The 144,179-nt window shown below is 44.2% G+C and overlaps 2 protein-coding genes across 3 annotated transcripts; one reads left to right on the top strand and one right to left on the bottom strand.

Moving 5' to 3' along the window:
- Window positions 1-27,866: 27,866 nt before the first annotated feature.
- On the top strand, window positions 27,867-79,058 carry FAM114A1 (family with sequence similarity 114 member A1). Of its 2 annotated transcripts, none has more exons than XM_077477636.1 (14): window positions 27,867-28,016; window positions 35,951-36,231; window positions 37,188-37,275; window positions 39,322-39,408; window positions 41,169-41,266; window positions 42,835-42,969; window positions 64,039-64,191; window positions 67,136-67,259; window positions 69,626-69,711; window positions 69,993-70,160; window positions 71,017-71,156; window positions 71,495-71,567; window positions 72,862-72,915; window positions 76,549-79,058. In XM_077477636.1, the coding sequence occupies exons 2-14, from the start codon at window positions 35,956-35,958 to the stop codon at window positions 76,642-76,644; spliced, it is 1,578 nt and encodes a 525-aa protein (XP_077333762.1). In that variant the 5' UTR covers window positions 27,867-28,016; window positions 35,951-35,955; the 3' UTR covers window positions 76,645-79,058. The 2 variants fall into 2 exon arrangements, with proteins under 2 accessions (XP_077333762.1, XP_077333763.1); XM_077477637.1 differs by lacking the exon at window positions 27,867-28,016 and adding an exon at window positions 31,015-31,150.
- Window positions 79,059-90,163: 11,105 nt separating this feature from the next.
- TMEM156 (transmembrane protein 156) lies at window positions 90,164-143,841 on the bottom strand. Its single transcript, XM_077477635.1, has 6 exons — window positions 143,647-143,841; window positions 122,540-122,788; window positions 118,302-118,544; window positions 103,809-103,928; window positions 91,885-91,980; window positions 90,164-90,506 (listed from the first exon to the last, which is right to left on the bottom strand). Exons 1-6 carry the CDS (start codon window positions 143,738-143,740, stop codon window positions 90,430-90,432), a joined length of 879 nt encoding a protein of 292 aa, XP_077333761.1. The 5' UTR covers window positions 143,741-143,841; the 3' UTR covers window positions 90,164-90,429.
- Between the last annotated feature and the right edge of the window lie 338 nt (window positions 143,842-144,179).

The raw sequence follows: 144,179 nt of genomic DNA, 5'->3' as shown, positions 1-144,179 counted from the left end.
TGATTACATAATGCCAGGGCTTTTTTTTCAGCTGGAACTTGGTGGAACTCAGGCTCTCTGTTTTTTTCTTTTTTTGTGTTGATTAGATCATTCCCCCTTGTGTTCAGTGGAGAGAGGAAGGGGGCTCGATCTGTGCAGCCAATGAATTGCCTTCTTATCTCACAATACTGAAGCCAGGGTTAGCTGCACGCAGGGCAGGACTTAGGGTGGTGGGGGCCCCTGGGCTTGAGTCACTTTCGGGCCCTGCCTTCTATACATTACCATATTTATCAGCATATGACACACGCCAGTGTATAACACGCACCCCAAGGAGGGAATTTTAAGGAAAAAAACTTTTAGGAATGAAGTTTAAGGAAAAAAAATGACATTTAAATGCCCATCAATGCAGGCTTATCAGTGTCCATCTGCAGCCTTGTCCATCCATCTGCAGCCTTGTCCAGTGTCATTGCAGCCTTGTCAGTGTAGCCTTGTCATTTGCAGCCTGGCCCCAGTGTCATTTGCAGCCTTGTCATTGCAGTCTTGAAGTTTAAAAATAGCGCCGCAGAGATACAGAGTCCGGTGTATCTCTGCGGCTCTCGGGTCCTTTCGTGGCTCTGGGCAGCTCTTGGGTCCTCTCAGCGGCTCTCGTGTCCTCTTGGCGGCTCTCAGGTCCTCTGGCAGTCCCGAGCGGAGCTGAGAGTAGCCACGTGTACTTGGCTCGGCTCAAAGTCACGCCCAGTCCCTGTGTTATGTCCATCATAGGGCGGAACTGGGCATGACTGTGAGCGGAGCCGAGCCGAGTACACTCGGCTATGTATCTCAGCGTGGCCCCCTATTGGGCGGGGCCCATGGGCTTGAGCCCAGTCAAGCCCAATGGTAAGTCCAGCCCTGGCTGCACGGATTGGCCCCTCCCCTCTCCACTGAACACACAGCGCCAGGCGCTCATGCCAGGAATCTGCTCGTGTTTCAGTCAGGGCACAGTGTCTTCCCATTCAGATATTGACATGGTATTGGGCCCTGGGTGGTATCTCATTGGGCTGTCTGGAACTGTCATTTGTCCCCTCCAGATCTATTTTGACCATCTTCTGCTGGGTCCTGGCAATTTCTTTCTACTTTTGCCACTGTCTCTCTGCCTCTCTTTCCCTGTTTTGGTGGCTGGCAGACTCTTTCTGTTCTTTCTAGTCATGACAGGTGTAGTACCTGGAGGAGAGGGTGGCTGCAGGGCGGTTGTATTTTCCATGGATTGCTGTCCCAGGATCAATGTATAGGAATGTGCAGCAATTTAACTTTAATGTACAGGCAGGAGGGGGTTAACTATATACAGGAGGAGGGGGGGTTAACTATATACAGGAGGAGTGGGGTTAGCTATTGTGGCAGCACGCAGGTAAAGTCACCTGGTTGTATCCAGGATGGGAAATATGTGTGCCCTAGATTCAGGCTTTATGCAGACTTTTACAATTAGAGGGGAAGAGTTAATGAGCCCAGCTGAAGTAAGTGGGCTCATTAAGACCTCTACAAAAAAAAACCAGCGTGCTTAGGGAGATGCTCCATCCTGGAACCAGTTTTGTGTTGCATAGACTGGGGAGTGTAATATCTGTCCTGTGCGGTGAGTTAACGCCTGTGTGGCAAACCTCTACAACAGAGACAGGGACTGGTGCAGCACAAGGCTGCACTCAGTTGTTAGACAGGGAATCTAAGTGTGTAGTTAGAGGTCAAGCTGACCAGGATTTATTTTCATGTTTTATTTTTGTTTGGCTGTTATATGTATCACTGCATGTAGCATAAATAAACCGCATCTTTTGTTTTTTGCACCTACAACGCTGTCTGCTGTGCCTGATTTTGTGTTGTGAACCCATACAGGGGGTCACACACACCCGCTGCCGAGCTAACCCCTCACAGTTGGTGGAGAATTTTGGCAGTTTTTTTTCAATTTTTTTAAAGGCCAGCATGGATGAGATACTGAGACAGCTGGCTCTAGCAAATGCAAATCAGCAGCAAACAAATGCGGCTTTACAAAAGAGCCTTGCAGCTCAACAACAGAGCCTTGCAGCCCAGCAGAAAGCTCACCTGCAGAGTCTGGAAGCTCAGCAACAAGCACAGCAGCAATATGAAGCCCGCTTTATAGACCTGTTGCAGAAGCAAGAGCAGAGTTTTCAACAGAAAATAGAGACATTAATACAGCAACGTCCGCAGACCAATGAAGCAAGTGGTTACAATAATACCGCATCCTTTGGTGTGAGCCGTTTATTGACAAAAATGACTGGAGAGGATGATCCGGAGGTGTTTTTGACCGCATTTGAAAGGACTGCTGAAAGGGAAAAGTGGCCTAAGGAGCAATGGGCTGGACTGGTGGCCCCTCTGTTAACTGGGGAATCGCAGAAAGCTTATTATGACCTAGAGCCTGACCAAGCAAAAGACTATGTGGTGCTAAAAACAAAAATATTGGCACGGCTGGGTGTCACCCTGGCCGTCCGGGCTCAGCGTGTGCATAATTGGACTTTTCAGGTTGGAAAACCCCCCAGGTCTCAAATGTATGATCTCATTCACCTGAGCAGGAAGTGCCTGCAGCCAGAGACTTTGACCGCACCAAACATTGTGGAATGTGTTGTTATGGATCATTTCCTGAGAGCTCTTCCTACTGCCATCCAAAAATGGGTAAGCCATGGAGACCCAGAAAATGCAGATAAACTTGTGGATCTGGTTGAGAGGTACTTGGCTACAGAGAACCTGACCACCTCTTCCAGGGACTCACGGACTTTCCACCCTAAGACCAGATCATCCCCAGTGGCGGGTAAGATGACTCCAAGGGGTGAGGGTGGAGAGAGTGAGAGGGTGGGAGTTCTACCTAAGATCTGGCGGGAGCAGCCCAGGAAGCCCATGCTGCAAGAGACAGCGAAAAAGATTATTTGCTACCGCTGCCGGCAAGAGGGACATATTGCAGCCAATTGCCCCGTTGTGGATGAGCCTATGCAATGTGACTTTATAAGGGAGAGACGTCAGTCGCTGTTTGCGACAGTTGCATGCACTGCCATTCGGGGACCTGAGAAACATTTATGTAAAATGTGTATTAATGGTAGAAATGTTGATGTGTTGCTGGATTCAGGTAGCCTGGTAACATTGATAAAAGCTGAATTAGTTACTACAGAGGTCTCTGGGAAGAACAGGGTGGCTGTTATTTGTGTGCATGGGGACACCCGAGAGTATCCTGTAACTTCAGTGTTTTTTGAGACCCCCAAAGGTAACCTCTCTCATCAGGTGGGGTTAGTGTCTCACTTACCACATGATGCTATTGTGGGAAGGGATTTTCCAAAATTCTGGGAACTCTGGGATTGTCCTGAGCCCCCCACTGGTGCCCCTATAAACCAGGAAGATGACCAGAATTCCTCTGGGAGTGGTGAGGACTCTCCTGAATTTCCCTTGTCGGTATTGGCGGGGGAAACTCGAGAAACTGGGGAGGAGCCAACATCCTCAGATGAAAACATGCCGTCTGTGGAGTTTTTGGATCTTGAGGTTCACAAGGAAAAGTTTGCCACAGAACAGTTAAAAGACCCCACCCTAATAAAAGCACGGGAAAATGTGGTGAAAATAGATGGCGAGTTAGTGAACCCAGATAAGACTTGCCCTTATCCTTACTTCACTATGGAAAGGGACCTGCTGTATCGAGTGTCTCAAAAGGCAGAAGAAACCATTGAGCAACTTGTAGTGCCCAAACCTTACAGGAAGTTGGTGTTAGAATTGGCTCATGGGCACATTCTGGGAGGTCATCTGGGGACAGAGAAAACCAGAGAGAGGGTATTGCAGAGATTCTATTGGCCTGGGGTCATGAAGGAAATAGAAAATGATTGTTCCTCCTGCCCTGTGTGTCAGAAGTCGGCACCTATGCCACATTTCCGTAACCCGCTGGTACCTCTTCCTATCATTGAGGTCCCCTTTGAAAGGATCGCAATGGATTTGGTAGGTCCGATAATGAAGTCCGCCAGGGGGCATCAGTACATTTTGGTTATATTGGACTATGCCACCCGTTATCCGGAAGCAATTCCTCTCCGAAATACCTTGGCCAAAACCATAGCCAAAGAGCTATCTCTTGTTTTTAGCCGCGTGGGTATTTGTAAGGAACTGCTTACGGACCAAGGTACACCCTTTATGTCCCGGGTTATGAAAGAATTATGCAAGTTGTACAAAGTGACGCAATTGCGTACATCTGTGTATCACCCCCAAACAGATGGGTTGGTTGAAAGATTCAACAAAACCCTTAAACAAATGTTAAAGAAGGTGGTGGATAGAGATGGAAAGAATTGGGACTGTCTAATACCCTATCTAATGTTTGCCATTAGGGAGGTACCCCAATCCTCTACGGGTTTCTCACCCTTCGACTTGCTCTATGGGAGACACCCAAGAGGGCTGCTGGATATCGCCAAGGAAACTTGGGAAAATGAGAGTTCTCCTCACAGGAGTGTGATTGAGCATGTCGCCCTGATGCAAGATAGAATTGCACAGGTAATGCCAATTGTAAAGGAACATTTAACCCAAGCGCAGTTAGCACAGCAGAGAGTGTACAACCGTGGGGCCAAGACCCATACTTTTTCCCCGGGGGATAGGGTCTTGGTGCTAGTCCCTACGGTTGAAAGCAAATTTCTGGCCAAATGGCAAGGTCCATATGAAGTAATTGAAAAAATTAGTGAGGTGAACTACAGGGTTAGACAGCCAGGAAGGCGAAAGCCGGAGCAGATCTATCACGTCAATCTGCTGAAAGCCTGGAGGGATAGGGAATCCCTAGTCGCAGAGACTTTGTCACAAGTACAGCCTGATTGCTTAGTTCCTGAGGTTGGAATAGCAGACACCTTATCGAAACCCCAACAACAGGAGGTTAAAGAGTTTGTACTTCGTAACAAAGAGATTTTCTCTGAGCTTCCGGGGCAAACATCTGGCGTAGAGCATGACATTATCACCCCGCCAGGAGAAAGGGTAAAACTAAAACCTTATAGAATACCAGAGGCCCGATGGGAGGCAATACGTGGGGAGGTTCAAAGGATGTTGGAATTGGGTGTGATAGAGGAGCCCCAGAGTGACTGGTCCAGTCCTATCGTACTAGTGCCCAAACCTGATGGGAGCTGGCGGTTTTGTAACGATTTTCGACAATTAAATAAAGTTACAAAATTTGACACCTACCCCATGCCGCGTATAGATGAGTTGATTGACCGGCTGGGAACAGCCCGATATATGACAACTCTTGATCTCACCAAAGGGTATTGGCAAATTCCCCTGGCCGAGTCGGCCAAGGAGAAAACTGCGTTTGTAACCCCAGATGGGGCATTCCAATATAAGAAAATGCCGTTTGGGTTACAGAATGCACCAGCAACATTCCAGCGGAAAATGGATAAGATTCTGAGGCCCCATCAGAAATATGCTGCAGCTTACCTGGAGAAGTGTACCATTGGACAGGAGGAGGCCAAATATCTTGGGTACACTATTGGGAGGGGGGTGATAAAACCCCAAGTCAATAAAGTCGAGGCCATACAGAGTTGGCCACGTCCCAACAGCAAGAAACAGGTACGAGCCTTTCTGGGAATCGCTGGCTATTATCGACGATTCATTCCCCATTTTGCTTCTCAGGCTGTGCCCCTCACCAACCTGACAAAAGGGAAAGAGTCTGTCATGGTTAAATGGTCCCCAGAGGCTGAAGAAGCATTTCAGTCCTTAAAAACAGCCTTATGTAGCCAGCCAGTGTTGTACTCACCAGACTTCTCTAAGGACTTTGTTGTACAAACTGATGCATCAGACGTTGGGTTAGGAGCAGTGTTATCCCAGGTCTGGAACGGGGAAGAGCACCCAGTCATTTACCTCAGCAGGAAGTTGAAGTCCCATGAGGTAAATTACGCCACGATTGAGAAGGAATGTTTAGCAGTGAAGTGGGCTCTAGATTCCCTTCGGTACTATCTGCTAGGTAGGCACTTTGACCTGGTGACTTATCACGCTCCTTTAAAGTGGATGGCTCAGAACAAGGAGACCAATAGAAGGGTAAATAGGTGGTTCCTGGCCCTACAAGAATTTAACTTTACAGTTAAGCATCGCCCTGGTGTTAAAATGGGGAATGTGGATGCTTTGTCTCGGATACATGCGTGTCTGACTGCTTGTGTTACAACCCCAAGGTTGAAACAAGAGGGGGGGGGGTATGTGGCAGCACGCAGGTAAAGTCACCTGGTTGTATCCAGGATGGGAAATATGTGTGCCCTAGATTCAGGCTTTATGCAGACTTTTACAAGAGGGGAAGAGTTAATGAGCCCAGCTGAAGTAAGTGGGCTCATTAAGACCTCTACAAAAAAAAACCAGCATGCTTAGGGAGATGCTCCATCCTGGAACCAGTTTTGTGTTGTATAGACTGGGGAGTGTGATATCTGTTCTGTGCGGTGAGTTAACGCCTGTGTGGCAAACCTCTACAACAGAGACAGGGACTGGTGCAGCACAAGGCTGCACTCAGTTGTTAGACAGGGAATCTAAGTGTGTAGTTAGAGGTCAAGCTGACCAGGATTTATTTTCATGTTTTATTTTTGTTTGGCTGTTATATGTATCACTGCATGTAGCATAAATAAACCGCATCTTTTGTTTTTTGCACCTACAACGCTGTCTGCTGTGCCTGATTTTGTGTTGTGAACCCATCCAGGGGGTCACACACACCCGCTGCCGAGCTAACCCCTCACACTATATACAGGAGGAGGGGGGTTAAAAATATACAGGAGGAGGGGGTTAGCTATATACAGGAGGAGGGGGGTTAACTATATACAGGAGGAGGGTGGTTAACTATATACAGGAGGGGAGAGAGTTAACTATGTACAGGAGGGGGGGTTAACTATATACAGGAGGGGGATGGTTAACTATATACAGGGGGGTTAACTATATACAGGAGGGGGTTAACTATATACAGGAGGAGGGAGGGATAACTATGTACAGGGTGTTAACTATATACAGGAGGGGGTTAACTATATACAGGAGGGGTTACTATGTACAGGGGGGGATACTATGTACAGGGGGGGGTAACAATGCACGGGGGGTTACTATGTACAGGGGGTAATTATGGCTCTGCCTGGGACACTGGTGTAAGGACTGACTCTGCTGGGGGCACCTGATGCAAGGAGGGACTCTGCTGGTGGCACCTGATGCAAGGACGGACTTTGCTGGTGGCACCTGATGCAAGGACGGACTTTGCTGGTGGCACCTGATGCAAGGACGGACTCTGCTGGGGGCAACTGATGCAGGGGCGGACTCTGCTGGGGGCACCTGATGCAAGGACAGACTCTGCTGGGGGCACCTGATGCAAGGACGGACTCTGCTGGTGGCACCTGATGCAAGGATGGACTCTACTGGGGACACCTGATGCAAGGATGGACTCTGATGGGGGCACCTGATGCAAGGACGGACTCTGATGAGGGCACCTGATGCAAGGACGGACTCTTCTGGGGGCACCTGATGCAAGGATCAACACTGCTAGGGGCACCTGATGCAAGGATGGACACTGCTGGGGGCACCTGATGCAAGGATGGGCTCTGCTGGGGACACCCGATGCAAGGACGGACTCTGCTAGGGACACCTGATGCAAGGATGGACTCTGCTGGGGACACCTGATGCAAGGACAGACTCTGCTGGGGACACCTGATGCAAGGACGGAATCTGCTGGGGGCGCCTGATGCAGGGACGGACTCTGCTGGGGGCACCTGATGCAAGGAAGGACCCTGCTGGTGGCAGGCGACACGCTCAGGGATCTCACTGGTTCGGCATTATGGTGAGTTGAATGATTTCATTTTCTATTACAATGTAATAATAGACTTAATGCACTTCAATCATCCTGACACCATAACAATCATGGTGCCTGGATGATTGCAGCGCTAATACCAGGTGTTTGGAGTATCTTTATCTGCTGATTGTTAAACTTTCTAGAATACACATATTTCTATTGTTGTGTAGGATCTGGGGCTGCTGTCCCTTTATTCCTCTCTCCCCCTTTCCCTCTCCATCCCTCATTCCTCTCAGACTCCAACCACGCCCCAGTTGAGCCATGCCCACGCATAAACCACACCCACAATTTCACGTAAACCACGCCCACTTCACGTCCCGCAGTTTTCTTTTCTTTGCTATGCCACGCCTACAAACGCATGCTCTGCCCCCTAATTTTAATATGGCTCTGCCTACAGCCAAAAAAGTGTCCCATAATTTTTTTTTGCAATGCTGGCAACTACGGTTTACTAGAGTCTCAAATAGAGGATACGGGAAGAAAGTGGGAATATAAGATAATATTGCATTATTCTGCATCATATGCATATGATGATATGCATATTCTGCATTATTCTGCAAGGAAATGTGATCACACATCTGGTAAATCTAGGAAAGAAATATTTGAGGTTATGTCTTTTGCTGTGATCTCAGGGGCCCTTCTGCACTCCACCACTACTTTCACTTTTGCTATCTGGACAATTGGGAGAAGTGTGTATAATTAATAAAGATGCAATCCTGCCCTCTAGTGGTATCTGATATGTCAATGTAGAAAAAAATAAGGAAACTCCGCACTGAAGTAACAATTTACCTGCAGAAGCGTAAAGCAGCATGAATACAAATGTCACAAAAATGTGATGTCGTTTGCTGCAGGTACAGGAAATAGGATTTCAGCTGCCGCTCGTTACCAATAACACACTTTATTTATGAATGTTTTCTCACAATGTTCACCCAGTTTGCACACATTTTTCTAATTAAACCTCATGGAAAAATGGGTGAAAGTTGCATGAATTTTGTGTGAAAATTTAGAACATAGACCCCTTAAAATGACTAGAGAACACCTCAATGGCCAAAAATGGTGGTCCTGCTGCTTTTTTTGTGAAGCATATCACTCACATTGCAAAATGAAGAAGTTGAGTAGAGTAATTCCCAGCCTTGGTGTCTGTGAGTGCAATAATAACCCCCCGCAGGAGTGTTAAGGCACACAAAAATAGCCTCCTATCACTGGTGTCAGTGGACACAACAATAACCTTTCCATCATTGTTGTGTGTGGATGCAATAATTACCCTCAGCATTGATGTTAGTGCAAAAATACCCTCCAACGTTGGTGTCAGTGGACACAATAATAACTACGGACATTGCGTCAGCGTGTGCAATAATAACCCCCATCATCCGTATCAGTGGAGGCAATAATAACCCTTAATACTGGTGTCAGTGTGCCCCCCAGGCACGCACACATTGGTGGTCACTGGCAGTGACATTTAATCCTCCTACTCCGCTGCTTTGGAAGTTAGCCCTACCATGTCCATCATTGTTTATCATGGCTGTAAAAGTTAATTATCCCCCCCCCCCATTCCCCACATTGGTGGTGACTGGGAGGGAAATGTAATCCCTCCACCCCCTGTATTTGTGGTCATGGCAGTGAAAGTTAACCACTTCAGCAGAAGATTTTACCCCCTTCCCGACCAGAGCACTTTTTGCGATTCAGCACTGCGTCGCTTTAACTGACAATTGCGTGGTCATGCGACGTTGCACCCAAACAAAATTGACGTCTTTTTTTCCCCACAAATAGAGCTTTCTTTTGGTGGTATTTGATCACCTCTGCGGTTTTTATTTTTTTCGCTATAAACAAAAAAAGAGCGACAATTTTGAAAGAAACTCAATATTTTTTCATTTTTGCTATAATAAATATCCCCCAAAAATATATATAAAAAAAAAATTTTTCCTCAGTTTAGGCCGAAATTTATTATTCTACATATTTTTGGTAAAAAAAAAAAAAAAATCACAATAACCGTATATTGATTGGTTTGCACAAAAGTTATAGCGTCTACAAAATAGGGGAAAGTTTTATGGCATTTTTATTATTATTATTTTTTTTTTTTACTAGTAATGGTGGCGATCTGCGATTTTTATCAGGACTGCAACCTTATGGTGGACACATCAGACCATTTTGACACATTTTTGGGACCAATGGCAGTTTTACAGTGATCAGTGCTATAAAAATGCAATTATTATTGTAAAAATGTCACTGGCAGTGAAGGGGTTAACCACTAGGGAGCGATCAAGGGGTTAATGTGTTCCCTATTGTGTGTTCTAACTGAAGGTGGGAGGGGAGATGACAGATTGCTGTTCATACGATCTATCTGTTCTCCCCTCAGAGAATCGGGATCTGTGTGTTTACACACAGAGATCCCGGTTCTCCATGTGCGCAGAGGGATTGCAGGAGCCGGGGGGGATCCTGACCACCGAGCACTCGCATCGGCTTCATGGGCAAGCGGGGGGAGCCCTTCTTGTTTTTAACTTTGGTTAGTAAAACATTTTGTTTTCTGCCAGTAAATACCTTATACAGCCCACTTCATGTTTATTGTCTTGTAAAAAGTTCTCTCTCTCACTCTCGTGAGAGTTTTCCAGGAAGGGAGGAGGAATGAGTCATAAGAGGGCCAATGAGAGCTGCAGAGCTGGAGGTGGGCCTCTGTGTTTCTGTGTAAATCCAGGAAGTGAACAGCTAGCAGCTTCAGCTGCCACAGTTAAAATGGTTGCAGCCAGACTTAGTGGAGGGAGATTTCTGCAGCGTATTTGGCAAGGACAGAATCACAGTATATATAAAATAATATGCAAAGTGATTGAAGGGAAGCTTCAGAGTGGCAAAGATGTTTTTATTACAAATTATGTGAGCAGACTGCAGTTCCTTTTTAATTCCCCCATCTTGTCCCCTGAATTTGTTTCATGGCAATGAAAGGTAAAGTGGTTGTAAGCCTCCGACATGAAATATAAACAAAGCATATCCCTCTATAGTGTGTACTTGTCTCAATTCAGAGCACTAAGTGTGGACTAAGTTCTACTGCTTCATCTTTCCACTATCAGCATGAATCACTTCTGAAAAGTGTAGCACCCTTGTCCTAAACAGGACTATTAGTAAATTTAGTTGTGCTAGGTGGTAACTAGCCTGGCTAATATGTAGTCTTTGATCAAATGGTTTTCTCCTAAGCTTGAGTTTAACTGTGATTTCTCTCTTCTGTCAATAGGTGTCACTGTTGCCTTTGGCATTAGAGTTATAGATTACAGTGAATGCAGTTTATGAGTGAATATGCTTTTCTCGGCCAATCAGCAGGAGTTTCTTTGGCCGTTGAGGCTGCTGGGATAGACTATTTATAGACTATTTATTTGAAGAGAGTCAGGTGATGGGGGTTCTTTCCACCTGGGCTGCGGCCTGGGTGGGTGTATGTGGAGCAGCAGCATAGGTGTAGGCCTGAAGCCTGAAGCCTGAGGCCTAACCATGTGTAAAGAGGCTCAGCCTGAGGGGAGCCTGGTCATTGCCAGGAGGCAAGGGAGAGAAAGTTTCCAGAGGGACAACCACCACTTGTTGTTGGAGGCAAGCGTAAAGGGATGGAGTTCTGAAGGAGTAACACAGCAAACGCTTCATCAGCCAGGGACTGTGAAGTAAATGGTAAAGCTTCAAGAGAGAACTCATCCAAGAAGTACAGCGGGTAACTGGGTGAAGCTTGAAGTACAGCGGGTAGCTGTGAGTAAAGCTTGAAGAGTCCAGCAGGTAGCTATGAGCTAAGCTTGGGGATCTACAGTGGGATACCGTGAGCAAAATTGTTGCTATAGGAGACAACAGTTTCTGCAAAATACAAATCGCTGCATCCAGCTTAAGGCCTTTTATTTTTGTATCGCTGTCTACCTAGTTCTATTTTTGTCCAAGGAGTCTGCCAAGTTGCTATTGCATTTGCCTATGGTGTCCTGTACCCTACCCTTCTCTCCCACCATTTCTGTTAAGAGAAATAAAACTCTCTTTGTTCGTTTTAAAAAGTGACTGGCGCCTATCTTTCCACCTTGCATTACACCCACCATGCCTAGTAACCTGCACCCTGAGGAGGAATGTCAGCCCTCCCTGACTCTGGGGGTCACCACCAGGCTTCTGGAGGTTGGGGAGAGTGCTACACAATTTTTCCTGACACCAAGAAAAAAATGGTGACAGGAGAGGGCCTTCCGGCTGATTGACCGCCTCGGCTCTGATCCTGTGTGCTGTGTAAAGGTGGGAGGGTGTCCCTTCCCTCCAATCAGCTCTCAGAACTCTCCTAGCTGAGCTCTGCAAAGTGAAACTTCAGCCCTCCGCTCACTTTTTCTGACAGCTCAGACAAGCTCAGGGGCGGATCCAGGGGGGGGGCAACAGGTCAATTGCCCCCCCCGAGATAGTAGCAGTGAGATTGAGTCATTGCTCTGTTCGTTTGTGTGCCGCTGCCTCCTGTGTCTCTCTCTCTCTCACATAACCCGATCAGCGGGCAGCGGCGCAGAGAGAGAGACTAATTACGCCCAGCCAGCACTGCAGCCTCGCATCCTCATTGGCCAGTTACAGAATCAGATAGGAGGAGGAGAAACAGCGGTGGGTGGAGCCTCTCTCCTGCACTCGTTGCTAACGCCTGGGCCGCCTGGCGTCTAGCAACGAGTGACGTCACGGTCACGCCGGTCACCTGGGAGGGACTGGGAGTGAGAGAAACACAGCGGAGCAGAGCTGCCTGCTGGAGCCTGGAGAACAGATCAGGCATCCGCAGCGGCGCAGCCAGGTCAAGAGCAGACTGACTCTGACTGAGGCAATCAATGTTATGCCAGTGAGTGACTGTGATAATCAATCACAGTCACAGTCACTGCATTTGAGTTGTTCAAGTACTTCAGCTAAAAAACAAAGTCTTCCTTTCTGCAGAGTGCAGAGTGGCACTTGCAGCAATCTTAGTTCTGGAGTCCGCCCCTGACGTTGTTGGTCCCACCCACCCAGCTCCCCCTCCATCTTGTCCACGCTACAGGCCTCCGCTCTGCCACCCCTGAGTTAGTTTTAGCTCCACCCACCTCCTCCATCTTCTCCACCGGTTTGTGCAGTGCAGTCTACAGAGTGAATTCTACAGAGGATATTGAGAAGATTACTGCTGGATCCATCCATCCCATCCATCTCCACTCCATTGCTCCTGCATGGGAACGGTACCCCTCCCCTCACCAGACTACCGAAAAGAATTGCCTAAACGTGAGTATAAATGAATGTTATGTGACAAATCGCAAAATACATGTGTGCCATTATGTATGATTATTTCTTGTGATCCTGCGCTGCGTTACTTTGACTGGCTGATAATTGCGCGGTTGTGCAGTGCAATCAATGCTGTACCGAAATTAAATTGATGTCCTTTTTTTCCCACAAATAGCTTTCTTTGCTGGCATTTGATCATCGCTGCGTTTTTTTTTATTTTTTGCGATATAAACAGAAAAAGAGCAAGAATTTAAAAAAATAAAAATAAAAAAACAATATTTTTTGCTTTTGCTATAAAAAAAATATTGCTTCCTCAGTTTAGGCCAATCTGTATTCTGCTCCATATTTTTGGAGAAAAAAAAAATACCAATAAGTGTATATTGATTGTTTTGCACAAAATTCATAGCGTCTACAAACTATATTATGGCATTTATATTTAATTTTTTTTTTACTAGTAATGACGGCGATCAGTGATTTTTAGTGTTACTGCAACATTGCAGCAGAGAGATCGGACCAATAACTGACACTTTTGACACTTTTTGGGGACCAGTGATACTAATAGTGATCATTGCTAAAAAATATGCACTGTCACGGTACTAATGACACTGGCAGGTAAGGGGTTAACAATTCATGTGTTGATCAAAGGGTTAACTGTGTGCCTAGGGGGTGCTTGCCAACTGTGATGAACAGAGTGATCTGTCTTCCTGCTTAGCAGGATCACTCTGTTTATCTCTGACAGAACGGCAGTCTGCTTTGTTGACATTTGCAGACCGCTGTCCTAGCTCTGTGGGTAGTGATCGTGGGTGGCCAATCAGCACGCGCGTCTTCGCTGGTTATTGCACCAAATGGCCTACAGGTATGTCGTTTCGTGCAATAGAGCCAACCTGCTGCAGTATATGTACTGCAGCTGGTCAGCCAGTGGTTAATGTAATTATAATGCAGAATATTGATTTAAAGGGGGGTTCCACCCTAAAGTGGAACTTCTGCTCATCGGAACCTGCCCCCCTCCGGTGTCACAATTGGCACGTTTCAGGGGGGAGGGGGGTGCAGATACGTGTCAAAGACAGGTATTTGCACCCACTTCCAGGCATAGACTCCCACACAAGTCTATGCCTCTTCCTGTCCATGCGCGCTGTCTGCTGGGACACACACGGGTCAGCGCGGACAATTCCTATTAAGCTGTGTGGCTCGCGCATGTGCAGAAGGGAACCGGGAAGTGAAGCCACAATGCTTCACTTCCTGATTCCTTCACCTAGAATGGTGGCGGCAGCAGCCGAGAGCTGAGCAATCGATCTGCCTCGGCTGCCGACATCGCTGGATCCTGGGACAGGTGAGTTTCCATTTATTAAAAGTCAGCAGCTGCAGTATTTATAGCTGCTGGCTTTTAATATTTTTTTTCACAGTGAAATCCCTCTTGAAATGTGGAGCTGCAGAAGAGCAAACAGTGCTTTAATCTGGCCACCTGAATGTATTTTTTATATTTACATTTTGGAAACATTTGTTAAATCAATAAATTTAACACTGAATTTTAAACACTGACATGGCAATTGAGCCAAAATTTTCAGGTTTTCAGTGCAATATTTTGGTATTTTGTGGTACAAAAGTTTATAGCTTAAAGGGAACAGAACAGGTGAGTTTATGAGGAAACCAATGTAACCAATGTTGCTGTCATTTTAGGAAGAGCATTAGGCCCCTTTCACGGATTCTGTTTAATTCAGCAGGGGATTGGCTGACTGTTGATTGGATGAGAGTGGGCGGATGACACATCTGTATCCGCCAACTTTATGAAGAGCAAACACAGAGTAAGCCTGCTCTACTCTATGAGCGACTGGGTGTAAACGGACTCGGCTGTCTGTTTACACCCAACTACTTCAAATCCGATTTGCCAACACAGAAGAGGACAGATCCCCCTCCATTTTTTAGAGTAAATCGGAGAGGAGGTAGGCAGGTATAAATGGGCCATTTACACCTGCCTGTCTATTGGAATGCATTGAGCTTTCCAGTCAGGTCCCGCTGAAAAACTGACCGACAGACTTGATCATTGGAACTCCTGACAATTTTTTTTTATTGCTGTTGGGCACTGATAAGGCTGCATTTAATGGGCACTGGTGAGGCTGCATTGATCTCTTGTATCATGTCTGCAGTCTCTGATCATCTCTTGTATCATGTCTGCAGTCTCTGATTATCTCCTGTATCATGTCTGCAGTCTATGGTCATCTGTTGTATCATGTCTGCAGTCTCTGATTATCTCCTGGATCATGTCTGCAGTCTCTGATTATCTCCTGGATCATGTCTGCAGTCTCTGATAATCTCTTGTATCATGTCTGCAGTCTCTGATTGTCTCCTCTATCATGTCTGCAGTCTATGGTCATCTCTTGTATCATGTCTGCAGTCTCTGATTATCTCCTGTATCATGTCTGCAGTCTATGGTCATCTCTTGTATCATGTCTGCAGTCTCTGATTATCTCCTGGATCATGTCTGCAGTCTCTGATTATCTCCTGGATCATGTCTGCAGTCTCTGATAATCTCTTGTATCATGTCTGCAGTCTCTGATTGTCTCCTCTATCATGTCTGCAGTCTATGGTCATCTCTTGTATCATGTCTGCAGTCTCTGATTATCTCCTGTATCATGTCTGCAGTCTATGGTCATCTCTTGTATCATGTCTGCAGTCTCTGATTATCTCCTGGATCATGTCTGCAGTCTCTGATTATCTCCTGGATCATGTCTGCAGTCTCTGATAATCTCTTGTATCATGTCTGCAGTCTCTGATTGTCTCCTCTATCATGTCTGCAGTCTATGGTCATCTCTTGTATCATGTCTGCAGTCTCTGATTATCTCCTGTATCATGTCTGCAGTCTATGGTCATCTCTTGTATCATGTCTGCAGTCTCTGATTATCTCCTGGATCATGTCTGCAGTCTCTGATTATCTCCTGGATCATGTCTGCAGTCTCTGATAATCTCTTGTATCATGGCTGCAGTCTCTGATTGTCTCCTCTATCATGTCTGCAGTCTATGGTCATCTCTTGTATCATGTCTGCAGTCTCTGATTATCTCCTGTATTATGTCTGCAGTCTCTGATCATCTCTTGTATCATGTCTGCAGTCTCTGATCATCTCTTGTATCATGTCTGCAGTCTCTGATTGTCTCCTCTATCATGTCTGCAGTCTATGGTCATCTCTTGTATCATGTCTGCAGTCTCTGATTATCTCCTGGATCATGTCTGCAGTCTATGGTCATCCCGTGTATCATGTCTGCAGTCTCTGATCATCTCCTGGGTCATGTCTGCAGTCTCTGATCATCTCTTGTATCATGTCTGCAATGTATTCTTGCATATTTAAATCAGTTCAGTTATTGTACATGTACATGTCATCAATGTGTGTGCAGTGCTGTGCTGTTCTATAAAGCCAATTACTTTATGTAGTGTGCACTTTTGTACTTTAATTATAGAAACAGCAAAATGAGTCAGAAAAGGGTGAACTGCAGGACTATAGATTCTTTCTTCAGTGCCAGTGCAAAAAAGTCAACAGGAGAGCAGCCAACAGTAGAAAGCACTTCACCTATGGAAATTGACACTGCCTTCCCATCCTGTTCTAGTGCATTTGCAGAGAGACTATCTGGCGAAACAGATCCTAATGTGTCGCCACTGTCTGTTGATACCCCGCCTGAGACCAGCAGTATGTTAATTAATGACATTGGCACACATCTTGGGAAAAAAATCAGTGACTACACGAAATGCTTGCTATTGGAAAGTCCATGGCAACCTCCTCCTGGATATGAATTACCTTTCTCTGTTCAGAAGATGACTTCCAAAAATGGAGAAACTCGGGAAATAAAGAGATACTTGTCAAAACAACATATTGACAGTTTTCCTTGGCTAGTATATTCACCTGCCAAAAAGGGATTGTTTTGCAAGTACTGTGCATTATTTGCACAACATCGGAAAGCTGGTCATAACAAAGGCATGGCCCTTGGAAAATTGGTCATAGAGCCCCTTACTAATTTCAAAAAACTTAAGGGCAAGGATGGGGATTTGGAAGTCCATGCAAGGCTTGTTTATCACCAGGAGAGTGTATTTGAAGGAAATGCCTTTTTAAAAACCTACCATGCACCGGAAAATGAAATTGTTAATCAAATAAACTTGCATCGACTTCAGAAAGTGAAAGAAAACCGTGAGCGAATTCGTCCTATTGTCGAGTCAATTGTATTCTTGGGTAGACAAAATATACCTCTGCGTGGCCACCGAGATGATGGTGCTTTAATGGATGACTCCACCCCGGAGGTGAATGAAGGCAACTTTCGGGAATTGCTAAGGTACCGTGTTGCATCTGGAGACAAAGTATTAGAGAAGCACCTCCTTACTGCATCTTCTCGCGCTACATACATTTCAAAATCCACACAAAATGATATAATCGGGTGTTGTGGTGATGAAATCAGTAATATCATTGTAGCTAGAATTAAAGAGGCTTGCTATTTTAGTATAATATTTGATGAAACTACAGACATTTCCCATACTGAGCAACTTACCCTGAACTTTAGATATGTCTACAATGGATCGATTCGTGAGGATTTTATAAAATTTGTCGATGCGTATGAATTTGCAACCCAGAACGAATCGCAAAGTGATAATTCAGAACCAAGGCTTACAGGAAAGGTTTTAGGCCAGATGGTTATCCAGCTAATTAAAGACCTCTCCCTGGACATCACTCATTGTGTTGGCATTGGAACAGACAGTTGTAGTGTTATGTCTTCAGAGGTGGCTGGTGCTGTATCAGAGATTCTCCGCGTAGCACCCAACAGTTGCAGATGCCCTTGCTACAATCATTGTCTGAACAATTCAATTTCAAAGTCCTCACAAGTGTCAGCAGTTCGCAATGCAGTAGCAGTGGTCAAATCAACCATTTCATTCTTTAACCAATCAGCAAAGCGTCATTTTATTTTAAAGCAGGAGTTAGGCTCTCAGCTTACCAGTCTTTGTGAAACTAGATGGGTAGAGCGCCATGATTCTCTCATAAGATTTCGAGATGGACTTGTAAAAGTGGTGAGTGCACTATCTGCAATATCGCAATGGAAATGCTCAAGCACTAGCTCAACAGCATCTACTCTCATCCATTCTCTGTGCAGTACAGAATTCATATTTTCCTTGATTTCACTCATCAGTGTTCTGAAAGTAACCCTTCCCCTGAGTCGTTTTCTTCAATCCCCAACAATTGATTTAACAAGTGCATCTGACTGTTTGACTGATACCATGGCAACCATGGAGAATATGCGATGTAACGCTGATGCCACTTTTTCCACTTTGCATATGGAGGCTACAGAATTGGCATCAGAACTTGGAGTGGAACTAAAATTGCCACGTCTTGTAGGCAGGCAAGTGCACAGATTCAATTGCAACGTAGAATCAACTGAAGAATACTACAGGAAATCGTTGTATATTCCCTTGCTGGACAACATTATTAATGATTTAAAAACTCGTTTTCCAGAAAATTCAATGCAGTGTTTCCAGATTTAAATCTTGATGCCAGCAGTACTTTTTGGTAAAAAAATGGAAAGCATGGTTCCTGTGGCTGTGCAATCATTATCAAAGCGTTTCCACCCTCTTCTTGCTGAGGGTAAGCAGAAGATAATGGAGACATTGCTGCAGGGAGAAGTAAGTCTATGGCTTACAAAGTGGAAACGAGAGTTATCACAACATAAGGAAATTCCAAAAACAGTTCTTGAAGTGTTGGACTTGTGTGAACAGGACCTCTTCCCAACCATCAGAAGTTTACTTCTGATCTTAGCTACTCTCCCTGTAAGTGTGGCCACAGCAGAGAGATCTTTCTCAACACTCCGTCGTGTTAAAACATGGCTTCGTTCACGAATGGCGGAGGACCGGTTAAATGGCTTGTGTTTACTTTACATTCATAGAGATATTTCTGTGAATACTGACCGAGTTATTGAGCTGTTTGCCAAACAAGGAAAACGAAGACTTGAGCTAATTCTGTGACTTTTTCATGTTATGTAAATTAAATAAATAAAATGTTTCTGTTGTTGTGTGTGTTTGGAGACAGAGGAGAGTGATAATGTTTGGGTTCTGCTATTTGTTTTTTTACACATAATTTTATATTGTTTGTGAATATTTTGTCTGGTAATATTCTGTTATAATTATACAAACTGCTTATGCTTTTTGTAATAATAAAGTTATATGTGGTTACACCTATCTTGTCTGTTTGTAATGTAATAATCTAATCTGGAATGGTAAAAGTATCACTGTTTTAAACAAGTTTAGGACTGTACGATACGTTCGAGTTCTGTAAGCAACACCTTCGTTTCTGGCAGTGCCCCTCCCGAGACTTGACTCTGGATCCGCCCTTGGACAAGCTTTATAAATTCTGGACTTTGAATGGATGTAGAGAAGAGAAGACTGCAGATAAACAGGTACACCTTATGTAGGAGGCTTTGTTTCATCTTTGTATAACCTGAGGCCAGTCACTTTATTGGGTATATGTAAGGGTCTCATCCCCTCCCCCTGAATTAGTGGTCATGGCTGTGAAAGTTAACACCCAGTTCAATATTGGGGTCATGGCTGTAAACACCAACCCCCCTCCCGCATTGGTCATGCCAGTGAAAGTTAGATCCCCATCCCCTTTCCCCTGCATTCGTGGTTCAGTTAATTTACCTGATCTCACGTTTCCGTGTTGCTCTCTCTATAACCCTAGGCTGGGACTTTACCTGTACCATGGGCAGTGCCATCCACAGTACAGTCTTTTAGTGCTGAGTGCGGGAACGCTGGGAGAGTTCCAATGCCTGTCACCCCACTGCCACTCTGGTGCCCAATAACTCATGAGCTGAATGCAGTGGGCCGCATTTAACCAGCAGGCCATGTGTTGGCCACGAGATCCTTAGACCAACTTCAGGCATTTTATATATATTTTTTTCAGATGGGTTGGGGAATGGTTAGAACCTTTGTGAGTTTTCTTTTGTTTTTTCTTACTGTGAGCACACTGGGGAGACATTTCCCTTTATATCTTTGTGATACCAGGGCAAGAAATAAGGGGAACAAAGGTCACCTAACACTAACAGCAATAAAAAAACATAACAGAGATGCTAACCATTACCCATTTCACTATAAAAATTGTTTTGTTACTGTATCTGTACCCATTGCAGAGAGCTCTCCTCATTGCTTGTCCCTCTGACCCCTTTTCTATCTGTATTGGGAGTGATTTAACCACTTCAATACCAGGCACTTTTACCCTCTTCCTGCACATGCCAATTTTCAGCTGTCAGCGCTATCACACTTTAAATGACAATTGCGCGGCCATGCTACACTGTACCCATATGAAATTTTTCACTTTTTTTTTTAACACAAATAGAGCTTTCTCTTGGTGGTATTTAATCACTATACCAACAAAGATCTGAGCCTGAGACTGTGAGTAAGGACACCTGAGGGCCGGGTAGCACTGTCCACATTATAGCTCCTGCACCACTGCCACAGGAAGACTGGAGCATCCGTTCATCACTGATCACCAGGGGCCTTTGGGGAGAAACCAAGGGGGGTCCCTTCTACAGTGAAATTTCAAAGCCGCACCGCAGGGACCAGTGAGAGGGCTATTCACCCTTTGCTGATACTGCTAAAGGGACTGAGCCGCTAAGAACAGGACACCAAGTGTACCCAACCCATACTGCACTCTATATCACACTTATTCCAAACCTAGACTGCACTTATACCAACCCTACACCGCACTATACCAAACCTTTACCACATCCGAACCACATCAGTTCTACTTTAACCAGTTCCTGTCAGCGCTATAGCCGAATGATGGCTACAGCGCGGACCTACATTACTAGAAGGACGTCAATAGACGTCCTCCCCTTTCCTCACTCCCCGTACACTGAATGGATAAAATATAGTGCCCAAACAATGCCCAATAAGTACCACAGTGCAAATTAGGAGCAGTGTCAGTCTGTGCCATATATAATTAGTGCCCATCTGTGCCAGCAGTGCACATCTGTGCAATCAGTGCACATACAGTGCCTTGCAAAAGTATTTGGCCCCCTTGAAATTTTCAACGTTTTGCCACATTTCAGGCTTCAAACATAAAGATATACAATTTTTATTTTTTGTGAAGAATCACCAACAAGTGGGACACAATTGTGAAGTGGAACACAATCTATTGGATTTTTGAAACTTTTTTAACTAATAAAAAAATGAAAAGTGGGGCGTGCAAAATTATTCAGCCCCCTTGCGTTAATACTTTGTAGAGACACCTTTTGCTGCGATTACAGCTGCAAGTCGCTTGGGGTATGTCTCTATCAGTTTTGCACATCGAGAGACTGAAATTCTTGCCCATTCTTCCTTGCAAAACAGCTCGAGCTCAGTGAGGTTGGATGGAGAGTGTTTGTGAACAGCAGTTTTCAGCTCTTTCCACAGATTCTCGATTGGATTCAGGTCTGGACTTTGACTTGGCCATTCTAACACCTGGATACATTTTATTTGTGAACCATTCCTTTGTAGATTTTGCTGTATGTTTGGGATCATTGTCTTGTTGGAAGATAAATCTCCGTCCCAGTTTCAGGTCCTTTGCAGACTCCAACAGGTTTTCATCCAGAATGGTCCTGTATTTGGCTGCATCCATCTTCCCCTCAATTTTAACCATCTTCCCTGTCCCTGCTGAAAAAAAGCAGGCCCAAACCATGATGCTGCCACCACCATGTTTGACAGTGGGGATGGTGTGTTGAGGGTGATGAGCTGTGTTGCTTTTACGCCAAACATATCGTTTTGCATTGTGGGCAAAAAGTTTGATTTTGGTTTCATCTGACCTTCTTCCTTCTTCCACATGTTTGGTGTGTCTCCCAGGTGGCTTGTGGCAAAGTTTAGACGAGACTTTTTATGGATATCTTTGAGAAATGGCTTTCTTCTTGCCACTCTTCCATAAAGGCCAGATTTGTGCAGTGTACGACTGATTGTTGTCCTATGGACAGACTCTCCCACCTCAGCTGTAGTTCTCTGCAGTTCATCCAGAGTGATCATTGGCCTCTTGGCTGCATCTCTGATCAGTCTTCTCCTTGTCTGAGCTGAAAGTTTAGAGGGACGGCCAGGTCTTGGTAGATTTGCAATGGTCTGATACTCCTTCCATTTCAAAATGATCGCTTGCACAGTGCTCCTTGGGATGTTTAAAGCTTGGGAAATCTTTTTGTATCCAAATCCGGCTTTAAACTTCTCCACAACAGTATTGCGGACCTGCCTGGTGTGTTCCTTGGTCTTCATGATGCTCTCTGCGCTTTCAACAGAACCCTGAGACTGTCACAGAGCAGGTGCATTTATACAGAGACTTGATTACACACAGGTGGATTCTATTTATCACCATCAGTCATTTAGGACAACATTGGATCATTCAGAGATCCTCGCTGAACTTCTGGAGCGAGTTTGCTGCACTGAAAGTAAAGGGGCCAAATAATTTTGCACGCACCACTTTTCAGTTTTTTATTTGCTAAAAAAGTTTAAAATATCCAATAGATTTCGTTCCACTTCACAATTGTGTCCCACTTGTTGGTGATTCTTCACAAAAAATAATTTTTTTTATATCTTTATGTTTGAAGCCTGAAATGTGGCAAAAGGTTGAAAAGTTCAAGGGGGCCGAATACTTTCGCAAGGCACTGTATGTGCCACCTCATCAGTGCCACCCCATCAGTGCATATCTGTGACAATCAGTGCCCATCCGTGCCACCTCTTCAGTGCACATCTGTGCAATGAATCAGTGCACATCTGTGTCGCCTCATCAGTGCCCATCTGTGCCACCTCATCAGTGCCCATCTGTACCGCCTCATCAGTGCACATCTTTGCCACCTCATCAGTGCCCATCTGTGCCATTAATCAGTTCCCATCTGTGCTGCTTCATCAGTGCACATCTGTGCAATCAATCAGTGTACATCTGTGTTGATTCATCAGTGCTCATCTGTGCCTCCTCATCAGTGCCCATCTGTGCCACCTCATCAGTGCATATCTGTGCCACCTCATCAATGCCCACCTGTGCCGCCTCATTAGTGCACATCTGTGCTGCCTCATCAGTGCACATCTGTGCAAATCAAACAATGCCCATCTGTGCCGCCTCATCAGTGCACATCTGTGCCATCAATGAGTGCACATCAGTGTCACCTCATCAGTGCAGGCTTAGCACACATTTGTGCAGTCTCACCACAACCAGCAATCATGTCCAAAAGATGCTTTTCCGCCGAGGAGGCATACCAAATACTTTCCACGGCCAACCAGAGCAATGAGCAGCTCTCTTTTTCGGAATTCTGAGTCTGACGTAAATTATAAAACCATTCCTCAGTAGTCGAACACTGACAGACTCAGAGGAGGAAGATATTCTAGCTTTCTGGTGAGGAGACAGTGACATCCACCAGCACTGTAGTGGCATCCACCAGCACCGCAATGCCATCCACCAGCACCGCAATACCTCAGCAAGAAAGGCCAAGTACCAGTGGGGTGTCACCTCAGCCCAAAAGGGTTAGGACCCATGCCAGCCTTCCCTATGCCCTTCAGAAACCCTTGCTGTTTCCTCCTAATTCAGGAGAAGCTAACATTCCCCCTTTCCCTGCCCAGTCAGGAGTCCAGGTGGACACAGAGAATTTTTCCCCAATCAACTTCGTTGATTCAATATTCATAGAGGACATGCTAGCATCAATTGTGGCCCAGGGCAACCTGTATGCACAAAAAGGTATTTTGAATAATCCAACATCCTATTATGCCCATCCCTACGAGTTGAGACCTAACAGTGGAGGAGTTGAACTTTTTTTGGGCCTCACATTTTGTATGGTACTCACCAAAAAAAAATGTATTGCATTCCTATTCGTCAACCCACCCCATCCACCACATGCTGATCTTCTCCACGGTAATGCCCAGAATCAGATATCTCATGATCATGAGGTTCCTACATTTCAATGATAATACCCAGTGCCCTCCCCGAAATTACCCAGATTATGACAGGCTTTACAAAATTTGTCCAATACTTAATTATTTTTCAGAAAAATTCTCCCAGTTGTTTACCTTGGACCAACACATATGTGTAGATGAGTCCATTGTTTAATTTAGCAGCAGGCTTAAAATCAAGTAATTTATCCCCTGCAAAAAGGGCCTGCTATGGGGTGATGGTGTACAAATTATGTGACCGAGCCACAGGGTACACATATGCCTTCATAGTGTACAAAGGGAAGGACACCCAGCTGCACCCCCCCAATTGCCCATACTACTTGGCAGAATGTATTTTGGGGTGTAATTTTTGCTATGTAAATGCTATTGTTGCAAATATCTTATAAACAGACAACTTTGTGTAAACAAAAATGCATTTTCATTTTTTTCCACATATTTCAAAAACTTCTGGAAAAAAATAAACTGTTCAAAAGACTCCTTATGCCTCATAGATTATACGTTGGGGTACTTGCTTTCCAAAATGGGGTCATTTTGTGGGAGTTTCCATTGTCCTGGTGCTCCAGGGCCGTCAAAAGAGTAATAGGTGGTTGAGAAATGAGATGTGTATTTTATGCTCCTAGAACGCCTGAAGGTGCTACTTCAATGTTGGGCCTCTGTATGTGTAAAAGTCTCACACATGTGGTATCGTTATACTTAGGAGTAGCATAATGTATTTTGGAGTGTTATTTTTGCTATGTAAATGCTATGTGTTGGAAATATCTTATAAACTGACAACTTTGTGTAAAAAAATGCATTTTCATTTTTTTCCACATTTTCCAAAAACTTCTGGAAAAAAATGAACAGTTCAAAAGACTCATTATGCCTCATAGATTATACGTTGGGGTGTTAGCTTTCCAAAATGGGGTCATTTTGTGGGCGTTTCCATTCTCCTGGTGCTCCAGGGCCTTCAAAAGTGTAATTAAAGGTAATTAACAAGTTAGATGTGTAATTTATGCTCCTTGAACACCTGATTGTGCTCCCTGCATGTTGGGCCTCTCTGTGTGGCCAGGCAGTGAAAAAGTCCAACACATGTGTTATCATAATACTCAGGAGGAGTAGCAGAATGTATTTTGGGGTGTCATTTGTGGTATGCACATTCCATGTGAGAGAAATAAGCTATTACAATGACAATTTTGTGAGAAAAAAGAAAAAAAGAAATCTTAATTTGCAAAGAATTTTAGGAAAAAGTGACAACTTCAAATATCTCACCATACCTTTTACGAAATACCTTGGAATGTCTACTTTCCAAAACGGGTCATTTGTACTTTCCTGGTTTGTTAGGGTCTCAAGAAATTAGTTTGACCCCATACACACTATTATATTTTCTATTTTGTCTTCAGATTTAACAAAACCATGTAGTGCACAGGCCTGCCTGATTGCATACAAATTTAAACTCTAAGCCCTTGTACACACGGTCGGATATTCCGATGGACAATGTCCGATAGGACTGTGTTGTCGGATAATCCGACCGTGTGTGGGCTTCATCGGACTGTTTCCATCTGAGTATCCGACGGACCAAGTTTTCCAGCTGGGCTATAAAATTTTCCGACAACATGTTCCGATCGGACTTTGTCTGATTGTGTGTAGAGAATTCCGATCGGACAAAGTGCCACGCATGCTCAGATCAAATTCCTAGACCCAAGCTATTGGCTACTAGCCTGAACGTAGTCCCATCGTAACGAAATTACGTCATCACGTTCTGCACGATTGGATTTTCTGACAACTTTGTCTGACTGTGTGTATGCAAGAGTTTCGGACAAAATCCATAGGACAAAATCCAACAGATTTGGTTGTCAGAATGTCCGACCGTGTGTACAAGGGCTTAGGCCCCTTTCACACATGCGGACCGTGTGTCCGTATTTCATCCATCCGTTTGCAGATGAAATATGGACATACATGCATCCCTATGGGATAGCGGGTGTCTGAGGATGAACATCTGCAGACACCCATTATCGTCCGTCTCTGCTATGGTCCGATTCTGCAGACTGAGGAAAATCCTATTTTTCTATCCATCTGCAGAGCGGATCGGATGAACACGGACAGACGGGCTGTGTTCATCCGATCCCCCATAGAGGAGAGCAGAGATCTGACAGGGCGGTCCCGGCACAGTGTGCCGCGACCGCCCTGTCATCCGCCGGCTCGGCGGGGATAAATGGAGCAATCCCCACTGAGCAAGCGGATCATCATGGGGCGGATCATTACGGATCCGTCCCGTGTGAAAGGGGCCTCAAGCTTTGACCTCATATTATATGGTTTTGGTAAATCTGAAGACAAAAATCTGCAGAAAATCGAATCTGTATGGGGCTATATGCCACCAGTACATCAGATGTGATCAATTCTTTATGATTTTCACAATAGTTGTAGCCTCTATAACTTTCACACAGACCATTATCCACTAATTTGGGTTATTTTTACCAAAGATATGTGGCAGTATAAATGGTGGCCAACATTTATGAAGAAAAATTACTAATTTGCAAAATTGTATCACAGAAACAAGGAAAAATGCTTTTTTTTTTTCAAAATTTTCGGTCTTTTTTCATTTATAGTACAAAAAATAAAAAACCCAGAGGTGATCAAATACCACCAAATGAAAGCTCTATTTGTATGAAAAAGAAGGGCAAAAAAATAATAATTTGGGTATAGTGTTGCATGAGTAATTGTCATTCAAAGTGTGAGAGCACTGAAAGCTGAAAATTGGTCTGGACAGGAGGGAGGTTTAAGGCCCAATTCACACCTGAGCGTTTTGTAGCTTGAAGCCACAAAACGCTTGAGGGTAAAAACTCCATTATTCTCTATGGAGATGGTTCACATCTCTACTCCAAGTCGCCTGAAGCTCAAACAAGTTCTGGACCCTTTTTTGTCGCTCGAACGGCAGATTTGGGCGTTTTTGGAGCAGGAAACAGATAACAAAATCGAAAAACATAGCAACAAATGATGAAAGAGATGATAATTTTTGCTATTGGCTAAAAAAAACGCCAAAGCTCAAAAACGCTGGAAAATGCCCAGATATGCGCGACAAAACGCTACGCTCAGGAGTGAATGGGGCCTCAGTACCCAGTAAGCACGTGGTTAATTATGCCCTTATACGTGTTCACAATTTTCTACTTTGACTTTACACAGCTGATCGCAGCGGATTACTGAGCACAATGCAGCTGTGGGCATGGATCCATAACTTAAAGCGGAGGTCCACCCTAAAGTGGACCTTCCGCTCATCGGAACCCTCCCCCCCTCCGGCGCCACAATTGGCACCTTTCAGGGGGGAGGGGGTGCAGATACCTGTACAGTACAGGTATCTGCACCCACTTCCGGGATAGCTCTCTGCGGAAAGGGGCATAGATTACGCCCCTTTCCGCAAGTGCCCGCCCCTTTCCGCAAGTGCCCCGCTGCCTGCTGGGAAACGCACAGATCCCAGAGGCAGCGGGGACCGTCCTTATTGCGCAGCGCAACTCGCGCATGCGCAGTAGGGAACCGGGAAATGAAGCCGAAAGGCTCCATTTCCTGATTCCCATACTCAAGATGGCGGTGGCAGCACCCGAGAGACGATCGAGAGATCGGCTTCGGGTGCCGACATCGCGGGCGCGCTGGACAGCTAAGTGTCACTATTTTAAAAGTCAGCAGCTGCAGTATTTGTAGCTGCTGGCTTTTAAAAAAAAAAAAAAAAAACCCGGAGTCCCGGCGGACTCCCGCTTTAATACCGCTGTGCTCAGATCCGGAAAAAAAGTACAATCCGCTGTATGGATCTGAGTGCAGCATTTGTTTACACCCATGTGCATGAGCCCTAAAGCTATATAAAGCCAGCAGATGACTCAGATATAACTGAACAGCACTTTTGCATGGCCTGTCCCTTTAATAAAGGATGACATTTCGTGGTCCTCTTCTTGTAGAAGTCCTCCTCCTGTGATCATACAAGGAGTGGGTGTAGAACACAGTGCTGTGTGTCTGGCCTCCATACAATGGGCTGCACATTGTCCTGAATGGGATGTGTGTGTTTCCAGCCTCCAGTGTACGTGGCAGGGAGGAGGAGGAAGAGGAGGAGGAGGCTCCAGGCTGATCAGTGGAAGGAGGGAGCTGTGCTCTAAGGTAAGAACATTTCCTCTATTTATTTACACTCACATCTATGTAGGAAAGTTCTGATCCCAGGCTGAGCTCCTCCACACCCTGCACCCTACACATGATCAGCAGCACTCAGCACACATACTGCATACAATGTATCTCCATCACATCACATCACCAGCTGACAGCTGGCTTCCGAATCACAGGACTCAATATAACTATCATATACAATCACATCCAGTTCTAGAATAGCCAGGCATGTACAATACAGGAGGAGGCTTTCCATGGCAGTGCTTTGTGAGTTCTATACTGAAATATACAAGTCATTTAACTTGGACAGTAAGGTTTGGGTGCTGTTCACAAAACTACCTGGGGGAGGCGCTGCAGGCTCAGAAATCTCTGCCCAGCACAGCTGTACAGCTGACATGTGTGATATGACAGCCCACTGAAAAGCAGTAGAGCAGTGGTTCTCTACTCCTGTCCTCAGGACCCACTAACAGGTCAGGTTTGCAAGATAACTGAAATACATCACAGGTGATATCATTTGCTGCTCAGTGATTGCGGTATTTTAACCACTTAAGGACCGAGCCTCTTGCTGAGATTTGTTATTTACAAGTTAACCACTTCAGCCCCGGACCATTTTGCTGGTCAAAGACCAGACCACTTTTTGCGATTCGGCACTGCGTCGCTTTAACTGACAATTGCGCGGTCATGCGACGTGGCTCCCAAACAAAATTGGCATCTTTTTTTTCCCACAAATAGAGATTTCTTTTGGTGTTATTTGTTCACCCCTGTGGTTTTTATTTTTTGCGCTATAAACAAAAATAGAGCGACAATTTTGAAAAAAAATCATTATTTTTTACTTTTTGTTATAATAAATATCCCCCAAAAATATATAAAAAAAATTTTTTTTCCCTCAGTTTAGGCTGATACATATTCTTCTACATATTTTTGGTAAAAAAAATCGCAATAAGCGATTGATTGGTTTGCGCAAAAGTTATAGCTAGGGGATAGTTTTATGCCATTTTTATTAAAAAAAACATTTTTTACTAGTAATGGCAGCGATCAGCGTTTTTTATTTTTTTATTTATTTTTTATTTTTTTTATTGTGACTGCGACATTATGGCGGACACATCGGACATTTTTGACACATTTTTGGGACCATTGTCATTTATACAGCAATCGCTGCTATATAAATGCAGTGATTCCTGTGTAAATGACACTGGCAGTGAAGGGGTTAACCAGTGGGTGGCAGTGTAGGGGTTAAGTGTTCCTAGGGGTGTGTTACTAACTGTGGGAGGCTGGGCTTTCATTTAGTGAACACTGATCTCTGCTCCAATCACATGGAGCAGAGATCAGCGTCACTAGTTGCTAGGCAGAACGGGGAAATGCTGTTTACAACGGCATTTCTCCGTTCAGCCGCCCCGTGAGAAAATTACTTAGAACCCCCAAACATTATACATTTTTTTTCTATCACCCTAGAGAATAAAATGGCAGTCGTTGCAATACTTTCTGTCACACCGTATTTGCACAGCTGTCTTACAACGCACTTTTTTGGGGGGAAAAGTTACACTTTTTTTAATTAAAATATAAGACAACAGTAAAGTTAGCTAAATTATTATTATTATTTTTTTTATATTGTGAAAGATAATGTTACGCCAAGTAAATTGATACCCAACATGTCACGCCTCAAAATTGCGTACGCTCGTGGAATGGCGACAAACTTTTACCCTTAAAAATCTCCATAGGCAACTTTTTAAAAAATTCTACAGGTTGCATGCTTTGAGTTACAGAGGAGGTCTAGGGCTAGAATTATTGCTCTCACTCTACTGATCGCAGCGATGCCTCACATGTGGTTTGAACACCGTTTTCATATGTGGGCGCTACTCACGTATGCGTTCGCTTCTGCACGCAAGCTCGTCAGGAAGGGGCGCGTTAAAAAAAAAAACATATTTATTTTACTCTTTTATTTTTACATGAAAAAATGTATTTTTCAATTAAAAAAAAAACACTTGTAATAGAAAAAAAAAAGCATGACAGGACCTCTTAAATATGAGATCTGGGATCAAAAAGACCTCAGATCTCATATTTACACAAAAATTTGGCATTTACATTTTTCTTTTTTTAAATGGCCATTTAAGAGCTGTGGGTGGAAGTGACTTTTTGACGTTGCTTCCGCCCTGCATTGTTATGGAGACGGGTGGTGGCCATCTTCCCCTCGTCTCCATACCTAACAGGATGCGATCGCCTCCGCCGCTGCCAATGGCTCTGGTAAGCGGCGGAGGGCACCGGATCGCCACCGATAAAATTGATCTTGCGGCGTATCTGCCGCAGAGACCACATTTATCTTGTAGCGGACTGCCCGCTGAAGAAGAGTATACCGGGGTTAGCTGCTGCCATAACAATGATATCCTCCTTCAAACAGCCAACGTAAAACTGCAGCGGGCGGTCCGTAAGCGGCTAGTCTGCATCTCCCCAAGGTAATACATAAAATCTGGCCTGTTAGTGGGCCCTGAAGACAGGAGTTGGGAACCACTGCACTAGAGGAACATAATAATCTGTATCCATAGAGAACTCCTGTCTGCTGATCTACCAGGGCTGCTTTTCTTTTATTTCGTTGCTTGCCTAACACCAACAACTATTTTTAAATTGTTGCTATATTCAGGATTATCCACATAATCAATTGCATAAAATGTAAGTTTGGCAGCCAATAGAAAAATGAGTGTTGGTATACCCTATGATGTGTGTGTATATACATATATTTATATATCTTCTTACGGAGCTTGTAGTCCCCCAGCTATAAGTTATTCAAGTATGTTACCCTTGTATCCCTAATCTGCATCCGAGTCAGAGGCCAGTCCAGAGTTTGGAATCCATTTTTTTTTTAGAAGTGATGTGCATATTGTGGGCGGAGTAATAGTACCTTAACCCCCTCTTGTCTGGGTAAATCTGAGCAATTCAGTGATGGTGCTACTGAGAATTAGAACTCTTCTTCCTCCTAAGAATCTGACTTTGTACATTTAGTGAATAGAACATGTCAGTTGTGGAAGCTTTCATTGGAAGTTAGTTTGTAAAGGCAGTCCTATACAGCATATGGAGGGTTAATCCTGGAGATTGCAGCGTGGCATCTAATACACAACTGGCTGCCGGGAGATAAAAATGTGAGTATGGCCAAACTACACCATAATATTCATTAAGAAAAGCAATTTGTAAGTAGTAGGATCAGCCAGTGACAGTTAATGACAATTAACAATGCCCGGGAGGAGACAGTTACTTTGATAACTCTCATTCTTCCTATTGCTGTACGTTTCGAATCCTGCCTAATTATTGATTATTTTCAACTTTAGAAAGAGCCGTGAGTATGGAGATGTGTTCCACAGAGTAAATATTTATAATTATGGCTTTAAAAATTCTGATTTTAAAATGCTAAAACTACATTTATCAATGTTGTAACGTAACTAAAATATCTGTATAGTATTTCTGTATATTATGTGTATGAGAGAGGAAAAAAAAAATATATATAAAACATTATTTTTTTTTTTTTTTTTTAATATGGTCTATATAAGTATTGAACACATAAACATTTTTCTAGGTAAATATGATTCTAAGGGCCGGTTCACACAGCGGGCGATGCGAGGCGACACGACTCGCCGCGCCTCGCTCCCGCAAGTCGCCCCTGTTCTGTACAATGGAACCATTCTGAGAGGAGCGACTCGAGTCGCTCCGACTCAGAAAAAAGGTTCCTGTACTACTTCTGGGCGACTTCGGGGGCGACTTGCATTGACTTCTATACAGAAGTCATCTGCAAGTCGCCGCTGAGGTCGCCGCAGGTCGCGGCGAGGCAAGTCGGAGACACCTCGCCGCGCCTGCAGTGTGAACCGGCCCTTAAGATGCTGTTGACATGAAATTTTCATCACATGTTGGTAACAACTCATAAGAATACCCCCCCCCCATACATACAAATAAACCAAATCCAATAAGTTCAGAAATTAAGTTATGTATATTAAAATGGAATGACACAGGGAAAAAGTACTGAACACGCTAACTGAAATGTATTTAATACTTTGCACAAAATCCTTTGTTGGTAATGACAGCTTCAAGATGCCTCCTGTATGGAGAAACTAGTCACATGCATTGCTCAGGTGTGATTTTGGCCCATTCTTCCACATAGTCTTCAAATATTGAAGGTTCTGTGGGCCTCTTCTATGAACTCTGATCTTCAGTTTTTTCCATAGATTTTCTATTGGATTTAAGTCAGGTGATTGGCTGGGCCATTCTAGCAGATTTTTTTATTTTTTTTCTTTCTTTGAAACCAATTGAGAGTTTCCTTGGCTTTGTGTTTGGGATCATCTTCTTGCTGTCCACCCTCGTTTCATCTTCATCATCCTGGTAGCTGGCAGCAGATTTTTATAAAGAATGTCTTGATACATTTTCCATTCATCCTTGCTTCAATTATATGAAGTTTGCCAGTACTGTATGCTGAAAAACAGCCCCACACCATGATGTTCCCACCTCCAAACTTCACTGTTGGTATGGTGTTTGGGGTGATGTGCAGTGCCATTTGACCTCCAAACATGGTGTAAATTATGGCATCCAAAGAGTTAAATTTTGGTCTCATCTGACCAGACTATATTCTCCTAGTATTTCACAGGCTTGTCTAAGGCTGGGTTTACATCTAAGATGGATCCGTTGCACAGCAGGGGTCCGGTGCGTCCTGGTTCACCATTTCAGGTGCGACTTCAGCCCGAACTTTGGGCTGAATTTATACCTCAAACGGACCCAAAAAGGCACACGTTATTCCTGCAAAAATCGCTGTACCGGCTGCAGAGATATGTGAACTGGCTCCATAGAGAGCCAGTCGAATTCTCCTGCTATGTGAATTGGATGCAGGGAAACCCGCATCCAATTCACATAGGTGTGAACCCAGCCTAAATGTTGTGCCACAAACTTTAAACGAGCTTCAACATGCTTTTTCTTCAGCAATTGAGTCTTGCGTAGTGAGCGTGCATACAGGCCATGGCGGTTGAGGGCATTACTTCTTTTCTTTGCATTACTTTACTTTTCTTTGAAACAATTGTACCTGCTAATTCCAGGTCTTTTTGAAGCTCTCCACAAGTTGGTCTTGAACAACTCTTCTAATTATTATTTTCACTCCTCTGTCAGAAATCTTACGAGGAACACCTGGTTGTGGCCAGTTTATGGTGAAATGATGTTCTTTCCACTTCTGGATTATGGCCCCAACAGTGCTCACTGGAACATTCAGAAGTTTAGAAATCCTTCTGTAACCAATGTTATCAGTATGTTTTGCTACAATAATGTTGCAAAGGTCTTGAGAGAGCTCTTTGCTTTTACCCATCATGAGATGTTTCTTGTGTGACATCTTGGTAATCGCACCTTTGGAAATATATTTACCTAGAAAAATGGGGATGTGTTGAATAATTTTACCGTGTATGTGTATGTGTGTGTGTGTGTGTGTGTGTGTGTATGTATGTGTGTATATATATATATGTATATGTAATCTCTATATCTCTATCTCTCATCTACATTTTGTTTAGCTTTTCTATTGACCTGATATACTGGTATATCAGCATTTTTACCCCAGAGGAACCGTTGAAATAGTTTCCAGGTTCTGAGGAAACCTTGCAAAAAAAAAAAAACTATTTATTGGTGGTCAGTGGCAAGAATGCTCCCTTTACAGACAGCTAAAATAGATAGGTTCATGCAGCTGACTTGGCCAATTGGTGCTGACCAATGCAGGCACCATCAACATGGGAGGTCAATCAGCCACAGCTAAAGGAAGTCTCAGGAGGATCCCTAGTTGAGAACAGCTGGGCTATACCATAGACCAGTGATATGCAATTAGCAGAGCATGATGGGACTTGTAGTTTTGCAACAGCTGGAGGTCCGCTAATTGCATATCCCTGCCATAGATAGTTATACAAGTGTCTATGACAGTATTTGGTGCATACTGTATGTGTTGAATATGCATCTAAAATGGTGGCAATTGTGTGCTTTAGAAGATGTAAGAGTTATTCAGTTCAGGAAGTATCTGTTTCTTTGTTGCTCACTGTTTCAATTATGCCCGAACCACGTTTATATACACAGCCATTTTTGTAGTGTTAGCTAATGTGGAGTTTGGTAAACTCCAGCTCCAGCTAACGTTTTCTCTTTTAGGGCTCATTCACATGGGTGACGTGTTGTACAGCCCCTGTGAAAAATTATCCATGCTTTCAGAGGAGATTTGGGGACAGTTTACAGTTGTCTCCCTAATGCCAGTGTGTTTTTTCTTGGCAACTCCAATGGGGATTTTTCATTGAACTACATTTGACACTCAGTTGTGGCATAATGCTGCCTGTCAGACTTGTTAAAAGAATTGTGGCTGCGGTAATGCAGACATACCTAAGTGATCACCATGTCACATTGTAGGCAGGCAGTCAGAGATCAACTGCCTGTTTTTACATCCCCCTGGCCACCCATGTGAACTTAGGATAGAAAGGGGAAGGGTTACAACCTCAGATTTTAAGGTGCTGTGTATATGCCCCCATTTGTAAGATTTACCCTTCTGCGTCCTTTACATTTTGCCACTACATTATAGAAGTCCTATATCCTAATGATAATAATATTGATGTTAGTAATTATTAGTATTATACAACAGGTAGTAAGGGGATATATTCACAATAGAAACATACAAAGCCCCCCAAAAAAACCCCAGAGGTGAGCTTTCTGATAATAAGTGCAAAGTATAAGAAACTTGGCAGGACCCGCTTCTTCCAGAGCAGTAACACGGTGCTAATCTCCCACAACTTTAAAAGGGAAAGTGCAGTTTTACCAAAATCTCTTTATTTATTCCACCCCTATCCTTCATCAAGGTGAATTATGTATTTACCAACCTCAGATGCAGACAAAAGCTGCAGACATAGGTGTCTGCCCAGGGTGTGCCTGGGCACACCCTAATCACCCTGTGTGCCAGGTCTGCTAATAAGGTAGCACAGCCAGCCCTCCTGTACCGGGCCCAGGCCCTATCAGTTAAAAAGGAGGGCCTGGGCCTTATTGCAGACACCGATCCTCTTGTTCCTCCCCCTTGCAGCAGTGCCAGTTTCTCCACATTTCCCTTCCTCTGGCTGCGCTGCAGAGGGATCAGTTCTAGCATCTGCGCGCCCATCGACCTGCTGTCCAGGCTCCCCATATGCCCCTTTTCCCTGCAGCACTGTCAGTTTCCCTCCTCTCCTCTTCCACTGGCAACTGCTGTAGGTATGCACGTGGATGTTTCAGAATGGAGAGAACCCCTTCCTTTTCTAAATTAACATAGTGAACGATCGGTACTGATTGCTTCTGTGCCCATTCATCTCAGAAGCATGGTAAACTGTGTTTTACAATCCTTCAGTTTGTGACTAAATAGAAAGTCTGTACTTCCTATTTATTCATCTGTGCATCTGGGGTTGCAAGAAAGGGACTGATGAATCTATGTTCTTCATCCCTTTTTGTGTCTTAAATGTGTTCTGCTTTTAAAAAAAATCTGATTTTTTAAAATCAGTTTAGACCCCTGATATTTCACTACAGCCCCCAAGAGGTCAGTAAAAAAATTTGTAAATGATTAAATAAACAAATATAAAAAAAATAAAAATAAAAAATCAGAAGTCAGAAAACATAAATTTCTGCCATGGCTGTGGAGCATAGTGCTGCAACCGTGGTATGTGTACACCCCTAGCCACTACTTCTGTTGCTCTGTGTTTGAGATTTGGGGTGCACACCTATGGCTTCAGATGTAGGAGGACAGCCACACTGCCTGTAAACATTCCCCAACCCTTGGCAAGTCACATCAGTATGAATGGCTAAAAATCATCTGAGGCCTAGAGATCAGAAAAGTGGCAGATATTTTTGTACATCTACACCTACCTCTCAATGATCTGTTGTATGAATTTTTAATGCTTTACTTTATCAGATGTCTTTCCTACCCATAGCCAAAATGTCGAGTGAGGAAAGTAAAACGGAGGAAGAAAACACAGAAACTGCTCTAGAAAAGATCACAGATCTGGTACTGAGTGAGGACAGCAAATCCACACCCCAAGAAATCACACAGAGCAGCCAAGAGTCTACATTATTGCCTGGGTTGGCTCCAGACGCTCAGGAAAAAGTCCACCAAGACGGGCAAACCCAAGAAAGCCCAGAGGAACTTTGTGAGTCAGTGAGCTTAGAGCCAACATCTGAGGCCACAGCCAACCAGGAAGAGCATGACCATCCCGTATGTCATCCTTCTGTTTCTTTTCTTACTTTCAAGAGCTTTAATTATACAAAGAACTTTGGTTTTGAAACATGATCACCATTTCTTCTTCCACTGCTTCATGGAAAATGTACAACACCATTACAAACTTTTTGTATAATTGCAGTATATCTCAGTGTAGATTTAAAGATTGATTTAGTAACTGGGAAAGTTTATTTTTTCTGTTTATAGGTAGGATTAAAAATCCCAAATGAATAATCACCTTTATTACATTGGTCTGCTTTCTATATGTGCAAGCGTTCAATGTGTGTTATTTTTTTAGCAGATGTTGTGACCTCCAGATCTTTTGGACTTTACATTTCTTATAGCCCTGCCTTCACATTCCTATTCTCAAGACAAATGTCAATTAATTTAACCAAAAACAGAACATATAAATGGGGGGGGGGGGGGGGGGGAACTTACATGGTTTGGATAATTTTTTATTTTCAGGACTTGCAGTTGGAAGCAAGGCGAAATCCTTAAAGGATCCCTTTTTTTTTTTTTTTTTTTTTTTTTTGCCTGCCTTCCTCTGAAATTATTCAAATTGAAATAAACGTATATTTTTCTTTTCATAATTTATGTACAATGGATAGGACCAAAACATGGTTTGGTTAGGCAAACATTATTTTCATACTTTTTTTTTTTTTTTGTGTTTTTTTAGGGACTCTTTTGAGAAAAAAAAACCTGTTGTTTTAATGAGACTGCAATTCTTCACCAAGACAACACAACTTAGTGCACTGCTCCTCAACAGAGAAGCAAAAGAGTCCACTTAAAATGTGAATTCACTGCCATGTGTTTGTGTGTTGCGTCAAAAATAGTGCTACTTGTCCCTTTTATTTTGTGTGCTCTGGTGTGTTGGCGGCCCATTAAACTGACACATTATACCAGAACATGAATATGTGAATGGGCCTTAAGTAATTCTTTTATTAATTCTTCAGGATGAAGAAGGTGTTGCAAAAGGAAGTAGCTGGTCTACCTGGGGGACATGGGGCAAATCCCTCTTATCATCAGCTAGTGCAACCGTAGGTAAGGAAATTCTCAGTATCATAACTGTTCTAGGAAGCTTTAGCACATGTTTAGAAAAGTTTAGGTTACAAAGCCATGGCATACATAGACAATATACAATTATCAGATAGGCAACTGAACACGACTTCAGTAAACAATCTAATTTGATTTTCTACTTGTATCACTTTGGAACTGGAAAAGTCACGAGGTTTAAAAACTGTATCCCAAACACCAAGCTCCATTCATACTTGTGTGACTTGTTATGCAACTTTGGACATCAAAGTTGCATGGCAAGTCATTCCCCATGTTTTCCAAAGATACCCATTCATTTATGCACGACTTAAAGTTGCAGCAACTTCAAAGAAGTTCATGCGTTACTGGTCCGACTTTCATGAAACTTGAGAGCTGTAGACTTCAGTGTTGACCCCCAGAAGTTGAAAGTCATACCTGAATGTTATATGTAACACTTACACCCGAAGGAGCGGCTGAATTTTTCTGGGCTTACCAATTACCTCCACCAGCTCGTACTCGTTGTCCTTGTCTAGAGGTTCCCAGGGTTGATGACCCAGTAATTGTAGAGACTGACACTTTAATTCCTTGTTAGGATTTTTATTTTGCATAAAACAGTTGAACAAACTCAGTCTCTAAGTTGGGAATAGAGGGTATCGGGATAAAGTTTAGCTCAGGTGCTTGGAACTGCTGAGTCTCTCTCTGTACATAATCCAGGGAATAGCCACTCGCAACTTGACTCTTTAACTGTTGGATAAATCCTTGAGCTTGGGTTTAGTAGCCAGCAGGTAATTCTACCAGAATCTTTCAGCCGGTCCGGCGATACCGTAAGAATTGTGGATTCAATCAATGTCCATGGCAGCTCAGCTTCCAGGCTCTTGCCGAGCAGCCAGCCTTGTGCGTGGCTCTCTTACTGAAGAGTCCTCCCCTGGTCGCATGTAGAGTTGCTGGGCCTCTCCAAACCTGAGACGGCACCGGAACACCTTAGAATCCTCCTTCCAGTTACTGCGCCTCGGACTAGCCAGTTCCGAGGCTCGGAAACGGATGGATCCGCACCCAAGGCCATGAGGACCCCTGGGGGCTGGTCAGGAGGACCAGGACCACGGAGTCAGCAACAACTTCTGGACCGGAACCCTGAACCACGTGATCTCAGTACATTAAGTACCCTCTCCCGGAATACACAGCGAGACAAACTCCCACTGATTGATTCCGAGAGAGAGATTGGTACCTAATGCGTCCAACCAGACTGCGTTCTAAGGCTTCTCACAGGTGCAAACCCCACCTATGATCAGACAGAACCTTAATACAGCCCAGCCAAACTGATGCCAAAGCACAATTTAGCACAATTAACCCCAAAACGGAACTATAGTTTTAGGCAAAAACTAAATTTACGAACATAGCGTGTTCTCATTAGGAGTACCGGCGCTACATATATAATGCAACTTGTGTGCAACAGTTGTCCATTATCTCTGGTCAAAGACGTATCCAAGTTGCACCTATCCAAAGTTGCACTCCAAAGTCATCACAACTTACATTCAAGATCAGTTTGAGACCCTTCTAAGTTCCCTCACAGGTGCTCCTGAACTCTTTTGATTTCTTTCTGTCCTGCATTTGTCCCCCAAAACTGCTTCCTTTTTCCTATTGACTTGTATATGAAAACAATCAGCTCTACCTGAGCAAAATTTGACGGTATTCAGTCAGGAAGTGAGAGAGAACTCTCCAAAAGGTACAAACTGCAATAAAAACAGTTGCTATACTGTGGAAGGTTTGAATCTCTGTTTTTATTGTTGTCTGTGTCCTCATTAGCAAACTTTTCCCCTCATTTCCTGTCCTGTATGTCAAGATGTGACAAGCAGTCACCAGAACAGACAGTAGGGGAAATCTACACAAGGACACATAAGGCAATAAAGGCTCACCAGAGGTATAGCTCTTCGTCAAACTAAAAAAAAAAAAAGCAATTGGTCTATCCTTCCATGAGTCAAATTCTGTACTGTCTAGTAGGCTGAGATATTAAATGTATGAATATTTAAAAATAAAATTGGCACTTTTTCTAAACAGGTCATAGCCTATCTGCAGTCAAGGAAAAAGCCGGAGTCACTTTGCGAATGAGAAACTCAGAGTCTGAATCCGATACTGGAGAACAAGGTGAGAATTTATGTCGTGTCTGATGACTACCAGAAACATACATTCATGATCTAAAATGTGCAATGCTCCCTTCACTTCCTGTCTCAAAGACACAACATGAAGTTAGTGGAAATCTCCCTAAAGTGAGGGGAAATTCCCTCTTAGACAGTTCAAGAAGATTTTCCTTCATCTCTTGTTCTGGAGACAACTGTAAAATGTTGTATTTCCCTTCACACAGTGTGCTAGTGCAATGTGCAGTAAATAATCCATATTACCTCCAGAGATGCTAATAGGGCCCAGGCCCCTTCTGTTCAGCAGGAAGCAGATGAGAAACTCATAACATATATATTTGGATGCATACACAGTAGACTCATAGGCCATGGCTCCCAGAGAATAAATGTGATTTCCCAGGGGCTCCTAAATTCAGACGCAGGGGCCGGGGACAGGTAGGGGGCTGTTTACTCATATATGCATGAGCAAGCAGAGTAATCTTCCAGTCTGTGGCTCCCAACAATTAACATAAGGTTCTGGCCTATTCTATATTTATCCGTCATGGCAGGCCAGAAATTGAATTAAATTTTCGGGAACAGAGGAATATTCCGCCTGATCCAGAAAATGAGTAAATAGTCTATCCCTAGTCCCTGCTTCTAAACTGATGAGGCCCTGGGGGGTTATTTAATTGCTGTAGCTACAGCTGTCTGGATTACTGTGCATGCACAATAAGGGATTTAAAATCCCTTCCTTCTCTGTGTGGGGTGAAGGAGTAGCCCCATCAGGCACGCTGTATAGAGGGGTCCTGTCAGGCAGACTACTGTATAAGGGGCCCCTCTATTTCCAATGGTGGCCATGACCACAGTAGAAAATAGATCATCCCCACATACAATAAGGTGCAAGAAGCATTCTTTTTATGACTGGTATTTTCTCCAAAATGCTTTCACATATAAAAGTTGTAGTGTATAAATATACAATAACCCACACTTAACACAGCACACCATACAAAATTTCCCACTGGTTGTACAACGCACAGAGTAGGGGGCATTTTATTTTTTACATTCTAATGTAAACCCTCTGTGTTGGACCCTTTAATTGTGTAATTTGTTTAACTGTTGACCTTTTAATTGTGGACCTTTTTGTAATTGTGTAATTCAGTACTTATGAGCTACAAAATTGGAAGAAACTTCCTGTAAATAAGTGACATAAGTCTCAATAACTTTTCTGGATCAGTGACTCAAAGCATAAAAGCCAAAGCATCAGCATGGTAGTCACGAGAGCTACCATTCTTAAAAGGAGAGGCCAGCAATGGTAGCCCACATAGTCTTGTCGTGATAGGTTTTCTTAGAAGAGAAGGACACCTAAGAGCAAGTTGGGTGGGCAGTATTGCTGTCTAGGTTCACTGGAGGATATAGTCTGCATTTGTGGTTTGTTTAAGATTTTTTAGCACAAAATTGGGACGGATACTTAAAAAAAAAAAAGTTCAAGAAGCAGTCTTCATATGTAAAGTGCCACCAAAACATAATTCCACTGCGGTTTAGGGTAAAAACAGCAATTTCTGTATAAAAATACTGTTTCGGTTTTCTGCCTACTAATTCCGGGGGTACATAAAAATTAAAACATGTAGCATGTCTGTGTGTCACTCTCCTCTATTTGAAAGGAGGTTAGCAATGGCTGACTCAGTACAGATTTTTATTTATTTTTTTAACAGATTTTATGGCACTTTTATTTTGTTTTTAAGTTTTGTAACAATGAGATGCACATTGACTTTTTCTATTATTGTCTTAAAGTGTTGCCAGAAAAAGGAGATTGCCCAGCAGAGCCGTCATCGCCTACAGCGGGTTCCCGTGGTGTATTTTCAACCATAACAAATGTTGTTCAAAACACTGTGAGTAATTATTGCCTTGCTTTATGATGTATTGAAGTCTTTAATTTTCTAGATTAGATAATGTCTTTAACCTCTCTAAGGCCTCATGTACACTGCTGATGGTAAACAGACGTTTAGGAGCAGTTGGGCATTTTTTTCCAGCTGCCCCTGAACTCTCCTCTGTTATCTTATCAGTACATGTACACAGGGTCGTTTACAGTCATTTCTAGGCAGTTGAGTTTAGAGGCTTTTTTTTGGAACAGAGGGATAGAGGGTTAAGGGGAGGTACCTTGTAATTGTGGGTTAGAGGTATTTCTTTGATCCAGAGCAGTGTTTCTCAACTCCAGTCCTCAAGGCACACCAACAGGTCATGTTTTCAGGATTTCCCTCAGATGAAACAGCTGTGGTAATTACTAAGGCAATTAAACTGATTAAATCACCTGTGCAAAATAATGAAAAGCCTGAAAACATGACCTGTTGGGGCGCCTTGAGGACTGGAGTTGAGAAACACTGATCCAGAGGACAAACGGCTTCCACAGACTGGATCTAGCAATCGCCGGATAGGCCTCTCTCTAGCAGCCGGTGAGATGCTCGAACAAAGTCTCTGCCACAGACTTGTCAATTAAAATGAAATTGTTGTGCAATCCTCTGCCACAGGAAAGCACAACCAGCAACTTGTTGAGAATTTAAAGAGTTGTCACACAGTACCAGTTTCTTCAGCCGACCTGGCGATACTGTGTGGTAGATGACCCAGGATGCGTCCTCCAACTCTCTCCAGAGTTCTCCAGGCTCTTCCAGAGATACCAGCCTTGTCGCTCAGTCCTCTCCTGAAAATGTCCTCCCCTGGATCCTCCAGTCGCTTGGCTTCTCCCCGCAGGCAAGACAGCACAGGACCACCCCTGGATCGGTAGGCCCCAAGACTTTTGGGCCCACCCTTTCAGTTGCAAGGCCTTGGGCCAGACGGCCCCAGACATGGAAACGGGCAGCACACAACTCCTCCAGGAGGGCCATGAGGTCGGGATAGCGAACCCTGGAAAAAGAACGGCGTCAGTACCTTAAGTACCCTTACCCAGAATGCACAGCGGGTGAACCACTCCCACTGAGCTATTTCTGAGTAAAAGGGGTACTCAATGCATTCAGCCTGTTGCATTTCCAACACTTACCGATGGTGACAGCGACACCGACTGTTAAGTGGAAACTAGCACACTGCATGTAATGTATATACCCTTCTTAACACTGAAACCTAAATATCATCCAATTTTTCATTCAGGTTTCATTTACTGTATGTAAAGGCATGTATTTTTAGGCCTGATTCACACTTGTGCAGGTTTCAGTTTGCATATTGCAGGTGCATTTTGCGTTTTTTCAGTACACATCTTTAAACCATTGAAGTCTATGGAACCGAAAACTTTCCATAAAATGCACAGATGTGAACGACATCCATAGGTAACCATGTTAAATGGACTGTACTGTGTTTCAGCAAAACTGAAAATGCACTAAAAAAATGTATAGGTGTAAACCAGGCCTTAAAGTAGATTCTATAGATTTTAGCACACCATTATTGTTGTAACCCTGGTAAAATTTTCTAGGGTAAAACCGTTCTCAGCGGCGGTCTGGATGCCTTGGAATTTATAGGCAAGAAGACAATGAATGTACTCGCAGAAAGTGACCCCGGCTTTAAGAAAACAAAAATACTTATGCAGAGGACAGTATCTTTATCACAGGTATACAAATTCTGTTGAAATATAGAAATGTAGAATGAATTCTGTTATGACTTTTCACTAACCATTTTAACTTGTGTCATAAACACTTTTGAATAGGAAATAATATGAGAAGGAATGCATTATATCATTTATTTATTTACCGTATATACTCTAGTATAGGCCGACCCGAGTATAAGCCGAGGCCCCCAATTTACCCCCAAAAAACTGGAAAACTTATTGACTCGTGTATAAGCCGAGGGTGAGACATGACTGTCCATCCCTGTGTGTCCGTCCATCCATCCCTGTGTGTGTGTCCATCCATCCATCCATCCCTGTGTGTGTATCCATCCATCCATCCATCCCTGTGTGTGTGTGTGTGTGTGTGTGTGTGTGTGTGTGTGTGTATCCATCCATCCATCCATCCCTGTGTGTGTGTGTGTGTGTGTGTGTGTGTATCCATCCATCCATCCATCCATCCCTGTGTGTGTGTGTGTGTGTATCCATCCATCCATCCCTGTGTGTGTGTGTGTGTGTGTGTGTGTGTGTGTGTGTGTGTGTGTGTGTCCGTGCAGCCTTGTGTGTGTGTCCAGCCTACCTGTGTCCCAAGCCTCCGTCCCGAGCCGCCGTCGTCCCGAGCCTCCTCCGTCCCGTGCCGTGCCTCCTCCGTCCCGTGCCTCCTCCGTCCCGTGCCGTGCCTCCTCCGTCCCGTGTCTCCTCCGTCCCGTGCCGTGCCGTGCCTCCTCCGTCCCGTGCCGATGGATCGCCGCTCTTCTCGGCGGCCATTCTACAATTCAAAATTCCGCCTCCGCCTGTGATAGGCGGAACACTCAATTTCCCAGCAGCCTGTGTTCCGCCTATCACGGACATCCTCTCATACTCGTCCGTAGTATGAGAATGAGCGGATGTCCGTGATAGGCGGAACACTGACTGCTGGGAAATTCAGTGTTCCGCCTATCACAGGCGGAGGCGGAGAAGGAGGCGCGGCTTTTGAAAATTAATGTCCGCCGTCTGTCTGCTCGATACGCTGATCGAGCAGTCAGACAGCGGCGACTCGAGTATAAGCCGAGGGGGCACTTTCAGCCTCAAAAAAGAGGCTGAAAATCTCGGCTTATACTCGAGTATATACGGTATGTTTTTACACTATGGCCCCAATCAGTATATATAATTTTCTCACTACCTGTCCCAGTGGAAATGTTCAAAGGGTCTAACCCTTCCTCACACCCAAACTGCAAATAGCCATTCACACTTGTGCGACTTGTGATGCATCTCTGGACAAAATGTTACCAAAATGTTACCATTGTTTGGAATGGCACTCATTCATATCAGTGTGACTTAAAGTCGCAACAATTTTGAAAAGGTGCCTGCACTACTTTGGTGCGACCTTTGATGTGACTTTGGTCCAGATCCAGTCGGATCCAAGTTGCATCAAAGTTACACTTTACATTCACATGACGTGCATGGGAATGTAAAGTAGATTATAATTTGTATACCTAAAGCTGCTTTAGTTTAGACCCACATAATCTACTATAGACAGACTCAAGTACTGTATATACACCAGGCCATACTATGTGGACTGCATTTTTTAGCTTGTAGTTTTAGGAAGTATCAATGTTGTATACAATATTGTATTGCTTTTTAGATCAGGGACATGGATTTGGTGGGTGCTGGTGCAGCATTCATTCTCCTGTGACAAGCACAGATGAAATTACAAAAATGAGTACCCTGCCTAAAAGCGCCTGTTGGAGACTTGCATCTTATCAATCTTCACCAATAACAGACTGTGTTTTAAGTGAATTAAGCTGTGCTCTTGTGCAGTTTGCCCTGTGCCTGGCTAAAAAAAACTAGGGCACAGCCACAGGTAGAACTGCTACGGATGAAATGAACATAAATTATCAATGATGGATGTATCTGTTCTGTTGCCAGATGTCTGAAACTAAAGAATTATCACTTCAACTTTTATTTTTTTATTTTTTATTTTTTAAAACCCCAGGGGACCACTTGGTAACATTTTGACCGCTGCTCTGACCACTTGGTACTTTTTTGAGACGTGTTGCTGCCATCAATTAACTTATTACCATTTTCTCAGTTTAAACATTTGATATGTTTTCTATTGTAGTTGTTTCCTCTGTTTGGGCAGCTGTTTTGAGGGTCTGTGTGCTGCCACGGTTGGGGACTGGCCGCCGCAGGAACCATGGCCATTTTCTTGCAGCCGCGGCCATTTTCTTGGAACCGCGCCCATTTTCCCAGCGTTTTCAGACATTTTTGCTGAGGCGGCCGGCGGCCATTTACTGATAGCCTCAGGTTGGTCGTTCTCTAGTGCTGCTTTAGTTTTGTAGAGTGCGAATAGGACACAGGACACATCGTGGCAGGTAGAGAGGAGAGCGGACGGCGGCAGCACAGCGCAGCACCTGGTCAGGGTGGTGAGTCCTGCAGGGGGCCCCTCAGTCTGTGGCAGCTAGAAGGGTGGACATTTGTGTTTGCTTGCCTTGGGTCCCTAAGGGTGACAGGCGTGAGTGGGTTCGGCATGGCATCAGAGGCTGGTGCTTCTTCTCCAGACACCCCTGTTTTAGCAACCGGTTCCCCTGCACCTGCGGTGCCTATGGAAGCCACGTCGTAGGCAGGGGCCCTCCTTTTCCGCTCAGATGCAGAATTTTCTTCCACCTGGGTCGGCAGGTAAGCGTTCCGATTCCGACAAGGTGCCCGCTGAGGGACAAAAGCGTCCCTGGTTTTGCAAGCTGAAAAAGGCTGCAAGCAAATCTGTTGCTGCATGAAGGTTTGCCCCCGCCCGACTCTCAGGTGGGGGGGTCACCTTCGGAAGTTTACAGTCCAGTTGACCTCCCTCCTTTCCGACCAGTGGGTCTGCAAACTGGTTTCATCAGGCTACAAGATAGAGTTTTTCTTGTCCGCCAGACAGATTTTTCCCTCCAACCTTCATCTTCTTCCGGCTTGTCGGGAGGCCCTGTTTGGGGCAGTACAGGACCTACTGCTGTGTGGGGTGATAGTACCTGTCCCCATGTCAGAAAGGTTTCAGGGTTTCTACTCCAATCTGTTTGTAGTCCCAAATAAGGAAAGGGTCTGTCCGGGCCTGGATCTCAAGGCCCTCAATTGCTTTGTGAAGGTGCGAAGGTTCAGGATGGAATCGGTTCCTTCCGTGGTCGCTGCACTTCATCAAGGGGATTTCTTGGGGTCTTTGGACATCAAGGACGCATACTTGCATGTCCCCATATGCGTCAGACACCAGAGGTTTCTGCGATTTGCGGTCGGGATGAGCAGTACCAATTTGTAGCTCTTCCCTTTTGGCCTAGCAACGGCGCCAAGGGTCTTCAACAAGGTGCTGGCCCCAATTCTGGCGTTGCTGAGACAACGAGGGATTGCAATCATGGGTTACCTAGACGACCTCCTCCTGAGAGCAGCTTCTGCCTCAGAATTAAGAGAGGCTGTGGCGATCACCATACAGGCTCTCCGAGATTTTGGTTGGGTGTTGAACCTCCAGAAGTCGGTGTTGGTACCGATTCAATGCCTGGAGTACCTGGGCTTGATTCTGGACTCCTCTGAGGCAAGAGTCTTTCTCCCTTCGGACAAGCTGAAGACTCTTCAATCTGCGGTCTAGTTATTGATGTCCCACAGGTGGTCGTTGCTGCATTTTTTGCATGCGAGTTCTGGGTCTCATGGTAGCCACTTTCAAGGCAGTACCGTATGCTCAATTCAACACTGGAGTCTTGCGAAAGAGATCCTGTCAAAATGGGACAAATCTCTGACATCCCTGGATTGTCAAATTCGGGTGCGCCAGCGAGTCAGGGATTCGCTTCTCTGGTGGCTGAGGTCTCCGGCCCTTAGGTCCGGGAAGTTGTTCCTTCCTCTTCATTGGGCAGTGATCATGACGGACGCCAACCTGTCTGTCTGGGGAGGAGTTTGGGGCATCCAGTCGGCCCAGGGTCGCTGGACGCAGGAAGAATCCCGCCTGCCGATCAATTTGCTGGAGCTTCGGGGCGATCAGGCGGTGCCTCTCCACATGGTTGCAGAGGCTGCAGGGGCATCCAGTTAGGATCCAGTTGGAAAACGCCAACTGGTTGCAGAGGCTGCAGTGGCGTCCAGTTAGGATCCAGTTGGAAAATGCCACTGTGTTGGCATATATCAATCATCAAGGAGGGACAAGGAGCTCAGCTGCAGCGGTGGAGGTCTCTCACATCCTACAGTGGGCAGAGCTGCGTGTGCTGGCTCTGTCAGCCATATACATTCCAGGCGTAGAAAACTGGCAGGCGGACTATCTCAGTCGCCAGTTGCTGGACCAGGGGGAATGGTCACTGCATCCAAAAGTGTTTGGGCTCATTTGCCTAAGGTGAGGCATGCTGGATGTGGATCTCTTATGCCGCGTACACACGACCAGACTTTTCAACGGACTAGGTCCACCGGTCTTCCCGGGGGGATTTTCGGCGGAGGTCCATCGGACTTTCTGAATGACCGGACTAAGATGTTCCTTGGCGACTGCCGATGCTGGAGGACCTGCTGTTGCAAGGTCCGATAATTCACCCTGCTTTACCGTCGCTGGTTTTAACAGCATGGCTGTTGAAAGCCAGGTGCTGAGGGACCGAGGACTGTTGGCTTCGGTGATCTCCACTATGCTGAGGGCACGGAAGTCTTCTTCCCAGAAGATTTATCATCACACGTGGAAGGCCTACATCTCCATGTGTGAGGAGATGGGGCGGCATCCGCTTACATATTCAGTTTCCAGATCCTGCTGTTTTTGAAGCGAGGAGTGGATCAGAAACTTGCATTAAGCACCATTAAGGGGCAGATATCAGCTTTTGGCTGTCTTATTTATTTTTTATTTTTTCAGCGACCATTGGCAACTCACTCATTGGTGCATACGTTTGTTCAGGGGGTTCAGCATGTGACTCCTCCTGTACGACCGCCACTGTCCCTGTGGGATTTGAATCTGGTGCTCTTGGTGCTTCAGAAACCGTCATTTAAAAACATTAGGGAGATCCCGTTGTTGACACTCTCTCAAAGTAGTCTTTCTAGTGGCTATTACATCTGCAAGGTGGGTTTTTGAGTTGGTGGCCTTGTCATGCAAGTCTTGGTACTTCACAAGGATAAGGCGGTGCTGAGTCCGCAGCCTTCTTTTCTTCTGAAGGTTGTTTTAGCTTTTCATCTAAATGAGGACATTGTGCTCCCGTCTTTATGTCCTTGGTCATCGCATCCCAAGGAGGTTACTTTACATTCTTTGGATGTGGTCTGGGCTCTGTGGGTGTATTTGTCTTCTACAGCTCCTTTGCAGAGGTGGGACTCTGTATTTGGTGGCTAGCCCAAAGGAGGGCCTGGCAGTCTCGTCGGCCACCATTTCTCCTGGATCAGACAGATCGTGGTTCAAGCTTATGCCATAAGGCGGCAGACGCCTCCCTTTCCTGTCACGGCACATTCTATCAGGGGAATTGGTGCCTCTTGGGATTTCCGACATCAAGCGTCCATTTCCCAGGTGTGACCTGATCATCTGTTCAGACTTTCACCAAATTTTATGTTGATGTGGGCGCATCTTTGGATTTTGAGTTTGAGGTTTTTTTTATTTTTTATGGGTGGAGTTTATTTTCTTGCTGTTCCCACCCCTTGTTTTTGACACTGCTTGAGGACGTCCCTAAGGTCAAGATTAAAGTGCTGTGTCTGTCAATGAACAAAAGAGAAAATAGGATTTTTGGACTCACCGTAAAATTCTTTTCTCTGATGTTCGTTGACGGACATAGCACCCACCCCTCCTGTTTATGTTTGTACTGCTTTTTGACGAGCTGAGCTGTTGGAAGCAGTGAGGGGTTATAGCCAGTAGGACCGCCCCTGGGCGGTGCTGTGTTGTTTATATGTTCTGCCTAGTCCTCTTCTAAAGGTGGTGATATAACCCTAAGGTCAAGATTAAAGTCCTGTGTCCGTCAATGAACATCAGAGAAAAGGATTTTACGGTGAGTACAAAATCCTATTTTTGCTGTCCCCTCAAAATAACTCAACACACAGCCATTAATGTCTAAACCAATGGCAACAAAAGGGAGTACACCCCTAAGTGAAAATGTCCAAATTGGGCCCAATTAGCCATTTTCCCTCCCTGGTGTCATGTGACTCGTTAGTGTTACAAGGTCTCAGGTGTGAATGGGGAGTCAGTGTGTTAAATTTGATGTTATCGCTCTCACATACTGGTCACTGGAAGTTCAAAGTGGAATCTCATGGCAAAGAACTCCTCTGAGGATCTGAAAAAAATAATTGTTGCTCTACATAAAGATGGCCTAGGCCAGTGATGACAAACCTTGGCACACCAGATATTTTGGAACTACATTTCCCATGTTGTTCATGCACTCTGCAGTTTAGTTGGCCAAGACCATACAGCAGTTTATCAGGACAGGTCCCACTCAGAACAGGCATTGCCATGGTGGACCAAAGAGGTTGAGTGCACCTGCTCAGCGTCATATCCAGAGGTTGTCTTTGGGAAATAGACATATGAGTGCTGCCAGCATTGCTGCAGAAGTTGAAGGGGTTGGGGGGAGTCAGCCTGTCAGTGCTCAGACCATACACTGCACACTGCATCAAATTGGTCTGCATGGCTGTTGTACCAGAAGGAAGCTTCTTCTAAAGATGATGCCCAAGAAAGCCCGCAAACAGTTTGCTGAAGACAAGCAGACTAAGGACATGGATTACTTGAACCATGTCCTGTGGTCTAATGAGAACAAGATGAACTTATTTGGTTCAGATGGTGTCAAGCATGTGTGGCAGCGACCAGGTGAAGAGTACAAAGGCAAGTGTGTCTTTCCTACAGTCAGGCATGGTGGTGGGAGTTTCATGGTCTGGGGCTGCCTGAGAGCTGCCGGCAATGGGGAGCTACAGCTCACTGAGGGAACCATGAATGCCAGCCTGTTAAACCGCTGTATGGTCTTGGCCAACTACACTGCAGAGTGCATGAGCATCATGGGAAATGTAATTCCAAAACATCTGGGGTGCCAAGGTTTGCCATCGCTGGCCTAAGCCATCTTTTTTTCAGATCCTCAGAGTTATTTGCCATGAGATTCCACTTTGAACTTCCAGTGACCAGTACGGTATATGAGAGCAATAACACCAAATTTAACACACCTGCTCCCCATTCACACCTTAGACCTTGTAACACTAATGAGTCACATGACACCAGGGAGGGTAAATGGCTAATTGGGCCCAATTTGGACATTTTCACTCAGGGCTGTACTCACTTTTGTTGCCAGTGGTTTAGACATTAACCACTTGCTTACTGGGCACTTAAACACCCTTCCTGACCAGACCAATTTTCAGCTTTTGGTGCTCTCACACTTTGAATGACAATTACTCAGTCATGCAACACTGTACCCAAATGAATTTTGTGTCCTTTTTTTCCCACAAATAGAGCTTTCTTTTGGTGGTATTTGATCACCTCTGGGGTTTTTATTTTTTGCGCTATAAATGAAAAAAGACCGAAAATTTTGAAAAAAAATGCATATTTCTTTGTTTCTGTGATAAAATTTTGCAAATTATAATTTTTTTTTCCATAAATTTTGGCCACAATTTATACTGCTACATATCTTTGGTAAAAATAACCCAAATTAGTGGATATTATTTGGTCTTTGTGAAAGTTAGAGAGTCTACAAGCTGTGGTGCGAGTCATAAAAAATTGATCACACCTGATGTACTGGTGGCCTATCTTATTTCTTGCGACCCGAACAAGTCAGGAAAGTACAAATACCCCCCAAATGACCCCTTTTTTGAAAGTAGACATTCCAAGGTATTTACTAAGATGCATGGTGAGGTTTTTGATGTTGTCATCTTTTTCCCACAATTCTTTGCAAAATGAAGATTTTTTTTTTTTTCTCACAAAATTTTCAATGTAATAGGTTATTTCTCTCACATGGCATGTGTATACCACAAATGACACCCCCAAAATACATTCTGCTACTCCTGAGTATTACGATACCAAATGTGTGAGACTTTTACACAGCCTGGCCACATACAGAGGCCCAATATTGAAATAGCACCATTCGGCGTTCTAGGAGCATAAATTGCACATCTCATTTCTCAACCACCTATTACATTTTTGAAGGCCCTGGAGCACCAGGACAATGGAAATGCCCACAAAGTGACCCCATTTTGGAAAGCTAACACCCCAACGTATAATCTATGAGGCATATTGAGTCGTTTGAATGGTTCATTTTTTTTCCAGAAGTTTTGGGAAAATGTGGAAAAACAATTAAAACGCATTTTTTTTTTACGCAAAGTTGTCCATTTATAAGATATTTCCAACACATAGCATGTACATAGCAAAAATGACACCCCAAAATACGTTCTGCTACTCCTCCTGAGTATGGCAATACCAAATATGTGAGACTTTTACACAGCTTGGCCACATACAGAGGCCCAACATGCAAGGAACACCATCAGGTGTTCCAGGGACACATAGCATGCACATACCAAGAATTACACCCCAAAATACATTCTGCTGAGAAAAGAGTAAACAAAAGATTACCTGTGGTTTTAGCAGCGCAGTTGTCCACAGGATGATAGCACTGGTCCAGGCAGCAGGCAGGGACTTGGTTAGCAAAAGTGAACACAATTTTCCAGGCAACAGGCAGGTATACTGTCCATAGTCAATATTGGCAGCAGGCAGGGATACTGTCCATATACAGTCCAAGGTCAGTGCAGGCAGAGATCGTCAGCATTCCTAAAATATTGGTCCTGGTAGTAGGCAGGAACATGGTCCATCCATGTGGTGTGGTCAGTTCATGCGACAGGCAGAGGCATGATGGTATAGGTCCTACAGGCAGCAGGCAGAAGTAGGGCCTTGTTCAGGACAGAATGGGGATAGGGGTAGAGGCTTCTCCCACCCAAATCTCTTTGAAGCCTCCGAGTCTCCAGACCCTAACCTAGGAATGAGAAAACAAAGGAAATTGTCTTCTTCATCCAAAAAAACTATTCTGGAGCCCCTCACATATGTGAGACCCCTGTTATGAATCCCACTAGTCCACTGAGAGGGTACAAGATCAGTCCAAGAGGCAGGCAAAAGGCATGGTCAAACAGTCCAGGGTCAGTTCCAGATCAGGCAGAGGCATAAACAGAATCAGTAGGCAGAAGCGTGGTCGAATAACAAGCCAGGGTCAGTTACAGAGCAAGCAGAGGCATAAGGGGTTTGAAGGTAAATGGCAGGAAGTGAGAGTTATGGTTACCATACTTCACTAATAATTCACTGAAGTATGGTAACGGCGGAAACAGTCACCTATGCAGAGGCCTGGTTGGGAAGGGCATTGGGCACAATGATAAGTGGTGTCTCTTCTCAATCCTCGTTTGCTGCACACCCGACATTTTTTCTGATGTCTTCGGCCTGTTGGTCTGGGAGGGATTTTATCAGGAAAGTGGCGTTCAGAGAGTCTGCTAATTACAACGGATCGAATGTTTTGTGGTGGGCCGTTGGGGTATATAAGGGCAGTGGTGATTTCCTCCTGGTAGCCAAGGAAGGGTATGGGTCTTTCTGTGGATTTACGATAAATTACATACGTGTTGTATATGGCCAAATTAAAGAAATAAATTGAAATTTTTTTATACCACTTGTATGTTCTTCTCGTGGCAAGGTAGGGTTCGAGCATCTGGTCGTTCAAGTCGACACCCCCCATGAACATGTTGTACTCATGGATACAAGTGGGTTTTTGTATTGGGCCATCCCTCCTGGTGATCTCAACAAAATTGTTGTTGTGGATCGAAGAAAGCATGTACACATCCCTTCTGTTCCTCCACTTCACAGCCAAAATTTCCTCGTTCCGTAAACTCGCCGATTCGCCTTTTCTTAGCCTTTTGTTGACGAGGCTTTGAGGAAAGCCCTTCCGGTTCGTTCTTACGGTGCCACATGCTGGAGTTAGCTTTCTATGGAGGTTGCGGAACAGGGGTAAACTTGTATAAAAATTATCCACATAAAGATGGTAGCCTTTCTCCAGGAGTGGGTTTATGAGTTCCCAAACAACTTTCCCACTCGATCCGATGTATTCGGGGCAATTAGGGGGATGTAGCTGGGTGTCCTTCCCTTCGTATACCATGAAGGAATATGTATACCCTGTGGCTCGATCACACAATCTATACATTTTCACCCCATAGCGGGCCCTTTTGGAGGGAATAAATTGCTTTAGGCCCAGCCTGCCAGAAAATTTGATCAGGGACTCATCCACACATATGTGTTGGTCTGGGGTAAACAACTGGGGGAAGATCTCAGAAAAATAATTTATTAGCGGCCAAATTTTGTAAAGTTTATCAAAATTTGGGTCATTCCGGGGAAGGCACTGGGTATTGTCGTTAAAGTGTAGGAATCTCATTATCATTAGATATCTGGTCCGGGACATTATTGAGGAAAAGATGGGCATGTGATAGATGGGGCAGGATGACCAATATGCACATATTTCATTTTTATTGTTTAGTCCCATACAAAATGTGAGGCCCAAAAATTTTTTAAACTCCTCCACTGTTAGGGCTCTCCACTTGTAGGGACGGGCATAAGAGGACGTTGGGTTGCTTTCAATAAATTGTTGGGCATATAGGTTGGACTGGACCACAATGGATTCAAGCATGTCCTCTGTAAAAATTAGGTGGAAAAAGTCCATCAGGGAAAAATTGTGTGTGTCCACCTGGACTCCTGGGTTGGCAGTGAAAGGGGGAACGTTAGCTTCTCCTGAGTTAGGAGGAAGCCACAAGGGGTTCTGGAGGGAATAGGGAAGGCTGGCATGGGACCTAACCCTTTGGGGCCGAGTTGACACCCCACTTGTACGTGGCCTTTGCCGAGGTACTGTGGTGCCGGTGGATGGCACTGGGTTGCCGGTGGATGGCTCTGCGGTGCTGGTGGATGGTACCGCCTCCTCACCAGTGTACCTTCGTCTGACGGGCGGACTATCATCTTCCTCCTCTGAGGCTGTCATGGTACCGCTGCTGAGGACAGGCTCTTAGTCCACGTCAGAGTCACAATCTGAATATGAGGAGGAATCCGAAGCGGAAACCTCCCCGTTGCTCTCGTCGGCTGCAAGAATATCATATGCCTCCTCAGCTGAATACAATCTTTGTGACATTTTTATTGATCACAAATGGCACTGACAGGTGACGCTGATCTGGCAGATGACACTGACAGGTGACGCTGATCTGGCAGATGACACTGACAGGTGACGCTGATCTGGCAGATGACACTGACAGGTGACGCTGATCATGCAGATGACACTGACAGGTGACGCTGATCTGGCAGATGACACTGACAGGTGACGCTGATCTGGCAGATGACACTGACAGGTGACGCTGATCTGGCAGATGACACTGACAGGTGACGCTGATCTGGCAGATGACACTGACAGGTGACGCTGATTTGGCAGATGACACTGACAGGTGACGCTGATGTGGCAGGTGACACTGACAGGTGACGCTGATCATAGGTGACACTGACGTGGCAGGTGGCACTGACGACACGTGGCACTGACAACACGTGGCACTGACGACACGTGGCACTGACAAATGGCACTGGAGGCAGATGGCACTGGAGGCAGGTGGGGCTGGCAGGTGGGGCTGGCAGATGGGGCTGGCAGATGGGGCTGGCAGATGTCGCTGACAGATGGCACTGGGGCTGGCACTGGCAGATGGCACTGGCAGATGGTGCTGGCTATTTGCTCAGGCTAATTGCTATGGCAAATGGGGCTGGCAGGTGGCACTGGCAGGTGGCACTGGCACTGGCGGCACTGGCACTGACGGCACTGGGGCTGAAGGATGGCACTGGGGCTGAAGGATGGCACTGGCGCTGGCAGGTGGCACTGGCACTGGCAGGTGGCACTGGTGGCAGTGGGGCTGATGGATGGCACTGGCGCTGGCAGGTGGCACTGGCATGTGGTACTGGCACTGGGGCACTGGGGCTGACGGGTGGCACTGGGGCTGACGGGTGGCGCTGGCACTACTGGCAGGTGGCGCTGGCACTACTGGCAGGTGGCACTGGGCTGACAGATGGCACTGGGGCTGACAGATGGCACTGGGGCTGACAGATGGCACTGGGGCTGACAGTTGGCACTGGGGCTGACAGTGTAACAATTTATCACTCACAGATCCTCTCTCTCCTCACACGCTGTCTCTGTGTGAGGAGGGAGAGACACGGCAATGGGAGATGATCTCATATGTTTACATTTGAGATCATCTCCCATTGGCAGCTGCGATCGCGCTGTGAACGGGCGCTTTGATTGGCCGTTCACGGCGATCTATGTTTGCCTGTCTCCGGGAGACACGGCGAATACAAAACTTCCACGATGCGCGCCCCCGGCGGCGCGCATTGCGGAAGTAAACACAAGGACGTCCAGGGACGACCAGGCGAAGGAACCCGCCTGCTCTACGGCCGTCATTCGGCTATAGGGCGGGTGGGAGGTGGTTAATGGCTGTGTGTTGCGTTATTTTGAGAGGACAGCAAATTGACACTGTTATACAAGTTGTACACTCACTACATTACATTGTAGCAAAGTGTCATTTCTTCAGTGTTGTCACATGAGATACTGCATATGTAAAGCAGTGCGTAAATTGTTGGAGCTATAGAAGTACCTGAAATAAATATATTAATAAATGGAAAATTCACAGGAAGCCTGTTAATGTTAATCATTTTAGACTTGAAGCAAGTAGGTAGGTCAATGGTCTGATACTTTTCTTCCTGCACAACCTGAGTGTATCTTCAGGAAAAAACATTTTTTTTTTTTTTTTTTTTTGGATAAAGTGGGAAAAGATTAGACCCAATTGCCCCCATTGGGAAGATTTACTTGGAATAAGAGGTAAGGGGAAATCTATCAATGGGGTCACTGGTTTCTTTGGAACAATTTCTGAAGATTTCCTATAACTTTTATGTGGAGTCTATGGGACAGAAAACTAGGGGATATTTCCCCAAATCGTATATATAAAGTTCATAAATGGGGTAAACAAGACATACTACAGTGCCTTGCGAAAGTATTCGGCCCCCTTGAACTTTTCAACCTTTTGCCACATTTCAGGCTTCAAACATAAAGATATAAAATTTTAATTTTTTGTGAAAAATCACCAACAAGTGGGACACAATTGTGAAGTGGAACGAAATCTATTGGATTTTTGAAACTTTTTTTTAACTAATAAAAAAATGAAAAATGGGGCGTGCAAAATTATTTGGCCCCCTTGCGTTAATACTTTGTAGAGCCACCTTTTGCTGCGATTACAGCTGCAAGTCGCTTGGGGTATGTCTCTATCAGTTTTGCACATCGAGAGACTGAAATTCTTGCCCATTCTTCCTTGCAAAACAGCTCGAGCTCAGTGAGGTTGGATGGAGAGCGTTTGTGAACAGCAGTTTTCAGCTCTTTCCACAGATTCTCGATTGGATTCAGGTCTGGACTTTGACTTGGCCATTCTAACACCTGGATACGTTTATTTGTGAACCATTCCTTTGTAGATTTTGCTGTATGTTTGGGATCATTGTCTTGTTGGAAGATAAATCTCCATCCCAGTTTCAGGTCTTTTGCAGACTCCAACAGGTTTTCATCCAGAATGGTCCTGTATTTGGCTGCATCCATCTTCCCCTCAATTTTAACCATCTTCCCTGTCCCTGCTGAAGAAAAGCAGGCCCAAACCATGATGCTGCCACCACCATGTTTGACAGTGGGGATGGTGTGTTGAGGGTGATGAGCTGTGTTGCTTTTACGCCGAACATATCGTTTTGCATTGTGGGCAAAAAGTTCGATTTTGGTTTCATCTGACCAGAGCACCTTCTTCCACATGTTTGGTGTGTCTCCCAGGTGGCTTGTGGCAAATTTTAGATGAGACTTTTTATGGATATCTTTGAGAAATGTCTTTCTTCTTGCCACTCTTCCATAAAGGCCAGATTTGTGCAGTGTACGACTGATTGTTGTCCTATGGACAGACTCTCCCACCTCATCTGTAGTTCATTGCAGTTCATCCAGAGTGATCATGGGCCTCTTGGCTGCATCTCTGATCAGTCTTCTCCTTGTCTGAGCTGAAAGTTTAGGGGGACGGCCAGGTCTTGGTAGATTTGCAGTGGTCTGATACTCCTTCCATTTCAAAATGATCGCTTGCACAGTGCTCCTTGGGATGTTTAAAGCTTGGGAAATCTTTTTGTATCCAAATCCGGCTTTAAACTTCTCCACAACAGTATTACGGACCTGCCTGGTGTGTTCCTTGGTCTTCATGATGCTCTCTGCGCTTTCAAGAGAACCCTGAGACTATCACAGAGCAGGTGCATTTATACAGAGACTTGATTACACACAGGTGGATTCTATTTATCACCATCAGTCATTTAGGACAACATTGGATCATTCAGAGATCCTCGCTGAACTTCTGGAGTGAGTTTGCTGCACTGAAAGTAAAGGGGCCGAATAATTTTGCACGCACCACTTTTCAGTTTTTTATTTGCTAAAAAAGTTTAAATTATCCAATAGATTTTGTTCCACTTCACAATTGTGTCCCACTTGTTGGTGATTCTTCACAAAATTTTTTAAATTTTATATCTTTATGTTTGAAGCCTGAAATGTGGCAAAAGGTTGAAAAGTTCAAGGGGGCCGAATACTTTCGCAAGGCACTGTACATATGAAATGTACATGGGACATTCCATCTTCTAACATGCAACAAAATGAGTTAGAAAACACTGACACACGGCACATGTCAGCCGTCCCTAATGGGATAAAATAAACCAGCTAGTTAGGAAACTCTCATGAAGCCCCATGCTGGTATTACCTAGGTTACAAAAAGGGCATGGGCGTCTGCAGAACTTTTTCCAAGGGGGGGGCATCATTTTAAGGCCGCTCATGCTCCGCCCCTTTTCAACAATCTCATGAAAATCTTTCCACTGGTAATTCATATGTGTTATATAACAGATAATTGATCTTCACTTTGTATTGGAAGTTACCCTGGCGGCTGTGTTCCATGCCCATATAGCTTAGAGAATGTACATCTTTTTACATTGCAATACATCTGTTGTGGCCATATTTTGATCTCATACTGTCACTGTATAGGCTGTTTTCATAAAGATAAAAATATGGCAACAACAGATGTATTGCAATGTAAAAAGATGTACATTCTCTAGGCTATATGGGCATGGTACGCAGCCACCTGAGTAACCTTGCGGACGCCCATGCTTTAAAAACCAGCCCTGGAAAAAATTTCATACCAGCCTCACGGCATTATTATACCAGCCCAACAGCATAACGTCATTATTTTCTTGTTCATGAAAGGGAAAACCATACATTTTACCAGTTAACAGTGGTAAGTGATCAATCATCAAGGGGGACCCCAGGAACTCAGAACGTGGGGGGGACCACCTTCTGCAGAAAGAATACTCTAAGGTAAGGGGGGTGGGTTACTAACATAAGGAGGAAACCCTTTATATCAGTGCCCCTTACATTATCGTATTCACTCCCCCCTTACATCAGTGACCCCCCCCCCCCCCCCCCGTGCTTTCACTGACCTCCTCTCAGGTGCACTGTGCAGGGCTCAGTCAGTCGGCTCCAGCTTGGTGGCTCTGGTTTTATCCTATAGTCTCCTGTCCACAGTCCACACAAGTCTGACTTCTCCCATGACCCCCATCGTGGCGGTGCTCCCACTCTTGACTCCTCTCCAGACTCCCTCAGAGACTGCAGACATGCTACAGGAGATGGTCAGACTGCCAACTTGATGCAAGAGCTCAATGCAGCCTCACCAGTGCCCATCAAATGCAGCCTCACCAGTGCCCATCAAATGCAGCCTCACTGTGTCCATCAAATGCAGCCTCACTGTGTCCATCAAATGCAAACTCACTGTGTCCATCAAATGCAGCCTCACTGTGTCCATCAAATGCAGCCTCACTGTGTCCATCAAATGCAGCCTCACTGTGTCCATCAAATGCAGCCTCACTGTGTCCATCAAATGCAGCCTCACTGTGTCCATCAAATGCAGCCTCACTGTGTCCATCAAATGCAGCCTCACTGTGTCCATCAAATGCAACCTCACTGTGTCCATCAAATGCAGCCTCACTGTGTCCATCAAATGCAGCTTTACTGTGCCGTGAAAGCAGCCTCACTGTGTAAATCATTGCAGCCCATCCTGTGCCCCATGTCCCAGTCTGCAGTCCCTGTCTGTGGGAAGGTGTGTTGTTGATGCTTGGTACGGTACCTTGCATGCCAGCAGGATATCCATGATGGCCAGCAGCAGGCAGGGTCTGTTCTTGTTTTGGATGGGGACGGTGCTCCTTCCAGAGAATCTGTCTGCTGTGAGATGGAGTGGTCCCTGGCCACCTGGACCCTCAGCTGTCCTCATTTTCCAGCCCCAGTCAGCCTGTCCTCTGGTCCTGGGGAAGTGGAGAGCACTGGGTGGGAGTTGGATAGAAGGGGGAGCAAAGAGTACTGGCGGGGTTGGAGAACACATGGGTGGGGGCAAAGAGCGAGGGGGAGTGGAGATCACAGGGGTGGGGAGCAGAGAGCGCTGGAGGGGGCCAATAAGAACAGGGGTAGAGAGCACGGTAGGCTGAGAGCACTGGGGGGGCTAAGAGTGTGGGGTGGTGAAGAGCACTGGGGGGGGGAACAGGGGTGGAGAGCACGGGGGCTGGAGAGTACTGGGGGGGTACAAAGAGCAGGGGGAGTGGAGAGCAATGGTGGGGAGCTTGAGAGCACCAGTGGGGGCTAGAAAGAACAGGGGTGGAAAGCATGGGGGACTGGAGAGCACTGGTAGGGTTGGAGAGCACATGGGTGGGGGAAAAATGCAGGGGGAGTGGAGAGTACAGGGGTGGGGAGTGGAGAGTGCTGGGGGCAGCCAAAAAGAACAGGGTGGAGAGCACGGAGGATAGAGAGCACTGGGGGGGCTGGAGAACACCAGGGGGGCAGAAAGAACAGGGGTGGGGAGAATGGGGGGCTGGAGAGCACTGGGGTGGGGGCTGGAGAGTGATGGGGAGAGCTGAAGAGCACTGGGGGCGAGAAAGAACAGGGGGGAGAGCACTGGGGGGAGTGGAGAGCACGAGGGGGGACAGGGGGAGAGCACTGGGGGGGGAGAGGAGAGCACTGGGGGGGGGAGAGGAGAGCACTGGGGGGGAGGAGAGCACTGGGGGAAGAGCACTGGGGGGAGTGGAGGGCACGGGAGGGGGGAGAACAGGGGGGAGAGCACTGGAGGGAGTGGAGAGCACTGGGGGGGAAAGAACGGGGGGAGAGCACTGGGGAGGAGAACAGGGGGAGAGCACGGAGGGGAGAGGACTGGGGGGAGTGGAGAGCACTGTGGGGGGGGGGGAACGGGGGGAGCACTGGGCGGACTGGAGAGAAGGATGGGCAGAGCTGGAGAGCAGGGGGGCAGCAAGAACAGGGGAGGAGAAAACTGTGGGGGGGGGCAGGAGAGTGTGGTTGAGGAGAGCACTGGGGGGACAAGGGGGAGAGCACTGGGGGGAGTGGAGAGCACTGGGCTGAGAGCACTGGGGGGAGAGGAGAGCACTGGGGGGGGGAAGAGCACTGGGGGGAGTGGAGGGCACGGGGGGAGAACAGGGGGAGAGCACTGGAGGGAGTGGAGAGCACTGGGGGGGAAAGAACAGGGGGGAGAGCACTGGGGAGGAGAACAGGGGGAGAGCACGGAGGGGAGAGGACTGGGGGGTGTGGAGAGCACTGTGGGGGGGAACGGGGGGGAGCACTGGGCGGAGTGGAGAGAAGGATGGGGAGAGCTGGAGAGCAGGGGGGCAGTGAGAACAGGGGAGGAGAAAACTGTGGGGGGGGGCAGGAGAGTGTGGTTGAGGAGAGCACTGGGTGGGACAAGGGGGAGAGCACTGGGGGGAGTGGAGAGCACTGTGGGGGGGAGCACTGGGGGGTGAACGTGGGGGAGTGGAGAGCACTGGGATGGTGGCTAGAGAAGGATGGGAAGAGCAGGGGGGGCAGCAAGAACAGGGGAGGAGAGAACTGTGGAGGGGGTCAGGAGAGTGCGGTGGTGGAGGAGAGCACTGGGGGGGCAGGAGAGTGTGGTGGTGGAGGAGAGCACTGGGGGGGGGGGGGGCAGGAGAGTGTGGTGGTGGAGGAGAGCACTGGGGGGGGGGCAGGAGAGTGTGGTGGTGGAGGAGAGCACTGGGGGGCAGGAGAGTGTGGTGGTGGAGGAGAGCACTGGGGGGGGAGCAGGAGAGTGTGGTGGTGGAGGAGAGCACTGGGGGGGCAGGAGAGTGTGGTGGTGGAGGAGAGCACTGGGGGGGCAGGAGAGTGTGGTGGTGGGGGAGAGCACTGGGGAGCAGGAGAGTGTGGTGGTGGAGGAGAGCACTGGGGGGGCAGGAGAGTGTGGTGGTGGAGGAGAGCACTGGGGGGGGCAGGAGAGTGTGGCGGTGGAGGAGAGCACTGGGGGGGGGGCAGGAGAGTGTGGCGGTGGAGGAGAGCAATGGGGGAGCAGTAGAGTGTGGTGGAGGAGTGCACTGGGGGGCAGGAGAGTGTGGTGGAGGAGAGCATTGGGGGGGGGCAGGGAGCACAAGGTGAACTGGGGATAGTAAAATAAGTTGGATAGGAGAATTGGCAGGGGGGCCCCCTGCAGCCCCCTCCATCCTCCTATCCAGGCACTGTGGCACACAGGGCGGGCTGTACCTGCAGCATCTCCTCCTATGGATAAAAGCGCTGGCTGGCTGTGTACGGCGGCCGCTCTGTAACATGGCCCCGCCCCCCCCAGACCGGCTCGTGTGATAGGCGGAATGTTGATTCTCTCTACTATCACACAAGCAGGTCTGGGGGGGGGGGCATGTTACAGAGCGGCCGCCGAACACAGAGGCAGCTAGCTCTGTGATCCAGAGGAGAGAGCGGAGGATGCAGCCGCCGGCGGACTCAGTAAAAAAATGCAGCATGGCGGTGGCTGCAACACCTTGGGCATTCCAGGGGGGGCACTTGACCCCCCTTGCCCCCTGCTGCGGACGCCCATGAAAAAGGGGTGTATGTAACAATTTGACACTCAATTAAAATAAAGTACAAACGATGTACAGAACAGCAGCAGATTGTAAGATAAGTAAAACTGAAATAAATATTAGTATATTACAGTATATGACAAACCTCTATACACAAGAAGGGCGGTTGTACAAGTTTTGTTTTTCTTCTGGCTGATTACTTGTTATATGTCAATGACTCACTAGATGCCATTAACCAAAGGTTTTCTCTAGAAAAACACGTCAGCCTTGGCAACGCTCATATTTTTCTCTGACAGGTTTCCATTATTGCAGAATTTATAAGCCAGTCAATCAAGCCCTAAAACCAGCAGACAACCTAAAGTAGACCGTAAATGTAATGTTTCCATTTGCTGCTTCAAAACATAGACATATTTTTCTATCTTTTATCTAAGCAAGAGATTTCCATTAAAAGGTTGGTCAAAACATACCCGCAAACTCGCCTGTCCTATGTGACTACATATGTATGATTACATCTCTTTGCTGCAGAGAAATTGAAACACCTTAGGGCAGTGGTGGTCAACTTTCGGACATAAAATTATGTGAATATTCAGTGTCAGAGACAGCAGACACACAACCAGATATAGTCACACTAAGCCCTTGTACACACGATCTGAGATTCCGACGGAATGTGTCCGATCGGAGCGTTTTGTCGGATATTCTGACTGTGTGTGGTCTGCATTGGACTGTTTCCATCGGAATATCCGTCGGACCAAATTTTCCAACTTGCCGGAAATATTTTCCGACAAAATGCTCCGATCAAACATACTCCGATCATGTGTAGAGAATTCCGATCGGACAAAGTGCCACGCATGCTCAGATCAAATTCCTACATCAAAGCTATTGGCTACTAGCCTGAACGTAGTCCCATCGGAACGAAATTACGTCATCACGTTCTGAAAGATCGGATTTTCCGACAACTTTGTCCGACCGTGTGTATGCAACAGTTTCGGACAAGATCCGTCGGACAAAATCCGACGGATTTGGTTGTCGGAATCTTTGACCGTGTGTACAAGGGTTTAGGGCATGAGATAAGAAATGGACAGATTGTGGGCATAATACAGACTATAGTGAGAGACTGCAGAGCCGATACAGGAGATGGTCGGAGACTGCAGACTGATACAGGAGATGGTCAGAGACTGCAGAGCTGATGCAAGAGATGGTCGGAGACTGCAGAGCCGATACGGGAGATGGTCAGAGACTGCAGAGCCGATACGGGAGATGGTCAGAGACTGCAGAGCCGATACGGGAGATGGTCAGAGACTGCAGAGCCGATACGGGAGATGGTCAGAGACTGCAGAGCCGATACGGGAGATGGTCAGAGACTGCAGAGCCGATACGGGAGATGGTCAGAGACTGCAGAGCCGATACGGGAGATGGTCAGAGAGCACACATGAGACTGTTAGAAATTGCTGCTATAAAAGGGCAAAAGGGAAATGCAGATTGTCTGCAGGGAGTCCGAGGGGCACACAAAATGTGCCAAAGGACCACATGCTGGGCACCAGGGCTTTAGAGAGTAATTAAGTGATTTCATCTCCATGTAGCCCAGTCTGAGAAACAAAACCAATGTTGAAACTAATGGGTAACTAACATATAAAAAAATCTTTATTGGTGAGGCTTGGGTCATTTCTGTACACAAACACCATCCATACATCATGTGGCATATACGGTCAGCGACATGAAGTGTTTTATTTACACTTCAAGCCTTTTCTGTTTTCCACTTTTTAAGAAATTGTAAAAAAAATGTGTTGGTGGGGCACTGAAGTCACAGGTGTATATTAGGATGAATATAGTTTACAATACTTGGAGGCATCTCCCTATCGACCGGTGTGCTCATGGGGACCATCAAGCAGTCTGAAAGTCCCTCAAGCAGCCTAAAAGGTCCGTATAAAAGCATGAGAGACACAACCTAAGATGTGCCTCTCCACAGGCAAACTGTGCTAGAATTTAATAATTTTCATTGTCCAGTAGTATCCTACATTATTGCCAGCATACAAGCCCAGTGTGAGCCTGTGAAACGGTTTGGCTATATCTTCTGACTGTTGTGAATAATATTCACTGGATGAAATTTTGGGTTATGGCTCTTGCATCCTTTTTAAAAAAAAAAAAGTAGAATGGAAGAAAAGGTTTTTTTTCTTATTGATTTGCTTCATTTTATGATTCTTACATGGTAGATGTTACGAGAAGCTAAAGAAAAGGAGAAGCAGAGACTGTCTGAGCAGGTGTCAGATGAGAGGACGGCGCACTTTGGAATGTTATTTGATGAGTATCAGGGACTATCACACCTGGAGGCTTTGGAAATCCTGTCCAACGAAAGTGAGACAAAGGTAACATATGAGAGTGATCCTGTTTTATAGCTCACCTAGTTATCAATGAGATTTTTTTTTTTTATTTATTTATTTTTTTTTTTTATGCTTCTTCTGCCATTTTTTTGTGAACGACCATTTGAAAAAAATCCAATTAAGCATGTCTGTTTCATTTGTTTTACAGCAGCTTTAAAGAGTAACTTCACTTTTGTTGAGGAAAAAAAAAAATCATTCCCCTCTGGGTGATGTACATTACAAGGACTTTATCAAACTTTTTTGCAGATTCCTACCTTTTGTTATTGTGAAGAAATCCCTGTGTATTTATCTGTGCCCATGTGCGAGTTTAATATCAACCAGATGTTTCACCTGCAGGGCTCTAATGAGGAAAATTGCAGGACCTGCATCCCTTTTAGACGTGATTTCCTGTTGGGAATGTCACACCAAAAATTATATTTTTGTTGCAGGGGGTGTCTGAAATCTGACTTGTATCTTAGTGCAGACTTCTGGGAAAATCAGTGAGCCAATCACATAAGCAGGAAATTACATAATGGTGTGGGGGGGGTTCTGTACACATTCTGTGTACACATCACCTCCAGGTAGCAATATTACCGGTACATTGCATTTGACAGAAAATTGCAGAGCTGCAGATTAAAAAGGAAAGGTAATTTTTAAGAACATTCAATTACAGAATGACTTGCGTTGTAATTGTGTATATGCTATAATTATTATTATTATTTATTTTTTTTTGCTACTTTTTTTTCCCCCCACACGTGGGTTTACCCTTTAAGTCTAATTATTTTGCATTGGTACTAAATAAAAGTAATGATGGAAGCTATACATTGTTTAGGCTTAAATCCTATATAAACCAGAATATGCATATTTTTAGTCCCAACAGAGACATGGAAACTGTCCGATGGAGCCTACACACAGTCGGAATTTCCGACAACAAGCTCTGATCGCACATTTGCCGTCGGAAGGTCCGACCGTGTGTATGCTGCAGAAGGGTTAGAACTTCAGGTTTTAGATGTTGTCTGTGCCCCTGTGTCTCCTTTTGATAACCATCATCTCTTCAGACAATGAAAAATGTCCTCACTCTGCTAGAGGTGAATTGGTACTGCTGGGATCTTGATGAAGGAGACATACTCCGAAAGCTTGTCTTGAAAAATTGCATGTTAGTGCAAGTTAAATAAAAGCATCATGGACAGTACTCAAGTGTCTGCCTCCTTCCCTCCCTCCTCCGTCCCTCCTCCCTCCCTCTCTCCCTCCTCTTCTCTTCTCTCTCCCTCCTCTTCTCCCTTCCCTCCCTCCTCTTCTCTCTTCTCCCTTCCCGCCTCTTCTCCCTTCCCGCCTCTTCTCCCCTCCCTCCCTCCTCCTTCTCCCTTCCCTCCTCTTCTCCATTCCCTCCTCCCTGCCTCTTCTCCCTCCCTCTTCTCCCTCCTTTTCTCCCTCTATCCCTCCCTTCTCTTCTCCCTCTATCCCTCCCTCTCTCCCTTCCCTCCTCCCTCTCCTCTTCTTCTTCCTCTCCTCCTTACTCACACCCACATTCTCACTCTGCTAGAAAATGTGTCTTTATTGTTTCAGGCAGAGCTTGCTATACCATATGAATATACTAATATGTGCTCCAATTAATAAACTGTACATCAATGGTGAATATTGTACATTGGTAACAAAGAATTCAAAATAAGTGATATAGTGCAGTAAAAGAGCAAAAAAAAAGTCTTTAGTGCAATCTTGAGTACTTAATCCCAGGGATCCCCCCTGTATATTCCACCACATGCTGTAATGACTACGTGCCGCAATCACCGGGTGTTCGCATTTCTCTTGCCTTCAACAAGGCTTTTAGGTCTCTAGCGGGACCTTTCCCACTTTCTGATATCTACTGAAACTCTCATGGAGCCTTACTTCTACCCTTTATGATCTGGTATATTCTCCCCAGTGTGGTTAGGCAGGTAGAAAATAAATGGAGACAGTCTCCCATAGTGTAAAATTCCTTAGATATGTTTATTTTAAAATAACGGGTTTAAAAAAAACGAATAGAATGATAATCATAAAAAATCGGCCCTGTGGAGTGTGCTATGCTCTGACATGCGTTCCGCTTGCTAGGATGGAAGTGACACATGGGAACACCATCTTGACGTGTTTCGTCATCAGTTAGCGATGTCTTCAGAAGCAGCCCTGCTTTAAGGAAAGGGAGTCACCGACATCTGGTGCGTGCAGCGTGTAGCCATTACCGTATGTGGTGAAATACACAGGGGGATCAAGATTGCACTAAAGACTTTTTTTTGCACTTTTACTGCACTATATCACTTTATTTTTAATTCTTTGTCACCAATGTGCAATATTCACCATCACCATTGATGTTTCCAGTTTATTAATTGGAGTACGTATTAGCATATTTATATGGTATAGCAAGCTCTGCCTGAGATGAATATTGATTAACCCTTTGCTGGACATAATAGACAGCAGCTGCACATATTAGTATAATCGCTTGTGCATCTAGATGCGGGTGTGTTTTTTTATTTTTTATTTTTTCCTCTTCTTTTTCGTATTTGTTATTGTCTGTTTCCTCATTGTGGAGGAATGCTATTCGTTCCATGTTCTTCCTGACACCTGTTGCTTTAAACTATGCGGACAGCATGTCATCCCTCACAAAATATATGCTTGTTAGGGTTCTAGTGGAGGACTTTGCCAGATCTCATGTCAGAAACGATTTACAAGCTGAGCTTTTTTCTTTTATATCCATGAGTAGCAATGCCCACCACACTGGCTGTATTTTTTACTAAAATAACTATGTAGATCTTCCTGATATTTTATATTTCTGTACTCTTCCTTTTCCGATGTCTGTCAAAAAATTTGGCTATGCCTGACAACGGTGTGTGAATTTTCAGAGGCCAGGTGCAGTTGTCTGACTTTAATGTACAAAAAATATAAAAAAAACATGAATAGTGATCATGTGTCCCTACAGGTCCAAGCATACTTATTATCATTAAATGAGGAACAGCTGGAAACACTAAAAGCAGAACTTATCGCAATTAAAGAGATTTTCGTTCAGAAAGACTTTGACAATGGAGAAGAATCTAGCAAAGAAGGTATTTTTTTATGGTCCTGCCGTATATAGTAAAGAACATTAGCAGTAACCCGTAGCAACTGAAATTGGGCACTATGGGTTTCAACAGTTTGTAATTGTATTATTTGCACTGCTGTATTGAGTATGTCCAATTGTGCACACTAAGGCAAGTCATAGATGAAGCAATTTTCATTCCTTCCACCACAGGTGGAAAGAAAGAAAATTGCTTGATTCCCTCATTACACAGTGAGGATGGGTTCACACTTGTGCGGTCACAGACATCGCATGTGACTCAGACCGCATTGCTATGCAGTTTACATGCGATGTCTGTGCGATGCAAATTCAGCCATACAAACTGAATGGCTGAAATTGCATTGAATTTGCACCAAAATGGTGCAGGACACTTTTTTTTTGGTCTGCATTGTTTATACCTATGCGATCCGATTCCTGCACCATTTCACAGTTTGCACTGCGATCTGCGAACTGATCTGGTGGTGTCATTAACTTTTCATTGATATCTACAGCAGTACGCAGATGTCAGGGTGAACCAGTGTGAGATTGAGGTGCAATACGGGAACCAACACTAAATCACGGGGTTTCCCGCATCGCAGCTTTTCTGTTTTTTAAGAGCTGAACGTGATAGATTTGAGGTGATCAGATGTAAATAGACACGCGTCTGTTTTACATCCCCCTGCCTAAAGACATCAAAAATTTCTATTAGGGTCCAGGTGAAATCAGATAATCGGACAAGGATGCCACAAAAGTGTGTGAAAGTGTACCTGTGAAATTGATGGTATATTAATATACAGGCTTGTCTCTAGCATCTCTACTATATGACCACCTGAAGCCTGTGCAAAGAAGAAAAAACTTCTACAAAATCCACTAGACATATGCAATTTGTTCCAGGGTGGGGTATGCTGGGTTGGTGATGTCACAAGGGGGCAGGGTCACCCACTGATGTCATCCGGTAACTCCTCCCCTTAGCTATTTAAGAAATGTTGGGTGGTGGAGTAGGCAGATGAAAGCCTTCGATGACACCGGTGGGTTGTTTTTTTTTTTTTGTTTTTTTTTGGGGTCTAGCAGGGCAGCGGGTGGTGTGATTAAGGATGGATCTACACCAGGGGGACAATTTTTTTATTTTTATTTTATTTTATTTTTTTATAAAGAAATTATCAAAAAATCGTGTTGTGTATTCACTCACTTTTTAGGTGAATGGATAGGGATACTCCATTGTCTCCAACATGGGGGCAAGGTGCTTTGGGGTAGGGTGGGGCAGAGCGGCTTGCTGGTCTCCCCCCCCCCCCCCTTTTCCTGGCCTGCTGGACTGTATGCTCGGATAAGGGTCTGGTATAAATGTATCCCCCCCCCCCCCCCCACACTGTTTTTTCTATTTTATTTTGACATGAGGTTCCCTTTAAAATCCATACCAGACCCTAAGGGCCTGATATGGATGGATGGGGGGGGGGGGGGGGGTTCCTACGGTGTGTTGTGTGTGTTTGGTTGTTGCTGTGTTTTTTTTTTTTTTTGTTTTTTTTTCTGAATTCTTCATTGTTGGCATTATTTTGTGTACATATTCAGCTCTCAGTGGGAAATCCTGCTGACAGCTGATGAGTCATTGGTTGTTAAGGACGCACCGCCAGCTTCCAGGCCCGCTTCTTAACAACCAGCTATTCTTCATGCAGGATTCTAATTGGTCCATCATTTTTCAATCGATTCAAATTTTTACGAAAATTTTGAATTTGTTAGAAAATGTAATAAACTAAACAAAAGGAATTCCGAATCAATGAAACTAAATGAGTAACATAACGAATCTGTTCAAAACAAAACAGATTTTTCTGTTCTGCGCATGTCTACAATCCACTAATACACACACAGGTGATATTCTATGCATCCTTACTTTCAGATGCCTCTTATACACAGAATATCTAAAATCTTTACATCCATGTTCCTAAGCCACTTTGACAGCTTCATCTCTATAATGAATGGAGATAACCGAAGGGCACATTAATGAAGGTGTGATTCTACTAATTTGTGTAACGTAGGTAGGATTATGATATAAATAACAGAGATTGAGATGCCTCTGCCTGTGAGATATTTATTCAAATGCAATAATGCAATGGGAGTTATTTACTAAAGGCAAATCCACTTTGCACTACAAGTGCACTTGGAAGTGCAGTCGCTGTAGATCCGAGGGGGACATGCAAGGAAAATAAAAAACAGCATTTTAGCTTGCACATGATTGGATTATAAAATCAGCAGAGCTTCCCCTCATTTCATATCTACCCCACGACTGCACTTACAAGTGTACTTTCAGTGCAAGTGGATTTGCCTTTTCGTAAATAACCCCCAATATCTTTTAACTATTCCATCCTATATTTTTTGGTATAGAGGAAGCGAAAGAAGAGTTTGCCAGTATGCTTACTGAATTATTATTTGAGCTCCATGTTGCTGCTACACCTGACAAGCTAAATAAGGTCAGTTCTATTTTTCCTATATATGGATATATTTTGATGCCTTAATTTTTATAACTGCAGTATATTTGCATTTTAGGCTCCTTGACTTTTTCTCTTTTCTAAGTACTATGATCATAATCCTGTTCTATATCTTTTTCTGTTCGTTTCAGTTTTTCCTGATTGTCCTGTTAACTTTCTTTGTCCTAGCAATGCTTTCTCTTTCATTTTCATTTCACATTTATTTACATGTTGGTATCTAAAAAGATATCTAGTTCAATCTTTTAGTGCATTCTTCTCTGCAGGCCAGGAAGAAAGCCCATGATTGGTTGTCTTCAGAAAGCATCTTCTTTGAAGAACCGCCAAAGGACCTGGGGGCAGATGGCCAGGAGGTGACAGAGCTTGTGAAAGAAGATCCTAAAGAAAGCAGTGAAGAACTTCTAGCTGAACAACAGAAAGGCATCACCACTGAAGTAAACATTATATATCATAAGATGGGGATACTGGTGTAGTATTTATACTAGGGTTGCAACAATACCTGTTTTTTTTATTGAGGAGTATGAGTACCGATACTTAGCGGTGAAATTTGCGTCAATACAAAAGAAGCGCAAATTGCATGCGATTTGAACACGAATGCAGTGCAATTCCTGTCTGAATCACACGTGGTTTCCCCCACCGCTTGTGTGTGTGTGTGTGTATAGAAAGGGAAAATGAGGGAAAGATGGATGGTGCTAAGTACAGGGATATTCTTGAGCAAAACCTATACCACTCTGTGTGTGATTTGAGGCTAGGACGGAGGTTCACCTTCCAGCAGGACCCCAAACACACTGCTAAAGCAACACTTGAAGGGTTTAAGGGAAAACATGTGAATGTGTTGGAATGGCCTAGTCAAAGCCCAGACCTCGATCCAATAGAAAATCTGCTGTTCACAAGTGTAAACCATCCAACTTGAAGGAGCTGGAGCAGTTTTGCAAGGAGGAATGGGCAAAAATCCTAGTGGTAAGATATGGCAAGGAATTTACACTCTAAAGTCCATATTTCACATGCATACATAGATATACTGGGGTCAGTTTAGACAGCCACCAGTTTAATGGTTTTTGCTTGGATTTCTCAGGCTTTTGTAAAGTAAAGCACTGACCTGGAGAAATCTTTAGTCTAAAAAAATCAATTTATATTCAGCAGAGATCTGCTTAATTTATAATACCTGGGATCTTTGGTCATATAATGAAGTTTGAAAAGTTTGCAAAAATCCATTTGAAACATTAAGAAATAGCTTTTACTGTGAACCTGAAGACATTATTGGCTCTACCCTTTTTCTCTTTTGTTCAGGATGTGTACATGACGTCTATTGAAAGTCTGGCTGAAATCACCGCTCGCTGCATTGAACAGCTTCATAAAGTGGCAGAATTGATTCTTCATGGACAGGACATAGAAAAGCCAGTGAAAGACCAAGCTGTTGTCTTAACAAAGTGAGTGGACCGGATGTGTTTCAATGTTAGAATGTAGGTAGGGTAGATATTAGATACAGGTTTCCCATCATAGATCTTTTTGATGAGAATGCTACATGTAAACTTTATAAAGATACAGAATTCTTGCATGCAAATAATAATGAATGTGAGAGGCCAGTTACCACTTGGCTCCTTCCATGTCCATGGCTGGCTTTGTTACCTTCACGGCTCTTGTCTGGTCAGGCATGTTCTAATATATTAGAGAAAGGGGGCTCCAAAAATAATATCCCAGATTATCAGATTTCCGCAAATGTCTCACAATAGCTTTTAATGGTACATTTCTGTGCATGTTCTTTTAGGTTAACCTGTGCTATGTGTAAAGAAGTAACCTCCTTATCAAAAAGGTTTACTGGCTGTCTGACCACTGTTGGGGTGAGTATTCAGTATTGATTGTCTTTTTCAGTTTCAAGGAAGAATCGATATTTAAAGTAGTACTAAACAATATCCATATTTTCCAACCGCTCTTAATGGCCCTGCAATCTATTTTCCATTAAATTGTTTCTCAGTGTGTTTTTCTGCCTCCTTGTAATGTCCTCTGTGAGCTCCCGAACCTCTCCTCCTTTTCTCTCAATTTCCCTTTATTTGGAACAAGCAGTGCATGTTGGTTCATCAGTGGTCAAGAGCACTGGTCTATGCACACTGCACACCCCATAGTTTATAGTCTGTAGTGCATCTCAGAATTGAGCAAGAGAGGGTAGCAATGTTTCTACATTTAGTGGGACTATGGAGAATGAACCTAGCCACCCCGAACAATGTCAGATCACAGCAACAAAGACAAGGAATCTGGAGATTTGGAGGGGGCTGAGAGCAATAAAGGTATACTTTAAAGCATAATTAAGCATTATTTTAAAGAAGAAGTAAAGCCTCATAAAATAAAAAAATAACCCCTGCAAGACAAAGGCATTATGAGCCAGTATGCTTAGCATACCAACTCATTATGAATTACTTACCTGAGATCGAAGCCCCCGAACTGGTCCTCGTTCGTCTCCTCCGACACCTCCATCTATCCCGGAGCAATAACGTCACTGGAGCGCTGGTGCCGCCACCAACGGCATGATTGCCGTTAGCAACGGCACGCTCAGTGGGCCTGCGTGCCGCTATTTCTGCAAATATCTCCTAAACATTTTAGGTTTGGGAGATATTTCTTGCACCTACAGGTAAGCCTTAATCTAGGCTTATCTGTAGGTTAAAGTGGTTGTAAAGGGTTTACAACCACTTTAAACTATGCATGTTTTCAGTATATGTGTACATAGACAACAATGTTTGCTTATCTAGAGCTCAGGACAAACATGCCAAACTGCACCCCCCCCCCCCCCCCCCCAAGTTGTATGAGCATCATGTGTCAGCAAAAAAAAAATTGAGCACTAATCTGCATGCTTACCCACTAAGAATAAATTGCCCCTCATTTTGCCAAGGTTCAATCGCCTGCTTTTACTGCAGCCTGGCCTCCTGCGTGAACCAGCTCTGAGACAGTCACATGTAAATGCTCTATTGTTTCCCTTTTTAAGGTGGTACTTTTCTTCACAGTATTTTATTTAATTGTTTTTGGTTATGAATCCATGTTCTAGTTAAGTTGTATTTGTTTAGGTTAGTACTAGATGTGCGGTTTGATATTACAGCGTGTAATTATTGGAAGATACGTTAATACCCAATGTTTGTTTTACAGAGCAAGCTCAAGGCAGAAGTCTTGAATCCTATGATTAACAGTATACAGCTAGAGGTAAGTTCATATTCTCTTTCTCTGTAAAAATGTTTTTGGGCTAATTTTTATCACCCCTGAGAACAGACCTCCTTACTTCCTATCTCTGGCAGGTGTCAGGCAAAACAGAAAGTGGCAGGAAATCAGCATTGAAAACAAAGTTTCTAGTAGAATGAGAAAGGTTTAGAAATTCTGACACGGTTTTATTGATGTCTACATAAAGCAGATTTCCCTTTTGGGTCCTGTCTGGGTAAACAGACTAGGAAACAGGGAAAGATCTCTTTGGGGCCTTTCACACCGAGGAGTTTTTCAAGTGCTTCTGGGTTAAAGAAAAAGCGCATGAAAAACTCAAGCAATATGCTTCCCTTTTAAAATCGGTGAATGTTTTCACACCTGGGCAGTGCACTTATGTTGCGGTGAAACAAATCCTGTTTTGGAGAATTTTTGGGGAGCTAAAAAAAAAAGCACCAAAAACGCTCCTCCCCATTGAACAACAAGAGTGAGCATGTCAGGTAAGCCTTTACCGTAAGGGGTGAAATTTATTTTTAAAATTAAGTTTTTTAATATCACCAAAAATAAAGGTTTTGGCTGGAGTTGGGCTTTAATAAAACAGTGCAAACTGTGTTGATTTTATAGAAATATCCACAAGCCATAGACACAATCAGATAAGGCTGCTTTGTTTGGCGATATACCCTCAGACCTAAGCATTGAGCATTTTTGTGTCCTTGCTATGTTGATATGCATCCTCTGAGTTTAGGGATAGTGGTGGCAAGAGACAAACCAAAAGCATGGGAGACAAGGATAAAAGAAACCTCAATTGTCTATTAAAATTTAAAACAATGCATATATGCTGTAGATATTAAGGGTACCTACAGGTATCATAACTAGATGATGATATTTATCTGATTGACCTTGTTTATATCTGAATCTGATGACCTTTTAGGCTCATTTCACAAAGCTATATATACATGTATAAAATCCTTCAAACCAAAAACTTTTTATATGTGATATTAATAATAAAAAAGGTAGTGCTGTATATGTAAAACTACATAAAATATATTGTTTACATGAATTTATGTAATTTTCCATATACAGTGCTGTTTTATTTTGTTATTAAAGTAGAAGGAAGATGCTTACTGTATATAGCAGGGATATGCAATTAGCGGACCTCCAGCTGTTGCAAAACTACAACTCCCATCATGCTCTGCCTCTGGGTGTCATGCTTGTGGCTGTCAGAGTCTTGCTATGCCTCATGGGACTTGTAGTTCTGCAACAGCTGGAGGTCCGCTAATTGCATATCCCTGGTATATAGTATAGGCATCTTCCCTGTAGAAGGAAGATCCTTATACATACTTATTCTCTGAGTGCTCTGGTCAGGTCACATGATCTCCCCAGTGGCTGACATCAGGAGAGAGAGCCGACAACAGATGGAATGTCGCCCTAGGCAGTGACATCACCCATAGGCTTACTATAGCGTATCTTTTGTTGGCTGTCTCTCCTCTCCCCTGAAGCCAGCCACTGGGAGTCAATCACATGACCAGACCAAAGTGCCCTGAGAATAGGTAAGTATAAGCTTCCTTCTACAGGGTAGCTAGTATAGGTGTTTAAAAGTGGGGTTTAAGCTTAGTTAGTTCTAGCCTGGCCTTCTACTTTTAATTTAGTATTTAATTGTTTAGGAAGCTGCTTTAAAGGATAAGTTCATCTTCTGCTATATGTTATATGTTCCACCTGTATTTTAGGGTGCAACATATTACATGTAACATGTTCCAGCTCTTGCAGCCTCTCTCCGCACTCGCTTTCACAATTCAAAAACCGCACGACCGTGCGGGACTCCACCAACACGTCCACGTTTTTCATTCAGTTTCCTGTGAATGAATATTCTACAACTACCATCAACCATCGTGACTGAAGGCCTGTAGTTCTGAATGGACTGTGTGGGCACTGATGAGTGCTCTCATAGTTCATATACAAGCCCTGTAGCTTGTAAACGGCTCCTATCAGAGATACAGGCTGAAAGCTGCAGGGCTTCCACTGATCATGGGTGTGATGTTTTCCAGGCACCTGCAGGTAAGAATAATAAATGCATGTTTTTTTTTCTGCAAAAATATGTGCACTTATTAATTTTTCTTAAAATGTGAATGATCCTTTTAAAGGTGTTTGAGTTTTGGTAACACTGATTTGGATATCAATTCACAAAGCTAACACACCAGGATAAACATAGATCTTTTAAAAGAGTGATAGTTATTTTTGTTTAAAGGGGTTTGTAAACCCTCTGGTTTTCACCTTAAAGCAGAGTTCCACCCAAAAACTGAGCTTCCACTTTCAGAGAAGGTGACCCCCTGACATGCCACATCTGGCATGTAATTTTTTTGGGGGAGGGGGAGCGGATACCCTCTTTTCAGAGGGTTCCAGCTCCCACTTCCTTCTGGCGCACCATCGGCACCGGAAGGAAGATCACCTCTCCCCTCTCTCTCTAGGCAATCATCTGGGACACGTCACAGGTCCCAGATGATTGCGTGGCCAGTCACGGCGCATGGCTCGTGCATGCTCAGTTGTGCCCGGCTGTGAAGCCACAGCCAGATGCCCACAGTTACAATGCCAGCGCCGCAGAGGGGGGGACAAGCGGGGCTTCAATCTCCCGCATCGCTGGACCCTGAGACAGGTAAGTGTCTGAATATTAATAGTCAGGAGCTGCAGTATTTGTTCCTGCTGACTTTTTAAATATTTTATTTTTTTTAAGCGGAACTCTGCTTTAATGCATTCTATATATTAAGGTGAAAAACCTTCTCTAGTGCAGCAGCCCCCCCCCCCCAGAGCCCCCCTTTTACTTTCCTGAACTCGATCTTTCCAGCGACGAGTAAGCCCAGCAGCTCCAGCTGCTGTCTCAGGTCCTCATTGGACAGATTGAAAGCAGCAGGAGCCATTGGCGTCAATCAAACCCAGTGACCCGGGGGGGGGGGGGGGATGGAGGTGGGGCTGAGTCCTGCCGTCTGTGTCAATGGACACAGCAGCAGGACTTGGGAGCACGCCCACACGAGTGCCCCCATGCAAAGGGTGTTTTCAAGGGGGCACTCCATGCGGGGGGGGGGAGCCAGGAGCACCAATGGGCACCCCAGAAGAGGAGGATTGAGGCCACTCTGTGCAAAACCCTTGCATGGAGGAGGTGAGTATATCATGTTTGTTTTTGTGTTTTTTTTTTTTTGTTTTTTTTTTAACAGTGAACCTTTACAACCTCTTTAAGTAAAATGAGATTTTTAAAATTACAGTCATATGGCTAAAATAAAAATACCCATTCTTGTGTTTAAAGCTTTGAAAATTGAGCCTATTGTTTAGTTTTTTTCAGTCCAGTTAATTATTGCATGAATAAACAAACATGCACCATTGTGGATTACGTAAGGCTAATCTGTATCGCAAACCATGTATATATCTGAAAAGTCTTTGTTTCATTTTAAGATGTGAAGGTAAAATTACACTTAAACAAAAAAAAACAATAAAAATGTAGTAATGAAGCAAACAATTCGTATGTATTGTCTGATTACTCTATTTGTGAAATGTGAAAATGTATAGATGACTATGAGAACTGCACATTATTGTATTTTCCCCATTAAATATGCCCTGCAGGTTCTAAATTATTCACCTGTGTTTATTTTCCAGGGAAATAACAGCACAACTTATATCCAGGATGCTTTCCGGCTGCTGCTTCCAATATTGCAATTCTCTCACATTCAGGCAACCTCTTCTAAAGCCTAGCACCATCTACAACCTGAGCTAAATCACAGCAAAGCTTAACAATACTGTTCCAGTTGGCTGTGATTTAACCTATCGGAACAGCTTGCTGCTGTCTGCCGTATGCAAATTTGCACATCATAGAGTTAAACAAAGGTTTTGGAAAGTGTTTCATAAAATTGATGATTTTGTCTAGATATTTAATGGTTTGATCTGCAGAAAGTAGAACGCCACTGAATGCTAACAGTTTAGCTTTGAATAACAAATAATTACACTGCATGATATTAAGAGACCTTGTAATTAATATTTTGCAACTATACCCAAAATTTTAAATTGGCATGTAAAATGTTTATGCCAAATAAACAGTCCTCATTTAAGGTAATGAAAGTGCTGTCTTTCAAAGAATAAATATCTGCTGAATATGCCATGGTACTTTCTACTGAAGGGGAAGTCCCTGCAGAATTGTCGCCCTATTCAGTGGTGCCTTTACATAGGATAGGGAAGTGATTCATTACCGTTGATAACCCTCCACCCCTTCCCTGTCAATCATAGCAGGACATGTATCCACCAGATGAAGGATGAGGGTTCTTCTTAGAGAGCGTTGTGTGTCACTCCTTGCTTCAGTGAACTAAAGACCTTGGAGATGATGATGTCATGAGGGCAAAGAAAAGGATTACAGTGATTCCCGGAGGAAAATAAGTAAAATAAAAATATGGAGAATGCCGCAACAGGGGGAGAGACTCAATAATAAAAAAAATAGCCAGAGAGAGACTTTAACTCAGCCTGTTGTGAAGAGCGTCTAAATTAAATTTGCTTCTGCGCTTAGGTTATATACAGCGACCTACTGTAGGTCGAGCCTTTGATCAAAAAAATATGCTTTTACATTTGGTTTACGTACAGCGACCTATTGTAATATAATAACATTTAATAATACTACTATAATATGTGAAGTAGAACCATATTGCATTGGCATGTAGGGTATGTTTTTAATATTTTAAAGTGGAGTTCCAGCCTGAAGAAAAAAATAAAATAAAAGTTAGCAGCTACAATTACTGTAGCTGATGACTTTTATTATAAGGATACTTACCTGTCCAGGGAGCCCACGATGTCATACATATATATATATACACACACACATCAGGAGAACACTTTTTCTCATAGTTGGATTTATACTAGTTCTAATGAAGCGTGAGTCACTGCAAAGGAGTAAAACCGTTATATATAATATATTACAAAAACGAGGAAGGGTGGGGTGGTCAACTGTTTGAGACTGCCGAGTTGTCTTTTTGCTTGAAACTCCACTTTAAGTACACTTAAGTACATATGGCTTCTTTCACACTGTTCCCTGAGTCCATTCAATGTAAATTCCAGTGTTTCCCACCCCCTTATGGAAAGCCCAGGTTCTGCATACATCCCCCATATACACGAATTTCTGTTAACATCTGTACTCTGGATATACTATAAAATGTTCTACATTTTTTCATACACCTGTACTCATGTTTATGATAGCAAGACATTCCGTTTAGGATTATGGGAGGCTGTATGCAGAACCTGAGCTTTTCAGGCCAGGGAAAAACCACCATGATTTACATTGAAAGGGATCAGGTGCCTGTGTACAACAGGTTGTAATAAGGGAGAACACAAGATGGTAGTCAATTTCAATTTTTTATATAAGAACTTTAACGAGGCTGGTTTTTATATTGCATTTTTAGAGATAGGAATAATGTTATGCCCCAAGTATTTAGCCCCCACAACTAAACTGTGTTTTCAGTGGAGTTCTCCTTTTATGAGCCTAATGTAATATGGTAAATAATCTATGCATAATTTAAGTGGAAGAGAAGTGAATCTTTGTGGTGTTCTGGAGAAAGTTAAATAATAATTTTTTCCAAAATGATATCATTGCTTGTGCTTTGAAATGTCAATGTAGCACAGTGTTTAGTCCTATTGCAGATTATATATGATGTATTGTTGGCAATACTCCATTGAGTAACTGTTTACAAAAAAGAAAACATTTCAATAACTGTTTTTGTTTTGTGCTTTTTTGTTTCTAAAATTTCACCTAGACTTTTTATATTTGAGTGAATAGGGGAAATCAAGCTACACAATATGAATTTGCCATTGTACATGAGGAATTGTTAGCAGATTTGACTTATTATGATGAACCCCTAAAGCCACCACAGAAAAGCAAAGTTCCTAAAGTATATACTGTACATGTGCTATTTCATTTTGCTTAACTCTTCATTTTTCAGGGGCTTACATTGAGATGTAAAATGGTACAGTACTTGGTGCCAATGGGTGGGGAGCTGCAAGAAACACTGTAATAAAATGTGTCTCTTTGAATATAAAAACCTTACATTGCATCTGTCCTTTGAGGAACTCCCCCAGTGAGGAAATAATGTTGTTATCGCATAATAAAGAAAATATATTGTAGAAATCTACACCTTGTTTTGTGTGAATCTTTTAAAGTAAAACACCAGTTTTCTGAATGAATCAATATAATGTGCATATTTAATATGATAGACAACCCATTATGTTTTCCAATATTGAAAAAATATTTAAAAATAAATAACATTTCCAGTTTATGCACGAACCAGCTTCTTTTCTAAATGTTCTTTTAAAAAATCGAAATTCTCTTCCTTGCAACCATAGTTACCATACTTTGTAGACAAGATTTCACAGACTTCTTATCTCCTGCTCCCTGTGATTTTTGTATTTTTTATTTTATTTTTGATAAATAGACCCCTAATTCACTTGTGATTCTGTTAACCAGTTAAAAGAGAAGTATTGGTTTTTGTTTTTTTTATTAATGCTTACCTAGGTGAATGCAGCACTGAGAACCAAGCAATCGAACACCGCCGATCAGTCAGGCAGTGAGCAAGGAGGGGCAGAGCAGAGAGCTGGTGACTGTCAGTCACAACTCTCTGCTCTGCCCCCTCCTTGCTCACTGCCCTGCGGCTGGGTGAACCTGCATGTGCAGCTCAGGCTCTAAAAGGCTCACTGAGAGGCTGAGCCGGGTGTCGGTCCAGGTATCTAGGCAGATCCCAACTCCATGGTCGTGATGATGCAGAGCCTGGGCCGACACTCTGATGTCCGCAGAGAGCGGACTTCAGTCCACTTTCTGCTGAAACGGATCACATGAGTGCAGAATGAAATGCAGGACTGTGATCCATAGAAGTACAGCCAAACAAGCTTTGGCTGTACTTTTAATTTTAAGGAATTACTTCATATGTCTTGCAGTTCTTCCTGAGTTTAAATGCTAAAACCAGCTTTCAGTTTATGGGCCTATACAAAGCCCTTGCTACCTGTCTGAAAAGCGCTCGCCATGTATTGCTTTTTAAAGACTAGTATAGGAGCAGCCGGCAGATGTTCAGGAGATAACTGATGCAACCACAATCCTAATGTTTGGCTTGCAGTTGTTGTGGAGTGGCCCTATTCGCTTGAATAAGTCATGTATTGTGGTGGTACTGCTAGCCAACGTGGGGTATCATTTTTGCCTGTGCATGTGAACAACCACATCTGACTGCCACTGCAGCTTAAGAAGTGGTCACTAAAACCATGGCTTAAGCATGATGGAGATTCCCAGACACTAGTTCCCCATCAGGTCCACTTCCTATGTGATTAACAGCAGGCAGTGGGACAGATACCTTGCCAATAGGCAGCCTGCTATTGGCTTTCGAATCTGCTCACTGCCTGCTGTCAATCACAAGGAGAGAGCAGACCTGACTGGAAACCAGTGTCTTAGATTCACAATCAGGCTCTGCCCACTGTCAGCATCACTGGCTGCTAGGAGGCTGTTGGCTGTGAAGCTGGTAGGGAGGGAAGGGCGTAGCAGTGGCAAATACGTCATCTACTACACAGCATACAGAGACAGACACTCTGCTTGTCTCTGTACGTTGACTTAGATTTGGACTTAATTACCTCTAGTTTTGTTATATATGAACTGAAGGCAATTTATTTTTTTAATTTGGTGCAGTTACAGCGCTTCTTTGTAAAAATGGCACTAAAGGCAACTACCTGGATCTGCAGCACGTGCCTACTTTTTCATCTGCTACAGGCCATTTTAACCACTTCCCAACCGGCGCACGCCAATGTACGTCGGCAGAATGGCACGGGCAGGCATATTGGCGTACAGGTACGTCCAATTTTAAATGCCGCCCTGCTATCGCAAGCGCGTCGGTCGGGACCCCCGTGAGTCCGGTCGCGGGTCCCCTTGGACTCTATCGCCGCGGGCATACCCGCCATCGTCTCACAGGGTGGCTGAACTGGGAGATGCCGTTGTAAACAGCATCTCCCCGTTCTGCCTAGCAACAAGTGACGCTGATCTCTGCTCCATGTGATTGGAGCAGAGATCAGTGTTCACTAAAAGAAAGCCAGCCCCCCACAGTTAGTAACACACCCCTAGGAACACTTAACCCCTACACTGCCACCCACTGGTTAACCCCTTCACTGCCAGTGTCATTTACACAGGAATCACTGCATTTGTATAGCAGTGATTGCTGTATAAATGACAATGGTCCCAAAAATGTGGCAAAAATGTCTGATGTGTCCGCCATAATGTCGCAGTCACAATAAAAATCGCTGATAGCCATTACTAGTAAAAAAAATTAATAAAAATGTCATAAGACTATCCCCTATTTTGTAAACGCTATAACTTTTGCGCAAACCAATCAATAATCGCTTATTGCGATTTTTTTTTTTTTTACCAAAAATATGTAGAAGAATACGTGTCGGCCTAACCTGAGGGAAAAAAAATTTTTATATATATTTTTGGGGGTTATTTATTATAACAAAAAGTAAAAAATAATCAAAATTGTCGCTCCTATTTTTGTTTATAGCACAAAAAATAAAAACCGCAGGGGTGAACAAATACCACCACAATAAAGCTCTATTTGTGGGAAAAAAGGACGTCAATTTTGTTTGGGAGCCACGTCGCATGACCGTGCAATTGTCAGTTAAATCGACGCAGTGCCGAATTGCAAAAAGTGGTCTGGTCTTTGGCCAGCAAAATGGTCCGGGCTGAAGTGGTTAAAGGGCCTTAGATTGACTTTATTTTCATCTACAGTGCTGTTAAAAATTATTGCCCTAAGCTAAATCATGAATGAACTGTGATTAACCAATTTTTTTGGAAAGTTGAGTTAAATTTCACTTGCCAAACTCAGGCCTGTTCATTCAAGAAATCCCTTCAATAGAAGCTGTTTGACAAAGTTTAGCACCCTAAAATGCCTCAAAAAGCAACACATCATGCCGTGTTCTAAAGAAATTCAAGAACAGATGAGAAACAAAGTAATTGACATGTATCGGTCTGGAAAGGTTACAAAGCCACTTCTAAAGCCCCATACACACTATCAGATTTTCTGCTGAGTTTTTCCTTCAGATTTACCAAAACCATGTAGTGCAAGGGCCTGCCTGATTGCATACACATTAAAACTCCTAAGGTTTGACCTCATATTATATGGTTTTGGTAAATCTGAAGGAAAAACTCAGCAGAAAAACTGATAGTGTGTATGGGGCTTAAGGCTTTGGGACACCAGTGCATCAAGGTGAGAGCCATTATCCACAATTGGAGAAAACTTGGAACAGTGGTGTACTGTCCCAGGAGTGGCAGCCTTCCAAAATTACTCAAAGAGCACAATGCACCCAGGAGGTCATAAAAGAACCCACAACATCTAGAGAACTGTAGGCCTCACTTGCCTCAGTTAAGGTCGGTGTTCATGATTCAACAATAAGAAAGAGACTAGGTAAAAATTTCATACATGGGAGAGTTCCAAGGTGAAAGCCACTGCTGACCAAAAAGAACACAAAGGCTCATCTCATCTTGATTATCCCCAACACTCTTGGGCAAATATTCTGTGGACTGATGAGACCAAGCTTCAACCTTTTTGAAAGGTGTGTGTCCCGTTACATATGGCATAAAACTAACTTAGCATTTCATAAAAAGAATATCATACCAACAGTCAAACATGGTGGTGGTAGTGTAATGATGTGGGAGTACTTTGCTGCTTCAGGACCTGGGTGACTTGCCATAATTGATGGAAACGTTAATTCTGCGCTCTACAAGAAAATCCTGAAGTAGAATGTCCAGCCATCAGTTTGTGACCTCAACCGCAAGTGTGTTTGGTTATGCAGCAGGAGAATGACCTGAAACACACCAGCAAGTCTGCCTCTGAATGACTTCGAAAAAAAAAAAAAATTGGGTTTTGGAGTGGCCTAGTCAAAGTCTCCACTTAAATCCGATCGAGATTCTGTGGCATGACTTTAAACCCTCCAATGTGGACAAATTTAAAAAATTTAACTAAAAAAGAGTGGGCCAAAATTGCTGCACAGCGAGGTGACAGACTCATTGCCAGTTATCGCAAAAGCTTGGATTGCAGTTGTTGCCGCCAAGGGTGGCAAAACCAGTTATTAGGTTTAGGGGAAATTACTTTTTCACAGACAGGTTTGGACAGCTTTTTTCACTTAATAACTTAATAAATTAAATCATCATTTAAAAACTGCATTTTGTATTTACTCGGGTTAACTTTATGTAAAATGTGTTTGATGATCTGAATTATTTAAGTGACAAATATGCAAAAAAACAAAAACAAAAAAAAACAATCAGGAAGGGGCAAATACTTTTTCATGGCATTTAGATGTTCCAAAATACACAAAGTATGGATAACATACAATGGTTGATTTGAAAATAGCATTCATATGTTGAATAACTTATTTTTAGTATCATGCCTACTAGGGGTGCAATAGATCAAAAAACTCATGGATCGGATCGTTCCTCGGATCAGAGTCATGCATTGGATAATTTTTCGGGTCAGCAAATAATAATTGAATTTGAAAAAAACCTGTGAAAATTCCACCACCTTATAGTCCCCACTGTAATATACATCTCTCCCACTGTAATATCCACATCATCTCCCCCACTGTAATATTGGCTGGGTACGGCTGGGTATTACCGAGACTGGCAGAGTATGGCTGGGTATGGCAGAGTATGGTAGGATATTGGCAGAGTATGGAGGGATGGCTGTGACTGCAATTGTCACAGAGCAGCGCTGTGGGCACTACAGATACAGCCCACAGCGCTGCTGCCATCCCATCTCTCCCCTCCACTGTACAGATCAGGAGACAGGAACCGGCGTCATTATGGCACCGGTTTGTTTACGAGCGAACGCTCAGTCATTTGAAGATCGCATTGTAAACGGCCAACGGGTGCACCAAGATGGGCGCCGCTCCGGAGCTAGGTCAAAGCCCTGGCCTTTCCTAAGGCCAAGGCCACGGAGCGCTCCGGGGATCGCGGCGTGTGCCGATCCTAACAGGGTGACCCGTTCAGATCATGGATAGGTGACGATCCGTTGCACCCCTAATGCCTACAGTACTTGGGACACAGAGAAAACAAAAATCTCCCTGGCCACATCTAATATGGTTATGACTGTCTCAGAGACCTGCTCTATAAAGTGAATTTCTATACATCCTACTTTCTGAGAAGCTGATATTGAGACAGAGGAAATCACTCTTAATATATCTGACCATTCGTCTTTTTCTATATTCCTTATGGCTTGGGAACATTGCGTTCTGCATTTCAGAAGATATTTCATCAAATATTTATGAATTAAGATGTTATATATGAAGGAGATGACACCCTTTGCACAATGAGACATCTCCACATCCTTTATTACTGGAATCTTATAATGTACTATAGGCATTATCTTCCCTTGGGAACCTATTGTATTTCACATTTGTAGATACTGAAAAAAAATTGGCTTAGGCATAGAGAACTCTTCCTGTAGCTATTGAAATTACTTTAAAGAATCATTACTGTACAGTTTATAAACTGCCAAATAACCTGTTGTTCCATTCTGCCCCAGGTCCATTTCGTCATACAAAGAATTTGCCCAGATTTGATGTAAAAGAAGTAATTCCCTTTATCCCCATAAGATCCTTAAACTCCAAATTGTATCTATCAATTGCAAAGTAGGAGTGCCACCCTGAGTGCAAAAAGTATTTTTCTTGAGATTCTCTTCCACACATGTGCATTAAAACTGATAACCAGGGTGAATCATTTTACCCCCAACTCACAAAATGTTGTACTGTGCAGCTAAATAATACAACCATGGATTGAGAGTACCTATGTCTTTCTCATCCGTTGAACTTTGTTATGTTTCTGTAGTAGTCTAGGGTTTTAATCCTCTCTAAAAATACTACACACCAGTAAATTATCAAGTACATCTAATGATTGGAGCATCTGAATCATCTTTATAAGATTGGAGCCACAGACTAAATGACGTTAATACTGTGGTGGAACTACTGCCACATGGCTGCTATGGGTCCCAGGCAGGAGGGAAGCCCTGTCGAGGCCCCATGAATCAAAGACAACTGGAAGGCTCCCTGCTGGCAGAATACAATAGTTCGGTGGGAAGGATTCCCAAATCCACATGGAATGTGTGGATGGGGATATCGGCTCATTTTTTTTTTTCATTCAACCCACTAGTGGCTAGATCTCCAGGTGAAATAAAGGGAGAAAAAAGCCTAAAAAGGAAAATGAATGCAGACAACACATCAAAGGATTGGTGAAGTACAATATTTTATGTTTGTGTTTTGGAGTTTAATACCACTTTAATTACCCTGAAAAATTACCAAAGGTAGAAACTATAGTCATGGCATATTCTAAGGCGTGCCTTGTATCACCAAAAAAAAAAGAAGGACATCGTCCATGTATAACTATCGTTTTTCCTTGACAAAACTTCATTTAGAGTCATTTGTATCCAAAAAAACATCTATTTATAGCTGACAGTTAGGGATGAGCCGAACACCCCCCGGTTCGGTTCGCACCAGAACTTGCGAACGACCCCCGCGTTCGGTACGAACGTTAGAACCCCATTGAAGTCTATGGGACTCGAACGTTCGAATTGGAAAGTGCTAATTTTAACGGCTAATATGCAAGATAGTGTCCTAAAAAGGGTTTGGGGACCTGCCTCCTGCCTCAGGGGACATGGGTCACTGCAAAAAAAAGTTTTAAAAACTGCCGTTTTGGAGGGAGCACTGATTTTAATGACGATTAAAGTGAAAAAAAAAAAGTGAAATATTCCTTTAAATATGGTGCTTGGGGGGTGTCTGTAGTATGCCTGTGAAGTGCCACGTGTTTCCCGTGTTTAGAACAGTCCCTGCACAAAATGACATTAAACGGAAATAACACCATTTAAAACTGCTTGCGGTTTTAATGTTATATCTGGTTCCTGCAATATGGTTGAAAATCATTGAGAAACATGGCATGGGTAGCCCTCCCTGCCCATTACCAGCCTATTTGGGTCTTGTACGCATATTAAGGGGAACCCCGTACCCATATTAAAAAAAGGAAATGCGTGTGGCCCCCAGGCCCTATATACTCAGAACAGCAGTATACAGGCGGTGCAAACAAGACAGGGACTGTGTAGGTTTGTTGTGTTAAGTTGAATCTGTTTGTCATTTTCAACCGGTACATTTTTAAAGTGTAGCTCCAGTCAAAAAAACTATCTTTAAGCTTTTTGGAAAACATAGGGAAGGGTTATCACCCCTGTATAATTTGTTTTGTCGTCCATCTTTTTTCATCTCACTTGCTGCTGTCTCCTTGCGTTTGCAAGTAGGAGATGTTTGTAAGTTGGATGTTTGAAAGTAGGGGCCTGCCCTATATTATAGCGGTATGTACTGGGTACAGAGCACGCAGACAGCACGCACTATCTCCTAACACTACTGACTGCAAGCTCTATTATTAACCACTTGTTAGCCCAATGTTTGCATAAAGTGAAAGATGAAGTTATGCTGAGTAAATAGATATCAAACATGTCACTCTTCAAAATTGCACATGCCCGTGGAATGGCGCCAAACGTCGCTACTTAAAAAATCCCCATAGGCGACGCTTTAATTTTTTTTTTTACTGGTTACATGTTTTGAGTTGCAGAGGAGGTCTAGGACTAGAATTATTGCTCTCGCTCTAACATTCTCGGCGATACCTCACATGTGTGGCACATGCGAGCACATGGGGACATGGGCGCTTTAATTTTTATTTTATTTTTTTATTGTTAATTTTACTTTATTTATGTTAGTTTGACATTTTTTTCCCCCAAAAATATATTTTTGATCACTTTTATTCCTATTACAAGAAATGTAAATATCCCTTGTAATAGGAATATGGGGTGACAGGCCCTCTTTACAGTGAAATCTGGGGGGTCAATATGACCCCACATCTCACCTCTAGGCTGGGAAGCCTGAAATAAAAAATAAAAAAAAGATTCTGGCTTTGATCGTACTGGCGAGTTGGTAGAAGCACCGGAGGGCGGTGAGGGGTGGGGGGCGTCTATGGCTGGGTATTTCAGGGTATCACCGAGTATGGCTGGGTATCTCTGAGTATGGCTGGGTATGGCAATTTATGGCAGGGTATTACAGAGTATTGGCGGGGTATTGGCGGGGTACTACAGAGTAATAGCAGGGTACTGCAGAGTATTGGGGGGTACTACAGAGTAATGGCAGGGTACTGCAGAGTATTGGGGGTACTGCAGAGTAATGGCGGGTACTGCAGAGTAATGGTGGGTACTGCAGAGTAATGGTGGGTACTGCAGAGTAATGGGGGGTACTGCAGAGTAATGGGGGTTACTGCAGAGTAATGGGGGGTACTGCAGAGTAATGGCAGGGTACTGCAGAGTATTGGGGGTACTGCAGAGTAATGGCGGGTACTGCAGAGTAATGGTGGGTACTGCAGAGTATTGGGGGGTACTGCAGGTTAATGGGGGTTACTGCAGAGTAATGGCGGGTACTGCAGAGTATTGGGGGGTACTGCAGAGTATTGGGGGTACTGCAGAGTAATGGCGGGTACTGCAGAGTATTGGGGGGTACTGCAGAGTAATGGGGGTTACTGCAGAGTAATGGGGGGTACTGCAGAGTAATGGCAGGGTACTGCACTGCAGAGTAATGGCAGGGTACTGCACTGCAGAGTATTGGCAGGGAATTGAGGGGTTAAATTCGGTGAGCAGCGATGTGGGCACTGCAGATGCAGCCCACATTGCTGCTGACACCGATCTCTTTCCCCTCCGCTGTACCGATCGGTACAGAGAGGGGAGGGAGGAACAGGCGTCATAACATGACGCCGGTTTGTTTCCAAGTGATCACTCCGTCATTTGACGGAGCAATCACGTGGTAAACGGTCGCTATGAGCGGCCGTTTACCGTGATCCGTGATGCGACCCGGCGGTCACGGATGCTCTCGAGTGCGCACACCTCGGGGCACGCGAGAGCAGAATTCTGGGAGGCCGTTAATTAACGGCCTCTCAGAGTTAAACAACCCCCCTGAAGCCATTAATCGGCAATGGGCAGTTGTTAAGTGGTTAAAGCTAGATCACTAGCTATATAGGTGAGGTGAATATAGTGGTGTATACTGCAGTCAGGGCACAGACAACAACCACTACACAGCAGCAAGATAGGAAATCAGCCAAAAACGATTGGTGTGTACTGTGTTGAAGGTACACAGAACACCCACTGCTTCAGATGCTAAGTAACACACTACACGAAGCCGCCTCAAAGGCGGCCTTATATAGTGTGGGGCGTGCACTACACAGCCTGAGCTATGATTGGCCACAGGCAGGATGCCTGTGGCCAATCATGGCTCTCCTCGCTGCCGGCGCTGCGATTGGCCAAGCATGCGGGGTCACAGTGCATGCTTGGCCAATCATGGGGCAGCAATGCACTGCGCCACCGCAGTGCATTGTGGTCCACGCGCGCGTCACTCGAATTTTGGCGCGAACGGCCCAAACGTTCGGAATTCGCCGAACGCCCGAACAGCCAATGTTCGAGTCGAACGTACGTTCGACTCGAACACGAAGCTCATCCCTACTGACAGTGGTTTAATACCTATTTTAAATGGTAAAGAAGCTAAAGTGCACCCTTGATGAGTGCAACATTGCAATTTAAATTGGGAACATTGAGTTATTTACGCTAACTCTTAAACTAGGATCCTCATATAAAATTTTAACCCCATCAATTTAGGGCAAAAGATTATACATCACCTTTAAAGTATCTAAATGACCTGTCAGTGGTCCTCTGCGACAGATATGAGGAAATAAAAGAGTAGCGCAGTTTTCCAATAAATAAAATGGCAAAACTACTAATACTATAATAAATTGTCCTACCCCCTAATTTAAACTTTGGTATATCAAACCCACACATTTAATCTTCCAAAATCATAACCAGATCCACCCAGCCACACTTATAACCACATTCTCTTTTTATCCAGCTCCAGGGAAAAAAAACTAATGTTAATTCCACCCAAACTTTACTTAACTGTCATGTTACTCTCATATTAATGCTGTAACTTGTAACATGGTGACATCCCCCTTCTTAATTTTGAACTCTGCAAATTCGGAGATCTGTGAATAGAAATTCTAGAATTCTCATCTGCTTCCGTAGCAGAGGAATTTTTAGTTCTCAGTGGAACTTCCTCTTGCTCCATAACTGAAGGTTTCTACCTCCGTAGAGACATGGGGCTGGAGGAATAGTCTGTAAGAGCCTGTTTATTTCACTAATGATCCACTGATCGTGGTTCCAATGCTTTATGGACTTCAAGATAATAAATTGATAAATGCAAGTTTTTTCAGTTATTGTTTTTTATATATTCATTTTTTAAGGTAGAATATGCCTTTAATATTTATCTATATTCAACAGGTGCCTGTCTTGTGGCTAATGTATCAAAAGTGTTCTAACAGGGCTACCTGTATATCTTGCTGATCATAGCAACCACTTATCTTCTTTCTTTTCTAACATTAGGAATAAGGAAAACAAGACATTTTGAGGATTTTGACTGCTTGATTTGGGCAACAGGAAATATTCCTGTCAGAATACTTGCTACATCAGCTGCACTGGGGTCTAGTTATCATTGTTTTCAACCAAGATTCAAATATTTTCTAATTGAGCCTAATGTTAGTTACATAGTTACATAGTAGGTGAGGTTGAAAAAAGAGTCCATCAAGTCCAACCCATGTGTGTAATTATATATCAGTATTACATTGTATATCCGTGTATGTTGCGGTCGTTTAGGTGCTTATCTAATCTTTTTTTGAAACTATCGATGCTCCCCACTGAGACCACCGCCTGTGGAAGGGAATTCCACATCATCGCCGCTCTTACAGTAAAGAACTCTCTACATAGTTTAAGGTTAAACCTCTTTTCTTCTAATTTTAATGAGTGGCCACATGGCTTGTTAAACTCCCTTCCACAATAAAGTTTTATCCCTATTGTGGGGTCACCAGTATGGTACTTATAAATTGAAATCCTATTCCCTTTCAAACATCTCTTCTCCAGAGAAAATGAGTTCAGTGCTCGCAACCTTTCCTCATAACTAATATCCTCCAGACCCTTTATTAGCTTAGTTGCCCTTCTTTGTACTCGCTCCATTTCCATGACAACCTTCCTGTTAAAAATGAGTGAAAGCTGTGTGAATCTGGGTAAAAACATTGATCACTTGATTCCACTGTGTTTTGAGTGCCAAAAAAACAACTTTACAACATACAAAAGAACAATACAACAATAAGTAATGACTTGCAAATACATCTTTTATTTTTTATTTTGTATTCCCTATTTTCCACTGGTGTTTATTCAGGGGAATAAGAACCAGTATTTTGATTACCGCATGATGAATTCTTGCATCAGAGCATATATAGTTTACCAAGAAAATAAATATAGCAACCATTTAACCGTAAATTTAAATCTGTCTAAATTTTAGGAAATGAATTTGCCTTCAAAACAAGTGAAATGCCCATGTGGCAGCAGCAGCTTCTATTGTGTAAAAAGCTGAAGTAGATCACGTAGCTGTATCCAGATGTTCAGAAATCGTAGGGAGCACGAGTGCGGAGTATGACCTCAGATTTTTTTTACCTTCTACAATATAAAAAGAAAAATACAGTTATAAGAAAGGGATAGTGGGATCTAACCAATATGTATGGTATTCTGCTATAAAATAGCCTGAACATGAACTTTCCTAAACAGCTACAATCTCATACTATTAGGATCCAAAGGAAGTCTTCCAATACATTGTCCAGCAGCTATAATTTTCCTCTTCATAACCATTCAATCTATTCAAATTTATACAAAATATAGTGAAGGCTCAAACTTGTCTTCCAATGTATCAAAAATATAAATTATTATAAAATAAAAGTCTAATAAATAAGAGAGCCCCTAAGCAAATTTGTTTTAACAGCCAACTCCAGCCAATCATGCATTTCTATTTTTTTGTGGGATGAGTAGGGTTCAATAGTTTGAAGGGTCTTTACCATGGTCCATCACACTAGTGAGATTTGCCCTCCTTGCAGGAATAATTGTGGCAGGCAATGAGCTTGACTTTTCAGTCCAGCTACTGTTTTCACCAGCTATATGAATAATCCACTATAAAAGCAAGTCACAGAAATATTATATCCTGCATCCATTGGCTGTTACCGGTACTTTGGAATACTTACAGGCTAGATCTCCAGTTAGATCTCCATTCTTCTCCCAAATACAAGTATAAAGCATTGGTTCCCAACCTCAGCCCTCAAGGACTTTTCCCTAGATAAAATAGCTTGTCATAAATAATAAGCCATTGTCAATGATTTAAAGCAGGGGTACTGGAAGACTGAGATTGGGAACCAATGGTGTAATCCTACGTAGTGGCGCAAAAGCCTGCTATCTTCTGCCAAAATGGGGAAATGCATTTAAGGTAGAATGGCTGATATTTCCTTATTAAGTACTTAAACTATGTTGCAGACTATCATATAAAAATGCTTGGCTGTCTCTAATTTTTGAGTCAATAACCCCGAACAAACATGCAGCAAGCAAAGCTCAAACTTCCAATTTGTGCACACTGGTTCTGCCGTCAGTCGCACTGGTACGACTTCAAGTACTACGTGCGATTTACAAATCGTACCTGAAGTAGCATCTAATGTGTTTTTTATGGCAGTGTCTTAATAGATACAATTTCAAGTAGTGCAAATTGAGAAGTAGTTCATGTATTACTGATTTAGGACTTTAGGACAATTTCACTGTCATAGACTAGAATGCAAATTGTGCTGCAAATCGTACCTGTGTCTATATCAACACTATATGTCAAGGATTCAAAAAGTCATAAAATCACTGAATCATGACAGTCAGGAGACAGATAGTTTCAGCAGAGGCCAGTGATGGCAGCCTACATCTTTCCTTGCAAAAAGTTTCCTGTAAATTCTAAATTGTATGATATGTAGCTATATTATAGCATTAACAGTAGGTTTCCGCCTATGCTTACCGCATTTCTGATGATCTTCTGGTAAGCATTGTGTTTTTGGCGATATTCTGTTTTGTTTATCTTTGCATCTTTTCAAACTTGCTGATTCTCTTATATCTGTTTTAAGATAGTATTTAAAGATATGCATGAACTTTTTTTTTCTATAGTAGTGAAGCATTTGTGAAAATAAAAGGCAAAGGAACGTAAGTTTGCATATTTCTCATAACTTCAATTGTCATATCTCCTTAATGTCTGCAACGTGTTGTCTTGGCTTGCAGGCAACAGTGACAAATGCCTCTTTGATGAAGCAGCACTGTATATACAAGAATAAAGCTGCCAGTAAACCTAAAGAGAATCTGTCACTTTGCCCTGAATGGCAAGTCTCTTTAAAGCCCACACTTTACCTTACTTATACTCACCATCCCTGCGTTCCTCCACAACTCCATTGGAGTCACTCCCGAACACCCAGGGGAACATTTGTCTGCCTTTCACGATGCAGTGCTATGTCCTAGCGGCTAAACACCAAGCCAGAGCATTGTCACGTGAGGGAAGGATGACATGATCAACTCTGTTCATGCTCTTACACTGTATCTTATTTTCAATCTTAATTTTTATTGGAAAATTATTGTACAAATATGCATACATTAATGGCATAATCATATCATCAGTCAATTTACAAATTTGATTATACAAGCTTACATGACAAAAAAACAAAACAAAAAAAAACACAACAGCAAAACAAAACAATAATGGGGGAAAATGATGGCAACACATAAAGATCATATTTCGAAAGATTATTATGTCTTATTTAGATTCTGCTTAAATTTCCATAAATCGTTCTAATTTCCTGATGACTCCCTATAAGTCCACCAGGGGGCCTATACCTGACACCATTTTTCATATGTATCCAATTCGTGTGCCAGGAGGGTCTCCATCCTCTCAATGTAATCCATTTCCATTATCCATTCCTTCACTGATGGCGATTGTATTGATCACCAATGTTGTGGGATAACCAATCTTGCAGATGTTAACCAGTGTCTAAGTAGACCCTTTTTAATATTTTTATAGTAGCCTGGGAGAATTGATGGCAGAGTAATTTGTGGTGTATTGGGGATTAGCGCTCCTGTAACTGTAGTGTGCAGCTGCATGATCCTGTTCCAAAAAGTATGAATTTGGGGTTATTTCCACCAAATGTGTATCAATGAACCCTTGGGAGAATGACACCGCCAACTCATATGCATCTGGGTATATACACTGCAGGGATGCTCAACATCAATACCAATGAGAAACAAGCTTATAGCTTGTTTCTTGGGCTTTGGTTGTCGGTGACAAGCAATGTGTGAAAGTAAATGATTTCTCCCACTATTCTGCTCCAATTTGAACATTAACCACTTAAGCCCTGGGCCATTTGGCTGGCCAAAGACCAGAGCATTTTTTGTGATTCGGCACTGCGTCGTTTTAACTGACAATTGCACGATCGTGCGATGTGGCTGCCAAACAAAATTGATGTCCTTTTTTCCCCATGAATAGAGCTTTCTTTTAATGGTATTTGCTCACATCTGTGGTTTTTATTTTTTGTGCTATAAACAAAAAATAGCGACAATTTTGAAAAAATGCATTTTTATTATCCCCAAAAAAATATATATAAAAAAGTTTTTCCTCAGTTTAGGCCGATACGTATTCTTCTACATATTTTTGGTAAGAAAAATAGCAATAAGCATTTATTGATTGGTTTGCGCAAAAGTTATAGCGTCTACAAAATAGGGGATAGTTTTATTGCATTTTTACTATTTATTTATTTTTACTAGTAATGGTGGCGATGAGCGATTTTTCGAAGCAGTTAAGATCGTATGCCTATTTATTTGTAAATTCTGGAGGCTCAGAATAGTTTTTTTGCAATAAGAATCTTATATATTGCTGATAGAACATGTTTTGGTTTAGTACTTTGTTACAAAATAGACTCAAACAAATTTAGATCTCTATAAAAAGATTGGTTTAAGGGAGTAGAGGACAGGAATGACATTACTTGCTGATATTCCAACCATTGCATAAGTGGGGGCTGTTGTGTAGAAATTAAATTCATTGTGGATGGAAGCTTGCCCTGACAGAGAATCTGACTCACTCTTCGGTGAGACTCCTTGTTCCATATTAAAAACTGTAACCGATCTACTGCAGGTGGAAATTGAGGATTGCCAAATAAGGGTGTCATGGGTCCTACTTGCAAAGAAAGCCCTAACGGTGAAATCATTTTACACTGATGAGCAAAAGAGTATACAGAAAGGGAGGGGAAGGTGAGTATAATTGGCTGGGCCGGGACAAGGGGTGCCCTGGGCACTGTGGTATAATGTGAGTGGGGGGCACCACAAGGAGATTGGAGGAGGGAATTTGCATTGGGAGTGGGAAAATGTGGGGGGGGGGGGGTTTGGCAGGGAGCAAGAATTGTTCTAGGATGGGAAATTAGGGGAGATATACTAGGAGTGGTGATTTGGGGGTGTGTGTGTTGGGAGGGGGGATGGGTAAAGAGGATTTGTGCTAGGAGGAGGATTTGGGGGGTTTGCGCTAGAAAAGGTAATATGGTGGAGGGGCAGGATTTGTGCTAAGATCTTTTTTATTGGTGGGGGGGTTGTGCTGGGGGGGGATTTGGAGTGGGGGAGAGGATTTGTGCTAGGAGGGGGAAGTTTTCTTTTTTTTGGGGGGGGGGTTTGCTGACACATAATCATACATCTTTGGGGGGCAGGGTTGGGCAAATTTGGCATGTTCACCCTGGGCTCTGGATGACCTTGTCCCGACACTGATAATTGGGCTGGGGTGGGATTTTAAGTGACTCTCGGGCAAAGCACTTGTTTATCAATGTTCAGCATGGCCAAACATTCATAGTAACATTTCTAGAGAAGGGTAGAAGAATCATTCACAGACTATTCCTAAAAAAGTATTGGTCAGTGGCAAGGGTATAACTATAGGAATACCAGAACATGCGACTGCTGTGGCGCCCACAAGCAGACTATATAGTGATATATAGTAGGTAGGCAGCAAAAGCATACTTTGATGCAATTAATTATACAGTTTTAGAAACTTTATATTGTTACTATTAAAGCATACAGCATTTTTACTATTTGAGAGATTGCCTTGATGTAAAAGATGTAAAACCTCAGCTTACAAAGGAGGCTCTTACTCTGATTTTAAAGTGGACCTTTCATGACCCATTGGCATCACAGCGCTGCGCCAGCACACATGCTTTATGCCACAGGTAATGCGAGTTTCATTAAAGCAGGCTTATAATTTGAATTGGCTGCCTAATGCACTAAAACACACCAAAAAGGTACATGTAGCACTGAAATGCACATCAGTCTATCTGCAAGGTGCGTATTCAGAATGAATAGCACCATATCGCATCAACTCATAAAGTGTGCTTGTGTTAATAAATAGGTCTTTAGTGGCTTTACATATCTGCATAAATATATATAGTAACAGTATACTTTTCCAAAAAAATAATCTGTACCTCTGGTCATTAAAAAGATGTCTTTTAACTCGAGACAAGTGACTGTCAAGGATGAGATCATGTCATCAATCTGATTATAATATATATATATATATATATATCTATATATATATATATATCTATATATCTATCTATATATATCTATCTATATATATATATATATATATATAGATATAGATATATACACATATACACACACACACACACACACACAGTATTGGTGAGCTGATCTGCAGATGAACACAGCTAAGAACTGTATAGAATCTACATGATTGTGTCATCTCTGCATCAGCATCTCAGCCCAAGAGGTAGATGCTAAGATTTATTGGTGCCTAATGGCCCATACACACGATTGGACTTTTTGACAACAAACATGCAAATTAAGGCAACATCTGACCTTGTGTACGCTCCATCGGACAAACTTTTTCGGTTTTCATCTCACTTTTGTTGGCTGTGCGAACGGACACACTTTCTGGCAACAAAAGTCCGATGGAGCAAAGCCTGATCGTGTGTACAAAAAACCATAGGACTTTTGTACAAAGTACAAACACGCATACTCAGAACCAATGCAAAAGATCTGACAACAATACAGAAGTTGACCAAAGGTGGCGGTAAAGAGCAGAAAAAACACGTGATTTGGTGAAAGTTGGCTTAAAAAGTCCTGCTGTGTGTATGCAATACAAGTTCAGGGCCGACGCCCTTTGTACAAAAATCCACGGCAGAGTTTGTACAAAGTCCGATCGTGTGTATGAGGCTTAAGAAAAATAGCTCTGTACTTTTGCAGAAGAAACATATGTAGATATTTTAAAGGGTTCTAACTGTTACCTTAACAAATTACTTTGCATGGATGCACTTAACATGGCAAAATAAATCTGATGCTAGGTCAACTTTAAAGTTCAGCTTTTTCAGAAAAAAGTCTAATGCCCTGTACGCACGGTCGGAAATTCCGACAGAAAAGTTCCGATCGGATTATTTTGTCAGAAAATCCGATCATGTGTGGGCTCTATCTGACTTTTTTCCGTCGGAAATCCCAACGGAAAAAGACCAAAGCTATTGACTACTAGCCTCTACGTAATCCCATCTTACGCAACGAACGTCACCTCATTCCAAACGATCGGATTTTCTGACAACTTTGTCCGACCGTGTGTATGCAACACAAGTTTCGGCCAAAAACCTGAAAAAATCTGGTGGATTTTGTGGTCGGAATGAAAAACCGTGTGTACAGGGCATAAGAAATCAAGAGGCCTGAGTAGATATGATACATTTGTGCAGCTTTGTAAAATGATCATTAAATGTATTGTTTTAAATGCAGACCCCCTCAGAAGCCTGGCTAGAAAAACTCCTAGTTAGCAACCCCCACGTCCGCCTCTTTGTTAGGGCACAAAAAACATTGTTTTTCACTCCTACAATGCTGGGAGTGAGCATCCAATGGTTTTCACATCCTAGCAACAAATCAGGGTGTAGGGGGTTGTTTTTTAGTGAGGCATCTGAAGGGACCCAAATGGCTGACAGGCAAAACAATAAAATGAATGATAATTTTACAAAGTTGCACAGATGACTGACTGCATAGGCTATTTTCTTGAAAAGTTGAACTTAGACTTTAATCACTTGCTTATTGGGCACTTATACCCCCTTCCTGACTAGTCCAATTTTCAGCTTTTGGCATGTGGTCATGCAACACTGTACCCAAACGTTTTTATTAAAAAAAAATTTCACACAAATAGAGCTTTCTTTTGGTGGTATTTAATCCCCACTGTTTTTTTATTTTTTGCTGAAAATTTAGAAAAAAACAAAATATAGTTTGTTATAAAATTTTGCAAACAGGTAATTTTTATCCTTCACTGATGTGTACTGATGAGGCTGCACTGATGGGCACTGATAGGCACTGATGAGGAAGCACTGATGGACACTCATTGGTGGCACTGATCGGCACTGATGAGGCTGCACTGATAGGTGACACTGATGGGCACTTATAAGTGGCACTGATGGACTCTGAGAGGTGGCACTGATGGGTACTGATGAGGCTGCACTGGTGGGCACTGATAAGGCAGCACTGATGGGCACTGATGAGGCTGCACTGATAGATGGCACTGGTGGGCACAGATTGGGACCCAATAACAGAAGCCAGTTACCGGCTTTCTTCTTTTCTCCTCGTGCTGATCGTGAAGAGAGAAAAAAGCCATTTACTGTTTAATTCTGTGATCAGCTGTCATTGGCTGACAGCTAATTACATGGTAAAGGGCCGCTGTGATTGGCCCTTTCCCCTGTTCTGTGATCAGCCAAATCCAAAGGACTTGACAATCGCAGAGCGCACCACCCTCACGCTGCAGTGGGCACACAAGCAGCGGGATCATGGGAACATGTCTATGGATGACACTGGAAGCCTGCGCTCTAAGCCCCTGTACACACGGTCGGACATTCTGCCAACCAAATCCGTTGGATTTTGTCCGGTGGATTGTGTCCGAAACTGTTGCATACACACGGTCGAACCAAGTTGTCAAAAATCCGATCGTTCAGAACGTGATGACGTTATTTAGTTACGACGGGACTAAGTTCACACTAGTAGCCAATAGCTTTGGTGTAGGAATTTGATCTGAGCATGCATGGCACTTTGTCCGATCGGAATTCTCTACACATGATCGGAGTAGGTTCGATCGGACCAGTTTGTCGGAAAATATTTCCAACAAGTTGGAAGATTGGGTCCGACGGATAGAATCAGTCCGATGCAGACCACACACAGTCGGATTATCCGACAACACGGTCTGATAGGACACATTGGGACGGATTTTCCGTCCGTGTGTACAAGGGCCAGGGCCATCTTTAATATTGATTGAAACCTGGGCAAAACTTTTCTTGGGGGCCCCCCCATGCAGTTTCGCTCTCCACCTGCTCCGTGACATACAAAAAAATAGCAGCTAGACTCAAAATCAATTTACTGAATCAGATCAGACAGCTATTGCGATTGGTTGCCAGAGGTTACATTGTATCATTACCGCTCACTGACTGGTTGCTAGAGGTTACATCACACATTACGGCTCACTGATTAGTTGCTAGAGGTTACAGCACATGATTTCTGCTTGTTGATTGGTTGCTAGAGATTACTGAGGATATGACCTCAGGGGGGCATAATATACATATCATGCCCCCCTGAGGGGGGGCATGATACCCCCTATTTACATATGAATGCCGCTGCTATTTACATATGAATGCCGGTAATTACATGTAAACACAGGGTCTGCAGGTGAGTCATCTGTACACAACAATAAGGCAGAGCTGGGCAGCATTAGTAGCAGCACTTCACACTGAGATATTGGGACACAGCACAGGACTAAAACTTCAAGGGACGAGGCAATTTAAACCAGGATAGTTGGCAAGTATGAGGCAGCTGCTTTGGGCCCCACAACAATGACAGGGCCCAGGGCAGCTGCCCCTTTTGCCCTGCCTTAAAAACGGCCCTGACAAGGGCTAACAACTTTTGGCTATAGCATGGGCAGAAAGTGGTTAAAGTGGTAATAAAGCTTCTTTTATTTTTTTATACAAATAATAAGCATTCCTATACTTACCTGTTCTGTGCAATGGTTTTGCTCAGAGCAGCTGGATCCTTTTTTTCTAGGGTCCCTCCCTGGCGCTCCAAGCCCCTCCTCTTCATCTTGTGCCCCCAGGAAAAGCAGCTTTTGCTCACTCCCGAGTCCCGTTCCTGCGTCCATTAAACATAAAGCAGAACTCGGTCCCGCCCCCTCTCCCGTGCCACCAGATTTGATTGATAGCAGCGGGAGCCAATTGCTCCCACTATTATCAATCTGTCAAATAAGGAGAGAGACAGTGGCGGGAGCCACTGCGCTTGTGCACATTGTTGGATCAGATGGGCTCAGGTAAGGAAAAGGGAGGGGGGGGGGAGATGCAGCACAGAAGTTTTTTTTACCTTAATATATAGAATGCATTAAGGTGGAAAACCTTAAGGCTTTATGACATCTTTAACCATTTGCCGACCGCCGCACGACGATATACGTCGGCAGAATGGCACGGGCAAGCATAAGGGCGTATATATAAGTCCCTGCCTTCCCGCGGGTGGGGGGCCCGATCGGGCCCCCCCCCGGTGCCTGCGGCGGTCGGCATTCGTTCGGGAGCGATCCGGGATGAGGGGGCAGCCATTCATTCATGGCCACCCCCTCGCGATCGCTCCCGACGAATAGAAATGCTCCACGACATCACTTCCTCTCCTCACAGGAGAGGAAGTGATGTAATCTCTCCTCCGTGTCGGTATTTTTCGTTCCGGCACCGAGGAGAGAGGATCGGTGAGTTGCACCAACACACCACACGTACAGTAGAACATGCCAGGCACACTCACACCCCCCCTTTACCCCTGATCACCCCCCCAATTACCCCTGCCCCCCCCAGTCACAGTGACACCAATTGCATTTTTTTTTTTTTGCATTGGTGTCATTTGTGACTGTAATAACTGTTAGGGCAGTTAGGGTTAGCCCCCTTTAGTTCTAATATGCCCCCCTAACCCCCCAAATAAAGGTTTAACCCCGTGATCACCCCCCGTCGCCAGTGTCACTAAGGCTGGGTTCACATTGCAGCGGTTTATGAGAACGAATGTGATTCGCACCGCACTGCAGTGCAAATCACATCCGATCTCTGTGCGATTCGAATTCAGCCATACAGATAGTATGGCTGAATTCCCGCCGCACCCACCGCAAATTCGCACGGGACCCTTTTTTTGGTCCGCAGCAGAATCGGATCGCATGGGTGTTCACACCATGCGATCCGAGTTTGCAGATATATATGCGAACTGATCTGGGGGTGTCATTAACATTTCACTGACACTCCCAGCAGTTCGCATAGGGCAGTGTGAACTGCCGCCGGGAGGCATGCGATGCGGGAACCCGCCGCGGATTCGTGGCGTTCCCGCATCGCTCCAGTGTGAACCCAGCCTAATAAGCGATCATTTTTCTGATCGCTGTATTAGTGTCACAGGTGACGCTAGTTAGGCAGGTAGGTATTTAGGTTCGCCGCAACTTTTTATAGCGCCAGGGACCCCCATATACTACCGCATAAAGCCCCCTGATTGCCCCCTAGTTAACCCTTTCACCAGTGATCACCATATAACTGTTACAGGTGACGCTGGTTGGTTAGTTATTTTTTTATAGTTTCAGGGCACCCGCCATTTATTACCTAATAATAAAGGTTTAACCCCCTGATCACCCGGCGGGTGTCATTTGTGACTGTAATAACTGTTAGGGCAGTTAGGGTTAGCCCCCTTTAGTTCTAAGGTACCCCCCTAACCCCCCCAATAAAGGTTTAACCCCGTGATCATCCCCCGTCGCCAGTGTCACTAAGGCTGGGTTCACATTGCAGCGGTTTATGAGAACGGATGTGATTCGCACCGCACTGCAGTGCAAATCACATCCGATCTCTGTGCGATTCGAGTTCAGCCATACAGATAGTATGGCTGAATTCGCGTTGCACCCGCCGCACCCGCCGCAAACTCGCACGGGACCCTTTTTTTGGTCCGCAGCAGAATCGGATCGCATGGGTGTTCACACCATGCGATCCGAGTTTGCAGATCGCACTGCGATATGCGAACTGATCTGGGGGTGTCATTAACATTTCACTGACACTCCCAGCAGTTCGCATAGGGCAGTGTGAACTGCCGCCGGGAGGCATGCGATGCGGGAACCCGCCGCGGATTCGTGGCGTCCCCGCATCGCTCCAGTGTGAACCCAGCCTAATAAGCGATCGTTTTTCTGATCGCTGTATTAGTGTCACAGGTGACGCTAGTTAGGCAGGTAGGTATTTAGGTTCGCCGCAGCTTTTTATAGCGCCAGGGACCCCCATATACTACCGCATAAAGCCCCCTGATTGCCCCCTAGTTAACCCTTTCACCAGTGATCACCATATAACTGTTACAGGTGACGCTGGTTGGTTAGTTATTTTTTTATAGTTTCAGGGCACCCGCCATTTATTACCTAGTCTCACTAGTGTACCCCTAAATTTAGGGGTGTCTACTTTCCAAAATGGGGTCATTTAGGGGGGGTTTGTGCCATCTTGGCATTTTATGGCCTTCAAAACTGTAACGCCCTTAGAAAGCCTGAAGGCGGTGCTTGGTTTTCGGGGCCCCGTACGCGGCTAGGCTCCCAAAAAGTCCCACATATGTGGTATCCCCGTACTCAGGAGAAGCAGCAGAATTTATTTTGGGGTGTCATTTCACATATGCCCATGGCATGCGTGAGCAATATATCATTTAGTGACAACTTTGTGAAAAAAAAAAAAAAAGTTTGTAATTTTCCCGCAACTTGTGGCAAAATATAAAATATTCCATGGACTCAACATGCCTCTCAGCAAATAGCTTGGGGTGTCTACTTTCTAAAATGGGGTCATTTGTGGGGGTTTTGTGCCATCTTGGCATTTTATGGCCTTCAAAACTGTAATAGGTAGTGAGGAGTGAAGTCAAATATTTACGCCCTTAGAAAACCTGAAGGCGGTTCTTGGCTTTCGGGGCCCCGTACGCGGCTAGGCTCCCAAAAAATCCCACACATGTGGTATCCCCGTACTCAGGAGAAGCAGCAGAATTTATTTTGGGGTGTCATTTCACATATGCCCATGGCATGCGTGAGCAATATATCATTTAGTGACAACTTTGTGAAAAAAAAATAAAAAAAAATTAAAGTTTGTAATTTTCCCGCAACTTGTGGCAAAATATAAAATATTCCATGGACTCAACATGCCTCTCAGCAAATAGCTTGGGGTGTCTACTTTCTAAAATGGGGTCATTTGTGGGGATTTTGTGCCATCTTGGCATTTTATGGCCTTCAAAACTGTAATAGGTAGTGAGAAGTGAAATCAAAAATTTACGCCCTTAGAAAGCCTGAAGGCGGTTCTTGGCTTTCGGGGCCCCGTACGCGGCTAGGCTCCCAAAAAGTCCCACATATGTGGTATCCCCGTACTCAGGAGAAGCAGCAGAATTTATTTTGGGGTGTCATTTCACATATGCCCATAGCATGTGTGAGCAATATATCATTTAGTGACAACTTTGTGTAAAAAAAAAAAAAAAAAAATTTTTTTGTCATTATTCAATCGCTTGAGGCAAAAAAATAAAATATTCAATGGGCTCAACATGCCACTTATCAATTTCCTTAGGGGGTCTACTTTCCAAAATGGGGTCATTTGGGGGGGTTTTGTACTGCCCTGCCATTTTAGCACCTCAAGAAATGAGATAGGCAGTCGTAAACTAAAAGCTGCGTAAATTCCAGAAAACGTACCTTAGTTTGTAGATGTGACAACTTTTGCGCAAACCAATAAATATAAAGTTATTGACTTTTTTTTTACCAAAGACATGTGGCTGAATACATTTTGGCCTAAATGTATGACTAAAATTGAGTTTATTGGATTTTTCTAATAACAAAAAGTAGAAAATATCATATTTTTTCAAAATTTGCGGTCTTTTTACGTTTATATCGCAAAAAATAAAAATCGCAGAGTCAGTCAAATACCTTTAAAAGAAAGCTCTATTTGTGGGAAGAAAAGGACGCAAATTTCGTTTGGGTACAACATTGCATGACCGCGCAATTACCAGTTAAAGCAGCGCAGTGCCAAAGTGTAAAAAGACCTCTGGTCATTTACCAGCAAAATGGTCCGGTCTGAAAGTGGTTAAGTTGACATGTGGAAACTGAATACAAAGGTATTAAGTAATTACACTAGCTAAAATAAGAAAAATTTTATTATTGTTGAAGGAATGTACTAAAAGGAGTATTTGTATATTTTAAAAAGCAATAGTTAACAGCTCACACGCATAGAAATTTGTGGCTTTCACCATCATTCTTCTTTCACCATTGAGGCTGGGTTCACATTGCAGCGGTGACGAGAATCGGATGTGATTCGCACCGCACTGCAGTGCAAATCACATCCGATCTCTGTGCGATGCGAGTTCAGTCATACAGATAGTATGGCTGAATTCGCATCGCACCCGGCCCAAACTCGCACAGGACCCTTTTTTTGGTCCGCAGCAGAATCGGATCGCATGGGTGTTCACACCATGCGATCCGATTCCTGTCCGAGTTTGCAGATCGCACTGCGATATGCGAACTGATCTGGGGATGTCATTAACGTTTCACTGACACTCCCAGCAGTTCGCATAGGGCAGTGTAAACTGTCGCCGGGAGGTATGCGATGCGGGAACCTGCAGCGGATTTGCGGCGTTCCCACATCGCTGCAATGTGAACCCAGCCTCAGTGAGTCATTGACCTGGAGCATGTAGCTAGTGAAGATGGTACACCTCCCCTAATTGTTTTGTATTTAAACAGTTAAGCAAAGATCAGGACAAAAGTCCAGAAAGACATGTCAGCAATGACAGTTTCTCAATATATATATATATATATATATATATATATATATATATATAAATAACGAGTATTCCTTTATACAGTAAAGTATTTTTACTTACAAAATATAGTTGGAACAGTTGTCTTCTCTTTTAATACTTTGCAGGCAATAAATATAAAACCACCCACAACAACAAGTGGGATCAAAGACAGCCAAATGATGCCAAGGGTCCCTTTATAGTCTATATATGAATAGAAAAAAAATGTATGACAGAAATATTGAAAAAGGTAAAAAAAAAAAAAAATCACTTAAATAACATAGAAACAAGAAAAAAAAGATCTGGAACATACACCGTGGCCAAGCTCCATCCCAGGTTATACATATAAAGACAAAAGAGTGATCATGGGACTTTAAATGAGGTGAGTCACAGACTAGGCACAACTAGGATACAATTGATCATTTATTATAAATTCGTGATATACAAAAATACGTAAAAAGATATGTAATTTAATGTTTAAATGACTTTTTGTATAGATATATTGCATTTTTTTTTTTTACTTATTTGTATATATCATGAATTTATAATAAATTATCAATTGTATCCTAGTTGTGCCCAGTCTGTGACCCATCTCATTTAAAGTCCCATGACCACTTTTTTTTTATATTTACACTCTTAAATAGCATATACATTTTAAAACAATAATAAAAAAAAAAACCCACTGTACATAAGCGGATGGGCTGTGAAGAATGATAAATAGGCTGCCTCTTGTACCCATATCCACTTGTGACAGGCAGTGGGATATCACAGAGACATACACAAGAGCTGCTACATAAAGGTTTTCTAAATCAGTTACATATTTCAAAGTCTGTTAGGTGATTTAATCAAGCCAAAATTAACAACCAAATAATTATGTACATGTCCTCAATTTGGTGGTGGTTTCCTAAGTACATACCCAGAGTTGCAAGATGTAGTAAAGCAGGCCAGAAGAGTCTGTAGCCATTTCAGGCGGTCATACACAGCCAGTGCTTGGTTGGCCGAAATTCAGCAGGAATTCCACCTGCCCATAAACTGTCTGATTTGTGACATGCCCAACTTTGGGAATGCTGCAGCAGCTATACATGCAGCAGAGGGCCATCAACGAGTACCTGTGCCAGTATGGCATGACGACAGGCTCAGGACGCCTCTGCTTTTTTCCCCCACGCCAATGGCTGATCATTAAGGATGCATGTACTGTATTGTCACCGTTTGAGGAGGCCACAAGGATGGTGAGCAGTGACAGTGCATGCATCAGCGACACAATCCCTGTTGTAGGGCACTGGATGCAGAGCAGCAGGAGGAAGAGGAGGACTACGTGGCTGGGAGAAGGAAGTTCCAGATGCTGTCATCCTGAGTGACCCCAAGGAGTCTGCTTCTCAAGCCTCATCAAATTTGAGGTACATGGGCAACCTCATACTTCAAAGCCTGCGAAAGGACCCAAGAATACATAGCATAAAGGAGAAGGATGATTACTGGTTGGCACATTATAAGGGGAAGGTCTCAGAACTCATCCCATCCCCACAGAGAGTGCAGAAGATAAAATCTCTTGAGGACACATTAAGAGGGATTTTATTGAACATTTTTCCTGACTCCAGTAGGTTACAGTGTGGTGGAAAATGTCATTTTGAGTTCTCTGTTGGTCAAGAGAGGAGCGTTGTAGAAGCCGACTGCTTAAGTGAGGCATTTTGGAATTTTTTTAGTCCTCGCCGCCCAGGGCTGTCAGCTTCCACATCCCATCGGCAGCATTTGCATGACATGGTGGGCGATTACCTCGGCGCCATTCCTTCCAATATAGTGCCTGGGGGGTCCTCGTAGTCTACCTGTAAAGTGGAAGATCTGTATCATGTCTATAATCTGCTGCAGCAATAATTGCATTTATAAAGCCAAAAAAAAATAATGAAATTTTCCCTGCCTTTATTTTGCTCAGCAACAGCTGAGAAGCAACTGTGTATGATGAGGCCACAATGTAGTGCACTGGGAGCAAGATTAGAGATTTTTTGGATACATTCGGGTGTCACTTTGACTTTGGATACAAGTAACGGGTACGTAATAATTGGTCTTTGGGTGTCGGTGGCGCCTTCCCACCGTAACCTTATAGAGATACTCTTGACAAAAGTAAGAATTGGCCTTGTTGTAAAAAAATGCAATGATATGCACCTGTCAAACAGGTGCAGAAAAATTACTCTTTGGACGGCGGGGGTGCCTTCCCAACCTAACCCTATTGAGGTGCTCTTGATAAAGGCAAACAAAATTGCACCGATATGCACCTGTCAAACAGGTGCTGAAAAATTGGTCTTTGGGTGTTAATTGTGCCCATGAAACCTATACCAAAAACATTCTTTCAGATGAAATGATTGAACACCCTCAAAGTCCTGCAGAGTTTCCACATCCCAAAAAGACTTAATCAGTGAGATCGGCATCAGGGGCTTCATAGCTGGTAATCCAGGACTGATTCATTTTGAATGCACGCTGGATGCAGGGCAGCCCAACAACTCAATAGCATACTGGGAAAGTTCTGCCCAGTGGTCTAATCTCATGACCCAGGAGGTCAGTGGATCATCAGCCGGAAAGCTCTTCATCTCTGTTTTGGCACCGAGGTAATCGTCCACCATGTCATGCAAATGCTGCCGATGGGATGTGGAAGCTGACAGCCCTGGGCGGCAAGGACTAAAAAAATTCCAAAATGGGGGGAGTGGCCGGATGTGAGAGGGTGTGAGAGGAAGGAGTGCTTGGAGAGGTGAGAGTGGAGAGGCTTGTGATGTGAGCGGCTCTCCGGTAGACTCCTACCCCGTGCGTTGGCGTTGTACTAGCCGAAGTAAGCTTGCTGGGTGAAAGCTGGAGGACGTCGGGAAGGGCCGAGGAGCCGAGGAACAACGGAAACTTCCGGAAACGGCCGAGCATTGCCGAATACTGCCGACCACTGCCGAGCCCCGTCGAGCCCCGTCGAGGTACCCGGAAGCAGTGAGAGACGGACGGGTCCCGGGGTGAACGAACAGGAAGACAGAGCTGTATGGTCCCGAACAGCACCCGCGGAGAGGGCGGAGAGAGGCTGGGGAGAGGAGACACATCTTCAGGGAAAGTGCTTGTGTGAAACCTGGCACCTGAGACCCTCTAGGGACGGCATCGAGACACGAGGCATGAGGCATGAGGCATGAGGTATGAGAAATAGCTGTGGGGGGTAGAAGAACAGTAAGGTGGAGAGATAAAGGACTGATTACTGTGATTCGAAAAATTTCCCCCCTGTATAAGCTAAGGACTGATGCTGTAATTATTTCTCGAGCATGCCATATACAGGACTATTTATATATGTATTTGAAAACCTTGGTTGCCCCCTCATACAATAGTGGCCTCAGGAACACTAGTGACCCCTTTTTTTTTTTGTTTCCCCTCCTCCTCCCCCCCTCCCCCTGCAAAGTAAGAGACTGGTGCCTTCTTTTTCTTGGGAGGACGATGGAAAGCTGACTTGACTATACATACTTGGTACACCCAGGGTAGGAGGCCTCCCCCCCCCCTCTTTTTCATCATCCCTACTCCTCGGCTATAAGCTCTAAATATAAGCTTGACCTGCTGATACCGCCTGTTTATACATATAGAGACTCCTAGTAAGATGTCAAGACGGCGGGGAGAGGAGCAGGCAGCACAGGAAAACGGGGGGGCTCAACAGCTTCGCTCCTCTAAGGAAAAGACTGCCCAGGCAGCACAGGCTGCTGCAACTAAGTTAGAACGGTATGCCCGCACCCCAGGTCAGTCCCCGGGGAAGGGGGAACAGCTGACACAGACACTGCAACAGATGCAGTCACTGCAAGTAAAAACTCACCAGGGGGGGGCGGTGGACAGGAAGAGCCAAGGACACACAGGCCCAGCTATGGTCGCGGTATCAGGTCAAAAGAGCGCAAGTAGGCGCCAGGGGGTGGCTCAGAGTGAAAGTGATGCTGGCACCGGGAGTAGCCCTATGACTGAGGAGGACCCCACACTAAGGGACGTTCTGCAAGCTGTCAATGTGTGTAAAACCTCGCTGGGAGAACTTTGTGGGCAATTTAAAAACATGCAGGAGGAACTGTCATTGATTAGGCAGGATATACAGAGAACAGGGGAAAGAATGGAAGAATTGGAGACAAGGGTAAGTCAAATGGAAGATGACTTACACCCACTGAGAGAAGAGGTCAAAAACATGCGAAAGCAACTGCATAATCATAACACCGGTATGGATGAAATAGAAAATAGGCTTCGGAGGGATAACATCAGGCTGCTGGGGCTACCCGAGAGATGTGAAGGCTCCGAACAGATAAAGTTCTTAGAATCCTGGTTTAGTGAACTATTTGGAAGAGAGAGTTTTTCATCTTTTTTCTCTATAGAACGGGCCCACCGAGTCCCCTTTAAAGCTCCTCCCCCCGGGGGGCGCCCTAGACCTATGATCCTGAAATTCTTTAATTACAATGACAAGGTGACTCTGATGCGCAAGGCGAGAGAGATGGGCAACATCACATATAATGGAGCAAGGATCTCTCTGTACCCAGATTACTCACTGGAATTGCAGAGGCGAAGAGCCGAATTTTTGGAAGTCAAACGTACTTTACGGACTCATAAGATTACGTATGCACTTTTATATCCTGCACGGTTGAGAATAACAGCGCTTGGTGGTACCCAGTTGTTTGATTCTCCAGCGGAAGTAATTTCATGGCTGGAAGCAAATAAGGGATTATTGTAGAGTGCAAATAAGTTGGGGGGTGGTGGGGGTTTGAGATAATAACGCACGGGGGGGGGAGAGTCGGGGGGGTGGAGGGTTTAATTGGGGTTTGAATCTAGGATGGACAGGGTGAAAGGGGAAGAGGATAATCATTTATTTTTTTTCTTTGATGTTTTCGCTTTCACTTTTATTCACTTCTGTATGAGGGAAAAGTGGTATGAGAATAGGAAGTTGGAGGAGGAGAGGGATAGAAGAGATGAATGTTTAAAGGTCACGTGTAATCCCCTAGGGGAACACCTAGGTAGGTGGAGGATGGGGGGGGGGTGGTCGGGCGGAAGGAGAGGGGGGAGAGGGGGGAGGGGGGGGGGGAGAGGGGGGAGAGGGGGGGGGGGGAAAGGATCAAAAAGGTCTGGAAAACCACAACAGTGTTAATGTTGAAGTTAATATAGTTTGCACACAGATATCAATTCAAAAGGGAAATCACGGGATTTATTATAAAAGAGGAAGGAAATTTGTAAGAATCTTCACTTTAAGTGAGAGTAGAATTAGTACAAGGGGAATGAAACACTACAGGGGCTTCTCCCCGATAATTTATGTGTTCGCACTTTGGTTGTTTTTCAATAATTTTGTTACTGTTCTTACACTGAGTGATGCAGGATAAAATACTTAATATAGCCTCTTGGAATGTTAGGGGCCTGGGTAGTCCAGTTAAAAGAGCGGTAGTCCTCTCCATGCTGGAGAGATATGGGATCGGACTAGCCTGCCTGCAGGAGACACATTTAACTAAGATAACAACATCGCAACTTAAAAACAGGAGGTATCAGGCTCAGTACCACTCTACTCACACTTCCTACTCGAGGGGAGTGAGTGTGATGATAGGAGCTGGGGTGAGATTCTCCTGCAGGCAGGCTAGTATTGATGAATTGGGTCGCTACGTTTTTCTGTATTGCACCTTGGAGGATAGATTGTATGTTCTGGCCGGGGTTTATATACCGCCCCCGTTTAAAATGGAGGTGGTGTACAGGCTCACAAATTTTTTGGTAGACAAGGAGGATGTACCAGTCATAATAATGGGAGACTTCAATGAAGTGCTTGATTGTCGGATAGACAGATTCCCAATTAGGTCTCAGGGGGTAGGGATAACGAGACTAAGCCAATTCTTGAAGGAGATTGGATTAATGGATTTGTGGAGGGTGAGGAACGCGAACACTAAGCAATACTCTTGCTGTTCGAGCTCGTACTCAACACTCTCCAGGATAGACTTGGTATTAGGGAATGAAGAAGCACTACAAAATGTGAGGAAGATCGAGTATATGCCCAGAGGGATATCGGACCACTCGCCTTTGATAATAGCATTGAGTACTGGTAGGAGGGAAGAGAGGACGGGGAGTTGGAGAATTAGTCCATTTTGGCTCGAGTTAATGAAAGATGTAGAAGAAGTTTTAAAGAAATTAAAAGAATTTATAATGTTTAACAAAAAAACAGCCCCAATTGATATAACCTGGGATGCATTAAAAGCATTTGTTAGAGGAATACTGATTCAACAGGTGGTTAAAATCAAACAAAAATCTAGAAGCTGGGAGGAAAGAATCAGGAAAGAAGTAATAGAGGCAGAGGTTAACTATGTTAAGGATCCAACACCTGAGAAACAGGTAATATGGTTAAATAAACAACAAGGGTATAAATCTGTGATTATAAAAAGAGAAGAAAATAAACGCATCTTTCAGAAACAGTGTAGCTTTGGAGATGGAGAGGGGGTAGGGAGAATGTTGGCTCGCCTTGTGAAAGCCAACTCCCCCCCCTCCTCCATCTCAATGATTAAGTCCATGGATGGGACAGTTACCACCAATGGGAAGGAGATAGTTGAGATCTTTAGGGCCTATTATGAGGATTTATATAGAACACGGGATCAAAGGAAGGAAGAAGATATGTTAGCCTTCCTGGAGAAAGCGATGCCCCCAACCCTTACCCAAGAAGAGAGAGAGGATTTAGAGGCCCCTATAACTTTAGGTGAACTACGCCAGGCAGTGGCCGGAATGGCCTCCCAAAAATCCCCAGGACCAGATGGGCTCCCAGTGGAGGTATACAAGAAGTACAGCGAGATCTTACTTCCGGAGTTGCTCAGAACGTTGGAAGGGGCAAAATTGGCGGGGAGATTACCTGCATCTATGATGGAGGCGATTATTATCGTGATTCCTAAAGAAGGGAAGGATCCCCGGGATGTAGCGTCATATAGGCCAATATCGCTTTTATGCTCTGATATCAAAATATTAGCCAAAGTGCTCTCTAATAGACTGAATAAAGTAATTAATAGGCTTATACACCCGGATCAGACGGGATTTATAAAGGGTAGATCAACTAGTATGAACATAAGAAGGGCATTCTTGAATATACAAACCCCAGCGGAGAGAGGAGGTTCAAGGGCCATTTTGTCCTTAGACATGGCTAAGGCTTTTGATAGTTTAGAGTGGAGGTACCTATGGCGCATCCTGGAAGGGTGTGGATTTGGACCCATATTTATAGGGTGGATTAAAATGATGTATGGAGCACCTAGCGCAAAAATAAGGATTAATGGGAATCAGTCCGGAAAACTTGAAATGAGCAGAGGCACGAGACAGGGATGTCCACTCTCCCCGTTGCTCTTTGCGCTGGCGATGGAGCCGCTGGCAATAGCCGTCAGGTCACATCCTGAGATAACTGGGTTTCAAAGGGGGGGAGGTAGAGAGGAGAGGATCGCCCTATATGCGGACGATGTTCTCCTCTTTTTGGGAGATACTGGGCAATCGCTTGAGAAAGTAATCAAAGTGGTAGAAAAGTTTGGAGGCTTTACGGGGTTATTAATAAACTGGGGGAAATCAGAACTGCTCCAGGTTGATGGCCTGAGGGATGTGACCGCATCAGGGATTCCACAAATGGAGGTAGTAGTGGCATTGAAATATCTAGGCATATATTTAACATCAGATGTTAGCCAATATGTGGATAGGAATGTGGGTCCGTTGTTGAGCAAATTTAAGAAGAACTGCGACGCCTGGAGTCGGCTTCCCCTGTCAGCGGCAGGCCGATGCAGTCTAATCAAGATGATATGGCTGCCACAATTGTTATACATACTGCATAACGCACCAGTTTGGATTTGTAAGAAGTGGTTTAGAAAAATTGAAACTCTCTTCCGGGAGTTAATTTGGAAAAAGGGAAAGGCGAGAATTCGGCTGCAGGCGTTGCAGTTACCAACAGATAGAGGGGGAGCGGCGGTGCCCAGCCCTAGGAACTACTACCTAGCAGCACAGCTACAACACATGGTGGATAGCAATCAGAAAGAGGTGGGTAATTTAAATAGGGGGGGGAGGTTGATAGAAACCCCGCATGAAACCCTGACTGATGCTTTAGAGGCGAATTCCTTTAAGTATAAGGTCCCTACAATAGTAATGATGCGGAAAATATGGATAACGGTAAAAAAACGGACAGGATGCAGGGAATGGTCAGAATACACGCCCCTATGGGATAATAAGAACTTGCAGGAGGTATTGTCAGTAGGAAAAATTAATGTATGGGAGAGGAAAGGGATAACAAGACTGGGTCAACTATATGAGGATGGAACTCTGAAGTCATTTATGGACTTAAAAGAGGAATATAGCATACCCCAACAGACATTTTTCCGATATTTACAAATCAGGCATGCCCTGGAAGCACAATTTGGCTCCCAGACACCTGTACTGGACAGGACATCACTAGCACAGAAGATAAACTCGATGGATAAGTCCAGGGGGTTTATCTCGGCCATGTATGAATCATTATGTAAAAATCCTAATGGGGAAACCGACCTGGTTAAACAAAAGGAGAAATGGGAGGAAGACATAGGTGTAATGTCTGATGAACAGTGGAAGAGAGTATTGGAGCTTGGGCCACTAACCTCAATTTCCCCATCACAAAAAATATCGCATTTAATGTTGATACACCGAGCCTATTTTACCCCCAAAAAGCTGTTTAGGTTCGGTAAGAGGACAGATGCTAATTGTCCTAGATGTGGTGGCTTTGGAGACCTCATACACATGGTGTGGAGGTGTCCAAAGCTATTCCGGTACTGGGAGGAAATAGTTGAAACTATAAACAGAATATTTGGGACAAAGCTGGACCTAGATCCAGGTACATGTATACTGGGTTATAGGAGAAACCGGGGGGAAGGGTGGAATATAACAACTGTAATTACACGATGTTTGTTTCAAGCGCGGAAGTTGATAGCGCAAAGGTGGCAGGCGACGGAAGCACCCCTATTGAGTGATTGGACCCAAGTTATCAATGAGCTGGTGTGGAAGGAAAGAACGGTATATATACGTAGGGGAAACCTCAAAGGGTTTGAGAAAATATGGGCCCCTTGGTGGAAGGGAATGGAGCACCCAATGGATTAATACTACCGCACGAGGATAGGAGTAGAAAGAGGTTAATACCTATTAATAGCTGAGTCCCGAAATAGTGACAGTTATGGAGACTGTGTGATGTTTAACTGGTATAGAGGTGGGATAGGGGGGAGGGGGAAGGAAGGGAGGGTTAGGGAGATAAGAAACTGGACATGCTAGATAGCAAACCTTATTGTATTATGTTTTTTTACTTGTGTTTTTATGAAGTGTACGGTTGTTTAAAATACATCTGGATATTGTTATGATAAATTGAAATAATAAATAAAGAGAAATTAATTTAAAAAAAAAAAAATTCCAAAATGCCTCACTCCAATGCTCCTCTCTTGACCAACAGGGAACTCTGTAACCTATTGGAGTCAGGAAAATTGTTCAATAAAATCCTCCTTAACGTGTCCTCAAGAGATTTTATCTTCTGCACTCTCTGTGGGGACGGGATGAGTTCCGAGACCTTCCCCTTATAACGGTGCCAACCAGTAATCATCCTTCTTCTTTATGCCATGTATTCTTGGGTCCTTTCGCAGGCTTTGAAGCACGAGGTTGTCCATGTGCCTCAAATTTGATGAGGTTTGAGAAGCAGACTCCTTGGGGTCACTCAGGATGACAGCATCTGGAACTTCCTTCTCCCAGCCACGTAGTCCTCCTCTTCCTCCTGCTGCTCTGCCTCTGGTGCCCTGCCCATAATGCCACGCAGAGTCTACTCCAGCAGGAACACAACAGGGATTGTGTCACTAATGCATGCACTGTCACTGCTCACCATCCTTGTGGCCTCCTCAAACGTTGACAATATAGTGCATGCATCCTTAATGATCAGCCATTGGCATGGGGGAAAAAAAGAGGCGTCCTGAGCCTGTCGTCATGCCATACTGGCACAGGTACGCGTTGATGGCCCTCTGCTGCATGTATAGCTGCTGCAGCATTCCCAAAGTTGGGCATGTCACAAATCAGACAGTTTATGGGCAGGTGGAATTCCTGCTGAATTTCGGCCAACCAAGCACTGGCTGTGTATGACCGCCTGAAATGGCTACAGACTCTTCTGGCCTGCTTTAGTACATCTTGAAACTCTGGGTACGTAATTAGGAAACCACCACCAAATTGAGGACATGTGCCAGACATGGCCCATGTGTCAACTTTCTCAGTCTAAGGGCGGACAGGAGGTTTGAGAAATTATCGGACACCACCATTCCTGGCTCCAGCTGGTGTGGTGTGAACCACCTCAGGGCATGTCCCTGCAGAGCTGCAAAAATCTCTGCTCCAGTGTGGTTCCTGTCTCCTAAAAAGCACTGCAAGACACCATTTAGCCCTGACTCTGGAAATAGCCTTTTGAACGCTTAGGGGGTACCTGATGTTCATAGGACAATTCTGCAGAGGAGGGCATGGAGGTGGCAGAGGAGGAAGAGGAGGAGGGGGTAGAGTTCACAGGTCTGGCATCATCACCACCAGCTGTATGGAGACGTGGGGGCACAACAAGCTGCAACACTGAGCCCTGTCCTGCATCCTTTCGAGTTGTAAGCAGCGTTACCCAGTGTGCGGTGAGCGAAATATATTGTCCCTGCCCATGCTTGCTGGACCACGTATCAGCAGTTTATGGCTGACTGCCTTGCCCAACAATGCCAGAACATTCCTGACTACGTGACGGTACAAAGATTGAACAGCCTTGCATGAAAAGTAGTAGCGACTGGGAACCTGCCATTGTGGTACAGCACATTGTGAAAATTCACGGAAGGGTGCAGAATCAACCAGGCTGCAAGGCAGAAGTTGGAGAGCCAACAGCTTTGAAAAGCTTGCATTCAGACGCTGGGCATGTGGGTGGCAGAGACTCTATTTTTTTTGCCGCTGCAGCAGATGGGGCAGAGAAATTTGCCGGCTACAGTCAACAGCTGGTGGTGTGCTGCTGGCAGGTGTGCTGCTAGGACCTGGGACACCCTGCGCTATACTATCATCCCTGTCAGTGGAGGCTGCTGAAAGGTAATGACTTGGTATCGCAGAGGCAGACTGAAGTGGGTAAGAAGGAGGAGGAGGGACAGATTTGTGCCCCTTTTGTGTGGCTTTTAGGTGTTCTTGCCAATGGGCTGAGTGGTTGAATGTTAGATGCCTTGTTAGGCATGTGGTACCCAAATGATTGGTGTTTTTGCCAGGTTCGATGTGCCTGAGACACAGTTTGCAGATAGCAACAGTGCGATCTGCTGCAGATGTGCTCAAAAATGCCCAGACAGCTGAGCTTTGGGGAGTGGGCCGAGAGATAACAGCTGCAGAATGTGATAGAATAGGGTGGCTGCTCTCTACTCTCTCTTGATGACGACCTCCTTGGGGTTGTGTCACCTCACCTTCAGTTTCCTCCTTTGCTCTATCTGGCACCCAAGTCGCATCAGTGACCTCATCATCATCATCATCTCCATCTCCTTCATCTTCATAATTACCAGTGGAGACAACTTGGCAATACGCTGCGGCTTGGGGAAGATGAATGCCAATTTGTCTACCAGAATTCCTTCCTCACTCTAGGCTCATGTTCCTGTCATCCTAAACCTCAGAACCAACATCTGAATCCAGTAATGGCTGGGCATTATAAGGGAGCACGTGGCTGACGCTATGGTCAAATAGCTCAGCTGACTCCTCCATGGCTGATGGGGTTATGGCAGGAACAGATGGGGACAAGGAGGCAGGTTTATCCACTCTGGCAACTGCAGGGGACTGCACACTTGTCTCTGCTTGCATGACAGAGGATGAGGAAGGTTTAGTAAGCCAGTCCACCACCTCCTCTGCATGCTGTGGCTGGATAGCACGGGCAAACTCGCTAAACAGAGGAAATAATGCCCTGCCTGAGGACTGATCACTTCGTCCACCTTTGACTGTGGACACATTTGTTCCTAGCCCCCTTACAGTGCTAAGGGAATGTCTGCCTTTCCTTGTTGTCCTCCCAGACATTATGCTTATAAGCAAATGTAAAGAAGAAGCTGAAATGTATGTAGATGCACTTTAATCAATGTAAAGAGGTGTTCGGTGCACTTTAATTTGAGTACTCACACTACACAGACACACTCCACGGATACACTATAATATACTACAATATAATGCGCCAAATGTACAGTGACGCACAGAACTATATGGCGTTAAACTGGCAGTAACACACACAGAAGTAAATAGCATTAAACTGGCAGGAGTGCACACAAAACTATATGGCATTAAACTGGCAGTAACTCATACAAAACTATATGGCATTAAACCGGCAGTAACGCACACAAAACGATATGATGTTAAACTAGCAGTAACGCAATCAAACACACTATGCAAAGCTGAATGATGGTCCTCCTCACTACACTCACACTATACTAATATTCTACACTGATAATTGAAGCAAAATAGCACAGTATAGCACATTAACTAACTGATAGTACTGAACAGAGCCCTGTTCTATCTCTTTCCACGCCAAAACCACTCTGAAAATAGCTGCCATTCAAAGAATACTTTTATACTGTGGGGTGGGAATGAGCCATGATTGGATAAAGTCATGATGACAGTGTCCAATCATGACTCTGACAGTGCTCTGTGCCCCGATTGGCTGAAGCTTTCACTGCTTCAGTCAATCAGGGCTTGCGATGCACTGTTCAGCGCTGTAATGCATTGTGGTCGGTTCGGGGGGGGGGGAGCAAACGGTCAAACGACCCGTTTGTTCGCTGTTCGCCAAATGACTGAACAACTAAAGTTCGGCCTGCACTTATGCTCGGGCCGACCCGTTCACCCATCCCTATTTAGTATCACTAGCTACTTTGGTTCCAGCTCGTGAAAAGGGACTGTAAAGTATTGACTCAGGGGGGCTGAATACAAATGCACGCCACATGTTTCAGATATTTGTAACAAATTGAAAACCATTTATAATTTTCCTTCCACTTCACAATTAAGTGCCACTTTGTGTTGGTCTATCACATAAAATCCCAATAAAATACATTTAAGTTTTTGGTTGCAACATGACAAAATTTGGAAAATGTCAAGGGGTATGAATACTTTTTCAAGGCACTGTATATGCGTTACACGGTTGGCATAAGGTGAAAAATGGACCCAAACCCAACTCAAGACTCCTTGGTGTGATCTTTGAGAAAGAAGAACTTAATTTTAAAAGCAGCTAACAAGGTCAAGAATGGTTTGTTTTAAAGTTTAAACCTATGAATAAAAGGCACTTAAAAAAGTGAGATGACGCGTACACACGATTGGACTATCCGGCGGACCAGAGTCCGCCAGACAATCCGCCCGTGTGTGGGCTCCGGCTGACTTTTTTCCCCCCAAAAGTCAGTCGGACTTAGAAAGAAGTTTTGACTCAAAAATTGTCTGCCGGGCCATCTGTGTGCTAGTCCGCCAGACTTTTGAAATGAACGGACTTGCCCACACACGGAGGAAAGTCCGTTCATTTTGAATGCAGCTCCAGGTAGACGGGACTAGCGAAGGAAGTCAATGTCGCCGTCTTAGGCGGCGAGATTGACAACTTGCTAGCCCCGTCACCTGGTATGGACTTAAAAGAGAAGCCCTATGCTGGAAAAACGGAGTGGGGGTCCCCCCAAGCCCATATCAGACCCTTATCCGAGCACGCAGACCGGCCGGTCAGGAAAGGGGGTGGGGACGAGCGAACGCCCCACCTCCTGAGCCATACCAGGCCGTGTGCCCTCAACATGGGGGGGTGCTTTGTGGAAAGGGGGGGCCGCACCTCAAAGTACCTTGTCCCCATATTGATGAGGACAAGGGCCTCTTCCCGACAACCCTGGCCATTGGTTGTCGGGGTCTGCTGGCGGGGGGCTTATCGGAATCCGGGAGCCCCCTTTAATAATATTGTACCCCATACTCATTCACATAGGGTGGGGGGCCAGTATCTGGGGGCCCCCTTATTAAATAGGGCTCCCGGATTCCGATAAGCCCCCCGTCTGCAGACCCCGACAACCAACGGCCAGGGTTGTCGGGAAAAGGCCCTTGTCTTCATCAACATGGGGACAAAATGCTTTGGGGTGGGGGGGCTGCAGGGCCCCCCTTTCCCCAATGCACCCCCCATGTTGAGGGCACGGCTCAAGAGGGGGGGGGCGTTCGCTCGTCCCCACCCCCTTTCCTGACCGGCCGGGCTGCGTGCTCTGATAAGGGTCTGATATGGGCTTTGGGGGGGGGGCCCACGCCGTTTTTTCGGCGTAGGGCTTCCTCTTTAAGTCCATACCAGGTGACGGGGCTAGCGAGGTGTCAGTCTCGCCCATGGAGGCGGCGACATTGACCTCCTTTGCTAGTCCCATCTATCTGGAGCCTGGTCCTCCGTGTGTGGGCAAGTCCGTTCATTTCAGGTCCGTCGTTCGGAAAGTCCAGCGGACCTCAGCTGCAAAGTCTGGCGGGTGTTCCCGTACTAAGTCCGCCAGATAGTCCGATCGTGTGTACGTGGCATTATATGTATTTGTGACATATTGTACATTGTTAATATTTTTATTGTTTCATAGAGTCATCATCTGTACTTACATGGAACCTGACGTTCAAAATTTAGTGATATATTAATGTCATCATGAGTCTTCATTCCTTTGTTTTTAAAATCCATATCATCAATAATCCCATCAGGTCCTGTAGTATTTTTAACGTGGATCTCAAAGGAGACTGGTAGAGATGGATCTCTGTCCACTATATTTATCAGTGTGAGGTGTGATTCTTCTTTTGTGTAAACACGATATTTTCCACTAACCTCCAGCGAGAAATAGGTTGTGTTTTCTGTGCCAACAAAAATGAAAAATATATTATGTTTACTACATTTTGGACTATTTAAAATGCCCACAGCATTCAGCCAGGTATTTAATTTCCTGTACTGTAGGGGGTCACTTAAGCTAGCTTTGCCCTCTGAAGAGCTATCCTTGTTTAGATCACTCTTCAGAGAGCATTTGGCAGGTGGTGAGGAGGTGTCCTCAGTCCTCACCACCCGTTTCACCCCCCTTGAAGCCTACGCTAGTCTAGTGCATTGCACGCAGTTGCGGGGCAGCTGCAGTGAGGCCCATTTTCTTGAAAGCCAAAAGTCACAGGGTGTATAATTCCTGCCACAAAATGTGTACACCCCATGCTACTGCTTTTGCAGCCAAAGGGGGTAGTGGTTGAGGGGTGGATAAAGCACAGCTCAGCTGGGGGGTTTTCCTACCAAAACACTAGTGTGAACAAGCCCTAAAGCCTTGTACACACGGTCGGAGAATCCGTCGGAATGTGTCTTATCGGACGGTGTCGTCAGATAATCCGACTGTGTGTGGTATGCATCGGACTGATTCCGTCCGAATCTCCGTCGGACCCAATTTTCCAACATGTTGGAAATATTTCCCGACCAACTGGTTTGATCGGACATACTCCGATCATGTGTAGCGAATTTTGATCGGACCAAGTGCCACGCATGCTCAGATCAAATTCCTACATCAAAGCTATTGGCTACTAGCCTGAATGTATTCCCATCGTAACGAAATTACGTCATCACGTTCTGAAAGATCGGACTTTTCGACAACTTAGTCCGACTGTGTGTATGCAACAGTTTCGGGAAACAATCCGTCGGACTAAATCCGACGGACAAAATCCGATGGATTTGGTTGGCAGAATCTCCGACCGTGTGTACAGGGGCTAAGGGATGGTGTAGATGAGATTTTAGCTTGTGTCAATGGGTAAGTGCAGCTTGCATTCAGGTGCATTCATCTTGCATTTGAGACACTTAAGCTCATTTAGAGTTAACTGACAGGCACACTTGACTTACCTCTAAGCTGCACCAATCTGTTTCAACCCAGATAGCAAGCAATTGAGCTGCAAGTTTGAAATTGACTTGCTAAGCTATTGCTAGACTTGCCAGGCTTCACAAGTGTGTTGCACAATTGCAGAAAGTCCACATTGCATGACCCCAGATCAACTTTCTTTGCAAACATTCTGCAAGTCTGCTGCAAGTTCTGGTTCAGTTAGGTTGTGCAATAGTCATCCGACCACAGGAGGTCACTGTGATCTGCAGAGCTCTTGCTGTAGACTCACCACTGCAATTTGGCTCTTGCTAGGGACTTGCCATACAAATTTGCTACAAATTGGAAAAGTGTCAACTAGAACTTATGCTTCAAGTGCTCTGTAAGTGCACGAAAAGAAATTACCTTTTAAGTAAGGATTGAGATTTAATCCCCACTGAAAGGAAAAGATGGCTACTATGGCTGTAGCGGGCAAATATAAGAGGAAATCAATTATTCCAAACTTGCATTTTATTAAATATCAAAAATCCACAATAATATAAAATCACCCAGCCGTATGGCTAGAGTACATCTGACCCTGCTATGCATTGCTATGAACGCTAGTCAGCTTGCCAAGTCAGCCAGAATGCAATCAAGTGCTGGCCTCTTTGCACTTGCCGATATCTCAGTAGAACGCTGGTCAGCTATCACCGCTTCTCTGGTTCGCCACCCGCAATTCAGTGTCCTCCGCTGCTTTGAGAACCACAAGTAGGATGGTGTTCAGCGAGACACTAAACAACTTGCCAGGTCAGCCGGGATGCAAACAAGTGCTGGTCTCTTTTTGCTGTATAACAGACAGCGCTGTTATACAACTCTGTCAACTAGACGTGGAGTTGAAGCTACGTAACATGACGTTGCGAAACGCATCAGTGTAACTACGGACCATAGGCGCTTACAGAATCATCTCCAATATGGAGAGTGGAGATCACTTTCAGTGGAGTGTAAAGCTGAAGGTCACTGAGTAACTATCCCTATAACAGCGTTGTCTGTTATACAGCAAAAAGAGACCAGCACTTGTTTGCATCCCGGCTGACCTGGCAAGTTGTTTAGCGTCTCACTGAACACTGTCCTACTTGTGTTTCCCAAAGCAGCGGAGGACACTGAATTGCGGGTGGTGAACCAGAGAAGCAGTGATAGCCGACCATCGTTCTACTGAGATATCGGTAAGCGCAAAGAGGCCAGCACTTGATTGCATCCTGGCTGACTTGGCAAGTTGACTAGTGTTCCACTAAACACCGTCCTGCTTTTGGTATCCAAAGCAGTAACGAGGACGCTGAGTTGCAGGTGATAAACCAGAGAAGTGGTAACGTAGAGAACCTTCAAATGATTGGACAGCTATGTATGTGATAGATACTACCTGTACTATATGAATGCTTTAGTCTTGCAGAGATTTTAGAGATGGTTACTTTGTTCGGCACTAATGACCTTTACATGCATGTAAGAGATGGTTGTTGAATCCACTTGAAATTTGAAACTATCAACTTTTCTGATCAGAATGAAGAAATTCTGTTTACCAGCAGTTATATATAAAAACATCTTACAACTCTGCTTCATTTATAAGTATGACTTCCACTAAATGAATAGACAACATCAGAAAGTAACTGGTTTTCAATGAACCTCAGATTGGTGAACGGTTTAAGCAGGAATTAGTGAAAAGTAAAGAAATCTGCTAAAGCGGTGATAGTCCTGAGGCAACATCTGACACTGATTAATTAGCCATTTTACTAACTAACTATAGCGAACAACTTTGATGTTTTGAATTCCGCAACCCCTAGGGTCCATGCATGCATTGGATTCTTGTTATAATACACTATGGATTATTCTATTATTAATTTTGCAATAAGGGAGGTTTCTCCCACAAGAAACTCAATGCATGCCTGCTAATAGTGGCGCCTTGTCTGTCTGTGTTTTATGTGAGTCTACTGTTTATATGTGTCTTTGTAATTGGTTTGTAGGACGCACCAAATATATTTTTCAGCTTTTTGGTGTGTCACTATCTGATGCATAGCAGGGTCAGATGTACTCTAGCCATACGGCTGGGTGATTTTATATTATTGTGGATTTTTGATATTTAATAAAATGCAAGTTTGGAATAATTGATTTTCTCTTATATTTGTCCGCTACAGCCATAGTAGCCATCTTTTACTTTCAGTGGGGATTAAATCTTAATCCTTACTTGAAAGGTAATTTATTTTTCTATGCTGTTTTTTGGTTACGGCAGTAGCCTCCTTTAATTTGGAGGAGAGGCATAAAAGGGAGATTTATCATTGCCACTTAAAGCGGGAGTTCAACCGTTTTTTTTTTTTAAAGTCAGCAGCTACAAATACTGCAGCTGCTGACTTTTAAAATAAGGACACTTACCCTAAAGTGGACCTTCCGCTCATCGGAACCCTCCCCCCCTCCGGCGCCACAATTGGCACCTTTCAGGGGGGAGGGGGGTGCAGATACCTGTACAGTACAGGTATCTGCACCCACTTCCGGGATAGCTCTCTGCGGAAAGGGGCGTAGATTACGCCCCTTTCCGCAAGTGTCCGCCCCTTTCCGCAAGTGCCCCGCTGCCTGCTGGGAAACACACAGATCCCAGAGGCAGCGAGGACCGTCCTTATTGCGCAGCGCGACTCGCGCATGCGCAGTAGGGAACCGGGAAATGAAGCCGAAAGGCTCCATTTCCTGATTCCCATACCCAAGATGGCGGCGGCAGGACCCGAGAGACGATCTAGAGATCGGCTTCGGGTGCCGACATCGCGGGCGCGCTGGACAGGTAAGTGTCACTATTTTAAAAGTCAGCAGCTGCAGTATTTGTAGCTGCTGGCTTTTAAAAAAAAAAAAAACGCGGAGTCCCGGCGGACTCCCGCTTTAATTGATAAGAGCCATGTGTATTATTGCACACTGTACAGTTTATGGAGAATGACTTAGTCTGGTATTGCTTTTTCAGTGCATTAACAAACTCAACACCTGATATCTTCATACCTGGTATCTTCATATCTTGAAATACAGAATGAATGTGTCTTTGTTGTTCACAGAGGTAAAGGGTAGTGTTATCAATATATATACTGAAATTTACAGTGTATACCGTATTATTTTGTATGTTAACAGTCTCTTGAACATATTTAGTGTTGTTTTCTTGTGTAGGACATATTATAGACGTGGATAACACTGTGGAAAGGTAGGAGGATTCTTCAAAGCAGACAAGAACACAGGAGAAGTACAAGACGTTACCTGAAAAAAAAAAAAAAAATTGTGAAATGGATTTATTTAACGGTAGCTCCAGTGACGCACGAGAACACATTTAAACATATCTATATTAACGTAAAGATCTGTAAAAAAAAAATGCACATTCAGTTGTGATGAACACATTCCTCATGCATTATACTGCTGCATTGCAAAGGATGGCTATCACCACATCAGTGATGCTCTCCCACAGCTTTTTCTCCTGTAAGCCAACTCAAATCTCTTCTATTCCATGAACATAGAGAGCAGGTTTGCCCACTACCAGTCTAATTTGAGCTTCATTCAATCAATCATTGATTGTTCAGTTCCTGCCTGCTTAGAAACTCATAGGATAAGATAACATTGCTAATCATCACGATTCTGCAGGGAGATCGCTAGGGTTCAAAAAAAACTTGGGAGCAAATTTACTGCTTTAGTAGCAAAACTGGATCATGCTTACTATGGCTTGTTAGGCTAATAAATATTCATAACAAATACATTTTGCTTCTTTTCCTCATCATTTATCAAGATTTTAAATCAATTTCATTTGATGATATGACACAAATTTGTATGTTTTTATGACTTATGCTATATTTACAAATTCAACGTCAAAGCTTTCATAAATGCCCCTTTTAACCACTTGCCGACCAGCCACCGCAGTTTTACTGCGGCAGAATGGTACAGCTGGGCAAAACAATGTTATGTTAGGTCACTTCGCTCTGTGGCCACTAGGGGCCACAGACTCGGCCTGTAAAAAGGTCACATAGCTTTTGACCCACACCTGGGGTACCGATCACATAAGATCCAGCCGATAATCTCTCCAGACATGAGGACAAAAAAAAGGAATCTAGTGCTCTGCGTTTGACAGGTTTATTTTAGATTAAAAAAGAGGAATCCTACTTACAAACATAGCACTCTAACCGAGTGCATGCAAACAAGCATTGTACAATTACTGGTCACTAACCAGGAAGATGGCCGCGGGCGACATCAGATGTGACTCCTCCCCCTGTGCGCTTTACGTCTGTGGGTGGGACTTCTTTAGCCCGGGTTCTAATTCACGTTGACTGCCCGCTCGTATATGTACTACCATGGCAACCATCAATCAACTAATCAGTCTCCTGGGCAGTCAATGTCCTGCACAAGGGGAGCCGACCAATGAAAGATCAAACTAATAATAATGCTCTGAGTTTAAAATAATGAAACCCATGTCACTCCTGCTAAAGCCAGAAATATGCAAGGGTGACACAAACCTCATTACATAATGATCTTAAAAAAAGATGACAAAAAATCAAGGACATTCTAATTTCAAAATTTCAAGGGAAAGAACCCTTATTAACCATCTGACATCTGCGTTATAGCCGAATGACGGCCACAGCGCGGATGTGAATTCCCAGGAGGCCGTCACATGATGTCCTCCCCTATGCATGCTCCCGGAGCAAGCTGGGATCACCGAGTCACTGAGACTCGGGTGATTACCGATCCAACCCCTTACCATGTGATCAGCTGTCAGCCAATGACACATGATCAAAACAAAAGCTCAGTGATTGTTTTTTTTCTCTCCTCACGCTGACAGCAGTGCCTCATAATTGGAACCTGAAAATGCACACAAGTGCCACTTATCAATGCCCACAAGTGCCACCTATCAATGCCCACAAATGCCACCTATCAATGCCCACCAGTGGTGCCAATCAGTGCCACATAGAAGTGCTGCCTATCAGTGTAACCGATCAGTGCCCATCACTGCCACCTATCGGTGTCCATCACTGCCGCCTCATAAGCGTACATCAATGACGGACAAAAATTACCCACTTTAAAATATTATAACAAAATAAATTTAAAAAAATGTTTTAATTCATTATTTTTACATTTTTTTAACAAAAAAGAAAAATCGCACAGGTGATCAAATACCACCAAAAGAAAGCTCTATTTGGAGGGAAAAAATTATAAAAATTTCATTTGGGTACAGTGTTGTAAGACCGCGCAATTGTCATTCAAAATGTATCAGCGCTGGAAGCTGAAAATTGGTCTGGATAGGAGTGGGGTTTAAGTGCCCAGTAAGCAAGTGGTTAAAAAGGCACGCTATTAAAAAATAACCAAACATTAAAAAATTGGCTAAGTAAAAACGAATCATACATTAGACGTCAGTCCACAGCCATCTTCCATGATAAAAAAAGATACAATAATGCAAAATACGTAAAAAAAAATCTAATTATATTTAAAACAAAATCAATCCAAAAATGTACCTTAATTGTTTCATTGCTAATAGGTAGTTTAAACTCTACATTTAAACCAGCAGACATCATAATCTTAGTTTTGTAAATCCAAAAAGATTCACAATGACTTAACTGGGGAATGTAGTTACCTCCTTGCCAATGTCTAGAAAATTTCTTTATTCTTTACATCAAATGCTTTGGGTCACGATGGTGGCACATTCTGAAATATCTAGATATGCTGTGTGTTTTAAGGCCCTTCTTAATGTTGTTGATATGCTCACCCACACGTACATGTAAGGCCCTGGAGGTCCTCCCAAAGTATTGCAGGCCACAATCGCATTCTAAGCCCTTGTACACACGATCGGAGATTCCGACGGAATGTGTCCTATCGGACCATTTTGTCGGATAATCCGACTGTGTGTGGTATGCATCGGACTGTTTCCGTCGGAATATCCGTCGGACCCAATTTTCCAACTTGGGAGTAAAGATATTCTCGCGCCAACCTATGTGCCCTACAAAAGAAAAATTGTGGTTGCAGCAAAACACCGGCAGGGGTACTAACCCTCCCCAAAGTAAGTGATAATGAATAAAAGTGGTGTTGCGCTCAGGCTAAATAAATGTGATATACTAAAATAAACTAGCTAATACCTTAGTAGCAGCAGGAAAGCAAGAGATAAATGTTAAACTACGTGTTTAAATAAACTCAGACAATGTGCGTAACCTCTTGGGTGCAATACATCAAATAGTGCTTTTGACAAAAAAACAAACTTAAATCAGGTGATGTACAAAATCCTCTATAGAATCCAAAATATCAGTGAATCAACATGCAATCCACATAAATTAATAAATTATACAGTGTAAAAAATACCTATATTGGTAGAAATAATGCTAAAAATAACGAATGAAATGAGATTTATAAGTGCTAGAAGTGCAACTTGAGGGGGTGCAGTGAACAATGGTGATTAATCAAAAAAAAATTCACAAAGTGCTAATAATAATATTTGGACTCCAAACACAGTGAAGATGTGCTCTAAAACACGGCTCCAATGTAGCTATTAAAATAAAAGTTCACTATAATCATGCAAAAAAATGTCCATTCAGTGATAAGCAGAGCGATATCCTGCGTGCCCGGAGAAAAACGGGGAGTAAGTTCCACCAGTGCTCCTGTGCGTATTGTATCCTCACAATAGGTGCAGTAATTACCTTACCTTACTGCTGTAAGGTAAACAGCATTCCCAAAACAACACTTGTTATCCGCTGGTGTGGGTTCAATAAATAGCACAACTCTGGACACTCATTCCACCGTAGGCACGATGTATCATGCAGAGAAAACAAGGGGAACACTCCAATGGTGAAGTATGTATTCACAATTTTATTTAGATACAAAACGAAGCTTGGGTACTCACATTTAAAACGAATAAAAATAAGCACAGTAAAAACGAACGAGTGCCACGTTCGTACTTCCGGACGTCACTTCCGGTGTCCTCACTACCCGGAAGTGACGTCCGGAAGTACGAACGTGGCGCTCGTTCGTTTTTACTGTGCTTATTTTTATTCGTTTTAAATGTGAGTACCCAAGCTTCGTTTTGTATCTAAATAAAATTGTGAATACATACTTCACCATTGGAGTGTTCCCCTTGTTTTCTCTGCATGATACATCGTGCCTACGGTGGAATGAGTGTCCAGAGTTGTGCTATTTATTGAACCCACACCAGCGGATAACAAGTGTTGTTTTGGGAATGCTGTTTACCTTACAGCAGTAAGGTAAGGTAATTACTGCACCTATTGTGAGGATACAATACGCACAGGAGCACTGGTGGAACTTACTCCCCGTTTTTCTCCGGGCACGCAGGATATCGCTCTGCTTATCACTGAATGGACATTTTTTTGCATGATTATAGTGAACTTTTATTTTAATAGCTACATTGGAGCCGTGTTTTAGAGCACATCTTCACTGTGTTTGGAGTCCAAATATTATTATTAGCACTTTGTGAATTTTTTTTTTGATTAATCACCATTGTTCACTGCACCCCCTCAAGTTGCACTTCTAGCACTTATAAATCTCATTTAATTCGTTATTTTTAGCATTATTTCTACCAATATAGGTATTTTTTACACTGTATAATTTATTAATTTATGTGGATTGCACGTTGATTCACTGATATTTTGGATTCTATAGAGGATTTTGTACATCACCTGATTTAAGTTTGTTTTTTTGTCAAAAGCACTATTTGATGTATTGCACCCAAGAGGTTACGCACATTGTCTGAGTTTATTTAAACACGTAGTTTAACATTTATCTCTTACTTTCCTGCTGCTACTAAGGTATTAGCTAGTTTATTTTAGTATATCACATTTATTTAGCCGGAGCGCAACACCACTTTTATTCATTATCAATTTTCCAACTTGTTGGAAATATTTTCCGACAAACTGGTCCGATCGGACATACTACGAACATGTGTAGAGAATTTTGATCGGACAAAGTGCCACGCATGCTCAGATCAAATTCCTACATCAAAGCTATTGGCTACTAGCGTGAACGTAGTCCCGTCGTAACAAAATAACGTCATCACGTTCTGAACGATCGGATTTTCCAACAACTTGGTCCGATCGTGTGTATGCAACAGTTTCGGACACAATCCGTCGGACAAAATCCAACGGATTTGGTTGGCAGAATGTCCGACCGTGTGTACAGGGGCTAACATATAAACTACAACCACTGTCACGCAGGTGATAAGATCCTTAATTTGATAGTGTTGATACTTTTTTTATGTTATTTTTAGCATTTTTACAAGTCGCACATCTGCCGCATGCATAAAATTCTGATAAAAATTTAAATAACTTGCTCTCCGTAATTCTAGGCGGGTCAATAACTCCAGGAGCAAGACTATCTCTGAGAGAAGGTGCCTTGCGGTAGATAAATTCGGGATGACTAGGAAGTAATGAACCTAAGATGCGATCATATTTCAAAATAGGCCAATACCTAGCTACAATATTTTCAGACTTTTTATACTGTATACTGCAATCCATTACCATTTTAAATTGATTAGTGGCAACAGTCCCATTTTTAATTTTATCGGCTACAATGGTACTCCTATAAGTGGAGTTATTGACCTGCCTAGAATTACAGAGAGCAAGTTATTTAATTTCTTATCAGGATTTTATGCATTGGGCAGATGTGCGACTTGTAAGAATGCTAAAAATAACATAAAAAGACAAAAGGTTTTTAGTTTGTCAGTCACACATAAAGAGTATCAAATTAAGGATCTTATCACCTGCGTGACAGTGGGTGTAGTTTATATGTTAGAATGTGATTGTGGCCTGCAGTACATTGGCCTTACATGTATGTGTGGGTGAGCATATCAATACCATCAAGAAAGGCTTTAAAACACACAGCATTATTTAGACATTTCAGAATGTGCCACCATCGTGAGCCAAAGCATTTCAAGTTTTGGGGAATAGAGAAAGTTTCTAGACATTGACGAGGAGGTAACTACATTTGCCAGTTAAGTTGTCATAAATCTTTTTGGATTTATGAAATGAAGGTTATGACACCTGCTGGCTTGAATGTAGAGTTTGATCTTCATTGTTTCAATTCTAATAGGTAGTTTCATTTTTGATTAAATTTGTTTTAAATATAGTTTAACATTTTTTATGTATTTTTGTATTATTGTATCTTTTCTGATTATGGAAGATGGCCGTGGACTGACGTCTAATGTATCATTAGTTTTTACTTTGTCAATTTTTTAATGTTTGGTTATTTTTTAGTAGAGTGCCTCTTTATCTTTAATAAGAGTTCTTTCCCTTTAAATTTTGAAATTAGAATGTCCTTGATTTTGGCCTAATTGAACTGATCCAGGCCAACTCGTGTGTAGTAGGCTTGACAAATGAAAAAAGACAGGTGAACTTCCATTCACCAACCTCATCTAGGCTGAATGAACCACTCAGTGCTCATCTCTGAGCATTTCTTGGTTCAAAGTTGTCAAATACCAGAAACAGAAGCCAGATAAGCAGCTGACTGGAAACTGTTTCTCTGATCTGTATGGGCTGGAGACAGAGGAGACATCAAGGGTCTAACCATTAATGTCTCAATAAAGAGTACCTGTACTATATAACGGGGGGTCAAAAGTCTGTATGGGTTTCTTTACTCTTGCAATGTCTAACCAGTACCTATAATGTTATGATTCATTCATTCATTCAATTTGGCACACATTTGTTTACTACATATACTAACAACTGACACTCTGGCAAACAGAAGCATCAGCCGTACTTGCCAAAACTGCCACTTTACTTTACATATTTACCCTTCCAGCTGCTGGACCTCTATGGCATTTACTTTTTTGTTTTGTTTTTGCTATTCACAACTGCCATCCAATACATGCAGAAGCTGGTGGAAACACGATTTTATGCAAAATTGAACCTAGCGTGTACAATTCAGTTTTCTGTCTTCAATTCCTTTAATCCCTTCAATTTCCTTTTAGTTACTGGTAGGGTTGCCAACTGTCAGTAAATTTAGGGACAGTTTATAAAAATCAGTAATTTGTTTGTGGTTGAAAATTTTGACATGCTTTGTTAACTTTTTCTTTTAAATATTTATTTATTGATTTTTATCAAAAATAAAGGATATTACATACATGTATTAACAGTTACATCATGCAATTGTTGTCTTCATACATTCATGTGGTGACATTAACGTCCTAATGAACACTTATATCTTACATAACATTAGCCCAACGAGGCTTACTTATTGTGACCATAGGTCTTTATTTCCCTATTCCTCAACGGAGGAGAAAACTTTTGTCTAACAAGAGTTTCAGGATACTGCGTGTGAACCACACAGGGTGCATTTGGTAAGTCACGGTGCTGTAGACATTTGTTTTGCACTCATCTCACAAAGCATTCATACCCACTCACACATTCATACCCATACATACTTGCCTGCCAGAAGATCAGCAGGGTAACACTCCACCCTCGCCCCCTCCACTAATCCCCCTACCAAACAACAGGATCTTTCTGTTTACCTTTAGGGTAGTTATGTACCACAGGCTCCCCATGTGCCTAATAGGGGGGTGAAACCTCCTATTGCTGGGAGAGCGGGGTATCTTTCCAGAAGAAGTCTTCAATATCAAGCCAAGGCTGCCAGATCTTGGTGACTTGTTGGGACAGGCCCTGCCCTGGTAAATGAGTTTAAAGATTGATATCACCTTATTAATCATACGGAACAACATTTGAACACTTGGAGTGGATACATTTTTCCTAGCATATAACAGTGTTATTCGAACCAGGGTTCGTTTATGGGTCTGTGTAGAAAGTAATTTAGGACACCCAAAAGCCCAACATCTGGAGTGCAGGGGACCACCAGACGCAGGGTGTTTTCAAGAAAGAAGAATACATCGGTCCAGAACATCGACAGGACTGGACAGGACCAGAACATGTGTATGCAACCAGCATCAGTACAGTCATACCTAGGGCAGGAAGCCCCGGAGTCATAGCCCATACGGGTAAGGCGGGCTGGAGTGTAATGGAGCTGATGTATAAATTTAAACTGCACATATTGCTTGTTAGACCCAATAAGGTCCAAAAAACAGATCTCCAAGGCCTCCTCCAATCCCTCCTCGGATTGGCCAGGGATGTCTACCATCCACTTCTGCCCCGCAACCCGAAAGGGGTTGACCCCAGCGGTCTGCAAACGGGAGCGACTAGTTTTGCAATATCTGGGTAAGACAAAAGCACCTCCATGGGTGTTTCTGTGAGCTCCTGGGTCAGTCCACCAAACTGCACACGGATGGCGTGACATAGTAGGACGTACTTAAAAAAAAATGTATTCATCACACCACATCTTGCCTTCAGATCCTCAAAGGAGATAAATGTGTCATTGGCAAATATGTGAGAAGTGTGGGTGACACGAAGCCGCATCCACCACAGTGAATCGGGGTGACCGAGGAGCTCTAGAAAATTAGTGTTGTGCCATAGGAGGGCTTTGGGCGACACCCCTCCCATGCTTTTGATCACCTTATTCCCCTCATGCCAGGCTGGCCAGCTTACCTCTATCGGAGAACCGCGGGAGCAGCGTTTTGGTATAGATCTGTGCAAAATATCAATGAGCGAGGTTCCAGGCCCAGCAAGGGCATTCAGTAAAGCGGTGGAGCAGGATGAGGAGGCCTCTAGAAACCAGTCATAGACATATGCAAGCTGAGCTGCTATGAAATAATGTCGTAGATTTGGGCTAACCCCCCTTCGACCTTAGCGGCCTGCAGGGAGGCCTTCGCTATTCTCGAGTTCCAGAGGAAGGTGGATAGAAGAGAGTCAATTTTTTTGAAAAGTCTTTTGTATAAAGAAATTTGGGTAGGTATATCATTTTAAAGATGTTCATCTGCCCTATTAAATTTTGTGGTAGTGAGGCCCAGGTGTGCAGCCTGGTCTCTATGAGTGTCATGATTGGGGCAATATTAAAGGATTCAAAAAGGGACAAGTCCGCATTGATAAAGATTCCCAGGTATTTAAATGTGGGTTTATTGGTCAATTTGGATTGGGTTAGGTAGCTGTATTCTCGTTTGGGGCCTATAGAAAATGCAACTGACTTTTCCCATCCTACTTTTAGTCCGGAGACCTTCCCAAACTCCTCCACCACTTCCATCAGGGAAATAAAGGATTGTTCTGCGCCATCTAGATAAATTAAGGCAGATGCCACCCACTGTCGCCGTCTGTCGCACCGCCAGAGCCAAATGCTCTATGGCCAGTGCAAACAGAAGTGACGAAAGCGGGCAGCCCTGCCTGGTGCCCCCATGCAAATGAAACACATCAGATATATCCTTATTTGTACATATTCTAGCCTTGGGGTTAGATTAGGCGGATCCACTTAATAAATTGAAGACTGAAACCCATATGATGCATAGTTTCCCAAAGGAAGGCCCATTTAACTGTGTCAAAGGCTTTTAACACATCCAATGATAACACTAGACCACTCTTATGTTCAGGGTCAGCCCTGTGAATGTGCAGGAACAGACGGCGAATGTTGTCATATGTACTCTTTCCAGGTATAAACCCAGTCTGGTCCCTATGGATAAGATGTAGAATAACCTTCTGTAGTCTCAGTGCTAAAATTTTTGCCAAGATCTTAACGTCACTATTTAGTAGGGAGATTGGACGGTAGGACCCACATTGCAATTTGTCCTTATCAGGTTTGGGAATTACAACAATCAGGGCTTCGCACATGGAGGAGGGGAGTTTGCCCTCCTCCAGTGCCTGTCCAAACTGAGAGTATAATTTCTGTGCCATTTCTTCTGCATAGTGTTTATACCATTCAGCAGGCAGACCGTTCAATCCTGGGGTTTTATTCGGGGGGAGTGAGTAGATAGCATTGGTAATTTCTTCAATTGTCAGGGGTTCATCTAAAATAATGTTGTGCGAGTCCTCTAGTACAGGGAACTGGAGGGATTCAAAAAATCCCAACCTTTCCCACTCAAGCGGAGGGGACTGGGATGAATAAAGGTTTTCATAAAAGGACTTAAATGTTTGATTAATGGTCAGGGGGTCAGATTAATAGAACCGACAGGTAATTGAATTTGCGGTATGGTCCTGTCAACGTATTCCATACAGGAGAGGTATGCCAACATTTAGCTGTTTTTGCCACTATATTCATGCAATCTGGCTGTCAGATATAACTGCTGCTTCCGCGTTGCATCCATCCTATGGAGATCCAGGGCCCTGTGCGCCCCCCACCAAGACTCCATGGAAGTCCGGAGTGGGGACCGCAGAGTATTGGGCCCTGGCAGTCTCCAGGGAGAACTCCAAGGCTAGAAGGGCAGCATGGGAAATTTTCCTATGTTTGGCGATATTGGAAATGTAAGATTCCCGCACTGTCGCCTTAAAGGCGTCCCATGTGGGGCCAGGGGAAGCAGAGCCGGCATTTTCCCCCCAATAGTGGGACATATCCTGTCGGACCGATTCCTGGATTTCGGGGATGGAGATCCAGAGGGGACGGAGTCTCCAACACTGAAAGGAGGGCCGGTGGCCAGGTAATAGTTCTACCTTAAGGGCCAAGTGGTCTGATATCATCTGAGAAATGTAAGCAACTGTCTGGACATAAGGGACCAGCCTGGAAAGAGTACAGTACGCCCGGGATTGGCAGGAGTATACCTTTGCCACCAGATGACAACGTCGCCAGAGGTCAATGTATCCAAAGGAGGCAAACCACTGACTAAACAGTTTAGAATCATACTGGAGGGGCTTCAATCTGTCCAAACCTTGGTTCAAAACTGAATTAAAGTCTCCCAGAACAAGGGTAGGAAGCATTGGCAAAGTGGAGAATTGTGTACTCAAGTCCGTGAAGACTGCAGCCGGGACAGGAGGGGGAACATACACCACTACCAGCAGCAGTGGCGTGGCATGAATTTTGCATGGTAGAAAAATATAGCGTTCCTTGGGATCCAGAGTCACTCGGTCACAGGAGAAAGGGAAAACCCTTTTGTATGAGAATGGTGACCCCCCTGGCATAGTTAGAATATGTGGAGTGGTATCCGTGCATCACCCAATGTTTTTTTAAGGCAAGTATTTTGGATCCCATAAGGTGCGTTTTCTGTAAGCACAGTATATGTGGCTTATGTGCCTTAAGGACATTGAAATGGAAGCCCTTTTAAATTTAGAGTTTAACCCCCTGACTAGGGATGAGCTGAACACCCCCCGGTTCGGTTCGCACCAGAACTTTCAAACGGACTCCAAATTCATACGAACGTTAGAACCCCATTGAAGTCTATGGGACTCGAACGTTCGAAATTAAAAGTGCTAATTTTAACGGCTAATATGCAAGATACTGTCCTAAAAAGGGTTTGGGGACCTGGCTCCTGCCCCAGGGGACATGGGTCAATGCCTAAAATGTTTTTAAAAATGGCCGTTTTGGCGGGAGCACTGATTTTAATGACGATTAAAGTGAAAAAAAAGTGAAATATTCCTTTAAATATGGTGCCTGGGGGGGTGTCTGTAGGATGCCTATGAAGTGCCACGTGTTTCCCGTGTTTAGAACAGTCCCTGCACAAAATGACATTAAACGGAAATAACACCATTTAAAACTGCTTGCGGTTTTAATCTTATATCTGGTTCCTGCAATATGGTTGAAAATCATTGAGAAAAATGGCATGGGTAGCCCTCCCTGCCCATTACCAGCCTATTTGGGTCTTGTACGCATATTAAGGGAAACCCTGTACCCATATTTAAAAAAGGAAATGCGTGTGGCCCCCAGGCCCTATATACTCAGAACAGCAGTATACAGGCGGTGCAAACAAGACAGGGACTGTGTAGGTTTGTTGTGTTAAGTGTTGAATCTGTTTGTAATTTTCAACTGGTACATTTTTAAAGTGTAGCTCCAGTCAAAAAAACAATTTTTAAGCTTTTTGGAAAACATAGGGAAGGGTTATCACCCCTGTATAATTTGTTTTGTCGTCCATCTTTTTTCATCTCACTTGCTGTTGTCTCCTTCCGTTTGCAAGTAGGAGATGTTTGTAAGTTGGATGTTTGAAAGTGGGGGCCTGCCCTATATGCTCTGCAGAAATGGCGGAACAAGGTGTTGGTTTTGCCACAACATTGTAAGCCCTCAAAGTGACTCTTGGTGGGCACTGGAGCGCGCTGCTGTGAACGATTATATCAAGAATTGTAATTACATGCCATTGTTGAACAGTGGTAGAAAAATTGACCTTTGGTGGTTGTGGTGCTGGTGCCAGCACACTATAAGTCCTCCTTACTCTGGGTGGGCACAGGAAGGGGCCCTCCTGTGAAATATTATATCAAGAATTGTAATTACATGTCCCTGTTAAACAGGGGCAGAAAAATTTGGCCTTAGGCACTGGTGCTGGTGCCACCACACTGCAACCTCTCCCATATACTCTAGTTTTATTGCAGGAATTAGTCCTGCTGCAAAGCATTGCATCAAAAATTGTACTTAAACGCCCCTGTTAAACAGGGGCAGAAAAATTGGGCCTTAGGCACTGGTGCTGGTGCCACCACACTGCAACCTCTGCCATATACTCTAGTTTTATTGCAGGAATTAGCCCTGCTGCAAAGTATTGCATCAAAAATTGTAATTAAACGCCCCTGTTAAAAAGGGGCAGAAAAATTGGGCCTTAGGCACTGGTGCTGGTGCCACCACACTGCAACCTCTTCCATATACTCTAGTTTTATTGCAGGAATTAGCCCTGCTGCAAAGCATTGCATCAAAAATTGTAATTAAACGCCCCTGTTAAACAGGGGCAGAAAAATTGGGCCTTAGGCACTGGTGCTGGTGCCACCACACTGCAACCTCTGCCATATACTCTTGTTTTATTGCAGGAATTAGCCCTGCTGCAAAGCATTGCATCAAAAATTGTACTTAAACGCCCCTGTTAAACAGGGGCAGAAAAATTGGGCTGATGGCATCACCCAGAACCAGAAATGTTCTTCCAACATATCAGCGGAGGAGGAAGAGGATAGACAATCAACATAACAGGACAGTCACTCAGCATCAGCATAGGCAGTCTTGAAGGGATGTGATATTTCAAAACAAATTATTCTGTTACATCAGCTTCAGGTGCTTGGTAGCTGTGGGTGATCCAAGACTGATTCATCTTGATGAAGGTCAGTCGATCAACTGATTCGGTGGACAGGCGCACCCTGTGATCGGTAACAAAGCCACCAGCAGCACTGAAGGTGCGTTCCGAAAGAACGCTGGATGCAGGACAGGCCAGTAGCTCAATTGCATACTGTGCAAGCTCTGGCCAGTGATCCATCCTCAAGACCCAGTAAGCCAGAGGATTTTCGGTGGGAAAGGTGTCCAAGTCTGACCTTGCCCCTAGGTATTCCTGCACCATGTAAATCAGACGCTGGCGATGGGTGCTGGAACCGATCATACCTTGGGGCTGTGGACTAAAAAATTGTCTGAAAGCATCAGTCAGACGGCCATCTTCTCCACCGCTCCTTCTGACCGATGCCTCAGCAACACGTTGTCCAGGACCAGGAGTTTGTAACCTCCCAGTCTCTGGGAACGCGTTGCACAGACCTTTCTGCAAGTCCTCCCGGAGATGTCTCATCCTCTGCTCCCTCTGCGATGGCAAGATAAGGTCGGCAACCTTACCCTTGTACCGTGGATCAAGGAGAGTGGCCAGCCAGTAATGGTCCCTCTCCTTGATCCGAAGAATACGAGGATCCTTCCGCAGGCTTTGCAGGATCAGGGAGGCCATGCAGCGTAGGTTAGCTGAGGCATTCGGTCCGGAGTCCTCTGGGTCACTAAGGACAACATGATCCGCAGCTACCTCCTCCCAGCCACGTACAAGTCCACGTGTTTCTTGGGACTGTAAATCATCCCTACAAGACTGCTGCTGCTGCTGCTGATGCTGAGTGCCAGCCTCCAACTCCATGCTGACACAATCATCCTCCTCCTCCTCTTCCTCCTCCTCATACTCTTCCTGTGTGATGGGTGGCACAGCAGGAACACTGTCTGGATAAAGGGGGCCTTGAGAGGCAAGGAAGTCCTCCTCTTCCTGCCTCTGTTCTGCCTCAAGTGCCCTGTCCATTATTCCATGCAGCGTATGCTCCAAGAGGTGGACAAGAGGTACAGTGTCACTGATGCATGCACTGTCACTGCTCACCATCCTTGTGGCCCCCTCATCTGGTGACAGGACAGTGCATGCATCCCTGATCATGCCCCACTGGCGTGGTGAGAAAAAAACGAGCTCCCCTGACCCTGTCCTGGTGCCGTAGTCGCACAGGTACTCATTGATGGCCCTCTGCTGCGTGTGCAGCCGCTGCAGCATGGCCAACGTTGAATTCCATCTGGTGGGCATGTCACATATAAGGCGGTTCTTGGGCAGGTTCAACTCCTTTTGGAGCTCAGCCAGCCGAGCACAGGCATTAAATGATCGGCGGAAATGCACACAGACTTTCCTGGCCTGCTTCAGGACATCCTGTAAGCCGGGGTACCTGCCCAAGAACCGCTGCACCACCAGGTTAAGGACGTGAGCTACACAGGGCACATGGGTCAGTTGTCCCTGTCGGAGGGCGGAGAGGAGGTTGGTGCCATTGTCACAAACCATTCCTGGCTTAAGCTGGCGTGGCGTCAACCACCTCTCGGCCTGCCCCTGCAGAGCTGACAAAACATCCACCCCAGTGTGGCTCCTGTCCCCCAAACAAACCAGCGCAAGCACGGCATGGCATCGTTTTGCCTGCGTACTTGCGTAGCCCCTGGAACACCTACGAAGCACCGCTGGTTCTGAGGACAGAGCACTGGAAGAGGCCATGGAGGAAGAAGAAGAGGAGGGGGTGGAGGAGAGAGGTGTGTCACAACCAATAGTAGCATTTTGGAGGCGTGGTGGCGGAACAACCTCCAACACTACTGCACCTTGTCCTGCATCCTTCCCAGCTGCCAGAAGAGTGACCCAATGGGCCGTGAAAGACAGGTAACGTCCCTGTCCATGCCTGCTGGACCATGAGTCAGCAGTAATATGCACCTTACCGCTGACCGCCCTGTCCAGCGAGGCAAGGGCATTGCCTTCCACATGCCGGTAGAGAGCCGGAATCGCCTTCCGTGAGAAAAAGTGGCGTTTGGGGACCTGCCACTGAGGAACCGCACATTGTACAAACTCACGGAAGGGGGCCGAGTCTACCAACTGAAAAGGCAGCAGTTGAAGTGCTAGCAATTTAGACAAGCTAGCATTCAACCACTGGGCATGTGGATGGCTGGGAGTGAACTTCTTTCGCCGGTCCAGCAGCTGGGGCAGGGACATTTGCCTGCTATAATCGGACGTGGGTGTACCACTAGCAGAGTTCTCGGAAGCACTTGGCTGTGACACACCTAATTCTACACCTTCATTCCTCTCAGAGCAGGTTTCAGAGAGGACTGAAGGTCTAGTGGGGTTGGAGATGCCAGCTGATGAGGAGCAAGGAGAGGTCCGCTTTGTTCTTTGGTGTGGGTCTTTGAGGTACGCTTGCCAACGAGCTGCATGGCAGGTCAACATATGTCTGGTCAAGCATGTGGTGCCCAAGCGGCTGATGTTTTGGCCACGCAAGATACGCTTGAGACATATGTTGCAAATAGCAGCGGTGCGATCTGATGCACTCGTCTCAAAAAAGGCCCACACCAAAGAACTTTTAGAATAACGCGCAGAGGCAGCGCCCTGCACAGGCGGAGCTCTGCGGTGTGATTCAGTCGGTGTGCTGCCCCTAAGCTGGCCCCCGGAGGGCATCCTGCCTCGTTGGACATGTGCCTCCTCCTCCTCCTCCTCTCTCCTTCCAGGCACCCACGTGGAGTCAGTGCCCTCATCATCCCCTCCCTCTTCATCGCTGTAGCAAACCTGGCAGTATGCTGCAGCTTGTGGAACATGACTGCCAGATTGCTGTCCTTCTTGAGCATCCCCTCTCTCTGCGCTCACGCTACTGCCTTCCTCTAGCTGAGTGTCATCATCAGAGCCCACAAAACACTGGGCATCCTCCTGGAGCATGTACCCAACACTGTGCTCAAAGAGTTCAGGAGACTCCTCAGGAGGACGTGGTGGGTCTAGGGAAAGAGTCACTGATGATGACATTGAGAGGAGGGAAGACGATGCGTTGGCAGCTGCTTTGCTAGTACCCTGAGACTGGGTGAGAGAGGATGAGGAGGATGAAGAGGGCTTGGTCATTCACTCTACCAAGTCGTTGGCATGTTGCGGCTTAACATGTCCAGCTGCCGAAAAGAAGGACAAGCGTGTCCCATGGCCACGTGCTGATGACAATGCACCGCGTCCACGACCAGCACTGTTGTCTCTAGACACAGAGCCTGCTTGCCCTCTTTTATCGGCTCGCGTCTGTCTGCCTCTCCTTGCTGGCCTTCCAGACATGGTAATGGCCTGAAGGGAGTTGGGTAAAAAAGCAGTTGGGTAGTGTATATTGTGCTAGAGGCACACAACACCCACTAACTCCTGCAGATGCCTTTATTATAGAACACCAGAGATAAAGGGGTATATACAGATGTATACTGTGCTGTGCTGGAGGCACACACAACTTCCAATAACTCCTGCAGATGGCAAGTGGTCTCAAATAGAGAAGAGCTATGTAGGTGGATATAGCGGTATGTACTGGGTACAGAGCACGCAGACAGCACGCACAAACTCCTAACACTACTGACTGCAAGCTCTATTATAAAAGATAGATCACTAGCTCTATAGGTGAGGTGAATATAGCGGTGTATACTGCAGTCAGGGCACGCAGACAACAACCACTACACAACAGCAAGATCGGAAATCGGCCGAAAACGATCAGTGTGTACTGTGTTGAAGGTACACAGAACACCCACTGCTTCAGACGCCAACACACTACACAAGGCTGCCGCGCTGGCGGCCTTATATAGTGTGGGGCGTGCACTACACAGCCTGAGCTATGATCGGCCACAGGCATCCTGCCTGTGGCCAATCATGGCTCTCCTCGCTGCTGGCGCTGCGATTGGCCAAGCATGCGGGGTCACAGTGCATGCTTGGCCAATCATGAGCCAGCAATGCACTGCGCCATCGCAGTGCATTGTGGGCCGTGAGCGCCACACGAATTTGGCGCGAACGGACCAAAATGTTCGGACTTCGCCGAACGGACGAACAGCCGATGTTCGAGTCGAACGTATGTTCGACTCGAACACGAAGCTCATCCCTACCCCTGACATTCCAGGAGATGCATGTTACTATAGACATCATGGGGTTTTAAAGATGAAACCATATATAATTCCAATGTCAGCAGATGCGCACACTGTTAAAAAATAAGTTTCTGCACAGCTGCAATCTCAGACTGGGGGGAGCGGGCGAGGGAGAAAACATACACACACACAGACACACCACAGTCATCCAATCACACATCAATACATTGAGATATAAAAGTCCAAATGGAACTGGTATTTTCTCCAATTTAACCCCTGCCATACCCCAAGAACGAGGGGCCGGCTTAATCCCTAAACTTCTAGTGGGCACTAGGAACATGGCCAATACAGGCAAGTCAGCAAACAACTTCGATCAGTCAGTGATCAGGGGTAAATAAACTTTTAGCAGCTTCGTCATCTTGTGAAGATCTGTATCCTCTTGTACAGCAATAGAGTACCTTCCACAGGTACGGTCCCCCTGGTTGGGGCACAAAAGGAAAACAAGAAAGCAGTATAGCCTGTGCGGGGAGACACCGATCGGGTAGCAGGTGTTCGGTCAGATGTGCGGCCAGGCTGGTGCAGAGATTCATACCAGGGTAGGGCGTTTGCAGGGGTTTGGAAAAAGTGCACCTGGCCCTGGTGTACAACTCTCAGCGTGGCAGGAAATTGCATGGAGTACTGTATGGTTTCCTCCCTCAGCTTCTGTTTAATGTGTTGGTACTTGGCTCTCGCTGTACGCACTGCTGGGGAGTAATCCGGGAAGAGGGACACCGATGCATTATTGATTTTGAGGCTAATCCTGGCTGGGGGCTTTTTTTCCCCTTTTTCTTTCCCATCCACCAGATTCTTCCGAAAATGGATCACAGGGTCTCCCTTTAGTGTCTGGGAAAAGTTTCATGCGATTTAGCGTGGCAGGTAAGCAGGATTGCATAGGATTGTGCAGAGGGATCTCAGAGCTGCTGTGAGAAACGTCTGCTCACATGCTGCGTCAGGCCACACCCCCTTGTTGACTTTTTAAATGTAAAACAGTCAAAATATTTGTTATTGGTATTGTCAGTGTTTCTATATTGTGTTGCATAGTCACATAGTAAGCGAGGTTGAAAAAAGACAAGTCCATCAAGTCCAACCTATGTGTTTGATTTTATGTCAGTATTACATTGTATATCCCTGTATGTTGTAGTTGTTCAGGTGCCTACCTAATAGTTTATTTAAATTATCAATGCTCCCCTCTGAAACCACTGCCTGTGAAAGAATTATACATCCTAACCGCTCTTACAGTAAATAACCCTCTACGAAGTTTAAAGTTAAACAGCTTTTCTTCAAATTTTTGTGAATGGCCACAGAAAAGCTTTATCCCTGTTGCGGGGTCACCAGTACGGTATTTGTACATTTAAACCATATCCCCTCTCAAGCGTATCCTCTCCAGAGAGAACAAGGTCAGTGCTCGTAACCTTTCCTCATAACTAAGGTCCTTCAGTCCCTTTATTAGTTTTGTTGCCCTTCTCTGGACTCTCCCAGTTCCAGCAATCCTTCCTGAGGACTGGTGCCCAGAACTGGCAGCATTTGTTGTGTAGAGTGGGTTTCATCTCTGCAGTTAATCCCCTCCTTAATGCATGCCAATATTCTGTTTGCTTTGGTTGGAGCAGCTTGGCATTGCATGACCCTGTCTTCTACTAGGACCCCCAGGTCCTTTTCCATCCTAGATTATCCCAGAGGTTCTCCCCCTAGTGAGTGGATTGCATTCATATTTTTGCCACCAAATGCATTATTTTACACTTTTCTACATTAAACCTCATTTGCCATGTAGTTGCCCACCCCATTAATTTGTTCAGATCTTCTTGCAAGGTCCCCACATCCTGCGTAGACGTTATTGCCCTGATTAGCTTAGCATCGTCCGCAAATACAGAGATTGAGCTGTTTATCCCATCCTCCAGGTCGTCTATGAATAGGATTGGTCCCAGGACAGAATCCTGGAGGACCCCACTTCCCAACCCTGACTATTCCGAGTACTCCCCATTTATCACTACCCTCTGAACTCGCCCCTGTAGCCAGTTTTCAACCCATGTACTCACCCTATGGTCCATGCCAATGGACCTTACTTTATACAGTAAACGTTTATGAGGAACTGTATCAAATGCTTTTTCAAAATCCAGATACACCACGTCTACGGGCCTTCCTTTATCTAGATGGTAGCTCACCTCCTCATAGAAGGTTAATAGATTGGTTTGACAAGAACGATTCTTCATGAATCCATGCTGATCACTGCTAATGATACCGTTGTCATTACTAAAATCTTGTATACGGTCCCTTATCATCCCCTACAAGAGCTTGCATACTATTGATGTCAGGCTAACTGGTCTGTAATTTACAGGGATGTATATTGGCCCTTTTTAAAATATTTTTGCTACATTGGCTTTTCTCCAATCAGCTGGTACCATTCCAGTCAATAGACTGTCAGTAAAAATTAGGAACAATGGTCTGGCAATTACTTGATTGATTTCCTTAAGGACCCTCGGGTGCAAGCCATCTGGTACCGGTGACTTATTAATGTTGAGTTTTTCAAGTAATTTCAAATTCTGTCCTCTGTTAGCCATGATGGTGCTTCCTGTGATGTGTCATGAGGATAAACTTTGCAGTTTTGGTTACTGAAGCCCCCCGATTCCCTTGTGAAGACTGAAGAGAAGAATAAATTCAATACCTTCACCATTTCTCCATCCTTAATAACCAGATTCCCTTCATTATTCTTTATGGGACCGATATGATCTGACCTCCCTTTCTTACTATTTATGTACTTAAAGAATTTCTTGGAATTTTTTTTACTCTCCTCCGCTATGAGTCTTTCATGTTCTATTTTAGCTGCCCTGATTGCACCCTTACATTTCTTGTTGCATTCTTTATAACGTCTAAATGCTGATGATGATATCTCAACCTTGTATTTTTTGAAGGCCTTCTCCTTTGCATTTATATGCATTACATTGGCGTTAAGCCAACCAGGACTTTTATTAGCTCTTTTAAATGTATTTCCCATTGGGATGCACTGACTAATGCCCTTATATAATATGCACTTAAAGCATACCCATTTTCCTCTGTGTTCTTTGTTCCTAAATTTTTATCCCAATAATTATGTTCTAGCAAGGATCGTGGTTTAGGGAAGTTGGCTCTTTTGAAATTCAGTCTTTGTATTCCCCTTATGTTTCCTACTGTTTAAAAATCAAAATGTCTTAGTTTTTAACAGGAGTACTGGTTCTTCAGGTTGTCGGTAAAATAATGTGCTCTGTCAGTAAATTTTCTAGGTTTTATCACTAAAAAATGCTGCAGGAGATAGTAACACTGGTGATTGGTAGCTGTCTCCAAAGAATATTCTCCATTTTGGGACAGCTGCTAAGCCATAGATGCAACACAGTTATTTATACATGACCCAGAATTATTCTAAAGGTCCCTGTGCAAGAACACTTCTTGGTTGCCCAAGGACAAGCTCTTGAAAAAGTATGAAACCTAGACTTTGCACTAGCTTGAAACGTCATTATTTGGTAATTTGTCACATGCAGTCCAAATGGTGTCAAAAAGCAAACTAGCAAAATATTCTGAAAATCTTATTGCTAGTCTGCAGGGAGTGAAAGAAGTGTTTTTTCCTCAACGCCACTTTAATTTTACATACTAAGAGGTAAGTGTGTCATAAAGAATGCCTCCTGCTTCTTGTTTGCCCTAGAAATGAGCAGTGATCAAGTCTACATGACCAAGAGAGGAAGTTTTAGTACCCTTCTGACCCATATCCTTATAAGTGGGCCCCTAAGAACAAGAGGGCCCCTGTGAAGCTACACAATCTGCACAAATGGTCTGTACACATTTGCTATGCAGGTACCACAACATGACAAGATAGCCCGTACGACATATCACAACGGGCAAGGTGGTCCTGGTGAGTAGACTGACCAAATGTCTGCAGCATGTTAGCGAAAAATGTGAAATAATAAGATGGCAATGTATACATTCAGTTTTTGTTTTTTTTAGCAAATACAGAGAAATTTATAACTTACCCTCAGTAGTTGTGAACCATTCAGGAATACAGACAATACAAAGTAAAATGATTCCTAAGAAGATTTTGAGCAGAGGAGATGTTGCCATTACCATATGCACGTGTAACTGTGAGGTCTCCTCTCTTACAGCATTCTGAACTTCTCGTTCCCCACTGCACAGTCTCTAGTCATTTCCTTACCGAGAACAAGCTCTGTATTTTTGTGTACTGATCACAATTAGCAACAGAAAAAAGCCACGAGTTCTTGAAGGGGAAGTAAAAGATCAGATACAAGTTGTTAACACGTGAAACAGTCATGTATGTTCAGTTATTCATCTCTGTTATCTTTATAAATCTTCCTGCGTTTTTATATTGCACTTAATTCTTTATAATACTGACCAAAAAAGTATTCTTGTGCATGAAATAAAAGTACATGTTTAAAAGAGGACCTTGTCTCTTGAAATGAATGCAACATCTCAGATATGTTACATAATTTCAAAGACAAACTATATGAATAGAAACATGAACTCCTAGCCTACGTACAGTATATTGTCA

Source organism: Lithobates pipiens, unplaced genomic scaffold (assembly GCF_037356315.1).
Source record: "Lithobates pipiens isolate NorthernLeopardFrog02 unplaced genomic scaffold, aLitPip1_a1.2 Scaffold_13, whole genome shotgun sequence".
NCBI lineage: Eukaryota > Metazoa > Chordata > Amphibia > Anura > Ranidae > Lithobates > Lithobates pipiens.
The sequence above is the reverse complement of the archived record's forward strand: the minus strand, read 5'-3'. Positions and strand labels throughout refer to the sequence as shown.

Excerpts from the sequence above, each read along its gene's own strand:
- FAM114A1 (XM_077477636.1), top strand. The coding sequence starts at position 35,956 with ATGTCGAGTGAGGAAAGTAAAACGGAGGAAGAAAACACAGAAACTGCT. Across the intron at positions 64,192-67,135 it reads CCAACGAAAGTGAGACAAAG|GTCCAAGCATACTTATTATC; the intron begins GTAACATATGAG and ends GTGTCCCTACAG. Across the intron at positions 70,161-71,016 it reads AGAAAGGCATCACCACTGAA|GATGTGTACATGACGTCTAT; the intron begins GTAAACATTATA and ends TCTTTTGTTCAG.
- TMEM156 (XM_077477635.1), bottom strand. The coding sequence starts at position 143,740 with ATGGTAATGGCAACATCTCCTCTGCTCAAAATCTTCTTAGGAATCATT. Across the intron at positions 122,789-143,646 it reads ATGGTTCACAACTACTGAGG|GTAACGTCTTGTACTTCTCC; the intron begins GTAAGTTATAAA and ends TTTTTTTTTCAG. Across the intron at positions 91,981-103,808 it reads AACTGTTCCAACTATATTTT|ATATAAGAGAATCAGCAAGT; the intron begins GTAAGTAAAAAT and ends ATCTTAAAACAG.